The sequence below is a fragment of the Empidonax traillii genome, unplaced genomic scaffold, assembly GCF_003031625.1.
Source record: "Empidonax traillii isolate 1590-97213 ecotype Southwest subspecies unplaced genomic scaffold, ASM303162v1 scaffold98:size2021230, whole genome shotgun sequence".
Taxonomy (NCBI): domain Eukaryota; kingdom Metazoa; phylum Chordata; class Aves; order Passeriformes; family Tyrannidae; genus Empidonax; species Empidonax traillii.
Window position 1 is genome coordinate 732,175 of NW_020955291.1, and position 139,146 is coordinate 871,320.

Genomic DNA, 139,146 nt, shown 5'->3' on the forward strand with positions numbered 1-139,146 from the left:
TTCAACTTCCATGTCCTGTTACTCTTTTCTCACCGCTTCTCAAAGGTGTTGGTGAAGGAAAAGCAGCAGCACATTTTACCCGCGTCCAAGGGAGAGTGAGCATTCTGAAGAACAAGTAAAAGAAAATTGTAATTAGAAATGCTGGTTTGGGATAGGAAAACACAGTAAAGTTGAGAACGGTACAGTGCTGACTCTAGCTGAATCTGGTCTTTTGCCTGTTAGGCAATCCCTGGTTGTGTTTGAACTGGCAACAGCTTCACAAAGTCATTGTCAAACCACAAAAAACTAGATCAGAACACACCCTTCAGTCATACTGATTGTCATGGAGTGGACTTCGGGAACCCCACAATATGCCTTCAGTTTTGGGGGCAAAACAAATCCAATTACCCATGTTAGGACAGTCTGGACACATAAACAAAAGCCTTTAGCAAAACTGAATAGCTGATTCAGACCAGCCCATAAATATAAACATGGTTCATAAAGAGTCTATTAGTTTATTATTTTAAAGGCAGCAGTTTTGTTCCATTGTATAAAAATTCTTCAACTGAAATAGTCAGAACTGGAAAACAAAAAACATGAACCACGGTTACTTTACGTGGCTGTCTTCATAGCTGAGGCATGCTCTGGGATAGCTGAGGAAGAACAGGGACTCCTCCTTCTTTGGTTCTCACTAGGAGAAGAGGGACAGGCTCATGTGGCTGCTTAGTTTCTGTGGGACGTTTTCTACAGAACAACCCCAAGTACGTTGCCTTGTCTTGTTTAGTGTCTTATCCACTGGCTGCCACCATTTCCTATTCAGCAGTCTAATGGAGCTTTATTAAAACTGTTTTACTGATAACAAACTAAACTTTTAACTGTGGAATGTCATCACCTTGTTCTTTCTTACTATGTACCTTCTTCAGCCATGCTTCAGCGTCTCAGTTTTCACATCCTCTGAAGAAACACTCCTGCCTCACCTCCATTTGGGAATTACAGTGTTACAACACCTGTTACCCAAAGCTACTGTAAACAAGACAATGCCAACATGAACATATTGCAGAGGGGCAGATAGTCTAGATTTGCCCCTACAATTTAACTTTACAGGTGTTAAAGGATACTCTGCCAGAGGGTATGTCTATATAATAGCGCAGAAGTATCTGAGCTAGCTTTAATGAGCTTGCATATGTAGTTGTGGCAGCATGAAGCCCAGCACAGGCTATCATTATCACGTACATTGACATGTGTAAAGATAACGCATTTGAACAGCAGCCTTCTGAAGCATGGTCTCCAGAGTTGGTGATAGGAAAGGGTAGCTGAAAGGAGTTTCTCTCTTCAGCTCTCCTGGGACAGGGCTCATCTCATCTAACATTAAAATGCCCAGCTCTCACCTCATGAGAGATTAAAGGAACTGTCTTCCGGTGGTGCCTCTGACTTAAATGTCTACCTTTATATTGATTAAAGTTAAGTGAGATGAATCCTGCTTTCCATCCCACTGGTTAGGCCTACATTGCAAACCCTTGCTGACACAGCTGCATCATCCAGGGTTGAGCTTTGGAGTATAATTTGTGATCGACATAGCTCTGCCAGCAAAAGCCTTGCGCGTTAGGTGTAAATATACTACCAGAAATATCCTGTTTTCTGAACAGCTTTTATCCCTTATGGGAGAACAGAATGCTGGGGTAACAACTTGCAGTGACATAAACACAGAGGCTTCCCTATAGTTGTGCTCCATCTGGGAGTAGTTGGTTGATGAAAGCTCCTGCTACAGCCACGCTGGCAAAGCCTATCAGAGGTGGCCCTGGCTTTTAACAGTGCCCCAGGTGGTGCTCTGATCCAGTCAGCAGATCCCAGCTTTTCAGTGTGAAGTCTCTAAGCGGCAGAATGCAATGTTGTCATGTTTGGGTGATTCCAGCAAAATTTATTGGCCATTTAAATAGCTATGCAAGGAGTTAAATATTTTCTCATATTGCAGTCTCTTATGGAAGCCAACCAATTGTGCTTTTCTTTTGCGTGTTTCAGCTGTTTACACTGTTTTGTTTTAAAAGTAATAACTGGGTTTTTCTTTAGAAATGTTATTTGAGATACCACAACTCTCTCAGATCCCATGGTATGTGCAGATTTTTCATGTTTCATAGACCCTGGAAGTGCAAAATTTGAAAATTAACTCCTCCAAGGTTTCCATTTGTGGCTTCAATACTCTCTTGCAACAGGATGCCTACGTGCCCATTTGAAACAGAGCTGGCAATGCAGTGAAATGTTTCATTGGAGGTAGTATCATGTTTTGTTTGAACTGTTTACAAATAGTTTTTGGTTTTATTTATTTATTTTTTTCTGAATACATTTCTGGTTCATTTGCTACAAAAACCTACTTGTAATTTTGCAATGGGACTTTTTCTTTTTTTATTATTTTTCTTTCTTTTTTTTTTTTAATGTCCTGATGTTCAAGGAGTTTGCAATAAATATACTGAGACTGATCTGTGATTGCATGTAAGATTAGCCTCACAACTGTGTTTTGTAAAGTTAAGTGCCGTAAAAGAAGCTGTAGATGACATGGAGAAGGAGGGAAGATGATAGAGAGTAAGTGGAGGAGAAGGCTTTTTTGGCAGCTGCAGCTTTGACTGGTGGGTAGCAGCTTTAGCATAAGACTGCTCGAACTATTTTGTTTCATCTGAGTAGCAGCGTGTATCATCAGACAGTGTATGATGGCATTTTGTTGAAAACCTGCCTAAAGAGAAACTTTTACGGCTCAGCTGTTTACCTGTTCCTGTATTCATGCCTGCAATAAATGAGATGAAAAATAAATCACAGAGTCTGAGCAATTTGTAGTCAAATCAGTCATTCAGGAGGCATGGGGCAGGATGCCAATTAAAGGAAGTATTTGGTTGCTAATAAAGTGGATCCACCATTGTAAAAAAAAAAATTGCAATCTAAGGAAAAAACAGAGATATAATTTCTTCATAAAGCCCAGAGGGTTTCCTCTGGCTTAACATTACAGTCCAGTGTGGGGTGCCAATCATCTGCGGGGTCATTATTTGGGGCATGCTTTGCTGAATACCAGAGCCAGAAAAACACTGGCAGGATCAAGACAGAGAAACACAAAACTTGGCATGTTTCTGGTCTTTCATCTGGGGCTAAAAAGGCAGCAAAAATCATTACTAGCATGGAAGGGGTAGGGAGAAACTTCCACAAGGGGCTGAGAGACACCAAGGTATTAAACTGTTCCATAGAGGAAAATTTAAAAAATATCCCCCAACAAACAGCACAGCAAACAAAGCCTGTTCATTGTAAATTTTTTTGGTTTAACACAAAATATTTTCCTCAGATTTTTGCCCTTGATTTTCCCATTCTTTAAATGTCTAAATGAAAAGTTACTTCAGAATGAAACATTTCCCTTCTCTTGATCAAAGATCTCTAAATCAGGATGTTTTCACATCAACTTTCCTAGTACACTTAGGAAATTAAATCCAAGCAACGTTCACCCCATTTTCTGATGTTGCCATAACTCTATTTTCAGAAAGAATATGATCCCATCCCAAATTCTCCATCTAGTTATTCTTCTATTTTTAATCTCTGTGAGGGGAAAGCAGAGGATCAACAACATTCTTCCATCACTACTCAATTTATACCAAGAAAATGGATTATCCAGACAGTTAACCTAATTAATTAATTCCCCTTAATACACGTCTTTGCTAAAGAACAGCGTTCTGGGGTGCAGCAGAATGAGAAGCTGTGTGCTAAAAGATTGGCAAATACTCTTGAGTAATTTGGCTGCAACAGAGAAGCATGGGGACTTCAGAGATGTATATGAACAATTTTTTGGTTCATTATCAGATGACTGATCTCTGAGACTGGGTGTGAGGTCGTTGAGATGAATTCTGTTTCTCTGGGGACATGCTTTCTAGAGCAGAACACAGACTTTGCAGGCACGCATGGTTAAGTTGGGACAAGGGGGATGATAAGGCGATGGTTTCAGCCTGGCTGTGGTACACAGATCCTGCAGCAGCAAGGGAAGGCACCCACAGGGGTGCAGATGCAGGCAAGTGGAAGAAACCCCAAGCCTCATGAAAGGTGATGGCTATGCCCTTGCCAAGCACAGTGAAGCCTTTAGGGCTGGCCAGCACTGGGATCCATGTGTCCAAGGGCAACTTGCCCTGAGGAGCAACCCTACAACAAAGCCTGTATCAGGGCTGACTGTGATCTGACTCGCTGGAGGACACACCAGGGAATGAGAGAAATAAAAAATCAACCATTGCCCTTTCCCAGCCACCCCAGGATGTGTTCATGAGAGCATCCCAGCTTATGGTGTCAGATGAGGAGAGCGGGCTTGACTTTTTTGTGAAAAGCTGGACATAGGATCAGCTTAGCTTTGGCATCAGATGTATTTGACAACCCTGAGCATTACAGTTATGTCTTGTGTGCTGCCAATAGCACATATGGTCTGTGAGATGTCTTCTCAACAGTCTTTAGAGTCTGTGATGGTCAGGAGAGTAGGGAGGAAGACAACAGGGAAAAAGAGCAGCAAACAACCCACACTGTCACCTGCTGGGAAACCTGATGGCAAAGCACCGCCTAAAATAATGTTTGCCTTTTTACTTTATTTTAAAATTACATATGTAAAATTGCCTCATTACATAAGCAATATGCTTTTTATACTAATTATGTTATTTTTTTAATGAGCATTTCTACAGTGTGTGTTTGGTATTCAATGCCAGTGACTGTGCAGCTCTGCCATCAGAGTATCTAGCATAGCAGTGAGACATAAAAGCCACATGGACCTTAACTGTTTCATTCACTGATTATTCAGCTCTTCAAGCAGAGAGTCACTTAATCCCCCGACATCATTCTTCCCCTGCCTTTCATTAGCAAACTCCTGTGGAAATCCAAGGAAAACACAGCAAAAATTCTTTTCTTAAAAGATGTTTGGTCAGTGATGCTTAGCATCACAGGGCCTCAATGATGTGAAAAACTCAAGGTTTTTTTAGTTTGTTTTTTTTTTAATTATTTGCCCTGCTGCTTTCAAAAACGACAACAGAAAATGTGATTTCTGTGCTAACCATTTCCTGCTCTGCTCTCGCCACTGCCCTCCTTGAGCAGTGCCAGGCTTGGCAAGGGCATAAGGTAGCTTGGAGGGAGAGGATAAGGATTGGATGGCGGTTTTTTTTTTGGAAGAGGAGGGGGAATGCCAACACCACCCAGGACATACATTCCTTGCTGTGGCTTACACAACATCTATGTTCCCTGAGCTGGGATGTGTGCTGCCCTGATGGGAGCTGAGAAGACCCTGTTTGCAGCTCCAGGATCACCCAGGGAGGGTTTGGTGCTGGTGAGGCTGAGAGCTGTGGTGCTTGTGTATGTAAGAGGCACTCATAAGAGATTAGGTTCTGGAGGTTTTAGAGGCTTCCTTGTGCCTACATTGTGTGGGCATGAGGAGATGCATGAGGCTCTGGAGAGGAAGGTCAGTGTGAGCTGCCCTCTACCTGGGTGTGCAAAATCAGGGATTTAATGGTAGGGGCATCCCTGTGAGACTGATCACTCCTCCCTCCTGCAAAGGAGTTTCAAACCTGTGCCCTCTAAAGCTGACTAAACCCCACAGGAACAGAGCAAGGTCTGCAGCAGAGCTGCAGTCAGTGCCTTTGGCAGTACACGTGCTTGCTCTGAATGAGCATGCCAGTGCCCTTGTCACACTGGCTCACAGCTCTTTTGTGGCAACACAAGGATGACAGTCCCTGAGAAGCACCTCCACCAAGGCTGCTGGCATATGAAATCAGGGAGAGGAAGTGCTGGAGCTGACTTAGCTTTGCAGCCAAGAGCACTCCCATTTTTTCACTTCCAGCTCAACATCCCAAGGCTCAGTGTGGGTTCTTGACAGCTTGCCCTGGTTATTGCAAGCCACTGAGAACAGAAGGTACCTCCTCTAATGATCTGCCTCTCAGCCCCTTCATATCTTTCTATGCCATCCTGCTAATCCTTCTCCCTCCTCTGCTCAGCACTCACTCGCAAGACTGATTCATGGGGGCCTTCTTCCTTCACCACTGTGAGCACCCCTCACCTCCCATACAAGCATCTCTAGCCTTTTTTGGCTTTCCAGTTGAAAATCTGCTGCCTTTTTGAAGTCCCTTGCAAGCCCTTGCTTTCCATGACTCTCAGTAAATTTTACCTGTCTTCTGTATCTCACTCATCTCTCCATCTCCCCTTCTGCTGTCCCAGGACCAGTCTCTGATAAGCATTACAGCGCAACAGGTTTTCTTGCCAACCAGGAAACCTCCATGATGTGATCTGCCATTAAAGACCAGCTGCCTGGTGGGGTTCTGCCATCAGCCATGGCTGCAGGGGCTCTCCTCGAGTCCAGTAAATATCCGTAGGTACACTGCTCAGCCTCGGTGAAGCTTCTGCCTGTTCCATGGAACCAGAGGCAGGAAGGACATAGAGGAGTAGTTTTAAAGAGGGGATACTGTCATTTGCTCTAACCGTGAAGTGAGTGATTTTACTCTCGTATTTTGGATGGTTAAACTCTATTTTAACAGTAAGACCTTCGTGAATGGAGGCACCCTGAAGAAGCATGACTAAAAGTACCTTCCTTCCCTCCATCCCTCCCTCCTTCTCTCCTTTCTTTCTTTTTGCTTCAGACAGTGTATTTTTGCAACTTCCATCTCCTCCTCATACTCCTACAGGGCAGCAACGGCCATCCCTTTATCCCTGAGGTCTTTGGCTATGCTGCTCCATATTGCTGTGCTAAACTTTGAAGCACTGGAAAGAAATGGGGACCATGGTGGAAGAGGAAGAGGTTTCATATCTTCATAAAGCCAAATGGCCAACTTGTTAATCCCCTCCAGGTGCTCTCAGTTGAGTCCTCTCTTCCCAAAGCAACAGATCTGGAATTAGCCTTGCTACGTGTTATGTGACAATAAATCATGAGGTCAGCCCAAATTGGGTGCTTTTCATCTTTCCATCATTCTTTTTGTTTTTTGGGTTTTGTATTTTTTAAATGCACAACTTCTCACCTGACAAACCCAAACTACTGCTCTGGCAATAAAGTCAGTAGCAAACTTCTGGGTCTCAACTGAGAAACATACCATTAAATCTCAGTGAAACACTTTTAATTGCTTTTTCCTCCTTTGTGTCTGCGTACTGAGAAAAACAAAGCAAAACAAAAACCAGGCCTGTAGAGCAGCATCTAACAATCCAGATTTGTTAAATACCTTCCTGGAGGGGGAAAAGTCCTTTCTCTGACACTCAGAAGGATGTTTTCAAGCAATTTGCCCTCTTTCTCCCCTTATGGAATTTCCCATCCTCCCCCAGTAGCATGGTATTGGTTCCCTCTCTGAAAAAGCTACATTAGTGCAATGACGAAACCCTGCACTACCAGTCCTGTGTCCCGTTCATGGTGCCTGGCCCAGCAGACCCAAACACTGGGAGGTGCAGGTAGGCTGACTCTTCACTGCACCCAACAGGTCCCATGATAAGACCATGGGAAGCTGAGAAATGAGTTTGGCAGAGAAGAGAGTGCCATGGTGGGTCTCAGCAGCCTGCTTCTCAGAGGTGACACATCTCCTAGCTGTGTGCATTGCCTATGAATTCAGTGGCAAAAGCTCCAGGCTCCACTTTCCAGGAATGCCCTTCTTCTGAAAGAAATCTTCATGAAGCACTAAGACGGCTCAGTTGATCTCCAAGGGCCATGTCTTTCAACCCAAATCCACTGTCCTCACCAGCCTGTTCAGCTTGAACATCCTGACCCTGCAGGGTCCTGTATGCATAGTAGTCTCTGCTTGAATAAAGCTCTTACAGGGCAGCTTTGCTTGCTCAAAAACCCATCTGAGAACACTGCATCCAAGCCACAGGGAGGAGCTTTAGGACATGCAGGACTTGTGCCCTGCAGCTATGGGTAAGCTCAGGGCAGCTTATATCTCCCTGAGTGGTCCTTGGCATCCTATTTCGGTGCTGCTCTCTCCAGTGGGGACAGCCTGGCAACGCTCTAGGTCTCCTTTGGCAGGTCTAGTGCTAAAGTCCAATTAGTGTTGTTTATGCTCATATTGTAACTGAAAGAAAGAAAATTTGATGCTTCAGTAGGTCAAAAGCTGTGGAGAGATAAATGTAATTACAATAAATGCAATATATTGAAAGATGCTACCATTTAATTAAAAGTATATGAATTATGCATGCATCTCTTCCACAGCCTGTAACTGTGTGGGCTTGAGCAGTAACTGAATACATTCAGCTCTAGCTACCACATGAAACCCATAGCTGCTTGATTTCTCACTCACACACCTAACACCAGAGCTGAACTTCTGCCAGGACTAAACAAGAACACACAGGGGGGTTATTTGGAGTTACCTTTGCTTTTCTGCACTCTCAGGCACCTGACAAAGGATGCAAATCTTATCCCACCGGTGTCCCCCCAGGAGGATGGAGACTGCCTTTTGGGCAACTTTTAAAACGTCAGGCTTAAAAGTCACGTTATTTAGGGGCAGAGAATCGCTGTGAAGGAAAGCAACAGACAGGACTACTCCTACATGTCTCCCATGGGGCTTTGCAGGCATTAGTGTCCTGCAGTTTTGGGGCATAAAGATTTATGTGGGGTCCATGGGCAGACTGAGAAATGCAGCGGCCTGGCAAGGATGGGACAGGAGGACAAGGTTTGGTGGTGGAACGATGCCAGCGCCTTCAGCTCCCCAGAGCAACCCATGGCTGGCACTGCCACCCCCACTCCCAGGTGCTTAATGTCACCATCAGATGCCTGCTGCTCAGCTCTGCTATCCACCCACTTACTGCAAGCCATTTTATTAATATGGAAGAGTGACTTTTTATGAATGCTGTGCTGTCTTTCTGGGTACATAAAATCTTCCCCATGAAGGCAGACAGTTGCCCTTTGTGGTGCTGCCAAGTCCATCCCGGCAGACTGCGCCCAGGGCTGTACCATCAATCTTCTGCTAAGGGCTGCTACCTTTTCATATCTTCGTTTATCAAACGAGGTGGAATGAACTCCCACGAGAGAAAACAGATCCCATTAGTGTTTGTAGAAATTTCAAACTGGCCATTATGAAATTAAAACAGGAAACAAAGTGACTGGGGGAAGAGGGAGACTTCTCTCCCTAATCACTTAATATAAGCCCATACACCTCCTTAGAGCTTGCAATCAATCATGCCTCGTTTTAACCAGATGTGCAAGCTAATGCAATCTGAATCCAAATGTTCACCTCTAGATAATTTACTGTTGATTTGTTCCTCATTTCCATGCTTTATGTAAACGAGAATAAAAATTTGGTTTTTCAGTTTTCATGCTTATACAAACTCTGCCTTTTTCTTCTAGGGAAATTGTGGCCTGCGTTCAGCAAGACATTCACACATGCCCAGCTTCAGGGTGAGACTGGTCCCCCCAGCCTCTTTCCAAAATAGCTGGGGAAATTCAAACAGTGGAAGCACTCGCCTGATCTGTGTGGTGTGCCAAGGTTTTAAATCACAAGATATTCTTACCAGGCACGTTTGATAAGCTAGGCTCGGCTGCTTTCCTGCCTGTTTTCAGGCTGATGACAAGAACAACACATAATGAAGACAAGAAGCTGCAGCCTTCTCTGAGAAAGATAGTGGAGTTATTTTCTTCTCTGTACCTGGCATGGTCAGGATTGGATAAATCCTTGGGGCTCAGCTTTGCCAGTTCTGCTTCCAGTGACTCAATGCACAGGCCTCATGCACTGGGGCCGGGGTGGAGGCCATAGGGACGTGGGACAGAAGCCCCGGAGAGGAGGGTTTGTTGAGCACCATGTGGACTGACAGCTCAGCTAGAAGACAAAAGGAGAGGAGCCCAGTGCTGTGGACAGGCCTAGGGATGGAGGGCTGGCTGCAGGAGTTGGGTGTCTCCAGAGACCAGGTTTCAGGAGAAGGAAGAGCCAAAAGCAGCTAAAGCTCAGAAGGGATTGTTTTCACTTTGACCTTCTGCTAGGGTGTGCTATGGGGTGTGCACCCCATTCTCTGCAATTGGCATACAAGGCTGCAGAGAGGCAGAAGAAGACTGGAAGCTGTGATGTGAGCTGCTGCTTTTTATTTGGTGCTATCACTCTCCTGGTTACATCCCTGTCGCATGTGTCAGTGCCAGCCTGGGTTTGCTGTGAGCCCTGGCTCCCTTCCAGGTTTGAGGCTGCCTGCAGGTTGCATCTAGACCTGGATACATGGCAGGAAGCTTTTAGGGATGTTCTTGGATATCTTTTTTGAACATTAAATAGATAACCAAGCTCAAGGTTTAAGTATGAAGCTTGGGTGAGGAGGAGGAGACATGGAGAAAAGTCTGGGCATGGGATATGTTTCACAAACTGAGTCTGTGGGAGCTTCCCATGCAAATGTGAGCCACATGAAAATGTATCTGTGACTCCTGGCTTGCAGAAACTGAGCTGATCTGACTCTTTTAATTTCCTTTCCTCCTCAGGACAGAAGCCACACCTGCTGCCATAGCTATGTCTCTTTTCCAGCAAGGGAACAGTGGGGAATGATTAGTGGTAAGTGGTTGAGAGATCTCTCAAAATGTCTTATGGAGATGTGAGCCACTAAAATTGAGCATTTCTGAGTGGCAGTAAGAGCATAAACACCAAGTGAAACCCTCAGCAATGTCTGAGAAAAAACCCAGCCATACTGAATGGGATTTCCTTGCATCTGGGCTCTTGAGAGGCAGGGGGAAAGCTCACCGCTGAAAAAAATCTCAAATGAACACAAACTTGGTAGCATGGGTAACTGCATTGGAACCTGCCATCTATGGGGAGCCAAACTTCTTCAGCTGAAAGGCATGGAAACTGCTGTAAATCCCTTTCCTGTAGGCATAAGATGCAGCCTGCAGTCATCAAGGTTTTTCAGAAGCTGAGAGAAATATAGTATTGCCTCCACTCTGAAGAAACCCCACCATTCAAAACTGAAAGAGTTCTCATTTCTCCTGGAAAAGAAAACCTGAGGGTTGGTACACCTTGAATAGTAAAGGAGACTCTATAGCCTCTCTGGACAACCTGTTCCAGTGCAAGGTTACCCGCACAGTAAAGAAGTTCTTCCTCATATTCAAATGGAACTTCCTGTGCATCAATTTTTGTTCATTGCCTCTCGTCCTATTGGTTGACATCACCAACAAGAGCCTGGATCTGTCCTCTTGACACCCTCCCTTCAGATACTTACAGACATTGATGCAGTCCCCTCTCAGTTGCCTCTTCTCCAGGCTAAACAACAAGACTAAGGACAGATTAGTGAGAAATTAGTGAAGTCTCGCTGTAGCTTAAGTAGAATTTCCTTACGCTGTGAAGGCTGAAGTGATGGTGATTTTTGATCCTAAAATCCATTCTAATTCAAAAGTGGTGTTTGAGGAAACATGTTTTCTAATGATACTGAAGCCTTTCTGCTTTAAAGCACTGGTTTATGTGCCCAGCCAGGTCATAGGTTAGTGGAGAAGGAATGTCTGCCAGCTGAATCTCACTGCTGTAGTGCTAGAGCTCATTTCTTATCACCTTCTATAACAAAGAAATGCAGAAAACTAAATTTGCTTTTTTTCAAAGTGTCAAAAAAAGCTATTCTTCCTGGGTTTTTTTGTGAAAAAGAGTAATGCCCAGAAGTATTTATTGTCTCTAAGCATATACTCAGAGAAAAGGAAAGAGATGTGCTAGTGGAATGGCTGTCCCACTGTGATCTGTGACAGTTTCAGGCAGCCTGGAGAACAGGTAAAATAAGCTGAGGGCATCCCGCAGGCTGTCCTGGCCAGCAAACAGAGAAACTTAGGCTGATTCTACATGCTGGATGACAATTGTCTGCCTTTGTACAGTTTCATTCAATCAAGTTCAAAAATATGGGCCACGGTAAGCTTAAAGGCAGCACAAGGCTGAAGGACAGAGCTACAGCTGGACAGTAGCCAGAGTCCACAGGAGGTGAGCAAGAAGAATGGGCATCCTGGACACAGAGAGAGGAGAGGTCTTTTCACCAAGTGAAGATTTTTTCATCTTGTCTTCTCAATGCGCTTGGAAAGGAATGTAATAAAATAAACATTTGAACAGAAAAAGGTAAAAGGAAGGAAGGAAGGAAGGAAAGAGAATAATTTAGAAGAAATAATCTTTTTTTAGGGCATGTAGACAATTCTGAGCTATCCAAACTGACTGCACCCAAATGATTTCACACTGTTTTCCTCAGCATCTTCTGATCGGTAACATGCAGCATTTAATTTTGCACTGCTAAAAGAAATACAGATGCTAACAAGCTTTTGTTATTAAAGTCAACACCACAAACAGCTCTGGGTTTCTAGCCTGTTTCGACTCCGTTATAAACATGATAAACAGGGCAAAGCCATTTGTGTGAACCTTGACAGGGGAGGGGGTGACTCACAGCATCGTATGCCACGATACCAGATCACAGCAACAGAATCGGATGAGTAATCTTGGAGCTTGCCTTCAGGCAGCTGACTGGCTTATATCACAGATCACCCTGCAACAAAATGTCAATGTTTTCATACCTTTGACATTTCTTTAGCTTCAAGAGACAATAATGAATCTTTCTTGGTTACTAACTAAGAGAAGATTGTATCTGAAAAAACAGCTAATTTTTTTTTTCTGAAGAGACAATAATGCAAATAATTTTTTTTTCATTGAATGTAAGCATAACCAGCATTAAATAAAAGTCTGGTTAATTAACTGAAATCCTCAAACCGCCCTCAAATACATTTAGTTTCAAGTAGTGACTAAATAGATTTAATGCGTAGGAACCATCCAAACACCTCAGGCAGATCCTGCCTTTTCTGTTCCTCCAGACACATACACTCAAGGAAAGGCTGTCTATAATGCATAAGGCAGAACACAGCAATGTTCAAGGCTTAGTAAGAAAATCTTACTATGGCTCACAAGGGGGTACAGGGCAGATGCCTGTTGCTATAAGCTGGCATAGCTTTGTTCAGCTTGCAGTCTGCAGATACCTTCTAAGAAACAGGAACAAATAAAGCCTGGTGGAAATTAACGTATTTTTTAATCAAGTTTCTGAAGGGCTAAGGTAGAGGACTAAGATGCCAAGGAAAGGAAGATGATGTCTGTGATTTAGACCTGCTTGGAAAAGCTGATAAGTTTATAAATAGCTATGGTGATGCAGACGTTCCTTAGTTGTAAAAAGGTAAGTGCTGCTCTGTATCCATACAGATCTGTAGGACAAGATACACACATATAATATTTTCAGTGAACTCCAGGGAGTAATCTTGCTCTTTGAAGAACCCTGTCAGGCAGCAATCTCAAAATCTAGTTGCAGTCCAACGTACGTTCTTCTGCCCAAACAGGGAAGCTACACCAGGGCTGAGGAAGGGGAGGAAAAACCAGACTGTACAGATGGGTGTGCTTTCATAGGGGTGATCCACCTTATCAAGCAGATGCTTGGTCATGCAGCTGCTTCAGCACTTCTCAGTTCAGATAAGGAGATGTTTGATCACTTTGGACACCTTGAAACTGCAAAGCTCAAGCCATCATTTAGAACGTGGGGCATTTTCAAAGGTATTTTTAGGTTTTCTTCAGTCTTGCTTCTGCTTCTTTTTGCAGAAGCTGAACAACCAAGTTCCAGGGAAAAAGCAATAGAGCTGAGTTAGGACACAGCTGTGCTATAAAACAGATGTAGCCCTGCACTGATGTATCTGATATACTGTCATATATGCTCCTTCTGGATCTGCCAGTGTAGTCAGTATCAGCTTAAAAGGAAGAAGGATTCACAGCAAAGGCATTATCTAAAAGTCTGAGGAGTGAAGAGCATTAAGAACTTGATAAGCAAATGACCATGCAACATCTTCAAGTCTAGTAAGAACAACAGGGTACCTCCTCAGCTTCACCACAGCTGTCCCACTGAATCACTTCTCAGTTTATGAGAAATGCTGTTTCACACTGGCAAAGCTCTGTCAGATGGAGGTATTTTCCCTGCATGGGATTAAGTTTCTTAGCTGGCTGGCTTAGCTCTGAGTGGGAGGTTTAGAGAGGCTTCACGCATGTTGCATATGCTGCTCTTCCTCTGTAACCACATAGGTCTGCAAATCTGCCTGAAAACAAAGTGAACAGCAACCCTTGTCCTGCTAAGGACTGCCTGTTTCCATTCAGATGCCATGTTTCCGTGTGAAGCATGACTGCTGCAGATGCTTTCTGTCTCTGGTCTTATAATTTTTCTTCTGTTCATCATTGTGACCCAAATATACAGCAGCTATTTTGGAGGCAAGAGGGTAGCCCTGGGGCAGGTAGGACTTTGAGGAAAGGAGGGAGGCGCACTGGTAGCACTCTCTGGCTCCTGTAGTGTCATCTTCCCTATCTGCTGCTCACAGGCTTTGCTGAATACAAGTGCACGGTAATATTCTGGGTGCTTTTCTTTCTGCAAAGTGGGTAGGCTCCTTTTAATGTGGTTTACTTCCAAATGCATTTAGGAAAAAAAAAAAAAAAAAAAGAAAGCAAGCATGCTTCCCATGTGAGCTGGCATTGTTTTCTACAGCATCTTTTGAGATACCAGGAAATTTGTGAGAATAAAACTTTTCCTTTTAAGTTGTCTCACTATCGCTTATGGTCAGAAAATTAAATACTTGGGAAGTCAAAATGTAGGGGTTTTGCCTTTTTTGTTGAAATAAAAGTGCAACACTTCACTCCAAGTTAAAATATGAGCAATGCAATAGATTAAACGAATCTTCTCTCGAAGACAACTTTTAATGATGATGTGATTCTCTGCAAGGAAAAATGTTTTTACTGTTCTTTAAAAAGCGATTCAAATAGAAAAATAAATTACATTTTATATCACTTTCTCTTTAATGTGATTGAAAAGGGGGATGTTTTTAATTATGACAAAAATCTCCATGTTAATAATCTTGATTACAGGGGCTTTTAAATAGCTTATCTGCTTGGCTACATTCCATCCTAAAGCTCTGCAGAGGAAGATGTCTTTCATGTTGAATTTAAATTCTTCTTATCGCTTTGAACTCTGCCAGGCCACTTATTTGAAATATTATTCTTCTCTTTCAGCCTGTGGAGTCAGCTCACCAAGAGATTTTGGTAATGTCACTCTCTGGGGAACTCCAGTGGTTCATTTGAACCAGCTCAGGGAGTGGTATTTAAAAGCTCAGTGTGACCTGCTGCCTCATTTCAGTGCCAGCCCTACAGCAGGGACCTGCAGTATCTATGTGGATCCATCACCTGGAACAATGAAGCCTTGATCTCACCTGTGGGCCTCCTCTGACAATAACCATTGATAGCTAATGAATAGTGATCTCAGTTAAAGACCACTTTACCCCTGTGGTACCTACTGCGCAGAAATCCGTGGGAGGGGAAAGGGAGGCAAGATGGGCAGGTCCCTGAAAACCTGCTGTTAGGGGCGAATGTGAATAATAGCTGAAAAAGGGGGTTTTTTTAGAGCATCCCATTTTTTTCAGCTGCATCCAGAAACACTTTCCTTTTTATTCACCTGCAATACAGTTCAGGCATCTGACAATGTCAGAGTAGATGAGCAGCTTACCTGAAGGATACACAACTGTACAAATATGGATGGGATGGCGGGTGCTTGCCTTGTGTGTGTTGGTAAACTATCCAGTCTGCTCAGCCGTTACGCCAGTGAAAGCAATGAACCTGGTCAGGTATAATGAATGACACAGCCCTCTGTGACTAACTGCTCCTCTGCTGCCCAGTCATGGAGGTTTGAGGAACTAATCTGTAAACAGGGACTGATGTAAGCAAATGGAAGTCATTATTCCAGAGAAAGCAAAGCCAAAGGTTTGGTCCCCTGCACAGCCCCTGAATGATTAACCTATTTGCTCCTCCTGGTAAGTGGAGAAGTGAAAGCACTTGATAAATGGATCAAAATACTTGTGCTCTCATCTGTACAAGCATTCCTTAGCAAAGGTTTCACTGTACATTTCTTATACTAGAAGGGTATTCACTTCTGCTATTTCTGTTGACCGAGCAGCGCAGCCAATGAGCCAGAGCAGCAGCTAGGTGTGCTGCTGCCTCTCATGGTCATGTACAGACAGTTTTTCTGCCTGCAGATGTCTAGAAGTGGGAGAGGGAGGGTGGACAACTACTGAAGAAAAGGGGAAGTGACGTGAGAATCAACTGATCAAACAGGTATCAAGGAAGTATGAGAAATGTTTACTTTTTCAGTTCTGCCTACATGCTTATTAAGCTAGTGCTTGTCAACACAGCCTTCATTGTCCAAGTGAGCATCCCTCAGGCCCAGAGCTGTCCTGCATAATGTTTTACATGCAATATCTGTAAAAACATTCCTTTGTGGAATGGGGCAGAATGACTCTCTTTATTAAAACTATAGTGCTGTGGAAGAGCTGCAATAGCTCCACTCTCCCCCTGAAGCTGAAAAGTTCCCTTATGAGAAAAGCAAAATAGTCTTCCCTTAAGAAATTGCAACTTTGCTTAGTTGTAGTTCTGAAGGTCAATTTCATAAGCATGGGGATGCAACTGGAAGGATACATGTAAGCTTTTAAAAGTAAGCGGTTAAATATGCTTTCGACAGTTGTCCCCAAAGCACAGCTCAAATAGAAAAGAGAAGATAAAAATAAACATTGCTCAACCCTTTCATTCATTACAGGCTGTCAGATGGGACAGGTGCTTTGGAAAAACTCGTGTGACTCTGTCATTAGAAGTTGAGTCATCATGCGAGGGCAGGAAGACGGGTGGAGGGGTTGGGGTGACTGCGGCAACCTTAACTCTAGTATGGACTGATCTTTAGAGAAGAGCTGGTCAGAGGCAGGAGCTTCTTGTGTTTTGTGAACTTTCTTCAAACGGAGAATGAAAAGTATAAATTTCCCATGGATAAAAACTAAGCAAAGTATCCAAACTCTGTTTTCTGGGGTAAGAGAATGCTGTTAAACTCTTCGGATAACAGCAAAAAAATATATATGAATACAATAAGAACAGTATGATGTCATGAGTTTGAGCAAAATGGTAGAATCAAAGAAGAACTCTGATTCCTTAAAGAAAATCAGAAAACCAAAATCTTGCTCTGGACTTTCACTTTGGAAGTACTCTCAATATTAATACTTCACTACAAATGAGAGTTCTGATGAGCTTGAGGGTCTTTTTCTCTGTGTTGTTTTACCAAATGTGAATGCTTCTAAAAATAATCCAACTAAATGCAGAGACATTTCATGAGAAGAAGCATTGTTTACTATGGATAGAAAAAGCTGTGCTGTTTTGCAATCACTAGTGCCACACATCATTAACTCTATCCTGGAGAGGCAACCTGGAGCTGGGACTATAGCAGAATCCAGTCTCTGCCTGACAGATACCATTTTGCCTGGAGCCTCCACAGTTAAATCATGTCACCTCCTCAGTGAATCGCACACACGACCCACCTGCAGTGTTCCCACTCAGTATGTGGCCAGGGCCCAAAAGGCCTAAGGAAGTGGGCAAACTAATTTCTCATAGGGCTGTCCAGAAAAAACTCAGAGGGCATATTTAAAGTGTCCACGTAATGCTGTAAGGAACTGTTCAACTGCTCTTTCTATATCTGGGTTCATGGCTTGTGATCATATACTGATATGGAGAAAAAGGTCGCTGCCCCAGCGTGGCCTGAGCTTGGTAAAGCTGTTGGCTGCCTGCACAGCAATACTGTGACTGCCTGTGGAGTGGTAAAAAAACCTCAGTTTTATGCTCTTTTGCTCTCCACTACTACATTTTTGGGTGGTTGACATATGTGAATATTTTACAATGGCATGGAGAGTACATGTGGGGAAACTGACTGTCAGAACAGGGGAGCTTGTGTTTCTCTCCAATTACCAGATTGATGTCTGTTTTTTCCCCCCCTCGTTTTCTTTTTCCCCAGTTGATGAGCAGTGTTTTCAGTAAATGCTTAGAGACTGTTTTCATGTCTCAAATTGGCATAGCAACACTATCAGAACAAAATTCAAAGGCATCAGCTTAATGACATACTGAAATGGCTTCAGAATATCTAATACGGTCTCTTTTTTTTAAGTGTAAGGGAAGGGGCAATTGCATAGCATACACCTTGGGCTGTTGGAAACCTTTCCTCCATGAATATATTGACTGCCAAATGAAGAGAAGTCAGCTAAATACTTATTTTTATATTAGGTTTATAATCGTAAACATCTTTTTGAAAAACACTGAAGAAACATTAGGATATACTACACACCTGCCCAGTAGAAACAAGAAACCAAAAAAAAAAAAAAAAAAAAAGGAGATGTAACTGTGGTCAGAGATCCCTAAATTCTTCTCAAATAACCCTCAAGTATGATGGTTTTATCCCCATATTAACTGGTATAAAAGTCTCTACATCTAGTTTGTCACACAGTGTTTTGTTCTGTTCAATAACACTGTGTTTCATTGAAGACGCCTATATTCTAGAATCTTTGGATGAACAAACCACACTGAACTCAGACTTCATTGGCTTTGTGAGGAGTAAACCTGACTTTGTTAATTTCAATATTAGTAGCAACTTACATAAATTAAAACCTTAAAAATGTCTCTCTTTTTAACTTAGTTTACAAACATTCCAAAATAATATATCCAGACTCTCTAAAGTTGTTTGTTGTTATACCACTAGCAGATGTACAGGATATTTTCTATATCAGAGTAACTTGTTTTATGCTTGATTCATCCCTGCATCCAAGGTTCAAAGACTCCTATGCACCTCGTGGATGTTAACAAAGCCTGCAGTGAGATTTTTGAGAGGCTTAACTCTTCTCCCTTAGTATGCCTCTTTGGTACCCAAAGCCTTCGGTATAACTGAGTCTCCCTTGTTTTAATGTGAACAAAAGAACTGATTATTTTAAACTCAGCGAAGCCACTTGTGCACCAGGCTGGCTTTGCCGTCCAAGTGAGCACAGGTAATGAATACGGACGTGTCTGTAGATAATGACATGCAAAGAGGGAAGTTTGAGACAAAAGCTGGAATTTGGGCTGGAATTTTCCTCCCGAGCTGTGTAACTCACTCTGCCGCCCCAGAAGCCTTTACCTTGCTACTGCTTAAGTACAGCGCAGTCTGAGTCTTGCAGTCCCACAAGTTTTACAGTCATTTGCATGTGCGCCTTGCTCAGTCCATTCCTCTGATGTCTCTCGCAGATCAGTTTGCATGCATCCAGTGACAGTAATAGGCAGGGATGCGCCAGGATGACCCCGGCTGCCTCAAGCTCTACAGACTGGCCCTAAGGGTTCCTCTTTAGGGCTCTGGGCTCCCCGGGGCTCCCCGAGCAGCATCCCCTCGACTCCTCTCCTGCTGGCAGAGAGGGAAAGGCCCCCTTTCACGTCTTGCTGCCTGGGTGGGCGAATGTTTTTCGAGGACCACGCAGTCCTTCGGTGCCTTGGTGCCCCTCGGCGGCGGTCGGGTGCCATTGCCAAGCCCGATGCTCCCCGGGAGCCGCCGGCGGAGCCGCCCCGCGGGTGGAGCTCGGGGGGAGCCCGGCTCCGCGGGAGATGCCCCGGCAGAGGGGGCAGGTGGCCGGCCCGGCTGCACGGTACCCAGCATAGGCGGGGAATGGGCTGTCTCCTGGGGACACTCACCTCTGCTTCCTCGATTTTTTTCTCTCGCCCCAACCCCTCCTTCCCCCTTCCTCAAAACACCCCAAAGCTGCACTTATTGCTGTAAAGCAACGCATTATTGCATTTGCGGATGAGAGAGGATACCTGTCCTGCATTCCAAGCTCAAAAACTACTGGATAGGGTGCTGGGTGTATTTGGGCAGGGGGCCAGCAGCACCAGGAGCAGCCTGGTCTGACTATGGGTGGTCAGGGTGCTCCCAAAGCCAGATCTGGAGCGTGTTTGTGGACCCTGAGGTCTGAGGTCTACCGTTCACCTGGGCTCCAATGTCCTCGAGAGAAAGAGAAAACTCCCCTTATACGGGAGTTTTTCCTTGGGTTGTTTGAAACAAAGCATCCCCTCCTGGAGCTTTTATTCAGGAAGGGCCAAGGCCTGCATTCCTCGGATCCCTTGGCAGAAGATGCCTTGGTTAGGCATACATAGAAAGGACCTTCCCTGAAGAGGAGTGAAGCAGAAGGAGCTCCTCTGCTGCTTTTTCTCACCTGCTTACATTCACCTAGAAGATAAGGGCATTATTATTATTATTATTATTCAGATGCAGAGATGTCTTGTGTTTGCACTGGGGAAAGATTGTTTTAGCTCGTTGTTTTCCAACAGGCAAACTTACAGAACTTTCACAATAACTCTTCAGTTGAAGTTTCATAAAGGAACAGGGTTTTGCCTTTTTCCCCCCCCCCCCCCCCTCATTTCTGGGTTCTTAACTAATTAGGATAAAATTACATTGTCTCACGTGGAATTAATTGAATTCTGCCCATGCAGCTTAAACTCTTTAAAACATTCCTACCTAAATGAGCTCTTTGCTAATACAAGCTAAATTTTTCTGCTCTCCAGGCCAATTTTTGCACAGTAAGTAAATGGTATTTATGCACAGGGAGGCCTCAATGTAATGCCCTTTACTGCAAGTTCTAATAAAAGGCTGCTCTGTTTTGGCTCCTTGTGAGAATAAAACTATAAATAACTTCTTTGTAATGAGGACTTTTTAAAAAATGTGAAGCATTTTGCTCCAAAACCACCTGGTGCACATTGTGCCACCATCTGGTAGATCTGGCTTTCAGGGTAGACCTCCCATAACTGCATTCACACTGGGGTATCAAAGACAGGTATACCAGGCAAGTGAAAAAATACAATCTTGGGAGAAAAGACAGAAACTACCTGATGTAAATGAACACACACACACACAAACCCCCCAAACAAACAAACAAAAAACCTGCACAGTTTTAATATACTTTGGGAAGGGTCTATAGTGCTTACTGAAGCAAAACTGATGCTGATTTAGTGTCTAAAACTGCTGGACTTAGTCTTTAGATTGGTATATGTTATGTTTGTGGAAAAAACTTGGAGGCATTGCTTTTTTCCTGCGTTAGATTAATTTTATAGAAAGACTGCTGTTGTGAGCAGTATTGGCTGCAAAGGCATTCTTGGAACAAGACCAGATAATAACTCAGTGGCAGGAGAAAAAGAAAAATTTACCTGTGCTTAGCAAAAGATGATCTAATGATCTAATGCAGTTTGTATTTGGATGATAGCATATTTGGAGTTTATATTTTTTTGCCTTTCTCCAGAAGACCTGAAGCAATACCATGCCTCCAAAAAGCTCACTCATCTCTTTGGTGAGCAGCTTCCAGAAATTATACATGTCTTTTTCCTCCACAGTGCTTTGTTTTTTTAGTTCTTACTTTTCTCATAGGAGATATATGTCACATATTGGCATTTGACATTTCTACCTTCATCAATCCATTTTGTATATTGTGAAAAAAGTCTGCTTTCCAGAAATTCCTAGCATATTTTCTCCCATGTCTTATTTTAAGTAACTAACACAGCAAGCACGTTTCTGAAGAGTCACAAGTTGATAACTAGAGCACAGCATAAATGACTACTAATGAAATCAGTGTTATTTCTCAATTTCTCAATTTATTGTTGTTTAATAAAGGAAAGCCCAACATAAATCACTGGTAACTACATTAACCATATTGAACAAGATTGTGGTAAGGGTTTGAGAAAACTGCATTAAATTACAAATTCTGGTTCAGGTTACTGCAGTAAGAAAACTGCTGTCTTGCAAATTGCTTTCTCAATCAGTACCCCTGGTAGATATGTACTGATTTCTCAGTACATGTTGATTTGATGGAAATAACCAGCAGCACTCAACTTTAACATATTGTTCTTGAGGCATGGATATATTGAGGATGTAGCTGGGAAGAGGCAGGGCAGTATAAACTTAACCAACTTCATCTTTTTGGGGTGGTCTGACAACACTAATAACTTACGAATAGCTGAGTAAGGAAGTCGAGAATGATCAAATGGACAAAACCTGCTAGATCATGCACAGAACCAGAAAGGACCTGGAAAATGCAAGATCCAGCCTAACTGCCCAAGCAGTGGAGAGAGGAACTTGTTTGACATGGGTGATCCCAAAGGAAAAGTGGGCACAAAGGATATCTTATCAGCCTAATGGTCTGCTGGCATCACTGGCCTTTCCCCACTTCTCTCTTCATTAGTCAGGCCATGGTCTTATATGACTAGTAGGTTTTTAGCCTCTTCCCCCCCCCAGCCACTCCTGAATAATGCAGAGACTCTGAGACAACTTTTTTTTTGTGAATGTCTGTTTTATAAACTATGACTTATTCCTGAAGCTTTAATTTCTAGTCCAAAAGCCCTAAAAGCCATGAGCCTCCAGGGAAAAGGTGTACTTTGAGTGACCAAACAAAGCGAAGAAAGAAGGCAGGGTGGGCCTCAAGGGATGTCTGGGGATAATCCTGGTCTCTAGTCCTGGCAAGACACTGATAGACTCAGTCCTAGAACTAGAGAATCGCCCGAGCTTTAGAGCAATTAACCATACAAGGAATCTGACTGCTGGATTCCCCTGAGGCAGGAGGCTATGGCGCAAGAAGTGGGAAATGCTCACATCTCTAATTCACCAAAAGCAAGAGGTCCTCTGCTGTCAGGGGCTGGCAATGCCTTTTACGTGCGGTTCACATATGGCTTGTGTATGTCCCATATAAGAAAGGTGTTACCAGCACGTGCAAGCTGAGAAATATGGCATTCAGAAACTTTAGGCATTTCAGGGTTAAGGCTGCGTGTGCAATTGCAGTTTGGACTCCTTCTGCTAATGTTTCCTTTGATAGCAGCCTCAATTATTTGATCAGATAAGGATCCTCCCTGCAGAACTGCTGGCAGTGCTGTTAGTTGCAGTGCAGACCTTTCTGTCTGCTGAAAACTGAAGGTACTCATTAGAGCTCCACCTGTCTCAATGTGACATTGCTTTCCATGAGCAACCCTTTCTTGTGATAGGGAGAACCTTCAGGCAAACACAAGAGGTTCTACTAAGGGGCAAAAATGCTGGAATATTTTAGTTTTAATTTTTAAGGATTTACAAGGAGGAAGGCACATGCAATATAGTCAGTCTCTTAGCCGTATCTTCACCTTAGAAAATCAGTGCAGCTTCACGGTAATTGCAGACAGTTATCTCAGCTGTCAGATTTAAAACAATAGATGTCATGTAGGCATAAACAATACATGATAAATATCCTAAGTGTTTACAGTAACTGTGAAGCATTGCCCATATCGCAGTGTGCTAAAGCCTGTTCCCAGGGAGGAAAAATCAGCATGCAGCTGACAGCTGCTCCCTCGCTGAGCAAATGTTTCTTCATAGGCATCACAACCCTCAGTGAGCTATTTCAAAAAGGAGACAGGGGGCCTTCTTCAGAGTTGATTATTCCCAGAAAGAATAAGCTGCAGTCTTATTCTCCTGTTAGCCTGATTTATAAGGGTTTTTTTTCTATTGCCATTTGTTTGCTTGTTTTCCACTGGCCTGCTTAAGTTTGCCAAGCTCAGTGAGGTAGGAAGAAAGGACTCACTATTTTGCACTTGAGTTTGTTGTTGCTCTTCCATAGCTTTTTTTCATATGCTACTATGGAACATGTTGAATTTGCATGCAATTGGAATTTCTTTTGCAATTTATTTTTTACCTCTGTATAGCTGTTCCTCTATCTGCAGCGAGAGATAACATGCTACTCCACCAGACTAAACCATGGATATGTGAATTAACATCCTCCACTCAGTGGAGCTGAGCGCACCCCAGTATGACAATCACCTGCTCAACTCAAGGGAATGGACTTAACCCTAATGCAGCTTAGGTCTTGGGCAGTCTCAGTGCCGTATCAAAAAGTAACTCCGTACAGTTATCAATAGTAAAAAAGAAAACATTTAAATTGGGGGTTATTTTAATTTTCAGAATATTACTGACTTCTGTGTCTTCACCTTTTTCCCTCCCTCCCTCCCTACCTCCTTCCTGATGTTTTGCTGAATTTTATTCTGGATTCTTAGAGGAGGAAGTGTAACCATGCAAAACAACATAAAAATTAAATTTTAGTTATAACCAGAAGACAGCAATCCAAATCCAAGAAAAAAGCCACTTTGGCAAACATGAGGTACGAAAGGTCGTGGTTCCTTCATCAACCTATAGACACCATGGCACAGTGAGAACGCAGTTATATCTTTAATGCCTAGCTGTAAGTCCAGCATCAGATACAAGAGCCCAAGCCAACTCTGGGGGCACAACCTGGGCTTTCCTTCAGTCCTGACAGGTCTGAAAGCATATTCGTACTGCTGCAGTTACATTGCATAAAATACAAAGCAAGAACATGCAATCAGACAGTGAGCGCTCACTACCATGGGGTTTTACCTGAAATGAATGTTAAGTCGTGCTGTGCCTCCAGTCCCATCTCAGAAGTCATTAAAAATAATTTAAAAAAACCCAAACAAACCAGGAAAAGAGCTAAGTTTGCCCGGCAATTACTGAGCAGGATTTATCACGTCCTCTTGAAGCACATGCTGGGAGGCTTTGGTGAATCGAGGCCACAGGGGCGGCCGGGGATGGTTTGGTGCTGCCCCCGAGTGCTGTGCCTGGGCGGTGGCAGAAGGTGTCCCCGCGGCGGGGTCTCCGCCGGGTGGGGCGGGCTTTGGAGTGCGGGAACCTGGTGGTCCACGAAGGCCACCACCTAGCCCTTCGGCGGCGATCCCTGCGGGAAGGCTCGGTGCTGCCAGGGCTGTGCCTGGGACCGCCCGCGCGTACCGCTCCCGGCGCATCCCGCTCCCGGCGCATCCCGCTCCCACGCACGCCGCTCCCACGCGCATACGCCGCCCCGGCACCTCTTCATCCCACACCGTCCCTTTCGTCCACCCCCGCGCTCCCTCCGGCACCGCCCGTCCCCGGGGCTGGATCCCCCCGGCGGCCGCCCCCGCTCCCCCGCGGAGTCGCGCTCGGGCGCCGCCGCCTGCCCGCCCCGCCGCCGCCGCCATGGCGGAGCGGAGCCGCGGCGCTCGGCGGCGGCTGCTGCTGCTGCTGCTGCTGCTGCTCCTGGCCGGCTCCGCCGCCAGCCCGGCCGAGGAGGGCGGCGGGCGGCGGGAGGCGGGCGGCGGGGAGCACGGCGAGGACGCGGCGCGGCACCACGACTCCTCGTACGGCACCTTCGCCAGCGAGTTCTACGACCTGCGCTACCTCTCCGAGGAGGGTGCGGCGGCGGCCGGGGCGGGCGGCGGGACCGGACGGGACGCGGCGGGCGAAGGGGGCAGCGCGGCCGCGGCAGGGAGGGAGCACTGCGCCGGCCGGGCATCGGTGGCGGCGGGCGGGCGGGCGAGCAGCGGCGGCGTTGTTCAGCACGAAGGCCAGCGCCCGCCGCCATCTTCCGCCGCCCGGGCGGCCTCCAGCCAGCGCTGCCGCCCGGGGCCGGGGCCGCGGCCAGCCCCGGGTGTCCCGCCGGACCGCCGCGCTCTCCGCAGGCCCGGCGCCTCGCTCCTCGCAGCGGCACCCCCGGGCCCGGGCATCCCCCCGGACGGGGCCGGGCTTCCGTCCCCTTCCCGCAGAGCGGGGCCGGCCGGCGGTGTCTCGCCTTCCCCTCGTGCAAAGCTTTACGGGCTGGTAGCGTGAAGAGGAATCCCGGGGCTTGTGGGCTTCGAAAGGACGTGTGATACCCTAACGTGTCAAGGAGAAACAGAGTGGTCGTGGGTTCCGGGGTGTCTTTTTGAATTTACAGATGGTGGAGTGTTATAACTCCCCGTTTTGTGGCTAGGATGCGTTGAAACCCGTTTGTTCAATGGGCTTGAAAATACCGAAGGAGTAAGAAAATTGCATGTCCCGTGATCAGTGTGTCAGTGATGCTCTGCTTCAGGCTGCTGTGAAATTCTGCAAACTTAATGCATTTATGCTGGCTAATTTAGCCAGGCCCGTGATACAGTTAATAGAGCTGTGATTTGCAGCTTACAGCACACTTTCTCCATTGGCATTGTCAGAAATCTGAGGAAGCGAATCAGGGCTCCTGAACACCCAAAGTTGTGTGGGTCAAACGTTTGTGTACTGATGCTGTAACTAACTGCAGTGTTCATTCTCTACTCAATGAAGCACTTTTCCTATTCAATGAAGCGCTTTCAGAGGACTTTCTAGTTTCACAGTTAGCACTTCATTTTTCAGCTGGCTAAGTAAAAGAACATCCTAATAAAAATATCTGTGCTTATACAACAGACACCAGCGTCTACAAGCGAAGACAGAATAGATCTGTTCAAAAATGTTCTCACTTCCTCTTTGGTGTATTATCTTGCAGCAGACAGGGAATTGCTTGGAATCTTAACTCTCATTGTCCAGCTCTTTTGGGTCTGCCTTCACAAGTGATTGCAGGCTATAACTGCAGGCAATTCTCTGTCTTGATACTCTCTTGCTTTTTACTGCAGTGTGTGTTTTATTTTACTTCTTAGTGGAGGACGTATCCTAAGGTGCTTTCCTTATTATATAAGGTATCCATTCCTACAGCTCTGTGTCTGGTGCCCTGCCTCCATTTAAACCTCATGCTGTCATTTGTAAGGAGTCAAATTTAGTTCCCTAATGGATTTCCTGAGGGGACAAAGAGATAGCTGAGCGGAGATCCCGAACTGTTAGTTGATTGTACTTGTCCATGGTCCTGCTGCCTTACACTAACTTTTAGCCTTTGGCATTCCTCTCTTGCCTTAATAAATGCGGGAAAGTTTTGTTTTCAGTTACTCATGTTGCTTTGGTACCTGGATCCAGCACTATCTGAGCAATGGATTGTGTATGTGACAAAGTAGTCCCTTGTCTGAACAGTGCAGTTATCTGCAAGTAAATGCTATTGCAACATTTCTCTTTAGTATTACTGCTCTTTATTCCTTATATTTTATTTAGTAATGATTTATTCTGATTATACAGGTTACCCTTTCCCTACTGCTCCTCCTGTGGATCCCTTCGCAAAAATCAGAGTGGATGACTGTGGAAAAACCAAGGGATGCTTCAGGTCAGTCTGAGATAAGAGTGCAGATAACTTTATTTTTAGAAATGCATACTGATGATATTGGAGACTTTGGTAAGTGTTCCACAGTCATTTTAATAAATGTTTATTATTTGAAGAACATACTTTTTAGTAGTAACTATATTATTTGAGGACACTAGGATATATGTCATAGTTATGGACCTACAGTTCTTTCACAATTCATATTTTCATGAAGCACTTACAAAACCTGAGCAAGTAAGGTCAACAGAGTAATACTGTGTGTGACTGTTTGCCATACTGTTTAAATACTATACATTCTTATACTAAAAGAGCAATAATTGCAAACAATTAATGGTACCCTATGTATAGCAGATTATATAATATATTTTACCACCATTATAGCAGAATACGTTCTTTTGTGTTTTTTTGCAGAAATTTAATTAAGTTCCATAGCAGCAAATTTCAAGGAAAAATCACTTGTATTTTCAATTCCATTTAGGTATGGTAAACCTGGATGTAATGCGGAGACTTGTGACTACTTTCTAAGTTACCGTAGAATAGGAGCTGACGTGGAATTTGAGTTGAGTGCTGATACTGATGGCTGGGTGGCAGTGGGATTTTCCTCAGACAAAAAGATGGTAAGATGTGCAGTTCTTCGTGTTGATAACATGCACACTTTTACATGGTAGGATATAAGTGGTTTATATATATTTATATATTTCATCAGTCAGAAACAGAGCATAAAAGGAAAAATTGACTTGCTGAAAACAAAGCACCATTCAGAAGTCCCCCAGGAGCAGAAGCCAGGCCTACTGCCTCACAGAAAACTGCTTCATCTTTCTTAACATCTCCTTTCCCTTCTTTTATGAGAACTACAACAGTATTTCAGTTCAGCTCTGAATGGCTGAATGTTATTAACTTTTTGTCTTTTTGTTAGAAAAGCCCTCAGGGGTAAACCAATTCACATGGAAATGTCCTGCTGTGCTTTATGGCAGTGTAACTTTGACAAAAGACACATCATAAACTAAATAGCAAATAATTTTATTCTTCTGTAAATCAGCTGACTTTCAGCAATGCAAATATATCTTTCACGTTTAACTTTGGAAATTTTTTTGTTTCTTTCCTACCTATGTGTTGTTTCAGGGAAGCTACAAATGTGTGACAAGATGACTCCTGCTAATTTAAACATATATACTCTAGAAAACAATATTGTTAAAATTTATTCTTTCTTCTGGATTTTTTTGAGTTTGATTTTATGCTTATTCCTGTACTTACTTTTTCATTCAAAAGCTTCACTTTTCACTGAGTTTCAGTGAGCAAAACAGAAGCATGTACTGTGTGAACTTTAAAAAATCTATGCAATGGGCAGCTTATGCAAAGATGTTTTGTCTATGATCCTTGGTAAAGTGTTTAGGATTAAAATGCAGTTCATAATGCAGGTGTTCATGTACAGAACCACTCCTGGGCATATAGAACAATATTGAGCCCATATCCTAAACCACAAGTTAAAGGAAACGACTGTTTCTTGTAATGTCAAAAATGGTAGTCTGAAAAAATACAGGATTTAGATGTCCTGGTCTAGGACCCACAAAAATGAATGGGAAGACTTGCACTGACTTAACAGCATTTTTATCAGACTCAAAATGAAAAATAAAAAGGAAGTGTGAGGGCAGGAGCTTTTCACTCATTACTCTATACATGTTTTAATATGATGCTGTAAATAAACATGATGAAAATAGAAGCTTTTTATGTCATAAGGAACAGTTCACAAGAAAGAGTTTGTGGTTTTGATGTTGTAAAGAAGAGTTTTACAGCCAAATTTTGGGAAGAGTTTAGGTGGTTGGCAATGCAAGCACTCAGCAGGGTTTCCAAAACAGCTCAGCACTTTTAAGTATTTGTTCCTAAGCTATCAGAGATTGTGTTACTAGTTGGTAACTGTGATGTACCTGTAGTAGACCCCAGGGCCCCACTGCTGTCGTATCATCAGACACTTGGAAAACATGTGTTACCTTTTGTCCCGGGCACATCAAGAAGTGTGTTAAGTCAGCTTCTGGTAAGAACAATTAAGTAAATATTAAATGTTTTTGCTTCCAGATTTGCTGTGTACATCATCTAATGCCCATCAGTCAGCTGGACTAAACCAGCTAGCATCTCTCTTTCTCTCTTGTTCCCCTGCTGGTTTCATCCTTTTTCATAACTTCCAGGCTTTGATGATAAAATGGCTCCGAGTCAAAACAGCTTTACTGTCAGAAATGGGCTGTGCTTTGGAGGCCCTAATCTAAATGGTGTGGCCTGGATAGCTACAGAAGTTTAGGGAAAAAAACCCTATTTTGTGTCCTCAATACATTTTTTTAAAGTCCTGTGACCTATTTCTTTGTCTCAAATAACGTTATGCTTTTCCACTTGCAGGCTTTTGTGCCTTGCAAGGATTCTGTAATGCCATTCTGTTAACTGAGATTCAGAGTGTTTTTTTCTTTCCTTTTTAGTTTTTTTCTTCTGTGTGAAAACAGGTTTATTTTTCTTCTTTGTACTTAAGAAATGAGGAATTTTTGCTCAGATGTATGAAAATTAAACTTGGAAAATAAGTTATGGAAAGCAATAATAGTCTCAAGACAGAGGCTGAAAAGGTTGCCTGCAGCAGCACCAAGGTGCAGAAAATGTTCAAGAGTATGTTTTACCTAGTTGTCCCCTTTTTCCCTTCACTTTTGGTATATCTTTTACAAATGCACATAGCAATATTCCCAGAGTACTGAAATGCACTCTTTTTCTCTCCTTCCCCTATAACAAAGAGCTGAGGGATGATCACACTAGCAAGCACCATTCTATCATCAGTATGGCATCTCAGAAAGATGAGTAGGGGAGAAGTATGGCCTGTATTTAGTATGGCACTGATAGCCGTGACAGTAGTGTTGGGTAAAATGCCACTCATCCAGCTTGGACCAAGTGTTCTTGATGCTAAGACTTCTATGAGATAGCACTCCTGAAGTTAATGCTCATCCCTGAGTGACACGGTGCTCTACCACTTTGTCAGTGACTTTGAGTAGCTGTTCTAGCAACTGCTTTAGTACGTCTACAGATAACCTCTACAAATAATTGTCTCACACTTCCTTCTATCTGTTGGTTCTTTGCTTGAGAAGAACCAACTTTGGTGGCTGTTTAAGCTAAGTGAAGAAGAACATATTGATTACTTTTTTATTATATCTTATGGTATACTGTATTCTGTTATTACATGCTGAACATTTTTAATTTTCTTTTAAGAGATAAGAGAGATATGAGAAGTGATGTTCCCTTAAGTGACTGTGAGAAGAGATTAGAAAAGACTTACTCTAATTTATGGTATTATTTTCCCATAATTAGTAGATTCATCTCCTCTATCCTACTAAATCATATTGGTTTCCTATCCATTATTTGATGCAGTGGATTTTGCGCACAGCAGGGATTCAAGACTGACAGTTTTTATGAAGCAGGATCCCAGAACTTCACAAATAACCAAAGAAAACAGCCTTCCACAGATCAATTAATTGTGTGATGTCAAGGTGATATCATGTCTTACAAATACGTTATATATGTAAGGTAAAATAACTCTTAGAAAGATCCAAAAGAGATAGTAAGGGTAAGTAAATATTACTATTTATTTATGTGCTTTTCAATTGGATTCAAGACGCCTGGTTAGGGAAACAAATATTTGTGTATATATAATTTAGAAAGAAGAAAGGAGAGTCCTAGGTCTTGATTAGTTTTGAATAATTAAAATTATACACATAAATGAGGAAATGCTTTCTGACACTTCTGGTTTCCATCTTCCAATTTGTTTTTACCTTGTAGGGAGGAGATGATGTCATGGCTTGTGTTCATGATGACAACGGAAGAGTCCGAATACAGCACTTCTATAATGTCGGTCAGTGGGCTAAGGAAATCCAGAGAAATCCTGCTAGAGATGAGGAGGGGGTTTTTGAAAACAATCGTGTAACATGTCGGTTCAAGCGTCCTGTGTATGTTCCCCGAGAGGAAACCATCGTAGATCTGCACTTGAGTTGGTACTATCTGTTTGCTTGGGGTCCAGCAATCCAGGGTAAGTTGATTTCTGTGTTACCAACAGACCTGATGTGCCAAAATGGATAAACGTCTTTCAATTACATTATTCTTACTAGACACCCTCCCCCTTTTTTCTTTTTTTTTTTTTTTTTTTCAAATGAACTAAAATTCTGGCAGCATAAAGCTTAAAAACAGATAAAAAGGAAGACAAGAGTCCAACACGTCGTGTTTTCTTGGCTATAAAGTTACTATCCTCCCTTCCCAAAGCTAAGTATAGAAGAACTTCATAACTAGGAGTTCTCAATTCCTGTGAAGGATGCTTGTTGTTTACTTGCATTTCATTTGTTTTATTCAGAATTTTAATTTCAGAAAGCAGAGAAATGGTACTACTCACTGACAGTGTAATATTGCATGCTCCTGTAGTTTTGAAAAGTACCTGTCTACCTGTATCTTTAGTAGAGTTATAGAAAAAAATGCATCTGACATTATTTCTTTCTGCCCTTACCTCTTAAAGGTTCTATAACTCGTCATGATATAGACTCACCACCTGTATCAGAACGTGTTGTCAGTATTTACAAATATGAAGATATTTTCATGCCATCAGCTGCCTATCAGACCTTCTCTTCTCCATTCTGCTTGCTCCTCATTGTTGCACTGACCTTCTATTTATTGATGGGAACCCCATGACCAATGGAAAATAGCAAGATTTTGTTGGTGGAAGTTTCTCAGGATGGACGGCTATATGGATGGATGATGCATTTTTCTATTGGAATTTATATCACAGCACCATCCTCATCTAGCTGATTTTGAACATAGTTAGCTTCTCAGAAGAATGAAATAACCATCTCCTTTGAGTGGCAGAGTGGTGACAAATCATTTAAGAATAATAAGCAAACACATAGGAGAATATTTTCAGTGTTGTGATTACTTGCTTACAGAAAATGACACTTTTGTAAAATCAATGTGTGTGTGTGTATGTATGTTTGGGAGGGGTGTCTGTTTGTATGTTTAGGTGAATTTAGTGATGAACATCTTATCAAATAACAAAATTGCCTTCCAAATTGCTTCGAAAAAGCAAATTTAGGAAAACATTGTAATGCTGTTTGGTACTTCTGGAGCAGAGAGCACAGCTCTGCAGTTTTGGAAGTTAAAATCCAGATAGCAATGTAACGGTAAAAAACCTGCCCTCAATAGTGGACAGTTCTCCCAATTTTTATTTTTTTTTTTTAATATTTATCAAGGATCACTTGCTGTGGTAGTTTCCAAAACTAAATTTAAATATTCAAGCATTAGCACAATTTTTTTTCAATGGAAAAGGGGTGATGAACGTCTTTTATTGTGTTTCAACAGCCTTTTTGAAAGAAATGGCTACTTCTTTTAAGAGTGAGATACAAAGTCATTTAAACAAGGGGAAGGGAGAATACAGCAATATAAATTCTCCATGCATAGAAAAACCAGGTGTAAAACATGCAGAATATAGAATTTCCCAACAAGCCATAGGTTGTCTTCCCAATAGACTAGATCAGTTTTTCTCTTTTTATGAAAAAACAGTAATTTTGCTGACATGTAAATAAGTTTTTTAAGTAGTTGTGCAGTAATATGTAGTAATCTGGTTTTCTGTGTTGTATACCTTTATATCCTGTTCATGTTAAAGGTGACTATACTCAATTGGTGTTACCTTACAAAGAAACAGAAATATAATGAGATTATTTCTAAGGAAAGACAGTGGTTAATAAGAAGAGCAGTATCTTTAGTTCATCAAACCGTGGCTGAAATACAGTTACTGTGGAAAAAGATGATCCAGAGAGAAAATACATTAGACTTTTTAATCATATATAAATATTCCAAGATGAATGCTAAATATTACAGAAATGGAAAGTGTCAAAATGCATTTATAACCCACAGAATATTATGAAAAACTTTGAGTGGAGAATTTCTGTTCTTCATGTAATAGGAGGTGTATGACACATGTCTACATGCAGCAGTTAAATATGCTTAGAAAAGGTTACGCATTCACTTTCCAACTCACGTTAAAATTCTATTTAAATAGAATTAAAATATAAATAGTGCCAAAGTTTGATCTAATGGGGTACACTTGAGGACTGTAACATAGGATCTGTAAAGTATGTGATGGAACTCCTTTCTATTCTCATTACTGCACAGAATATAAAATGATTAATTAGCTTTGCTTGGTCCACAGTGTTATTCACAGGCTGATGTTTGTAAACTTATTTTTTTAGGCTCATAGTTCTTCAAACCAATGCTTAGGGTTTATGACTTAGATTGAAAATTAATTTGTCTTCATAACAAACACTTTATCCCCATTTCAAAAGAAAGATTGATTAGTATTTTATATTTTCATTGGTGTCTTTAGGGATTTGTTCACTTAAAATTACTGGACTAGATCTCAGGAGAGGGAAGAAAAATTCAGAATGAAGTGAATTTTATAAATGTATATACTTTATTTAGTATAAATTGCTTCTCTCAAGTTGGTTACCTTACTCATCATCTGATGAAGAGTACAGTGGAGTCCACCTATTGAAGAAGGAATGCTTTGGTCGACAACAGCTATATAATTCAGCCTTAAGATTGGGTGGAGCAGATAAGCCAAAGCCTGGAGAATCAGCTTTACATTCAGCAACCAATTGAAGTGACGAAATCATTAGGTAAAGTTCTTTCTGCATTGTGCTGATTTGTAGGCAGCTGAGATACTGCAGTTCTTTCTCAGAGCCTCTGGGTTGCGTTAATCTATGGCCTTGTATTTGCTATTTTTGTTTCAGCCATTTACCTGATTACCCACTAAAGGGCTAATTTATTAATTTAAACGTACTGAAGTAGGATAGAAACCCATTTTGATTCCTCTTTTCTGTCATTGTATTTTTCCCTTGTTGAAGTATTAGCAGAAAGGTGCTCTTCTGTAAAAACTTTCACCCAAGCTTCAAATTACTAAATTAGCCTAATAAAGTATTTCTAATCAAAAGGGAGGAAATAAAAGGCCATGACAAGCAGCAAAACAATCTGTTATTTGGCATTTCAGCTGATGGTTCAGTTTGGCCCTGAGTTTGTCCAAGAGTTGCCCTTCAGAGCAGGAAAATCAGGAATATGAAATTCAAGTTGACAAACAAAGAAATTATGAGTGTTTAGAACTTACTACTTGGGATGAAATCTGAGAAGAAAAAGGGCATAAGAGAAACGAAAAGTCTTTAGGTCAGGGATGTTTAACTATGGATAATACTTGGAAAATCAACTTTTGAGTGGGCATAGTAACTTGTCATGGAAGGTATTTTGGTTTTTTTGGGGGTGGTGTATTTTTTTGTTGTTTTGCCTTTTTTTTTTTTAATTTTGAAAAGCAGGATTGATGCCTGTTAACCAAAGTGATGGTCTTCAAAGAAATTTTTAAGTGATCATGGCATTTCAAGTAGGTTTTTTAAAATTTTTTCCTAATTAATTACCAACACAAACTAAAAGAAAAGTCCTGCTTTGGAAAAGGAGACAGACATTTCTATCTCCAAATAACTTTTATTTTCTTAAGTGTTATTACTAGCAAACAACTGTTAAAGAATACATTTCTAAAGTGCTTTGAGAATTACTTGCACAGTGGCCTAATACAGAGGCTGGAATCAAATAAGTATGTATATTTTTTCAGTATAGGTGAGTTGCTAATTGATTTTTCCCCCTGCAAAAAAAAAAAAAGTGGTATTGAATACAGGGTGATGCTATCTTAAAAATTCTATTATTACAAGGGAAATAACTCTGATTTTGAAAGATAACATATTGATGAGAAATGTTTGAAATCCCTCTGTGGCATTCATGTCTTTGATTGGTTTTGCAGTACTTGGATAGCAAGAAAATAAACACTTGTGGCCTCTGTAACCTGAGGAAAAGCCCAGATTGGGTAAATGTTTGCAAAGCTGTGCTGGGCACTGGCTTTCCCAGTCTTCAGCACAGGGATTAAAGGATAGTGTACATCAGCAGTATTGAAGCACGCTTAGGGCAACATATCCTGGGTCTGAACCAAAAAGAAGAGCCTTTCATATACTAAATGTCTACTACAAAATGGAAATAACAAACAGCATGACCCATCCTGCACCAAATCTCTTAAATATGCGTATCTTCTTGTTGACAAGAAGCTCAACATGATCTGGCAGTGTGCGCTTGCAACCCAGAAAGCCGACTGTATCCTGGGCTGCATCATAAGAAATGTGAGTAGCAGGTCAAAGGACTTGATTTTGCCCCTCTACTCTCCTGATACCCCACCTAGAGTACTGCATCCAGCTCTGGGGCCCCCAACACAAGAAGGATGTGGACCTGTTGGAATGAGTCTAGAGGAGGGCCACTAAGGTGATGAGAGGACTGGAACACCTCTCCTATGAAGGTGGGCTGAGAGAGTTGGGGTTGTTCAGCCTGGAGACGAGAAGGCTCTGGGGACACCTTAGAGCAGCCTTCCAGGCTGTAAAGAGGAGTTAGTAGATAGGACTGGCACACATCTGTCTTCATGATTTTCCAGGTCACAATTAGACATCTGTGTTATTGATGATACTCCGTTATTGTAAGTAAATGACTTCTATAAGTTTATGGGAAAATGCAGGTCTCCCTGTTTTTATTCTGTCTTCTCCTTACTTTCTCATGCCTCCAATGCATTTTACTAAGAAGAAATTATTCTTGTTTTAGAGAACAGACCCTCTCTCTGCTCTTCCAGGTCTTTTCTGGGTCCAGTGGAAGTTTGCACCCTGCAGTACTTTAGAGGCAGAATTCTAGTTTATATGGAAATTGCAAAACTTTTCTTAGCCTTTAAACTGCATTTTGTGATTCTATGGTTTCACTGGTTTGCAACACTGCTGTGCAGCAGATGTACTTCCCCCACACACTTTTTTTAACAACTCCAAATAGTTTCCCCAAGAAAAGTATTTGATAAGAGCTTTAGAAGAAGGAAATGTGTATTTCAGAGAATTAAAAAGGTCCAATATCACTTATTTTCAGAGGAAACTTTTGAGTGTTAGTATTTTATACAAAGTAGGACTTTGTATTGAGCCTTAGATTTATGATAGAAGCATATTTATGATAGAAACACATTTAAATATTACTGTGGTTTAGTGCTTCATGGAGCTGTGGATGTGCATAACTTACATGAATTGGCATGATCTATTTCAACCTTGACTCCACAGCGTGTAATGAAACTGGCAAAGCAGTTCACTTGAATGCTACACAGACAGGCAGTGGTGATATCAAATAGTTTGGAACAGAAGAGTGGAGAGACTGGAAGTAAGGGTGACTGACAAGGAAGGGCTAATGGCTTTGGCATACTTTCTATTTTTGTACGAGTTTACATGTGGCAGAGCATGTGTGGCACTCTTTATCACAAGCAAATATTACTTTATATGATGAGAAGGAACAGAGTCTGTTGACTTCAGTGAGAGTTTAGCTTCTATGTGGGTCCGAGCTGTGTAAGGGCTGATGTGCACATCAGGTCAGACTATACCACAAGATGTCTACTCCTACCAACCTCCAAGGTAAGAGCTAGAGGCTTGATCCTGCCTTCAGAGGTGTGAAAACCTGTCAAGAGGCAGTCATGGCAGCCGGCTGCAATGGAGAGTACCTGCTCAGTTTGTAAAATGGCTGGTGAGCAGGTACTCCATGCTTGCCACAGTTTAAATATCAAAAGATGGGGACTCCATATATTTTCTTAACAGTTTTCACTGTACATTATCTAGTTCCTCTAATAAAAATTTCATTATTAGTATTTCTGTAGCAGTGTGTTAGGACAGCTGTTCATCAAACTGCCCAGGACAGATATGGATCTAACTGTGAGGTTTTAAAAAAAATCTAAATTTCCTATGTGCAAAAATCAATAAAAAGATTTTTTTTTTTTTTTACTATATGTCAGCTTTTCACATTTTTTTCATATCTAGCTGTTTCTATGCAATTTTTGTGGCGAGGTACAGAGTAAGATATAGGTAAGCCTTGCTTTTATAAAGTTCTGTTATTATTATGAAATAATCACTTTGGTACCTTCCCTTTTTTTTATTTTCACTGTGGCTTTGGTAAAATTAAGTATGCTTGAACCTGGTTATTTAACTTGTCTAATTTGGGCTTAGATAGTGAGGCAAAAGCAGTGTAATTTTGAAATGTCGAGGAGGATGTGTGCAGCTTGTGGAGTTGATAGGTGTGAAAATGCAGATTTAAAGATATGACTTGCTTTGAAAATCTGTGTTATGACTTAGCAATAGCAGTGAATCTGCTGTAAGGAAAGGGGCAGATTTATTTTTTTTCCTTGGATGGCTAAGTAATTTGAATTGCACTCATAGACTAATTCTATATCTCAAGTTGGAAGGAACCCATAAGGATCTTAGAGTCCAGCTCCTTGCACTTCACGGGATTGCCTACAACTAAACCACATGTTTAAGAGCATCATTTAGATGCTCCTTGAACTCTGACAGGCTTAGTGCCATGATCGCTTCCCTGCAGAGCCCATTCAGTCACCAGATGTCCTTTCAAAGAAGAACTTTTTCCTAATGTCCCATCTGAACTTCCTCTGACAATAATTTCATAGACATCCACAACTGTTGCTTTCGCCCTCTTTCTGTGTTTCTTATCAGTAGGAATGTTCTTTCAAACCAGCGTGAGGTTGGAATACGTGCAGGACTTCACAACCCCTATCTTAGAAGAGTTGCTGCTCCATACAGGCTCATCCTGATCTGCAATTAAGAGGCTGTTTAGGAATGTCCTTAAAAGGTGAACTTTTATGTGTCATTTTTAAAAAATTTGCTGTAAAGGTGTTGAGCTCTTTATAGACTAGGGCATTACAGAATTACCAGTACTTTTCTGAGCTGTTTGTAAATTATATGTACTAAAATTCATATATACATTTTTAAAGAAGTAATTGGATTTTTCAAAAGTGCTGAGCAGCTGCAAATCTTTTATGGCTCCGATGCTTACTCAGGGCAGTGAACATTTTATGGTAACTAGTGATTGCAATGTGCTGCCTAATTTAGTTTCACATTGCTCTCTTAGTTTTTACATAACTCAGTTCCATTTCATAAGATGGGGTTGGTAGGAGACTAAATAACTCATTTAGGTTGTGGGCCAAGGAATAAAAATATTCCTGCTGATTTTTCACAACAGTGATCTGCAAAGTTCATATTAATGAAAAATAATCTTCACAGAATTAATATTTAGGCAATGTGATTTTGCTGAAGGTATTTGTGTGTGTGTGTAAAGTCTGAAAATTATACAAGAAAGCCTAAAAAGGGTAGATTCTGCACTGGAGACAAGGCAAAACACAGAATCCTACATGTTCCCTAGCTCCTAGCTGATTTTGGGGAGGCAGAATGATCCAGAAAAATATTTATAAACCTGATATTTTACTTGTCTGGGTATTAAGTTTGCAGTTCTTATATACTAACCTTCTTTCACTTTCTTCAGTACAAAAATTAGCCTTACTGCAGTATTATTTTCACTTTTTTTTTTTCCAAATAAGATGAAACAAGGATAAGTTCTGTAAATCATGAGAATATTGTCATACAGAATATTACTATAATAGGAAAGGAAGTATAGATGCCATAGTTTAACCTAAGAGGAAAAATTCTTGTTATTTAACTACAGAATATGATATCTGCTTCTGAAATACTTGGCTGCTCCCCTATAAAGGAATGATTTCTTTTTCAGTTTTTCACAGTTGATGACATGAAACAAGGAATAAACATTGAAATAGAAAAAACTACCACAATAGATTTCTTTTAAAGCTAGAAGTATCACTCAGGTCTTGAAATAGAAAATCAAAGATTAAATTCCAAACCTATTGGAAAAATTAAATGGTGGGACCCTGACATTTGTGTGTGATATTCCCAGCCTTTATTTAGGCAGATATATTTTGTTAGCATATTTGAAGTATCATGAGGTCTGTTTAGGTTAAAAGAGATGCCTGGTGTGCCTTGGCATTTCTGATTTATATATCCTGAGGTCTGGTTTGCTTTAACCTCCCTGCAAGTAAGCAGGCTGTCGTAACTGCGTGAACTCTTGCCACTTGTTTTGTATTACATGAAGTGTAATGATTGAACCTGAAATGCTGTTTCTGCCTTTTGACTTTGTTCAGCGTTCTCAAGACCAGTATACAGATGAAACGTACAAATAAGCAACTTGTAATTATAGTGTTATGTGGTGTTCTGCGCTCTTCGCTGGTCACCATTCTGTGTGCCAATACCCACCATCCGTGTGAAGTCAGTGAGCATTTGGTTGGGTAGGAGCACAGAATGGAGGTTTTGTAGTCCAGAAGAAATTGCCAAACTTCTTTGTATTTATGCTCTAGTCTTTTCAGAAAAAATAACACTGAATGAATACATAATGAAATTACTGTGATCTGCAGGACTACTTTACAATCAGTGCATGCCCTAAAGTATTGCTTTGTAACATCTGTTTTATACTAAATGTTGGTGTTCAAGTGAGCCTTGTTAGCTATTTGACAGTGACAGACAACAATATTTATAAAACTGTTATAATAAATGCCTTTTTAGTCTAAGAAAATGTGTGGTATGGCATTTATAAAAGGGAGGGGGGAAGTCTCTGAGGTTAAAGAAGTCTCTGCTGCTGCCCTGTGTCAACAATTCCTTCCCATGCCATAGGCTTGAATTTATTAGCCCAAGTATTTCCATTTAAGTCAGTGAGGCTTGTCATAGTAGCAAATTACCAGATGTGAGAAGACTACTTTTTTTTTTTTTCCGGTGTGAGAATCACAGTGAAGCTGTAAATAAATGTAATCATCTGTACTTTAACAAAATATTAACCTGCTATAAGTATATAGAATGTAGAGTTTCCTATGGTGACCTTTGTGTTGTGTTTTTGTAACCTATTTGATACAAATATGATCAAGTTGCAAGATTACAAATTTGGGTGTTCTTTATCTGCTGTAATCACTGCCCTATTCCCTGGCCAGACAGAGCAGGTCCTGAAGCAATCAGAACAGGCTTTTGCAGACAAGAAGAAAATTAAATTATATCAGAGAGGAGGAAGTCCCATCATACTCAGCAAGCAAAAGCAGCTTTAGAGGTCTCTCAAAAAGGGATGCTTTAATTTCTGAGATCTCTCAGATTTGAACAGGTATTTTAGCTCCTTGCTGCTGGGCTGAGAAGACAATTTGGCTCAGGGCAACAAGAAATGTATTGCTTTTACACTGTGTGGTCTGTTTGTTGTGTTTGTAGTATTGCTACCCTGTAGTTGCAGGGTGCAAGAAAGGATGGATCTCGTGAGTGTCACTTACCTGTGCACTGCCCAAGCGACTGTGATCAATAGAGGCCTAAATATACCCAGTAGAGGGTCTTAAATTATGTTCTGTTTATCTTGTGGTATGTAACCAGTGATGGATCAGTAAGGCATTTTGTCACAAACCTGATGAATCCAAACCATTCTTCTGTTATTCAGATCTCTGTATATCCAGCTCTTGTTCCATGCACACAGCTACCACGTGGGCTAACCTGAAAGATAGTGCTCTGGGCCCACAGGTCTTCCTCATGCTATTTGCATGCTTTTTCCACTGATTGAACATTTTTGTGTTCATGCAGTTGACTGCTCTGCCTTACAACCATGCATTTCATTCCCTTCTTTTAATAACCAAGATTCACAGACCTAAAGATACAAAGTTATCTTAATCATTAACTTTAACATTAAGATTTTTTTTCCTTTGGTTCTGCTACTATAGAAACTGTATTAGTTTACACTATTTTTCATTGATCTGAAGATGGTATAACTTTGTCATTAAACTGAGGTGAATTAATGAAGTGAGATTAACCTCAGTTGAATTTTCACAAATGTTCAGTACCACAAGTTAAAACAAAGTCTCTCAAGCAGGATAGAGTTGTTTTCTAAACACGCAGGACAGTGCTGACACCTTGTGGCTTCATTTCTGAGTTATTTTATAGCTTCATGTGATCATTTTGGATGTAAATAATGATTAATTTGCTGTTGCCACCATTGTCTATATCCTCTGCTTCGTGGCCACCTCAGTGCCGAGTATTTTGGTATTGTGTAAGACAGTTTGTGATCTGTGTTGACTGAACATCAAGTGAACAAAGAGCTAGGGGTGTCTGTGATCTCTTGAAGGGGACTCAAAAGGCTTCACTTCACAACATCATGGGTGCTAGTACAGAAGCATACAGAAGTTACAAGTTTCTCTCTTACTAATACCTCATTTTATACTTCCCTCTACATAGGAGAGCACCAAAGACTGTCCATACTTACCACATGTGTACATTAAGGTGCATACATCTTTTCTGCACTGACACAGAAGCATTCCTTTGCTGCCCTCTTCACCTCTGAAGAATTGCTAATAGCAAAAATACAATTGAAGAGACTGTTGGAGAATTTCTGGTAGTATAGGAGCCTGAGGTTTGCTACTTATCTACAACCATAAAAATGCCTAAACCACAATGTATCAGTGCAATGTATACCTAAATGGGCATCTAATCTAAAATCTTTTACTGTTTCAAATCTTAAACAAAACCCAGCTGTTAAGGCTGCAGTTGCTGTTCGAAACATTTTGTGGAATTACGTTTTAGAGGTTGGGGTGTGTCTTGTGAAGATCACGCATCCTCCCTCAGCTGTCACTTCAGAGATTTTTTTCTGATGTTTATGGTCATGGCCTTGTTCTTATGTATTCATGTGGTGGAAATACACGATTTAGAAATCTTTATTTTATTGCATTGTTGTTTGGGGAATTGGTGTGGGTTTGTTTTTTGTTTGTTTTTTTTTTTTTTTTTTTCCTTTCTGATAGGTTTAGTTGTTTATAAAGGATAGTGAAAGACATAATTGGAAGGGAAAGGTTTTATACAGTAGGTACCAAATCCACAGCTTATGTAAACCAATATTTATAGCTTCGCTCAAGTCAGCGAGGTGACATTAATTTTTCTTTCTGAAGAACATGGCTACCCAAGTCAGTTAAGAAAAATCAAAGGAATAAGGATGTGCCTCTGAAGATTTGGTTTGATGGCATCTCTGTTTAGCTAACAGAAGGATTTCAGCTCTCTGCTCTCCCCCTGTGTAAATCTTAATTGACACTTGCTAATTGAACTTTAATGCAATAAAACATATTGTAATGAGCTATTAAAGTTTGGCATGCTTCTGAACTAAAGAGAAAATGTTCAGGTAGTGATGCATGCTTGATATCTATTTCAGCACCCTGCCAGGAGGCAGATCTATCTGATTAAAGAGCAGTGAGTGACAATATCAGTTTAAGGTTCAATAAAAGCTTCTCATATGGACAACTGCTTGCAATGCCTCATCACCATCAGCATCAAACAAAGTGCCTGTAGGTTTATAAATACATACAATTAAAGCACTTTGTTGAGTCTACTTGTGATCTGTTCAGTAAAGGAAAACAAGTAGCTGCAGGAGCTAAGAGGAACCTTTACAAGCATGAACTTCTGTGTATCTGGCAGGAAAGGATTTGCAGCATGGACAAGTCGGGACTGCAGTGCAAAAGCTCTGGGAAACTGGCTGGACCCAGTTCCACCTAGGCCTTTTGGATGCAACATAGTTACAAGAAGCGTGGGGAGAAACCTCTACCTTTCCCCCTTGGGATGATGATAGGGGTAGGTCTCATTTATGGTCTGTTGTCTTTGTATTGCTCTGCATTTAAAAGCTTAGCTATGAATAGATCTATTTCCACTTTACAAGTTAAAGACAGTTATGTTCAGGGTAATGTCAGCTTTTGAACTTATCCATTATGCAAGAAATGCTCCACCAAAGTCCTGGCGGACTCTGATCTAACATTAAGTTACATAAGGTTAAACATGCATGTAAATCCCAAATAGTATAAAAAAATGAAAAAAAAAAAATCAAACTCCTGTATGCACTTTTTACATGTTCAGAGCTATGTGACCTCTGTACTATGTTGTAGAGGATACGGTGCCTCTCATTTAAAAGAAAGAGGAAGATCTCTCTGAGGGTTTTATGACATCACAACCAATAGCTTTAGTACCTGCTGAAGAAGGGTTGTGTTAAGCTGTGGAGGGAAAACTTTGACTAGCACAGTGCCAGCACTGAGCTTGTTCCAATACCATGGATTTTAGCCCTTGCAAAATTTGATGAGACCAAGTGTATTTATTACAGAGGCATTTAGACCACCTGTAAAATGTTATTTATTGCCCTTATGCCTGGACTCAAGGGTCTGGTATATGACAGCTGCAGGAAATTAGTTCCCCGCTAGATTATTTGCAAATCACACTTGATGCAGCCAATTATCACAAATGTCAGATCTAAAAAAAACCAGACAGAACAACTACCTTTTCAGTAGGCCTGATTCCCAGTGAAAGCACAGATGCTTCCTTGTTAAATACTTTAGTGCCAGAACATGTTCAGACAAGACAAAATTCTTCAGATGGTCTAACCGGTCTTGTTCTCCAACTGACACTCCACATCTCTGAATGACACTCCAAAGCCCCGAATTTTTTCTGCTCCCCGAGACTAGAGCAGCAGTAAGGATAGGAGAGCCGTTTAAGGAAGAAGCAGCGACAGAGCAACACCTCCGGGATGGGGATATGCAACAAGCTGCTGGGCAATTCCACGCTCTCGCCCTTGGCCGCCTTCTCCAGCAAGCATCAGGAAGGCGCTGAGAAGCCCCGGCCCGCGCTCGGCGGGATAAGGGTGCCCTGGACAGTCCCTCATGTCCTGCCGCCGGGGGACGGGAGGGCGGCCGCTGGCTCTCCTGGAACGGAACTACATTTCCCAGCGCCCTTCCCGGCGGCCACCGCCCCTTTCCCGCAGGGCTGGGCGCACGCCCGCGCCGTGCCGGAGCCGCTCGGCGGCGGCACCTCAGCCGCGGCCGCCACTCCGCCCCCTCCGCGCCGGCAGCTCCGACCCGGCAGCTCCGACCCGCTCCCAGCCCTCGCCCGCCGCCGCGGCAGCTGCGCGTCGCCCGCCGGCAGCGGGCCCGGAGCGGCGGCGGTGCCCGTGCTGCGCCATGGCTGACAGCACAGCGCAGCCTCAGCCGGCTCCCGCCGCGGCTCCGGACGCGGGTCCCGACGCGGGTTCCGACGCGGGTCCCGGCGCGGCCCCTCCGGCCTCGCCGACGCGGGAGCGGCGGTCGGACGAGTCCCCCGGCTCGGAGGGCGCGGGTGCGGCCATGCCGCGGCTGTCGCTGGGCGGCCCGGGCGGGGCGGCGGGGATGTCGCTGCCGCGGCTGGAGAAGCCGATCAAACAGGCCTTCTACAACACCGGGGCGCTGCTGTTCGCGGGGCTGTGCTGCGGCGCCGCCGTCCTGGTGTACTTCATCCTCGAGGCGTTCCTGCGGCCGCTGCTCTGGGCCGTGCTCTGCGGCACCTTCCTGCACCCCTTCAAGACCTCGCTGACCGCGCTGGGGCGGCGCTGGCTCGGCCGCCTGCACCGCTCCCGCACCCCCGTGCTGCTGGCCGCGCTCCTGCTGCCCATCTGCTTCGCCAACTACGGCGTGGAGGCGCTGGGCGAGCAGGTGCTGCGGCGGCGGCGGCTCCTGCTGCTCCTGGGCGCCGGCGGGCCGCTGCTCTACGGGCTGTACTGCCTGGGCAGCTCCCTGGGCGTGCAGGTGCTGCTGGCACAGGCCGCCCGCCTCATCTGCCAGGGGCTCGACTACTTCAGCAGCCAGTGGGTGAGTGAGTGCCGGGGTTCCGCGCCCATGGTTTGGTCGTGCCCCAGTTTGGAGATGCTGCTAAGTCAAAAAGTGACTCAGCCTTGTTGAGGCTTGTTGAGCTCTGAGGTGTGTATTAAAGTGTTGTGAAATGGAAGCTCAGCTCAGCTGCACAAGTGACTTGGGGAGGGGGCGAAGGCACCGTAAGGCTTGTCTCTCAGTGTACTGGGTTGTTTGGGTATTTTTCCGTTCTTAAAACACCAGACGGTGCAAACTCAATTTGAACGTTAAAAAGGTAAAGCTGTTTAACTGTCAGATGTTGCTTAGAGTGACAGAATCTGGGAGACTGTTTTTCCCTGTCCTGTTCAGTAAGTAGACTAGTTAAAACTTCTGGCAGAACTCATTTACACTTTGCTAGTTATAGTTGAGAATGCATAAAATACTACATATCAGAAGCAAATGGATATGTGAAAACATGGAAGATCAGTAAGTTGAACTGTTGTTAAATACTAATGTACAATTGCATGCTCAGATTGCTTGGTATCAAAGACTTTAAAAGCTGCTCTATTTTTTAAAGTAACAAAATACCCCTGCCCTGTTGGGTAATAGTTTTCCTGAATGTACTGACAGAGGATATTTTGAGCTATTTCTAGTGTGAATAGAATAGGCTGAAGAATGTACTTTGTTTCCAGGACAGGGGAGGAAGATATCTTCTTGGCTTTCTGTTTTGAAGTGTTGTCATATGCTGGAAGATGTCAGGGGACGTATGTTTCTGGTCTGTTTTGTCCTCAGAAGTATAATTGAGACTGAGTAGGGAGAGACGTATCTTGCCTTCTTCTTTATGAAGAGGCAAGATACAAACTGTGTTTACCTTCAGCTGAGTAGTGGCAGAATCTAAGCGTGGCTTGGTACTGGTGGGAAGCGTTGATTTATTGCCACACAATTTACTTGATAAGTTTAAGATTTTTCTTTGCATTGACCCACTCGCTTTATTTTTAACAAATCAGTGATATTGCTACACTAACTGATCTGGCGAAGTCCAGGCTTTTATTAAAACTTTGTTAATTAAGCCATACTTACACTGAGTAAATATCAGGGCACTAAAGGAAGCTGCACTGATTTAACCTCATAACTATGGTTGTAATGCACTGTGCATGCTCAGTGCAACTTTATTTCGCAGTCTCTGATACTTTGGTTTTGCACTGGTATTTGCGATTTAAGGCTTGTGTTCATTGAACTGCTGTAAGATTTTAACTGGACCAAAGATAGTAAGCTCCCAGAATTGTTCAGGCTTTCTTGGGAAAATTCTGTGTTTGTGTCCAAGTAACTGGCCACAGACATCCCTAAGCAAACCAGTTGCAGTAGCTTTCTAAGCAAGCTGCTTTCCTTTGTAAATAACCTCGTCTTAGCCTGGCATCATCTAAACACTTTATAGTGTGTTCCTATTCAATTTTTTTAAAATTTTGTGGTTACTTACTTTGTATTATCTCAGAACTGTAGCAGGATAACTTAATTTTATCCATTCTGCTGAGGAGCCCTGAGCTGGATCAGTTAATAGTATCAGCTTTAACTTCAGTTAAGCATTTTAAAGCCATTTAATTGCCGTGTTATATTGCAGGACGCTGTTTACATGTGTATGTTCTGCATGTTAGCTCCATAAGAATCTCAAATATTATGCGTTGGTTTGCTCCGTTGTACTGTTCTTCTCTGGGATCTGAATCCTCCACGGTTCCTTCTGTATGCATGATTATCCTGTCCCTTTCTGATTCCCTCTGCTATACTAGAGAAGTGAGTGGATGCCTATCATGAGAATTGGGCATTCTTGGAATGCTAGTCTGGTGTTCTCTAATGAAAGATGTTTTTATGGTATCTACTAGGCAATGATACAGAGACAGAAATTTTCCTCTTAAGTCCCAGGAAAAAAACCTCGGTTCTTCAAATGCAGCAATTTCATGCGATAATGACTTGGTAAACTGTGTCTTGGCACCAGTACATTAAAGAGCTTTCTTATCTTGCTGTCCTCAAATCTGGAAAAGCCATTCATAGTGTTGATGAGTGAAAGATTTGGAAGTGGCTACTTTCCTGTCTGTGGTTCTTAAGTCTTAGCTGCAGTTTAGGAATTTGCAGTCCTAGGTACCTCCATGATGAGATTTTTTGATAGGTGATTGCAAAACACTGCATTTGAAGAACAAGATCTTAAGCTAGTTTACAAGCATCTCATTCCCATGGTCTCCTTTTCTTCCCTTCCTGCTTTAAAGTTCCTCCATCACCTTTGAAGAAGCTTGCTCAAGAAATGTAGTAGTCTGCTGGGCTTTAAATCTGGAAGTTGGTGAAAAATTCCAGATGAATTGCTCTGACTCCAGCCTTCTCTATGGGTTGTTTGCAGGAGCCTTATGTAGAAGGCCCTACACAAACTTCAGTTACACATAACAAGAAATGGGAATGTTTTAGTCTCCTTTTTCAGAAAGGAGGGGAGTTTGTCCTGTAGTGGACTGAATATACCCCTATGTGCTTTTATGCTGCAACAATTTCAGCATGGTTACCTTTACAGGTAGCCTTCTGAAGACTAACCTGGGATGGCCTTGTTGCCCTAGTTTTGTAGGAAGTATGCCTGTGTCCAGCACTGTATCTAAGATATGGGAGATTCTTCTGCTTTGTGGCAAGAGTTCAAACTACTTTAGGCTGACATTTTTTTTATTATTATTTTTTTTTTTAGAACTCACATGCTCATATTTGTTTGGAAAATGGATAGTTTGTAGATCCTAGCAGATGTAAAGAATTATACAGCTGCTCTGTGTTGCCTCTGAAGTTCATCTTAATAAATTAAATTTGATTTAATCGTAATAGGCAGAATTCTCTGTAGTGAACTTGATTATAGGGCTGTCAAAATCTTTTTCTGCTGGCCAGCCTTTCTTCCTTGGTTTATCACAAGTTATTGGTCAGGGTAAGAACTATGTACTGATATGTGTGTGTCAGAATATTTTTATATCTCTGATTGTACTAGGTGAAGCTCGTGTTGTTCTAGAGGTTTGCATGCAGTTAAAGGACTTAAGCAATCTTATCCTTACTGCAATGCTGGGCAAATCTGGAAACACAGTTTTCCGTGGGGTTTCCACACTGGAATATTGTCAAAGTATGCATTGCCTGTTTTGGCAGATGGACTGTCTGTTCCCTGTGACGGAATCTATCAGAGTCATCCACCGGGGAAACCTCCATTTATGTTGGCACTAGATGTCAGCAGTCCCTAAGTAGCCCTTCCACACTGAAATTTTCAAGCGTGCTTCTTGACAAATGCTTTGGGTCACGTGCTCTGAGAGGTTTGGCTTCCGCAGTTCTGCTCTGGAGGCAGAAAAGCATCTATGTTTTGTCAAGTTCACCTGACGGGGCAATTTTTCTTCAAGCAAAAGAAAGGGTTTGACCATAGTTTGACCATAGTTTGGAAATAACTACAAATGAGAAAGACACAGTTCTGATTTTTGATGTGCATACAATTTCTACTTTTTGAGTGTTTTGGGTAGCTGGTTTTTTTTTTTTTTTCTTTTTCTTCTTAAAGCAGGCTTGCAGTTTTCTAAAACTTGCCCAGCATAAAAAAAAAAAAAAAAAACACAGAAAAACCTTTTAAGTATTCTTACCACTTTTTATAATCCTTTATTATTATGGTATCTTGGCTTATAAATCATACAGACAGGTACTGACTGTAAACACATCTTACCAAAACCACAGGTTTTGGCTTGTTTTCACAACCTGATAAGCTGTGTAGAGACCACGTGTGGCCTATTTAAAAACATGAGGAGGAGGGGCAGGGAAAGTCTGAGATGTTGATAATGTTTTATTTTCTATTGTTATTTTTCCCTTCCACACCCACCCTCAGTTTTGGAAGAGCCTGCAGTGAGGTACCTTTCTTGAAGAGGCTTAGGAGCTTGTTTTGATTTATATGCCTGAACTGTAACCGCAGACTCTAAGCTGACACTAGCCTAAAGCCTAATGATATATGCTACATAATGTTAGTTATTTATTGGTATTTATATGTATTTGGGCACAATGATGTTTCTTTTTCTACCACCTCTGACAGGAATGATAATTTTGGAACTGTCCAGCAAAATTTTAACTGTATTCTAAATAATAAAACAAGAAAGTGAAGAAGTTGTGTATGTTGAGGAGCTATCTCTTGCAAAAGTGCCACCGTGAAGGTTGTTAGAGTGGTGCTCTGCAGGGAAAGACTTTGATGTGCTCTGTAAAACCTCTTTTTGCAAGTGAATCTTGATAAGCTTGATTTCTGAATAGTGTTTTTATTGTCAATTTCTCATAAATAATTTCTGTATTAAGACAGGAGAAGTGAACTAAGGGAAAAATATTTTCAACGTCCTGCATCAACATAGCTGCAATCTTCTGGATATCTTATATTTAATATTTTCTTTCTTGAACTCACAGTGTAGGAAACGTTGCAGGGCACATTGAAAATACTTTTAACCCCTGTGTGGCAGTGCAGATTTTGATGGTCAGGTTGCTCCCCCACCCCAGGTTTCAGTTATAAGTTCATACTTTTGTCCCTTTGAAAAAGAGTCATCTCAGTCAACACCATGTTTCTTTTTCATGTGGTTTGGTAGTCTATGTGTTTTAATGCCAGACATCAACATGGGTATATGTCAAAGTTGGGGATTCTAGGAGAAACAGAATATGTACACTGTTCTAGTCCTTTGGACTTGGAGCAAGACTTGTGTTCAGTTAGAACCCACTTTATATAAATGATGGCTTCCTTAGTGAAGGGAAGAGGTGGTTGACTTTGCTCTGAGGTGAACAATAGTCTCCCGTGTGTGATCTGTTTGACAAAGGCTTTCTCCATGCTAAATGAAGGACAGTTACGCACTCTTACTCTGCTAGACTCTACACACTATGGGATATTTCCTCTTGTGCACTAAGGAATATGCAGTATAGCCACCTGAAATTAATTTTGGTTCTGAAAACTGGAGTCAAAATGACATTTTCGTAATTTGTCATCTGCCTCCTTATCATCTTTTATATTGTTCATGAAACCATTTGCAAATGAACAGAAAGCTGAAGAAAACACTGTGATTTTTTTGAAGCCAAACACAGTGTGGCTTTTAGCAGTGCATTTAATGCTGTGTGTTGCTGCATTTTTCAAGTCCAACACTATTCTGCTCAGCTTCTGTGGTAGGTTTGTTTTCCTTTGCCAGCCTGCATCACTGTTGAGGAAGAAGATATAGAAATGATGAATTCCTGTCATAAGATCAGTTATTTCAACCAGCTTCATGCTACAGCACAATTTTAAAAGTATGAGAAAAGTGCTATGTTAATGTGTAGTCCATGTGTTTATAAGGACTTTCTATTTTAAGAAAAACTAATGAAAATCTCAATTTTCAAGTGAAAATTTTATTTTAAAATGCTAAAGGGAAGTGATGAGGTAGGTAGGCCCTTTTCTTGGTTCAAAATGCTGAAACAAACTGGAAAATAGCAATTTGCATTACATCTGTGATTTCATCAAACATTTTTAAATTTAAATCTCAATTAAAAAACAAACAATAAATTAAAACATAAACCAAACCCTAAAAACCTTGCTGTATGATTTTCAAGTTGAAAAGAGCAGCCTGGAAAAAAATACCACTTCAAAATGGCCAAGGGTAGACAAATAGAAAATGAGAGTTGAAACACCTCATTTGGTAGGTCCTGACTTGTTAAAAACTGAAAAATTTTGGAAGGTTGACAGGGCATATATCAAAAGAAGTAGCTGTTAGTTAATCATCTCAGTCTTCACTGTTGTGTTTGCTGTGGGGTGGTTCATAGAATCATAGAATATCCTGAGTTGGAGGGGGCCCGCAAGGATCACTGAAGTCTAACTCCTGGCCCTGGACAGGACCACCCCAAGAATCACACTATTTGCCTGAGAAGGCACATGAAGCAGGTAGGAAATGTGTTTACTACCATACGTTAAGTTGTTGGGGCAACATTCCAAGAAAGACTAAACCATTCCAACAGCTTTGCTACCAGTGAAGAGCTGTTCTTGCTTATCCCACTTCTGACATATGCTTCAGTTGCCCTGTTGTTGGTGCCTGTCAGATTTCTGTGAGCCTGTTTTGCTGTAACTGAATTACAGATAGTTTTTTATGAGCTTAGGGAGCTTTAGCTGGCTGGCTGAATGTTGAAGCTGTTGTGCAGAAGAGGTGGGACTGCCCAGCTGGCAGTAGGAGAGAATGAACTGCCGCTTTCAGTAGCAGTGAGCTATTAAATGAGCTCATCTGTAAAACCTCCCCCTTTGAGATTAACTTGTTGATAGGAAAGAAAGGGAGGGAACCGTATAAATAAAGGATTTTACTCTCCAGTATAAATCAATATAAATGTCAAAAGTTGAGTCTGAGTTTGTTCTTGAAAACTGATGCCAAAGCCAAAAGAGTGGCTCAGATTTTCAAATCTTTCAAGTTGAACAATAATGAGAAACAGACTTTCAGTAACATTGGTGATATGGTCATTCTGATAAATCCTAGACTTCTCAACACTAAAATTTAAAAGAAAAATCACTGAAGCAGATGACTGAGTTTAACATAAAAACTTCATCTTTCTATGGTGTAATTTTGCCTCCAGTTGGCAACTTAACTGAAGCCCTTCAGACCTGTCTAAGGCATCTTTACATCTACCCTCTTAAATTTACCACTTTAACAAAGAAATGGATGCCAAAATCCAAGACTGCAGTCTTACAGCTATTTATTCAGGGAAGGAGGCAGTTTTACTTCGAAGGCAAAGTGACATTTTGTTCAATTTGTGAAGGATACTGGGTGCTACTAAATGGAAAAGAGATATGAAAAATGAGGTCTTTGCTGTCTATCCACACAATTTAGGATAAGCAAGGAAAGGAGGAAGGAAATCTTACAGGATTAAACTATCCTGAAGTTGAGATATATGGGAGTTGTGCACATTTGTAAATAACAATTGTGATTGAGTAGTGATTTAAAATCTCAGTGTACATGGTGGAACTTAGGCATCTGCAAACTGACTAAAGCTTGATAAATCAATAATTTATGGTAGCTAATGCATTCTACGAAGTCCGAAATGTATGAATTAGTTACCTGGTTAGCTCTGTACTCTTACAAATCAGATTTATAGTAATTTCAGTCTAGCATAGCGTTTTATCAATTCCAGTTTCATTACAATAATTACAGTAGCTTAATTTTAATGAAAGTAGGCAGTATCTTTTATTTTTTTGTTTCAATTATGTCAGTTCTTGAGAAGGACATATGATAGTAAAGAGGCTATTTATATTGTCATGCTCTTGTAGCCAAAACCTTTGGAGACCACCCTGAAAAACAGTGGGAAAGGTTATGTAACATGCTTTTAAAGGGTTAAGAAAAAAAAAAGTATGCTGTTGCCAAGTTAGCATGGGATGAAATCCTAGTCCATGTCAATTTAGGTTAATTTGCTTTGTCAGTTGCTTTCAACTATGAATTGTTGGAAGTAGGCTACCCTACTTCCTGTGCAGTGGTTCTTGCAGTGTAGGAAACTGCTTGGCCATCACATCAACCAATAAATTGAATTGAAATTAATTAATTTCAGTGAAATTAAACTTCTTGCACCAGTCAGTTGACTACATAGTTTTTTTTATGCTACTTCAGGATTGTTATTGCTTGATCTCTGGAACAAGGCAACTTGTTTATTTTGAAGTAAGCTATTTCTCTCTATTCAGTAGAAATAAATACTTTTATTTGTGTCATTTGATAAGCTTTTAGAAAAGAGAACTGATCAATTATTTTAACTTACAACACAAAAGATACCTAAAGATTACCTAAACCCTGTAATGTTCAGCTACCTGCATGGCTAAAAGTGCAACGTGTTTGGCTTTGTTGGTTCTTAAACAGTCTTATCCCCTCTTAACCTCCTACTTTTGGCTTGTTTTTAATCAGAAAGTTTAAATTACTGAACGTACTGAGTCTCCCATTTGTAATTTATCATTAAATTTGAAAACTAAAGAGAAAAATCTGCTTAGTGCTGGAAGATTTATCATACAAAGCTGCTATGTAGCTTATTTTAGGAAATAGGATAGCATCTTCATGATGACTTATCTCTTGCAATTACAGCTGTGCTGTGAAGTGCCTTGTGAGTAAATTTGTTATAAACCTATGCTGTTAGTGTTGCTATGCCTTTTCAATAAAAATTTGTTTGTTTATTACTTTAGTCTTAATATCCATGGGTTATGTTAGTTTTAGTCATTTGTCTTGAGTCCACATATGGCCATAACCAATTTGCAGCTATGTTGATGAAAAGCTAGACCTAGATAGCAGTGAAAAGTTTGTGATCTGCTTCAATTAGAAAGATTAGTATGGAAAGGGTATACCTTTGTTCGCATATCTTAAGGGATTTTAAATTACCTTACATGTGTGATCAATCCCTCTGAAGTTACCACAGACCATCACTGCTTGTCTGTTTGATTCAGTACAACTAAGATTTCCTATACACCAATTAGATAAATTAGGAGTAGTCATACAAACCTGCTTTTCACAAGGACTCTTGCATCTTCAGCATGAGGCAGATAGTGCAGGGTAAAGAGGTGAAAACTCTTTTGGTGTGTTCTGCCTAATTACTTGTTCTGTGTCTCTGCCTGTGCATTCTTAATTCTTACAGTGTTGTCTTATTCAGCAAATGCTGGTAATAGAAATTCTCTTAAAAATTCATTGGGATTTATGGATTTATAAGTGTAAATTTGAAGATGTGCTTAATCGGTTATGGATAGGGAAGGTTTGTTGAATTTGAACCAGAAGTGTCTTTATTTATTTTAAAAGTGCAACACTGAGTTTTTATTTTTACTGGTTTTTGTACTTCTTTTATTTCATACCTTCTCCTGAATTGCAGCTTTTCACTACCTGTTGCCAGTGCTTCCTTCTTTTCAGCATTTTCAAGCTCAAATTCTTCATCTCAGGATTCTTAATTAGAATTCTGTATTGTGATTTATCTGATGAGTAGAGTTGTAGAAAGCAGTTAGAAGCAGCAAACCCAAAATGACCACTTCTGTTTCTTGATATGTTGTCACTGATGCCTTCTTGTCTCTTTGGTTTTTTTAGTTAGATATATGATAAAATTACGTGTCATAAGTCATTTAAAGGCATCTCTGTTTTGTGGACCAACACCACTGAGGAACATCAGTTTTTGCTGTGCTTCCTGATGGCTTCTTTAAAGCCCCTTTTGTCTCTTTGGGTGGGAACACAGGAGCTGGCAAACTGCTCTGTGCTGAAAGGAGAGGTGCTGTGCTCTGTCTTCCCATGGCCCTGTGGGTGCCACTGATGACCCTGTTTCATTTAGGTTCTCACCTTTCGATAATAGTTCCAGAGTAACTGCTTGATCTCAGGTGTAAGATCACCTTCCTTTGGAGTTTGTGCCCAGCAAAGCATTTATATCCCCTCACGTTAGAACCATACTAGCCTGCCTTTATGCTTACTGAGTTTATATTTCGCCTACATGGAGAAAAAACTCCTGTAATTAATTCAAATGTGGGCTTCCTAAAGACTTAGAAACTGAGTTCAGTTCTCTCTGTATGGCAGTTATGGGGGTGTGCCTGTGTGTACAGACATACGTGAGTACAATAGTGCTCTATTTTCATCTATGTATACATACCTATGTGTATCTTTTTCTTACAGATATGGACACTGGTAGTTGGTTACCTTCTGATGGTTTCATTCAAGTGGAATGTAAGCACTGAACGTTACTTAAAAGCAGTCTCTGTTCCTGTCTGGCTTATGCTGCTCTTTCACTTAGGTGAGTAACTAGAAGTTATTATTTTGATGCATTCATGGGGAGGGTCTGTCAACAAAGCTCCTCTTTTGCTTTTCTGGTAAATCTGCGTGATGGAGTCTTGGCTGAAGTGCAAACTGTTTTCTCTGCTCAATGATTCTGACTGCATGTCTCCAGAAGGGAGCATTGGAGTAGGGAATGGGAAGGTATCAAGATGCTGAGCAACATGTGTCTACCACTCTTCCTACCTAATTCATACTTCTTATGGTTTTCCATGAGAAAAACTTTCTGTATTTCTCATGGTTTTCCCTTTCTGTATTTCTCACGGATTTTCCACAGACCAGGTACTTACTCCTTGACATTGAGGAAAGGCTAGGGTCACATGTGGGTGGCTTTAGACTTTCACTTGTGATGGTATTATTATTATTATTATTATTGTATTGACAACCTGCCATTAACAAAGGCTGAAGCTGTAAAATGCATTTAATAGTAGTAATAGAAGCAAAAAAAAGAAAAATTCTATCAGTAGTCAACAAGCATGTCAAGGTGGTATCAGCAACATAAAATACATTTGCCAGTAGTCTATATAATGTGTTAATGGAAATATAAGGTTATAGTAATATTTTAGACTTACATTGCACATTAAATATGACAGATTATCAGCTTATTTTTTCGTATCAGAATTTATGGTGGATGTATCATGCAAATAATAGAAGACTATCATGATAGAAGATTTCACAGTGTACTTTATGATTTTCTTTGTTTTAGCAGCAGGTTTCAAGGATTGTTCAGACCATGTGGAGTTGCTCTCCTGAGGTTTTAAGCTACACATAATAGCTTTGCATTTGCTTAAATTTTGACAGTCTTGTGTTTGGAAGTATGGGCTGAATAGCCAAAGCCCAAGAAGGCCCAGCTTGATCCTACTCTATGGAGATCTAACATGAATATACATTTTTGGGGGGAACTTGATCTGCCTCTGATATCTAAAATGTTTTCATTTTGTGTGTATTTTCGTGTGATTTTGCAAGTTGTTTTTAAAATTGTTCTCTGTATAAGCATAGTTTAAATTAAGTAAGGAACAGTAACAACTTGGTTTATTCATTGAGAAACTTGTTCACCGGTGTTTTCTATTCTTCCTTTTCTTACATATAGAAAACTTGTTTTAAGACACTTCTTAGTCTTTGCCTAGGTTATTCTTTGTTGTTGTGGTGCCTTTATAGTTTTTCTGAATGTAGAGTTTATTAATGGTGTAATTTTTCTTGTTAAAAAGAAAACCAAAACCAACACTGTATCTTTCAGCTTCTGTGGCAGGTTCCTGGAGAATTCCTGTATTTCTGGTTATAGTTGTTCTGATGACTGTAGGCATGTTGCATGAACAGCAGAATGGAAAGGAGTCTTCTGGTAAGGACAAGTCACTGTTTCTTTTATTGTTGGAGGCAAAAGTTCTGTAAAGTCATGAGAAAGAATCTGGACTGTATCCCTGTAAATTCAATAGCACACAGATTTCAAGAATTTACTATAAGATTTTTAGCATGTTTGTTTTAAGGTGGTTTACTAGAGATGGAGTGAATCTTTGATTTTTTACAGAAAATTTTTACAATGGACTGATGTTTCTTTACCATGGTAAAGTAGTGACTCACTATCAAACCCAAATTTCAAACATAAACATAGCCCATGATATTTGAAATCAGAGGATAATTTTGAAAGAAATGAGTAATATGGGTTTAGTAGCTCCTAAAATACTGAGTATGAGAGAAACAGAGACAACTCCATTCAGGAAGTTTCTTATATCCAGTCATTCATTTATAAAATACCAGTTTCTTAAAGTAATGGTTTGTGTTAAGACTTTGAGAAGAATAGGTTTTGCCTGTTGTGAGTCAGTTTTGCCAAAAAAAACAAACATCAGTTGTTCCTGGTGAAGGAAACTTTTTTCCTGTCTTGCTGTTATAGTTGGTTAGTAAAACTGATGAACTGATACAAATTTTTTTGAATGATCAGACTGCCAGCAACCACAAATTATTTGGTTGGTAGCAGTTCATTAGTAAGAAAAGCACTAAACAAATAACTGTTTTTGAGTTTTGGCTGCAAAAATTGTGTTTAATACTAAAATTAATAGCACTCATTCCTGTTTGGTCATACTGAGTACATATAATGCATGCTAAAAAATAACAGTGTTTATCCATGTGATTTCTGTTGCTTGACAGCTTCAATGGGTATCAAACAGAAAATAAAACATTTTAAGACTTAAACTTTTCTTTGTTTACATACACATATGTATTTTACAGGGGCAGAGCTTCCCGGTCAGATGATTTCCATTGCTGCTTCAACAATTGCCATGGCTATTTCAATGACAGAAGATGAATCTAATAATGAACATTCCTCCCAACCCTCAGGTGACTGAATACTCTGTAAGAAACATTTGAATTTGCTCTAAAGACATGAAATTGGAGGGAGTTAAGAATAAATTTCAAAATAGTCCCTATCTCTTTATTCTGTCCAAAATAGTACATTTAAACTTCCCTTATGAATCAGATTTATCTGTTTTTAAAAATGTTAAGAAGATGCTAATATAAAAACTGTCTTTCAAAGGGTGGTTTGTGTGGCTGTCTGTACGTTTTGAAGGCCTGACTAGAAGGATTTATTATGGTTTTGAGGGTTTTTTACATTTTTTCTTGTTCTTTATTATTATTTTATTTTCCTAGCCTTTTGATTTGTTGACAGTTACATGATATAACTGGTTTTTTTCCACCAAGTACAGACAGACTGGAATAATTTTTGTATACATCATAGTGAGGAAAAAAAAAACACTTTAACCATGGTATGGTCAAAGTCCTTCCTGTAGCGAGTTTACTTGACACTGTAGCTTGAGTCACATGATACTTTCACTTGCAGTAACACAACTGGCTTGAAAGAGTTGCAAAGAAGGTGTTTTAGGTGTCCATCACTGCTTTTGAATCTTACCATCATTTTTGGGTAGGTCTTTGATGGAATGCTATACTAGAAAATAAAACTATTATTGAGATCTCTGGGAAAAGTTTCATCCATTTCCTGCAAGTAGACATTCAACTTGATAGAATGTGAAATTCCAAAACTTATTTTTTAAATGTGAGAAGGGCAGCTTTAGAAAACTTAGTCTTTTCTTACCTTTCTTTCTATATTTTACATTACTATAATCAAAAAATCATCTTTAATTTTGGAAGTGAGATTTTTTTTGAGCTGAATTTTGAAATCTAGTCAGGCAACAGGCAACAACAAAAAAAAACCAAACCAGGCTCACAGAAATGTGCTATATAAGTGGTTGTGTTCTTTTTTGCTTTTTTTTTTAACTCACCAGTTTTAATTTTTTCACGTCTTTAAGACAGTTTTAGTTCTGTTTGTAAGAAAACTACAGCAGTTTTAAAACGATGTCTTTTATAGTAAATGTTTTGACTTATCATCTTGAAACAGTCATCCAGTTGGGTCTTTTTGTCTTGCAAATTCTGTTACTGTTTTCCTGCACAGCAGGAAAAGAACCAGTATGGGGTTTCCTGTTAACTCCTAGCAACAGTTAAAATACTTTTGCAATAATCTTTTGGAAATCAGCATTCTATTCTGTGATATGTGAAGCATAAGTTTGACCATCTTTGGTTTGGATCTTTTCTGAATGGTGATGAAACATAATTCTTGTACAGCAAAAGGTTTTACTTACAGGCTCAAGAACCTACAACTTTTTTTGTTTTCCTTATTCTGTATTAAATCAGTTGTGGAACAGTCAATGATTTTTACTGTTCTCCATATGGCTTAAATTTGTTCACTGAAAAACCATGAGGGGAAATAAGCTGTGTTGATTGTATAGTTTTGTCTGAACACTCAAGTTTTCCATGTTTTATTGTTGAATACTGGTATTTAGTACTGAGGGCAAGGAGTTTAATGATACCAGTGCAAGTGGTCTAAGTGGTGCTTCCTGGTGTTCCAGGAGTTTCCAGAATATAAAACAAAGGAGAAGCCTGCAGCTTATGAAGCAGATACCACTGCAGTACATTTTAGGAAATATTCTATTGTCTTATTGGCTTTGGATATGATAGATACTGAAATCTTTAAATGTATTCATGTCTCTTACTCTCCCTTTCACCCTCTGCTTCTTTCATTTCTAAAAAAAAAAAACCTTATAAAAATATTTTTCTCTTTAAATCGTGGAAAGATGCGGACAGCTTTCTATTAATGCTGCTTTTTCTTCTTGGGGATGAGAATAATTCAAAATTCTATGACAACAAGAAGTTAACATGACAGAAAACATACTGTGTAAATGAAAAGAATGTGTCTTAAAAGGACAGCTGGAAAATTTGCTTTTTTTTGTTATTATTCAGATTTTTCTATAATTCTTTACTGAGTATTGTGTTAGCTGTTTGGGCTGTCATACCTTCATTGGCTGGAAGACAGAAAGGTGTTTTTCAGGTTTCATCTCTCAAAATATCATGAAACCCACTAAATGGGATTTTACAGAACCGGATGTTACTCTGAATCACTATACTGATAGGCCTTTTTTCCCCATTTGTGTTGACAAGGCACTCATGCCTTGGTTTGTAGAGCATATCTTGCCCATGGAATGTGACTTAGGACACAGACATCTGAATGGTAGTTCTGATGCAAGTGTGTGTTAGTCATGGGGAGAATACTGGGTCATTGGCAGTGCCAGTTCAGTTTTGCCTAAAGTGCTGTGGAATTGCATTCTGAAAAAGTGTTAATGTCTTGGGGTCCCCTAAGACATTTTAGACCCTTTTTTTTCCCTCTTCCCCTCCACCCCCGACTCCTTCCCATCTGTTTTGCATTCTGTGTACAGTTTGCTTAACAGGGAAATTGTAAGAGAATAAGGCTGTTTAATTGCTCTTAACTGCTTTTAACATTACTGTTGTTACTTAATTAAGGTTTTCTTCATTGCAAAAAAAAGTCTATCAAATTTTTCATTACCAAAAGAAGGAATGTTTTGCTTTATTTTTTAATTTCACGAAGGTAAATCTACTAAGGACTTTCTGGGCAAAAAATGTTTAATAACTTTAATCTTAGGCATAGACTTAAGATTATAGTTCTGTTTTAGCTTTTAGTACTTCCTTTCCTTTGATAAATATTTGAGTTTCTGCTTGTTGGAATGTTACTTTTTATGTTGACTGTCTTAATTTTGAAGCAAAAAAAATAAGAAGTGTTCAGTAAGTTGAATTGATAGAGGAGATTTCTCAGTTATGGATACACTGCTTCCAAATTTGTGTTCCTTTAGTGCGTCCATTTGTTTCTGTTAGTACTCTTCTGCTTCATTAAAAACAGGCTGAGAAGTACCCTCTTCTATATGACAAAAACAGTTTGTCTTTTTAGGAAAATTTCTGTTTGCAGGTAACTTTTTCTCTTCTCTTATGAAAAATTAACTTGTTTCTTTTTCTCAGAAGTGTAGTTTGTGTGGTAGGGCTGGCCATCATCCCTTTGAGACACATACTGATTGGCCAAGAACCACCCCACCTGAAGCTTCTGCTGCGTTCAGCTGCTTGCACAGTTCCTTCTTTCATGTTGCATGCATGCTGTAATTCCCGCATTCTGAAATTCCACCAAGTACATAAACAGCAACCAGCTGATGTTTGTCATCATCCCAGTGTCCCTCAGTTGGGTGAATTAATAGATCTGCGTTGTTGTATTAGTGTGGTGGGAGATATATTTATAAGCTCTAAAAATAGTTCCACTTGCTTGTAGAACACCAGTGCAGACTTCTGCAGCAAAAGAAGAGTGTTCATCCGGTGTGTGAGGATGCGGAGTTTGTCACTTGCCCCTACTGTACACGTATGACAAATTGGTCTTGTCTTTTTGCACATTCAGGCTGTCTTGCTCTAGGCTAGAAATGGCTTTGGTGACACATTGCAGCAAAAAGCGCGTGTGTGGAACATGAGTTGTTTGACTGATGTGCATGCAGTGTGTTTGTAGAACAGTTTTTATGACAGCTTTTCTTTATGGGAGAAGATGTGTTGATGTGACACAAGTCCAGTGAAAGAGTGGTGTTCGTTTTTTACCAGCTGTGGTATGTACCAGCTTAATAAATTGCCTTTTATTCTTCAACATAGAGTATAACTTTTCAGGTTTTCTTCTGTGTGTGTTCCTCCATTATGGCTGCAAATTTTTCTCAAGTAATGGTGTGTTGGAAATGTGTGTGTTTTGACACCAGCACGGAGACTCAGTAGAAGTTAATACTGGTGTTTCCGGGGAGACATTCTGTGTAGAGTGGCTGAAAATGGGTTTGGTGTCTCTCATACTAGGCAGACTTGCCATTGAGAAAATTTAATAAATAATAAATTGCCATATTCTATATACAAGAATTTTAATTTGAACATAATGTTTTTGCATGAAATTACTGTTTACTGTTCATGTATAAGGGTTTTAACACATCGGTTCACATTTTTTAATTGAATTTCATGTGTGTTAACTTTGGAGTGAGAGGATGACAACATTTGTTACCCACTAATTTATGCTTGGTGTTACTAATGTGTATTACACAGGCAAGAATTCATGATCACAGTGTGAGTGCTATGTTTGTGTTGTAAGTGTTCAGGAAAAGTAGTAGTATAGTAAGAAATTTGTAAGGTACGAGCTTTCTCTTCAGTGTATGCTCTGTATTTTTTATTTTGTTTTAAAGAGTTTTGAGCAAATCTAAGATTCCTTTTTGAGTACTTGAAGTAAAGGGAAATCAAAGATTAATTTTAAGACTTCAGATTTCTTTTAGAAGTGAATTATACTTTGTGTTTCTCATGGTTTTATGGTTCTTTGATAAAATATATTTGGCTTGTAATTTATCCGCAGTGACAGGAGGCCTCTTAGAAACTGTAGCAACTTTTCTTCTTTTCTGCTCCCAGCACTACTTGGCATGGTGTTACGGGATGTGGGAGAGCTTTACACAGCCCTGTTCTGACTTTTCAAAATGCAAATCAGTGCCAAGGCTGTCTTTTATAGAAATTACCAAAACCACCCAACCCCAAAACTAACAACAAAACACAGCTCTCTACCCTCTTCCTCCACTGCAGAAAGAAAAAGTTAATTCAGGAATAGGGAGCATATTCTATTTTGCTGTGAATATTAACGTGATAATTTCTACTTCTTTGTTTGCATGTGTTTGTTTTAGGAGTAACAGAAGGTGATCAGCCTCCACGTGCTGCACCATCTATCTCCTCCTCTTCTTCTGGGAACAGACAAAGACCTGAGATTGGATCTTTTCTTAGAAAAAAGAAAACGAGTGATATTTACTTTGTTACACTTGTGTGGGCCATCGTCATTGTTCAGATCTGGCTAAATTTTTGGATTGTGCAGCTATTGCCAGTGCCTTTTGCAGGTAATAATCCAATTGTTAGAAATATTTGTTAAATGATGACTTTAGCTAACCTTAGGCACTGTGTTAAATAAAATAGAAGGAAAGGCTTGTAGGGTTGTATGAGTTTTAAATTAAAACTTCTTCAAGACTTGTTAAGATGAATTTTAGCTTCAGATAAGAAGATTGATGTGTGCTGTCTGTAACCATGTGGTTAACTCTGTAAAATTGCTTTGTCTGTTGACTGTTGTAGTTACTTGAAATGGAGTGCCGTACCTTATGTAGTAAAAATACTTCTAGTTTAGAGAAGTTAGTTTTTCCTCCTCTTAATGTCTTCTCTTTCATATTTTTGCACCTATAAATAGCTGTTATTCAATAGTGAAGCTTTACTCATGTTAACTTTTAAGTTCTATCAAAAATAGGTTGCTAGGCTCCGTGGACAAGTTGGGTTGGCCCCAGATAGTGGCCAAGTGCTCGCAAAACCAATCTGGGCTTATCCATGAGCTGCAGTCCCTTCTTTATGGAGGTACCAGCTCAGGCTTCCTATCCCTAGACCGTAGTCCCTTCAGGAGGTATACCTACTCTAGCATGGGTCCTCCACAGGCTCTGGTCCCTCTGAGTGGTGTGCCTGTTCCACTGTGGAACACTTCTGCTTCCCTGGCCTTTTTATTATCTCTATACATCCCTCTGTCCCTTCTTCCTCTCTAGTTACTTGTTCTTACTATGCTTCTTCCTATTCTCCTTGTCTAGTGTTTTGTGGCCTTTCTTAAATACATTTTCACCAAAGCACCACAGACCTGTGCCTGCAGGGCTCAGATATGGCCTGTGATGGATCTTTTGTGGAGCCACCTGGAACTGTGTCTCTCCTCGTGAAGGTCACCCCAGACGACACCCTGCTACCAAAACCTTGAGATTTGCAGACAATACACAAAGATAGTGTAAACCATCTAGTTGTGCCTCTGGAAATCGTGGCTGTAGGGCCATAATGGCTCAAGGGGCTGTGAACTCCTGGAGGCACAGTAAAAGGAACAACTGCACCTTTGGCTGTGGCACTGTAGCAGCAACTCAGGGGTATTGTGATGTCTAGGCATATAAATAGCTGAATGCCAGGTAAGAGGAGAGAGGGGTTTGACCTTTGTTTCATTCCAGTGTAGTTTACTACAGAAGAAACTTCCCAGTTTTGGTGTCTAGGTATCATGAGAAACGGTGATCAAAAGTGATAAAAAGATTAGAAAATGAATTTTAGACTTATTAGAAGCAGAGCTTATGTGGCTTAGTTTATTGAAAAGTCAAGGAGTGACTTAACCAGTGTTCAGAAATGCCTACTTGCGTGGGAGGAAAAATGGATGGAACAGTTCTGCAGTTAGACAGATGGCAGTGAATGGCTTTAAGCTTGAGCCAGACAAATCTAGATTAAAGTCCATATCTATAAATGAAACAAATGAATACTTCTGCTGCCAGTCATTAGGTCTAAAGTAACTACCCAACCAATAAACTTATGCTGAAAGAGAAATTACTTTTGGGAATATTTGTTACTTATTGCCTTAGCAGTGACACTAGACCTTTAAGTGCTTTTTCTTAGCATATAGCTGAATATAACTGGATCATCACAAAAATATTACAAATAAACAGTATAATGGTGAATGAAGCCAAATTTAGAACAGTTGATTACATTAAATGTCAGAAGGTTAATTATGATAAACTGGAATCATCATAGGAGAGTTAATAGTTAAAATATTTGGAAAATAGGAAGGCTTATAAAGCAAACTCCCTTGAAACTGTTCAAGTTTAATGAGGCTTATAACTTTAGCCACTTCTGAGACCTTAAGAAGAATGCTTCTAGTATGTAAAAGAAAAAAAAAAAATCCACAAAAAAACCCCTCCCCTAAACCTTAAATAGAAAGGTGTTAATTTCACCAGAGTTCCTTTTATTGGTAGAGAGGACTCATAGGAAGCAACATTTAGATTATTAGAAACATCGTAGTACCATTAACATTTTTCCTTAAATACATTTGTACTTCAATGGAATGAGGCAATTTTTTAAAATTGCTTAGTGAAGAGGGTGGAAAAAATATACCGTAATTAAACCGTAAAATTAAAAGGTGAAAAGAACTGCTATGGATTTAAAAGCTAAGCAGTAAAACAGGTCGTGGAACACTTGGAGCATTTTGTTCAGTGATGTGAACCTGGGAATCCTGGTATTGCCTTTTTTTAAGATCTTTCATTTGCTTCCTTGCTTGTTGTTCCGTTGTATTGGTTTTTTCTTTTGTCTTCAGGTAATCTTCTGCTTCCTGGGATGTTTGGAATTTCTTATTAAGCAGCCTTTTTATAGTTTTGCTCACAACATTCTAGTAACAGTCCTCCTTTAGCTTTTTCTCTCTTACCTCTTTTTAACCTAATACAACTAGACATTTGCTTGACTGTAACACTTCCTGACATCATCTTTGCAATGAATGTACATTCAGTTATTTTGGGTGATATTGTTCAAATACTTATTTTTAAATTATAGTGGAAAGTTGAAATGCCGTTTCAGATGTGTTGTTCACCTTGTAAAATGCAAGCTTGTCCAGTTTTGCTGAGCAGCAGTTAGTGTATTGACCATGAGTTGCATTTCATTGTACAAAACTTCAGCCTTTAAGTTTGGTGCTGGCACTTGCACTGTATTTTCTTCTTTTTTATGTGTTTGACACATGACTTCAGTAGAAAAATTTTTGGATTATTCTTTCTTCAAGAGAATAAATCCCATATTTGCCACATGGTGGTACCAGAGGGTAGGTGAACCAAATGTCAGCAAATTGATGCACTGGCTCTCCCCGAACAAGAACATAAACTATCACAGGTGTGGCTTGCAGACGATGGGCTGTTGTGGAACTTTGATAAGCGCCCTGTGGATAGTGAAAGTTAAACTTTTAGGTTATGTGTGTTATTTTGTGCATCTCCAGGCAGAAGCATGGTGTGGATTTTTCAGGATGAGGTAGTGTACTGCCAGCTACTGTGGAGTTAACATATGGCAGTAAGTAATGAATCCAGTTTGGAGAATAGTCTTTCATTGTAAAGGAAAAGCTTTATTAAAAATACATTTGAATGTAGTGAGAGGGAGTTCACTACCAAATGTTGCCAAGACAAGGCTGATCTCAAAATTGCCTTTTTGATATTTAAAAGCAAAATCAGTAGTACCTCTGCAGAAGATTAAAATGGATACTTCTTTACTATATTTATAGTAAAATATAGTAAAGTGAATATAGTGAAATAAGTCTGCTGTCAGTTCTTCAAGGAAAGGTATAATTTAAACAGTGTAAAGACCTAAAACTTAAGAATTTAGGCTGAAAATTTTGTTTTATATGTAAGTTAAAGTTATATTATGCTGTTAAGTTCTGAATGTGGTATTTTACGTGGAGTCACCTGTCGTGGTGTGTGTATGAACATGTGAGAAATCCACTGTACTGGAATCATGGAATGACACCCAGCTCTTGTTCAAGTCTTTAGCTGCAGTATTGAATAGTGTGCGGGCACCTTTCTTCTGCTGTCATCTAAATTCCATGTGGATAAGCCCAGCTGTGAAGCGAGTGAGGAGATTAGTACTAAAACCACTTGAAAATTCTGAGAGTGGTTTCTACTGGGAAATAAAACTCAAAAGTCTTTTCCTTTCTTTTTCATAGGTCTTTCGGAATGGAATAGGTATGTAGTCTTGTGGTGTTTGTCTGAAATCTCTGATACTTAATTTCCTTCTTATGGTTACAGTTTGGGCACTTAAAAAACTCGTGGTTCATTTTGGAGTTTTGAACTTCTTGGCAAACCATTGCAAAAGTTGGTGGCAATTTGTTGAGAATTTTGTGAAGGAACGTCAGGAGGCTCTTGCTCCACGGCCCATCAGAGGACTCGGAAGTGTCATGCTAAAGCTTGACAGTAAGGTATTTCTGCTTACTTCCTTAAGCAACTTGAAAGTTTGTTTTATTCTCTGTTCACCATATGCTGAGATGCTTTGATTCTAAAATAAATGTCTGTCACTAATGGATATGTCTTTCATGTGAAACTGTTTTATGGTGTATTTTAAACTATGTCTCTTCTGTCACTATTCATACACTTAAGTATGCATTTAAATTTGTTAAATGATTACAGGCAAAGCTTGACAGAAGTCACTTCTCAATGTTGACTTAGCTTTATAAGCTTCTTTGTCTGAGTAAGGCAGACCTCTCATGGTTTAGTCCCAAAGATTTTGAAGTTAAACTTTATGAGCTTTAGTGTGAAGGATAAAATGTTCCTACTTTTGTTGTGAAAACTTAATTTAAAAATTGAACCATTGTATTCTGTAAGTAGGGCCTGAGATAATTTGGACACACATTTGTTTATACTGTGGGGAAGTATAATTGTTGAACAAAGTAGTATGGTCACACAGAAGTGAGTCTTCCCTCTGTAAGAGAAGAAGTATGTGGGGTAAAATATTTGGGAAGTGCCATACAATAAGTCGTCTGTGTTACCCTCCATTCTCCCCCGCTCAAAACATGCTCACATTTGCATAGCAAATTGCAGAGTTGGAAAGCTCCGTGAAATTTATAAAGTGTCCGTCACTTAGAATTTAAGTTTTCACATAAACTGATGGATTTTTTTTTGTAATAGCTCTGCCAGTGTATAAGAATGTGCTTTCTGTAACTGTGTTGTTGAAATGTTCTCTGCTTTAGAAAAAGCCATTATCTCAGAGTTTCTGTAACTGAAGAACTGAACCCTGTAAGTACATTTGTCAGAGCATCTATACCTTGGCAGATTGGTCTGCAGTTTATAGCTCTGAATTCCTACAGCACAGAGAAGAGCTTAAGCCTGGATCTGATTGGTAAATGGATGTCAAGAGGTCAACAGAAGCATTAAAAGGGCTCTAGGAAAAAAAAATTCACAGGCTTCATTAGGAGTTGGAAAAAGGAAAAACCTTTAAAAATGCATCTATGAATGCAATAAAGCAGTTTTCCAAAGGTAGTGGAAAGTATTAACATGTTGGGATAAAAGCTTACAGTATACAAAGCTTTTCATTAAAAGGTTTTGTTTTGTAAGTAAGAAGACTCTCTAGACACAATATTGAATGTATTGTATTTCATAAGTTGTCAAGTTTAGTACCCTTGTATTGCATAACTGTATGATACAGTATCCTTCCTAATTCCACTAAGTCTTTTCTCCTTAAAGAAGGTAGGGCTTTAGTGTGCAGCAGAACTCCCTGCTCTTCAGCTTAAATTTATTAAAGGTCAGTTTATATTCATGTTGTTCTTGTCTAAGCAAAAGAACAGTGTTGGCATAAGTCATTTCTCCATCTCCCTTCTTCCTCCCATTTTTTAAATGATAGTCATATTTTCCTTCTGAGTCTTTGCTGTATATATTAAACCAATTTAAGCTCTCCTAGTTGTTACAAGAAATACAATTGATACTCTGCATGATTGTGTTGTCATCATTTGTGCCTATTCTAATTCGTTTCAACTGGCTTTTATCATGGGTGGCTGGAATGACGTGTTCTTCCAATGCTTATCACACTAACGCTTCTATATCTTTTAAGTTCTACTGGCTATGCTTATTCTGTATATTGTTGGAACATGGATGCATCATATCTCTGAGAATTTGGGAAGCAATGCCGTAGAATATTGCCAGTTATGTTTTTTGTGGGGACAGGGAAAGAAGAGAATTGAAAATGACATCCTTGCAAGATTTTTTTTGAAAGGATGGATGAACTGTATTTAATTTGGATTATCAAATGTTTTGACTTCAATAAGGGCTGTTGAAGAGGAAATAAAAAAATATGCAAACAAAATAGAAACTTGAGTAGTAAATTGCTACAGCTTACCTTAATTTCCTTTGCAATTAGTTATTTAACTTTCTAGTATTTTATTTGTACTTTGTTTTCGTGGGAGGTAAAGCTGCTTAGGGTTTTTGTTTGGTTGGGGTTTTTATTTGTATACTAATTTAATTGGAAACTGAATCTCAGCATCAGAACATATTTAGGCCCTTACCAAAGTACAACAAGCCATTGACAAGGTCTGTTTCACACAAATATTTAGTGGTACTACCTGGTCTGGCAAACTTAGTATGCCCAATTAGGAAATAGTTCCAGATTTGAGTAAAACACAGTGAGGATGAGGAAGACAGAGTGACATGTCTTTTTATCCCAAACAAAGTTCAGGAGGTTAGTGTAGATAGTCTGGAAAATAACCCATTGTGAATAATGGGAGAGTACTGCTTGTGCATACAAATCTGAGCTTTACTAATTACGTCTGTTTTTTTAAATAAAAGCAGCAGGAAAAGAACTGCTTCTCTTCTTTCCAACTGCTCATCTACCTCTGGTTATCTTGGAAATGCAGACAAATTTGAAATAAAGAGAAATTCTGGTCAAGAGAAAAGGAAGTAGGGCATTGCTTTTACTTTTCCTTATAAACAGTAGGTCAGTCTATGCCTGTATGTGCACACCTCCTTTAATCCTTTGAAAATAGGATCTCCTTACTGTATTCTTTAGTTCCTGGTTACGCATTTCCCCAATGAAGTCAACAGATGCAGTGGATCAACTGTGAGAGACTTCTTGGAGGAAAGAGTAGGGAGTTTTCTGTTGTCATCCACTAAGTCATCTTAAAACTTTATAGACATGATATCATGCATGTTCAATTTGGTTTACTTATAGTTTTTTATTTTTAATAATACTCTTGTCTTTCAATATAATGACTGTAGTTTGATTATAGAGTTTGTGAGGGAGCTCAGCAGCAGAGGCAGTAGCTCATCTGCATGCATTAGACTTCCACTAGTTGTGATGTGCTTTCTGGTGGACTTGAGTGAATCATGTAGTTATGTGCTTTTTCTGGGTGTAGCTCACTAAAATTTTATATATGTATTGTTTAGGTTGTTTGGGCTTCGGGTAAAGTCAACGTTTATTTCTTCTGGTACCAAGTTTACTATGTAGTTAAAGCCAACCACAGAAAATGTGCAGAATCTTTACCAATGCATATATTACAATAGGAAATACTTTCATAGGCATATAAGATTGTAGATAAATAGTTTTCCAATAAAATACTGGAAAAGTGGCTATGGTCTTAATACTTTTGGATGACTTGAAGATTAGAATTAAGATGTAGCCTATTTTCAAATGTAGATTGATTACATCTGTAGAACTACTTAAACATCAGTATTGGTAAGCTAGTGGGCAGGTAGGGCCTCTCAGGTATTATCTAAAATATTATTAAAAATATAGTTATTTTTGACTATAGCATATAGCATTATTTCCTAGTTATTTGACTATAACATATGGTGGTGTTTCCTAGTCATTGTATGTATCATCCAATTCCAGGAGGCTGAAATTACAGAAAAATCCCAAAGGCTTCCTTTACATTCTGCTAAAATCTTGGGCTGATAATAGAGCTCTAGCTTTTGATGTATTTGTATGGAGTTGCATAGTGGAGAAATGCTACCTGTTTTCACTGATAAATTATTCCACAAGTGAAGAAATAAAATAGAAACAAATTCAACAGTGTCAGTTTGAGGTTTTTGAAGGTTTGTCATTGCTTTCTATTGCTGTGATTATTTCCATGAATAATAAAAGCTACCAAAATGGATGCTTTATGGCATATTTTATTTTTGTTTCCTGATGTTCATGTTTTTTTGTAAATCTGTTTCTTGCCTCTGTTCTAACTAAATGAACATTATGAGATTTTTTAAAATTTGAAATATTCTTACCTTTTGTTTCCATTGGGAGCTAATATAATTAGTGTCTACTGGTGAACACATTACATTTACTGAGCATTCAATGGTCTTGCTTTTAGGAAGAAGTAAACATCACATACTTGATCTTAACCTCTAGCATAGATGAATAACAGCGTTAAAGCTTTTCACTGTTGTTATTATGCTGCTAATTGGTTACTAATGGCTAGAATTAAGAGTATAGTACTACATAAACTAGGTCCTAAAATGAGTGTACTTGAGCATATGGATGAGTATCAGTAAGGAAAAATAACTGTAGTGCAAAAGAAGAAATTAACTGTTGACTGTTGAGAAATGCAAGGAGGATTAAATGAAATCCATACATTTATTTGATCTACAGTTGCTGTTGTATGTATATCAGAATTAATTATGTATTTGATGTTGTGCCATTGAATGTGAATGTTTTAATATAAATGTGGTACCAAAAAACTTATAAAATTTATTTAACAGTAATTGACGTAATAGGAGTGTTTTGAAATATATAGGAAACTGCCTGAATGAGAGTATTAAGGCAATAAACAAGTATCTCATGTTAAGTTTTGGTGTTTTGTTAAAGTGCCCTTCTCAAAGTCCTTTTACAAGTCCTGCTCTGAAATCTGAAATGGTAGTTCTCAGTATAATTGAACTGGAATTGCCCAGATTATTCTGATAGCTGTGTTAATATCATTAAAGTTGCTCCTATTTGTTATATCCCTCCTTGTTTGAAAAACTGCATGTTAATAGTAATACCTACATTCTTGCATTAGAAGTTATGATCTTTTCTTCCTATTACAATTTACCTTTGTGTCTAAGACAATTTCATTTTCATTCTGTGGATGACTTTGCCTGCCTGTCATTGCTTTTTTTCCCTATTACTGCATTTTTCAGTAATTTTCCACTGTGTTGTCTTTTTTTCCCTTTTCTTCCATCTCCCCCTGCCACTGACAAGCTGTGGCACTGGCTTAATAAGAAGGTAAATAAAGAGAAAAATTGTGATTCCAACTAATGGATTCTGTGGTTTTGGGGAGTTTGATTTTTTTTTTTACTATTATTTTTATTTTGCAGCATGAACACTCCTTAACATGCCTTGCTTTGTAGATCTCTCTCTTGAATGCCTCTTTTCCAGCTCTTGATATAAGCTACTGAAGGTCATATAATTCTACCTGATCTCTTGTCTTCTACTCCACTGAATGCACATAGTTAAATGTTTTGTACAGCAGAATATTGCATTAGCATTTCAAGCAGCAGTTTGATTTAGTGGCACTTCCATTTAAGAACAGTTGATCTCCACCTAGTCTCCACTTGTACGCAGAACAAAACCAGTTCTCTCCTGCTCTGGAGAGGTGTTCTCTGCTCAGGGAAAGCATCAGTGAACTGAATTAACATGGGAGTGGTGAGGTTGTGAAGGGCAGTTGTAAAGTTATGAGTGTAAGCTCTTGCAAATAGTGCATTGACTGGTTTCAATCAGTGCTGTAAATCTTTTACTTTTGAAGTGTCAAACTTGCCTGTGTACATGGGCATAGCACATAGTGCACCAGGAGTGAATACATACATACTGATATGGAGTGTACCAGGAGTGAAACGAGACTTTGTGTGACCTTAGAACTGCTGTATTTAACAACAGTCTGAAGGGAAGTGAGGGCTAGTAAAAATAAAATAAAAGAATAAAAGAAAAAAAAATTAAAGTAGTTGGTACAGCTAAAATATTTTTTTCCTTTTGTATGACTTTCAAATATGTGTGACATGTTTTATAAGAATTGTCATTCCCAGTTCCCATGGTTCATCTTAGCCAGCTAGGTTTAACTGTTGTTCTTTGGGGAACTGCCATTCCAAGAGAAGTTAAAACTGATTTGGCTTCATGTGTGACTGAAATCTAGGCAAGTCCTTGATGCATTAATATCTCTCTGGGACCTGGGCAGTGGTATTGCTTGAGACAAGCACAGATCTGGGGAGAGATGCCTACAGTGTGTGCATGGCTGCAGGACCTCAGAGTTTTATAAGTCAAAATCTAGTATGTGATAAAATATACATAAAAGGTCCTTGTAAACAATGAAATGGGACTGCATAGCTGGTATCTACAGGGGGAGGCAGATGAGGAATAATGCTGCATGTAGTATCTAGGCTAAGCAGCTCTAATGAATTTAGGAAATTTGATCTTCAGTATTTGATGAGTGAATCCAGGGTTGTATGTTGGGGGGGGAGGACTTTCTATGTTTCTGATCAAGAGGGTACAGTTGCTTGCTTCAAGTTTAGTTATATTTGTCCAGTTATATTGGACAAATATTTTATTATTGTATAATTCCCAAGAGGGGAATTTTTGAGTGTTCTTTTGCCATTTACTATAGTTTTCCTGGTTTAAAATTACATTTTTATTTCCCAATTTTGAAGTGTTTGTCTTACTTAGTGCCCTGTGGTTAGTAAATATGTACAACCATAACCCTTCATAATTTTTTTTCTTGTTATATATTGGTTTGTTAGCACAGTTCAGGTGAGAAGCTGAGTTCACTGAGCCACATATGAAAGTTTTGTCTAAACTACTTTTTTTTCTGGCTCTGAATTTGTCATTTGCTTGTTTGAAAATATTGATAGGTTGCAGTGTAATTGCTTTAAACTCTAAAATGTCTGGATTTTAATTTTAGTTTAAAGATTTGCATTATTTGGCAAAACCCTGTGGATATTGTTTCTTAACAGAGTGGGATTTGTTAGTTCCTAGGAGTTATTTTTGAAAACTATTGGTTTACTTTAAAGTTTCAGAGGTAGAAATCCTGAAAGTCCTATGGTGTTAGATGCAGTGTTAACTCCTGTGCATGAGCATATAGTAATAATACTATAGTCAAGATGAAAAAATATGCAGTGTCAGGATCTTGTGGGTTTGTTTTGTTGTGGGTGGGTTTTTGTTTTGTTTGTTTGTTTGCTTCTTTTTAAATAATTAAAAAAAAATCATATACTACCAGAGGCAAAGAAAAGAGCGGATTTGTAATGCAGAACACTGGATACAGTTACAAGGTTGATTTCTTTTGCACCTTTCTACTTTTTACCTATCTTTGAAGGGAAGTGCTTCAGAGAACACCTAGATAAATTTCTGATATTCCAGCAGGAAATGAAAAATTAAAAATAATCACCTGATTGTGGTAGAGTTTGAAATGATGGTGGATTGGACTGCTAGTGACAAACCTTGGCTTTGTAATTCGTGTTCATGGCATATGTAACCCAAAATATAGAATAGATTCAGTTGGGCTAGCATAATTTGTTCTTTATAACATTGTCTATGTCAGAACTCTTTAGAAGGAATTACTAAATTCTGCCATTGTTGTTGGAGGGACACTGGTGTAAATAGACTTGAGACCCCCTGTAGACTGTTCTCTACCTTTTCTAGCTTAACTGCTCAACAAACTCATTTCAGCATAACCCTTGGATGTGTTCTGCTTACAGGCTTCTCCTTATTCTCATCAGATGATATTAGTGGGATGATATCCTCAAATATTAACTGAATTAAGGAGAAATAACAAGTCTAAGAAACGTCCTGGAAAAACAGTCCTTGTAAATAGTGGAGCTCTTTACAGAAAAAAAAAAAAATCCCTGTTGGTATTTTTATGTAGATTTAATTGAAAATTAAGTAGGTCTTCACTATGTGAGTAATGCAGTAAATCAAACATACTAGAAAAACTATTGCTCTAATGACTGTGCAGTGCGAAACATGAAAATATTAATTTATAGATGATGTGTCATACTGCATAACATGGAGAACCCATCTAGATAGTAGGATTTCTGATAAGCATGGACTGTAGTTCTATTACAGCTTAGTGTAATATGCTTTGTATCATCACCCAGAAGTTGAAAGAGGGAGAACTTGCAAATTATTTAGAAACTTTCTAATAGAATGAAACTCATCTTAAACTTTTTTTCCAGTGAGCTAAATTTAAAAAAAAAAAAAAAAAAAGAAATTGATAACCTTTTCCTTCAAAACTGTGACAATAGTTTTAGGATAGTTTCTTTGTGGACAGTCTATCAAAAATCAGTAACATTTCAGTTTGGTTTTACAAGTGTGACCTTCTGTAGCTTAGGAGCCTGGCTTTCCTTTATCTTTGCATAATTTTGGATGTTGTGGCAGCATCAGCTTCCTGCTGTTGACTAACCTTTAGATTAGAAGCTTGAAACTGAATAAAAAACTTAATAATCTCTGGCTAATGGCTAGTGTTTAGTCAGTACATGTTTGTCTTTGTGTGCATGCCCATGGTTTACAGGAAGGATATAAAGGGAAATCTGGCAGGGTTGGGGTAAGAGAGAAGTCTAGACCTGATATAGTGGTAAGTACAAGCATGAAGGGATTTAACAGAGCAACCTACCTGCAGTAACATAGCACCTATGCATTATTTAGCATGAGTGTGTAACAGTGAGTGCTTGCTAAGGAAGCACTGTGGGTCAATGTAGAGGAAGGGAGTTTCAATAGCAAACAAACAAACAAAAAAAAAGAGAGAGAGAGGAGTAAATAGAGCCCTAAGCGAATGTTGTGTGTTTGCTTTTACTTCTGCAATACTCAGTCCAATTCAGTCTTCTCCAGTGATGTCTCTGTACCAGTTATAAAACTTGGATCTCCTTAAGACTATTTTGAGAGATGTTATTGCAGTACCTTAGCAAAGCTGGCTTTCATCTGTCTTGCTTGTCCAAGTAAGTAAAGACAAGGTGGGCTTGCATGACTGAGGCTGCTACCTGTGCATCATCAGTGCTGCCATAGTTTTACTAACTAAATTAAAGGTAGTTCAGGCTTTACATGTTCTGCAGCTGCACCTTAATGGAAGTCTAGGCATATTTGAACCCACGAGACAGAGTGTCAAGAAAAGATACCTTGTTTGTCATGTGCTATCTCGGAGAGAGTCCTCATCCTGATCTCAGCTCTGTTGAGGTTACCCCTCACAATCACTGAGGTTAGCATTTTTTGAAGGCTCTTTGGAAATACTTCTAATTACATGGATTCAGTGAATCTGATTAAGGTGCTATGTGTAAGACTACTGGATTTCTTTTATCCCTAACTTAGAAAGTAAATAGCAATTATTTTGAACTTTGTCTAAAGTTTCTGAACTTTGCCAGCTTTAATTTTTAACAGCTTCATTTGGAAGCCCGTGTTACAAAATTTCCATCCCCTGACCATCTAATGTTTTTTCAGTGATACTTTTGATTTCTCTCCTTTAAAGCAGGGACTTTTATTTCTTGCTTCCCTTGCATAATCTTGCACAATCATAGATGTGTATGAGACATGGAAGGGCACAGCAAATCCTGTTTCAGTCTTGTTTCCAAGGAGGTAACAGCCCCATGTGGAGGTTACTCGAAGTTTTTCAGAGAGCTGCGGTAGCACAGGCAAGACATTTCTGATGGCTGAAATATGTCAGCAATGCTGAAAAGTGTTAAAAATATCTAAGACAAAATATTTTGCACATTTCCTCATGCTCTCTGAATCATTTCTTAATATAGTCCAGATTTTGTTAAAAAAACTTGCTGGCTCAACACCTTGTTACATTTAAAACTATTTTGTATTCTTTTAGTTTTTATCATCATCTTGAATAACAGTTTTAAAATGCTGAATATAATCCTTGTGTTAATTTAGGTCAAACAAGGAGCTGGTTGTAAAAAATTGAAGTTTAAAAATAATTGCTTGATGTACATTAACTGCTCAGCTGCTACAGGATGAACATCAAAAAAAAACACCTTAAAAATCCTTTTTTCAAATAGGAGATTTGACTTCAGTATTAACCAATTCAATCATCACACAGCAGTCTGTAGAAGTTAGTTGTTCCACGGCAAATTTCACATGTAGGGATAGGGCAAACAATGAAGAAAGAATTGATGTAAACCATCAGCATGCATATTAGTAGTTTTTTCAGATTTCTAACTAAAAAGTTACCAACTTAATTGTTGAATATATAACTTGTACTCAAAAGTACTTTCACCTACTACACAATAACTTGGACCTCAGTTCTCTTAAAGCACAAATTTTACAGTTCTGCTGCTGCTGCTTTTTCTTGTAATAATGCCAGATGGAGTAGCATTGGTATGTGAAAGCTAGAAAAATGTATTTGGTCAGACTTGCATGGGCTTTCACACCTTTTCAGTAAACAGCCAATTTATGTACAAAATGAAGCTCAGCTTCCACTATATAGAGCACTCTGCAAAGTTGTGTAACTGAGCAGTTTTATTGTTTTGAATGAAATGGTCAGAATTTCTCTGATCTTAAGTGGTATCACTATTTGTTTGTGGGCATGTATAGAATGGGCCTTTTCAGAAACTAACAGAACAAGATACACAGCTGTTTCCTGTATCAGTAGGTTTAACTAATGCAGGCTTAATGCTGAGCATCCTTTTGAGATTGGAAGTGGATAAAAATAGTTGGTGCTGAATAACTGACCTGATATTCAATAATGTAGAATGCCCCCTATCCCATTTCAGTTCACAAGGGGTGAGCAGGTCCAAAAATTTTATTACTTGCAAAAATACCTCATTTGTCATTTAAATGGCTCTTAGCTATTCAAATCTGAAAGTTATGGTTGTAGGTTACAGTATGCCTTGGTAACTTTGAAGTCCTGTGCAGACAGTATCTGTAAGTTTCCAAGTTAATGAATGACAAGAAACAAAGATAAATTTCTGGTTGCTAGCTGACATGAATGCTAGCTCCCTTAGGTCTAGTAAGTAACTGTTGAATTATTGCTTGCTTTGCAGAGAGCTTGCCGTGTCATGTGGTAACGTGTAAATGTTTTTTTGCAAAATCACATGCCATACCATGACCTTAATCATGCTAACATTGCTTGTTAATTGTTCATCTCCAAGCTTGGGCATAAATGCTGTTAGATTAGAGCCTGATTTTTTACTGTGATTGTAAATAAAGATAACAATACTGTTTTATAGTCATATAGCATTGCTTTCATTAAGTATTGAGTTATATGCCATAATTTGTTTATTTTCTTTTCTGCACAGATGATCGTGTGGTTGGAGAAAATGCTAGATAAAATAATCAGCATTTTTATAATATTTGTGCTAGTGATAGGAACCCTCCTGCTAGCCCTCCTCCTCACTGCGAAGGTACAATGTGCTAACAAATGTAATTACAGAACTCATTTTCAATGCTAATGAAGGTTGCTGATATCTATACTAAATTGTATAGTTTAAAGAATTTATCTAAATATTTAGTAACTGATTGCTCTGTAGTTGAATTTGTCACCATTCCAAGACTGTAAAACATACAGAAATACACCAGAGTCTCAGTATTTATATTTCTTTGAATTTCTGTGTTTATTTACCTATATGACAAGCCTAATATATAGACATTTGGAAATACAAAATTTATTCTGGTAAAAGAATTACTAACTCATATATTACAGGAATGGATTTGTTTTGCATCCGTTACACTCTCCTTGTCAACAGCAGAACTTTTTCATTTTCCTTGCATCAGAAACATTTGCAAAATGTATAATATGTATTTGTCAATGTGTTTATGTGATTGCCTGTAATAACCTCATGGTATCCTGTTTTGAGTTAAATGTGCTGAGATTCATGATCAGATGTTCTCTGAGACTGATTTTTCATTTGTGGTTGGGTTTTTTTTTTGCTTACCAGAAGAGGTCACTCATGTACTTTTTCTTCCTTTATTTTTCCTTAACGGAGCTGTGTTTATACTTGAAACAGTCAATGGAGGTTGAATGTTTGACCTGAATACAGTTACAGAACAAAAATCAATGGGTTCTGATGTCAATATTCTTTTTCCAAAATGTAGGCTTATATAATGTTGAGTTCTTACAATAGAAAACTTTAAAAATTGTGCAAACATTCCTGCCTAAAGCTTCCTTATATTCATAAAAGGACCATTAGGATGTTTATAAAAGGTGTCCTTTTATCATTCTTATTGAAGAATTTATTTGGTGAGGCACTTCATAGCATGGCTGGTTATGTTAGAGCTAAGCATTCATTAATTTTTACACTTCTTTGATCCATGGCTTAAAAAGGCCTATCTAAAACTGGGCTTTGTATTTTAGTACTTCCCTTGACAGCACTGCTGTATTGTTAGATTTTTTTTTTCCGCTGATGTGATAAGGTTTAAATTTCTATTTGCTGTTACTAGTGACAAAAATTGACAGAACATAATGATTATTGTATTGTTTATTGGGGTTAATGGCACATCATTCTCCTTAGTGGGTTGTTTGCATTGGAAAAATTATTCTTTAAATGTACAAACTGGTCACTACCCCCTCACCTGCCATCCTCTTCCCCATCCAAAAAAAAAAAAAAAAAGAAAATAAAGGGGGAATGAAAGAGGTCTTGCTGAATGTAGGAAGAGTTCTAGTTTGCATTACATAACATTTCTTCTCTCTATATTTAATTTAGGTACATCAAGAGAGTGTTCACATGATTCAAGTCACAAGCAGCTTGATCAATGAGACAGTAGCCAGTCACCCAGAATGGGCAAAGTAAGAATGCTGAAGTTAAGCGAATAGTATAGGGTGGGTGAACAAACTTCCAGGTGCTCTTATGCATAGTTTTTAATTTAAAAAATCCCCTAGGGGAACAGAAATGGAGGTGACTCTTGCAGGCAGATGTAAAAACTAAACTCTGAGGCAACAGGAATGTTTATGCATTACTCTTGAGGACTTTCCATGTGGTATCTCATTTGAGGATTTTGGTGGAGGACAGCTATATGAACTTCTCTAACTATAGCTGTGGAGAGGAAACTTATGTGGTACAGAGAATAAAGAGGTCAAATTTTTTTCCCTTTCACCTGTGGAAGAAAAGTACTGGCAAAGAATGCTCTCTCTGGAAGGGTGCAAGATGAGAGCTGAACTATTTTTTCAATGTGGAGAGCTGGCTGCAGAATGCCATTGAGGGAATAGGAGTTGAAGACCATGTTTTTGGAGTGAATTGAAGAGTTCAAGGGTGGAACGAATGGTGGATAGGGAGAGTTTGGTATGACTCAGTTGGGAAGGGCTGTTCCTGTTAAGAGTAGATGTGTATAGTGTATGCAGTGGGAAGTTTGTAAGGTTTAGTCTGTGTAATGATTACAGTGAACACCAAGGCAAATATTAAGGGAGGGAGAAGATTTTGAGAGAAATGCATCTAGAGAAAACCAAGAGCATACTGGTGAGCGAAGAAGTGATTGCATGAACACCAGAGGGGGAATAGGTGATATTGAGGAGTATGATTTTAAGGGGGGCCACGTTGCAAATGGCTTTCATTCTGCTGCAGCTAAACAGACACTGGGTAAAGGTGAGATACCAATTTAATACTAGGAGAAAAAAAAAAGTCTCCCAAACAAGAACGGTTGACTTTCTCAAGGGCACATTCTAAACAAAAATGATGGTGGTTTAACTGTATGTAAAGAAAGCACATACTGTGTTATAAGAGCAAAATGATTTTTCAAAAACAAAACTAAAAGGATATAGTTAATAACCACTGTAGTAATATGTGTTTTAGCACTACTTAAGTAATCACAGTCAAGAGATTGAAAAGTGCTTAAAATCTGTTTTATTCCTTCTGGTCATTTCTTTGTCTGGCCTTTCCATTTTGCCATAAGATGAAAGTAAGTGGTACTAATGAAAATGGAAATTTGACTGTCAAAAGCTTAATTCACATAATGAAAATACTAGAGTATTAGTTGAGTAATTACCAGAATTTCAGCCTAAATTTTTATTCTGGTGTTTGCATCCAAACCACTATATTTTAATTCATTAAGGGTAAATATACCTCTTGCCAAATCCATTAAGCTTCACCAGCTTTCAGAGCTTGATGCTCACATTACATTCAGAGCTGAGCAACTGACATATCTTGGAATTCCAATGCAGAACATTTGCGAAGGATTATACAGACAGAAGAGCTTCCATGTTGATCTTGGGTCATGTGAACAAATGTCCTGAACGGTGGGGTTTTTTTTTGTTTTGGAAGGACTCCAACAAGTGCCATTGAATCAGGATATAAAAAGAAAGTCAAAGCAGATATTGCATGTCTTGTATTCACAAGTGTTGGGATGCTGGCAACTCAGTAGGGTCTATTGCTTGGTCATTGAAAGTGATGTGAATCCCTGAAGAAATTCACAAGTGGGTAGTGCCGTGAGGACTCAGGAATAACTGATGTACAAACCTTGTTGCTTTTTCAGGGAAACTATGTTAACAATTTACAGTCCGCTTGTAATTGAGAAGGTTGTCTTTACAGCTAGATGAGACTGCTTCATATAGTATTTTCAGACAATTAGAACACCAGGAAAATTGCTAAGAATATAGTGTGAATAGCAGACATACAGATGGAAGAGCAGATCTCTCTTGAAAAATTTGAGATACCAATTTAATTAAGGTTTCAGGAACCTTGGAGAATTTCAAATGCAAGGACTTGCCTTAGATTTAATTGTGCTTTGCTTATGAGAAAATCTGTTCCTTGATACGTAGAAGGAAATATTCTAGTTGCAGTAAGTTTATATGTATTTAACCATAATGATTTGTTGTTGTTTCAAAATGTTGATTTGCGATGTGTTTTGGATGTAATGAAATCAGTAAAATACATAGCATTAACTTTGTTTTTCTTCTTTGAAAAAACCCCAGCTGGCTCCCAGAAGCCCAGGTAATTCAGAAGGCACTCAATTCCGCAGCAAATAATGTGTACCAGTATGGCCGAGAATGGATTACGCATAAGGTAAGAGTGAGCTCTTAAAACGCCCTTTAATGTTTATTTTTTTTTTAAATTTCTTACATTTCATGAGAGTGGAAAGAAATAAAAATGTATTCATCAGTAGTTCTTTTCTGTGATTAACTGTCTGGTTGACAGATTTTTCTGGTTTTTGTCTTGAAGGAAGAGTGGGAGTAATTTCAGTAGTCTTTTCTGCTCAGAGGATTATTTGTTTTTAATAGCTGAAGAATCTGTCATCATTTTAATGATTCCCAGTGAAAATGCATCAGATAAAACTGAGTAATATTTTTTTACCTAGCATTAGCTGTCCTCTCATAGACAATGTAGGCTTTTTTTATTACCACCACCACTCCTCCCCCTGTGTTCTAATTTCTGTGTGGGCGGGGTGTGGTGGATTGGATTTTTTTTTAATCATCGTCCACTTAGTTAAGCTAACTTTCTTCAGGGGAATTTGTCACGATTATATTTTTGTTTTGATATCAAGCACACATCTCAAATTGTTTGAAATATTTACTCCAAAGATATGAACAAGAATTTTTATTTAAGCATTTTAGACACAACATTGGTTTTTCAGTGCAGAAAGAAGTCCTCAGCTTGGTGTAGCAGAATGTTTTCTAGCAGACAAAGTCTTCATATTGTGAACCGTGTTGTCCAAAGTGTGTATTTCATAATGATACTCATATTTTCTAATAATTTGAGTTTGATCTATGCCTTTGCCAACGCTCTTATGTAATTCATAGAGCTTAGAGTTCATCAGTAGATGCCCTGTCCTGTATAATAAAAGGTTTTTGTATGTTTTAGCTCCATAAGATTTTAGGAGAAAAAGTGAATAACACCGCTGTGATTGAAAAACAAGTGCTAGAGCTGTGGGACAGGCTTTATCACTCTTGGTTTGTGAAGGTAGGTAAATTATTTAAATGGTATTCCTAAAAGCTATCACTTAGTACTCTGAGATAATTATGCTAAGTATGCATTTCTGAGAAAGAGATCAGCAGAACTTTGGATGCTGAGTAAAGGTCATAATAAAAAGCTGGGAAAAATTTCGAGTAAGATAGATCATTCTACAATCACAGTTTGAATACAGCCACAGGTATGTCCTTCACTTAAGTAGTAAAGTGTGTTTTTATATATGCCATTTAATTTAGGCTTCTCTCACTTTGTGTTTGGTAATCTCATAGTTTGGAGGTTTCTGTTGAATTTTGGTGTTGTTGAGCTGTTAGAAAAAGAAAACTGGTATTCTGCGTGATTTGTTTAACTTTCATTAACTTGAAATTGGGAGAAAGAAATTGGCCCTTCATTAAGTTTCTTACAATGCATTTTTGTAGCCATCTTTTAGTGGGTTCTGTACACTGGATCTTGAAAAGTTCCTAAGAGTTAAACCATTTTTATGCTGGCAATGCTGTTTACCTTTTAAAGGAAAAAGGAATTCATTAGCCATGGTGCAATGGAAATATTAAAATCCTGAACTACTTCTGTATATTTAAATAATTGCAATTATAATATGTTAGCACTTTATACAATCATTTTTCAAGTACCTCTAAAGTTCCGAGAAGATTTCTGTATTAAAAGAAGTAACAGTTTCAGTATAGTAGTCAAAAATATGTTGTAAAGAATCAGTTTCTGAGAAGATAATGCTGTAGAAGGGCCTGTTGAGGGATAACATAACATTGTTGAGGAACGTGGGACCACCGAGTAAAAAGTGAAACTATATCTGCAGTAGATTTTTCTGACCTTAAGCACTTGAGAGTATTCAGTGTTTAATGATTGACCAAGAAAAGCACCATCTTTTGATGCAGCTCTCAGTTACACTGATAAACCTGTTGCTTTTACTAATCCAACCAGTATGTCAGGTGGTCTGTAGCATTGCACTGTTTGGTAGGGCTCTGTGTCACTACCTGTGCTGTAGGAGCACTTCTGTTGCTGCAGTACAGCACAGGGTGTGCCTGTGTTTGTTGTGTGGTGGGATTTCTTTCCTGCAGCTGTTACTTGAGGGAATACTGTGAGGCTTCTGTCTTGTAGATTCTCTTCTGGTAGGGTAAGAAACAACTTTCCTACCAATCAAAATGGTAGAAAGAGCTTTAGGAATTCGCTGATGCTCACTGCCTTTAATCTTGAAGTCTGTTCTTCCTCTGGCCACCATTTACAAACTAGACACCCTATGTTACCATTGATGTACCAAGAGGCAACCAATTATCTGTGGGCCAGAGGCAACTGCTCTAGAGTCTGCTCCTAAATCTTGCCCCTTCTCTCATAGCCCAGATCCATGTAAAACATTTCACACCAGTGCTTTTCACAACCCCCTGCAGCGCTACAGGCTGGGCACAGAGTGGCTGGAGAGCAGCCAGGCAGAAAGGGACCTGGGAGTTTGGATTGACAGGAAGCTGAACATGAGCCAGCAGTGTGCCCAGGTGGCCAAGAAGGCCAATGGAATCCTGGCCTTTATCCGGAACAGTGTGACCAGCAGGAGCAGGGCAGTGATTTTTCCCCTGTACTCAGGGCTGGTGAGGCCACACCTGGAGTGCTGTGTCCAGTTCTGGGCCCCTCAGTTCAGGAAGGATATTGAGGTGCTGGAGCGGGTCCAGAGAAGAGCAACGAGGCTGGTGAAGGGACTTGAGCACAAGTCCTGTGAGGAGAGGCTGAGGGAGCTGGGGTTGTTTAGTCTGGAGGAGGCTCAGGGGAGACCTCATCACTCTCTACAACTACTTGAAAGGAGGCAACCAGCAATAGGACAAGAGAGCATGGTTTAAAGCCAGGGGAGGTTTAGGTTGGATATTAGGAAGAAATTTTTTACAGAGATTGTTCAGACATTGGAATGGGGTGCCCAGGGAGGTGGTGGATTCTCCGTCCCTGGAGGTTTTCAAGATGAGACTGGATGTGGCACTGAGTACCATGGTCTAGTAATCACGGCATTGTTGGATCTGGGTTGGACTTGATGATCTTGGAGGTCTTTTCCAACCCAGTTGATTCTATGATTCTGTGATTCCTAAGAAGATCAATAGGTGGCAAGTGGTGTATATTTTAAAAGGTTCTACAGATGTGAAAGATCAGTAACTGCCACATCTGTGTACCCAATGAAGTATCAGAATAATAAACCATTTGGATGATTAAGGCATAACTCTTCAATCAAGGAAAAGCATCTCCTCTTCCTAGTCCATTCAGGTGTGGAGTTTTTTTGTTATTCTTGAGATGTAGTGCATTTTGTTGAGGAGGAATGTCTTCAGATACTTTATTTATCAACACATGAGGCCTTAGGTGGTGCAACAATATAGCTGCTGAATAACACAGAATTTGAAATATGTTTGAAAATGGTATCTAAATCTGCTAGTTAATGGAAAGACTTGTCTTCAAAAGTAGAACTAGTTGAACAGATAATAGGTCTTCATACACTTTCCAGATACAAAAGCCCTATTGGAGGGAGATTTTTGACTACTCATATGTTTATGCTCTAAATAAATTGCCAGCTCATTATGCTAATTATGTATCACAAAGTGTAACTGTGCATCTAGAAAGAATTGGTAATAAGCGGAAAATGTAATGCTCTTAGATAAATTAGTGCAGAAATGTCACTTGGAATGTTACTTTGCTATGTATGGCAAAAAAAGATACTGTCGTTTTGAATGCAGGCTGGTAAGGCTAAAGGTTTGGAAAATTTCAACAGAAGTAGTGGGATGCTTATTATGAAAATCAGATTTAAGAACTTGAGAAGTCTCTTACTATTAAAGATTAGGATGAGATCTGTTGGTGTCAGCGGGTTTACTTAAACTCACTTACAAAGAATTTTGACATCTCTTTCTGAAACACTTACCACAGTCCCAGACTGAGACAAATAGTCTTATTCTAGATGGTCATCAGGTGTGATTCATTGGACAATAGGCAACTTTATAATTAGGGTGGAACCATTTAAGGAATTAGCTGTTGTGGTTATGGCCGTGTCCTATTGTCTTGTGTTGCAGTTACAAAGGTTTATAGTCAAAAGAAATCCTTCATGCATCCAGTTTAGCTTTTACGTTTTGTGTGACTGAACATTGCCTGTGGAGAAACAGACACTAACAGTGAGAAAAACTACTTGTTTTGGCTTCTGCTTGCGTTTTCCTTTATGGGTTTAACTGGGAAAACTTTTATGTTGCGAACAGTAAATTATGTAGGCAGTAACTGAAATCAATACTACTTTCTTGTGTGCTTTCATTAAAAGCAAGATGGATACCATTGTATCTATCTTGCAGTAAAGTTAATTTGTAACAGAGGTAAACGACTACAATATACAGAAATGTAATTATAGGGGATAATTAACTACAGTTTTCTGACAGATGTTAGTTTTTTCAGTGTAGAGAGTATTTCCAGGTATTTTTGGGGATGACAGTTAAAGCAGCACTAGGCATTTAGATGCATGTTGGAACTGATCCTCATTAAGAAAGCATCAGTCTAAAACATCGCCCTTTGGCTTTATCATATCTTCAAATTTTTTGAATGTCTGTTGTCGTGATGTCTTTGTCTCTCTTTTTCAGAATGTAACACATTCTGGAAGACACAAAGGACACAAGTGGCACATAAACCGTCAAAACAGCTGGCTTGGAGATATTCTGGACTGGCAAGATGTCGCATCATTTGTTCATGATAACATTGAAACATTTCTCTCGGTATGTATTCTTTGCACTTATTACAAAATTGGTCTAACTTTTAACTGATGGCAGTTTCTCCCTGGAGTACCACTAAGGTTATGGATTCAAGAACATGGAAAATTGGGGAAATGCTCTTAGTGTTGCTTACAATAATCTAAGAAATTATTGTAAACCTATTTTAGATATAACCATAAACCAAACAGAACTGTTTATGATGAAGAAACTCTCGTGATTTCAGCATCTTCACTGATACTAGATTCCTAGACATCTTCCTGATACAGATTGTTACTGTAGGATTACCTGTGCCACCTGCAAGCTGGTTTTCAATGCTTTATATTATGTAATCTTTTTAAAAAGAAACCAATTGGTCTAGGTTATAATTGAAGAAACTATTGACTAAGAGATTGTGAAAATAAAACAAAGCGAAGAAAGTATTTTTTTTTAATCTTATTTTTTTTCCTTATATTATTATTGGGGTTGAAAGCATCTTATTTCTCTCTTATGAAAGTTCTGTAGAGAACTAATTTAATATTTTACACAGTGTGAATTCTTGAATTAATACACTGGACCTTTCATCTTATAAGGGGAAAAAGAAAAAGTATCGAAAGAAATCCAAACTGAAGTGTTTCACTAAAAAATTATGTAGAGTCCAAAATGTTTCATATACAGAGTCAATCCCCAATCTCTTTGACCTGAACTGTTATCATAAACTAGAAATATCTTTCGTTTTGGAGCACTATTGTTTATAACTAAATGACAACATAACAGTTCGTGGATACAATTAAAGTGAGTATTTGTCTTGAGACAGTTGTTGGTTTAGACTGGTGAGCATGTGTGCTTTTTCTGTCCTCCCTCAACTGCTACTTAAATTGCTACAGTTTCTATCATAGAAGAGGCTGTGAAACAAGAAAAAATGGAGGGAAATTTTTTATTGCAGTAAACCTTTTTTCAGTTAGTAGTGAAATTTGCTTAATACTTTCTCGAAGTTGGCCATTCATGCTTGAGGCAAAGTTATGAAAATGCACAGCACATCATGATTTAAAATCAATATGGAGTTTCCTTTTAGGCAAGCCAACAAGAGAGACAGGGGAAACTACATAAGTGCTAGCTGTGTCATTTGCAGGATTGCTGTGCAGTGCCCAAAAACCATGATGAAAAGTGTGCTTCAGTAATCTAAATGGGCTAGAGAAATGTGAGAAAAAGAGTAAAGAGACTAAATATTTAAGAATGAAATACATTATTACTAAACTATTCATCTAGCTAACATACTTGCTTCTAAAATCTGGTTTCAAAGTTCACAAAAAAAAAAAAAAAGCTGTCAGCAATTGACTTGCTTTCCTGTTTATTTCCATGAACTCATTACTCATCAGCTGTGGGAAACACCTGTCTTTTTTCTCCATACACTCATGTCCTTAAGGAGGGACTGTAAACAAGCCAGCACAGTATATGGCTCTAAATCCTGATTTCACATCTTTACTGGGCAGCATTTTCTTTGCTGGTTTGCTCATCCACGGTGCATTGCATAAATATTTCATGTTAAAATTAATGAAAACCAGATTTCTGTGCTTGTTCAGGTCTTTAAAACTTGGAGATGCTGAAAACAAGAATAGTTTTGACTTAAGTCACGTGTTTCTGAACAAGTTTCTTACCTACCCTAGGATACAATGGAACCTTACTGCATTCAGGATTTATGTTTTTATCGGAGTATGAAAATCTTTCTCTTGGTATTTTGAAGAACAATGGGTTATTAGAATGGCATACTGAATTGGGAAGGGCCAATACTTTAAATTATGTGAGTGCTTTTGAGGGGGGTTGTTTTGAGAGATTTGTTTTTTCTTGAGGGTAGATTTTTTGTGTTTGGTTTGTGGTTTTTGTTTGTTTGCTTGCTTTTTTTATTTTTTTTTGTAGGACTTTGGGTGGTATTTAGACCAGATTGGATGGGGTTTTGAGCAGCCTGGTCTAATGGAAGGTGTCCGTGCCCATGGCAGGGAGATTGAAACTAGATGATCTTTAAGGTCTCTTCCAACCCAAACTGTTTTTTTGAGGTTTTGTTTCGGGTTTTGTTTGGGTTTTGTTTTTGTTTTTTCATGAGTGTGTTGTTTATGAGGGGAGTGAAGTGTGGTAAAGGGTAGTGTTTAAACAGGTTAGCTATAATTCAAACTGTAGGATGTTTCTGCATTTGGACATTTGAAAGCGATGCTAACCTGCATTGTTAAGAATGTAGAAAAATACAGTACAGTCCCAAAACTGCTTTGACAGTTTTTTGACATACAGATAATTTAAAGACAAAGAGATATCTATAAAGAAGTGGATGTGCAGCTATCATGAGATTTCCTCCATCTTTGGAAAAGAATAAATGAGTATGATTACATTACTTCCAGGTAATAAAAACTTATACATAGATTGAGTTTACCAAAAAGTAACTATCTTGCTAGTCCCCTTAGCTTACTGAAATATTTCAGAATAGTACAGATGACAGTATTCTCTGAAAATACAGCTGTTTGACAGTGTCATGTTACAGCCACAAGCAGATAAGCTCTTTTCCACTGGTAGAAATCATGGAAGTGTTCTTCCTCTTTAGTAAGAGAAATAGCATTTGCTGTAAGAAAAACGTTCAAGGAAGACAGATGCAGGCGTTTCACTTCAGGCTTTTCTTGTGGCAGAAACTTTCATTTTAGCATTAAAAATAATTAAATTGATGTAACTGTGCTGGGGAATTAGTTGTGTTCATTTAATTTGTAACAACATGCATCGATTCAGAACTTAAACTATGAGTATCAGATAAAGCTCGAAAGACTTATGTAACCCCCTTAAAATATGCTGTTCATTATAGCAGTTATGCTTAGCTTTAGTTGGATGTAGACAGACTTTAATTATTTTAAAATAATTTACTATGTAAACACGTAAATTGCTTGAACTCTTCATTTAATATGAAGATAAGCTTTTCCAGGTCATCAGTTTGGTTTTTTCTCTGAAAGCTTTGGTGCTAGCAGCACTGCTACCTTTTTCCAGTATTATAAGCAATAGTGTTAAAACCCAGTATATTCAGTGATGTGTTTCTGAAGTGGAGTTTATTTCATCTTATTCTTTGGGGAGAGAGCAAGAGTAAATCCTCACTTACACCTTGTATTTTGCACTCCATGCTCTACTCTGAGGTAATTTATCACGTGAATGAATTATACAGTGTATAACTGGGTTATTAAGACTTAATTTCTGAAAAATAAAAAAACATCTTTCTTTCCCCACTCACCTACTTTTCCATTCATACTATTTTCCTCCATTTCTTGAATGCTTGTAACATTGAAAAAGTAAATCGCTGCTGGCTAAATCTGTGAACAGTGACTCAAAGCTCCCTTGATGGTATATGAGACATTGCTAATGTCTTCTTAAATTGATCCTTTGGCTTATTGCACAAGAATATTCATCATTCCACCAGCAGGTGGTATCTCACTCAGAGATTTCCCAGACAGGAAGACAGAAGACCTTCCATTACAATGTACACAGCAGGCTTCAGCTTAGTTAGGTTTCTCTTTCTGTGCCTTTAGCATGACTGATCTGTGAATTCTAAGTCAATTCAGTTTCTCAAATATTTCACTGAGTTACTACATATCCTAGTATTTTCTCTGGCCCCGATAATTCCTTCAAGAATTGTCCTAAGTTTATAGCTAATTTAGTCCATTTTTCCATAATATATGAAATAATGTGTTTGTGTTTTGTTTTTGGTTTTTCTAGTAAGGTAACTGTTCAGAGATTTAGTCTCTTTTCCTCATAATGGGTGTTGTCTTTTTTCAGGATAGGTAAAATTCAGCCTGGTGTCTATTTTTAAAGGAGTTAATTTCTTTACCATCAGAAAGTCAAAGAAATTATGCTGAAGGATAGTCTTTCTTCTGTCACTGTTTTGTCTGTTTCACTTAAAGGTCTAGCAAAGATGTTTTTTCAAAAATCAGCTGTTGAGCCCTGAAGGGTTAAGCCAGAACTTTAAGGGTAAAAATTTATTTAGAAATCAGCTTTTAATTGGAGCAGGAAGCTTTTAGTCTTGTGCATACTGTACTTTTCTTCACAATGCCCATTACTTGTCTTTTACCTTAAAGGTTTATTAACTTGTTCTTTTGCTTTCATTTTTGAGCTGTCAGGGGGATACATAGTTCTGAACAGAAAAATAATTAAAAGTATACAGAAGGACAATTTTTTTCCTAATACCTCTTTGTCCTGTTTTATTCCCTTTATACATTTGTTAATGATCTCTATAATCAAGTTAGGTACATAGTTTTATCTGGCTTCTAGAAGCTTGTTAAGTTCTCAGCAAATTACTTTTTTGGTCAAGTGTCTTTTAAACCTCACTTTAAGGTGTAGACCAGTTTAAAAGTGGCCAACAGGACACCTTAGATGCCTTAGAACATTAGGTGCAATTTTGGTTTCTTGCCTGTTGCAGATTGGAAAGGCATAGGAACTGATACTGATGGTGACACAGCATGGTGTAATGCATAAGGGAGTCCTGAATTCTGTGCAGTTTTCTAGCTCTTTAAACACTGATCCCTTAAAGCTACTTACAAAGCAGTGTTTTCAGGAAAAAGGCGAGGAAAGAGGTGGTTTTCAGTTATTTTGTAATGGCAATATTAATGTGTCATTGTTGCATAAATATTCACACTTAGTTGTGTTTTGGAGAACTTGTCTCAGCTGGTAAGGTGTTAAAAATTGTTTATGTATAGTAAGTGATCTCATCAACTCAGTTGCAGTATGCTCTGGGAATCAAACAGCATAATAAACTCCTAGGTGCAGGTACATGTATTTTGATTTTGTGAGTGTTATTGAAGTATTTGAGCATGTTCTGATACTGTATTCAGTAATGATTAATGTCTGCTATGTCTGTCTTCTCATCCTAGCTATGAGAAGCCTGTATCTTGAAATTTTAATGAAACATATGGTTAAAGAGGAATTACTCTGTAGTTGGAGGCAAGTCCTAGAAGGATGCACATGGTTTCCTAAAGCATACCAAAGCTGTATGAAAGGCACTATCTGCACTTACTCTAAAACACATGCGGGTGATAACTAGTTCAACAGTTCTCATCAGTGACTCCACCAAACAAGGATGTTCATCTAGGAGTACGGTTCCCCATGATTGAACGACCTAATAACTGCATTCAAACTACCTGCTGTTGTATACTCTTAGTAATCAGCTCCTCAGGCTAAACTTCTAGGAAAAGTGGTAAACAAATGCATCCTATACTGGAGGAACATCCTATTTTGAAGGAAACCTTCCCAGTACCCACCAAGTGTGCGCTCTCTTCTAGCAGATGGAACAAGCCCATCTCCTTGTGAACCCTAACCAGTATCAGCTTGACTTATGTCTTGCAAGTATTAACAATTGCTGTGATTAGTATTAGGAAGACTGTTAAATCAGGCTAGTTTTACTCTTTAAAACAAAACTTCACCAAACCTGTTTTCAGTAACAATACACTTCATGCTAATGGTTTGTTTTAGAGTCTCCTAAGTTATTGTTATGTATTTAAAGTGGTCAGTACTTAATGGTCATGTCCTACATGAGCTGTGGGTATAGAATACCAGTGTGAAGATACTGTATACTGGGCACCAATAGCCACTGTCCTTAATGGTCTGAGTCACAGAAGTCAAAATTCACTGTCTCAAAGAGCTCTTAGATACGGAAAGCTGGAATGTAGTGGACATAATCTTCCCTCAAATTAAGAAGCCTGTCCTTTCATAAGGTATTTTTGTTCTGGACAACTCCCACCCCTTGACCTCCACCCTGGACTGTATGCTGTGATACTTGGGAGAAGCATTATTTTCCGGGTCATGGCAAGTGCCTTGTCCTATTGCTTGCCCGGTTGTTTTTTTCCCCTTTCTTAGTTACTACCTTGTTTTCTTAAAGCAAAAGCAGTCTTCCTAGCTCTTAAGGTTGTGCATCTTCAATGCCTTCTCCTCAACTAACTGTATGTGTTTCAGGACCTTTGTTTTCAACCCATGTCTGTATTTTCAAGGCCTTTGCTGCAGTTCTGTCATTGAACTCCACATCATAACAGAAGACCTGTGACACCAAGCTCCTGTTCACACACCAGCTTCTAGTAACAGACTTAAACATCTCAGACTGGAGCCTTGCACAGTTAGCATGCAACTTAAGGCCTGCTATTAGCAATAACGTTACTATTTTTCCTGAATACCAACTGGAAGGCCTCTGTTTTAACTACAAATTGTTCCCTCAAAAATCATTGTCCTTTGTGTTTAGAGTCCTTGTAGTATAATGTACGTTTAATGACATTACCTGGAGGCTGCATGAACTTATACCACTGCTGCACCTCAGAATGAATTCTTAAACCATAGAAGAAGGAAAGGGACAGGTGCCAGTGGAAGAACATTTTTCAGCAGGGCGTTTTCTTCCCTTCTAACCTCACTTGAATTCTCAAGAGAGAGTAATAAAATTTTTACAAACTATGAGTTTTAACATTCATAATTCCCATTAAATAGTAATAAGCATGAACTAAGTAGATCGTTCTGTGTTGTAATTCCCTGTCATTTCCTCCAGAACTTACTCCCTGTCAAGTTCATGCTTAATAAACTGTTTTTGATATGTTTCACTCAGTTCTAAAGGAGAGGTGATCACATGACTCACACTCCTTAGTCTAGTCTACAAATGCTAGCTACTGGGGTTTTTTAATTTGGTTCTGGGTTTATTTGGTTTGGATTTTTTGATTTTAGTTCAGTCTAATTGCTATTCATTAAAGCAAGAATAAATGTTGCTAGTTTTGAAGTCTACACTTGCAGCTTTGAATCTGGAGAAGGGCTTTTCTATCAGAGTTTTTCCAGTTATATTAGTCTGAAAGAAGCTATGGCTTTTTGTTTGTGACCTTGCTTCTTTTATATGCTTGAGTCACTTTGGTTAATACATTCTTACTTTTGAATTAAATATTTGTTATGAAACTACTCTGCATTGCATTTAGTAGGCCTGCATATGCCTTCTTTTTTGTCTCAAAACTAGTCCTTACTATCTGTAACAAATAAGCAATAAGTTCCCCAAACCAGTACAAAATTTAGTAGATTGTCTAATAGTGTTTGATTTATTTTCCATAATTACTTGACTAACTATTGCGTCTCTACTCTAAACCATAACTTGTGCATTTGGCTGCAGTTATTACAAAAATTATGCATTTCATTGCCATGAAACTTTTTAAAAATAAATTTATTAAAGTAGTCATTTTATTGTTTGTTTTGAAGCTTCATATTTATTTCTACCTTGTGATGTTACCCTTGTTCTTTATATTTTAGCATTTCCGCTTTTGAAACGATGAATTTTTTGTCCCAAGACAAGATCTACTTGACAGCAATGTTAATGACCATAAATATGTGTCACCACATCTAGATTTTTTGCAGTTTTGCATACTGAAATAGTTTTAAATATTGGGAGAAAAATTCCAAAACCTTGTAACCAACTTCATAGGAACTTGTCTTTGGTAAAGTAGACATTTTCACTTGATACTACCTGCTGTAATGTCAGAGTGAGGGAAGATGATTTTTTTAAAAAAATGTCATCTTTTTATGACTTGATGGAGATTAATCACTCTGTAAGCAATTCGCTGTCCTTGCCAATACCATCCAATGCCTGACTTTATCTTCACTTCTTTTTCAGATCCTGGAGTCTTTGTGGATAGTGATGAGTCGGAATGTCAGTCTCTTGTTTACTACAGTTACGACATTAGTGACAATCCTCTTCCACAGTGGGACAGCTCTTCTCAATTTTGTGCTTTCTGTGGTAAGTAGTATGTCATTGGTTTACATGGTGTGCTTTACTGAAGGAACCTAATTGCATATGTTGTAACAATAAAAAATCAAACTCAAGTATTGAAAAAATCCACATTTGCCTAAGACCAAAATTCTTTAAGATTTTGCAAAGTCTGTATTTCTTTGGGGGCATTCTATACAAGAGGGCAAGATTTGTCTAATTCCCACTTTAGGGAGCTGGTAGTCTTCCTATCGTTCTTTTAATGGACACCTCTTGTTTCAGGCCTTGAAGATACCAAGCTGTAAGTCATGATAAACTATGTAACTAGGGAAATCTTATGACTTGTCCTCATAAACATATCCCTATATAAGCCATTGCTTTCAGAAGATAGAAGAAATTGTTACAGGGAAATCAGCAACTTGTTCTCAAGTTGTCATTCAGTTAAGTATAGATTACATGAGAATATTTAATTTATTCCTTAGTCCACAACTTCACCTGTGATGACACATTGAAAACAGTGTCTGACATATTAGTATATTTCGAAATTACAAGTTTGGATACTAATTGCAGGTGATTTCCAGGCACTCATGCTCAGACACAAAATTCAGCTTTAGATGCCTAATGATTTAGTGTAAGTTCATTGCATGCTGTTGCTGTGATGCATGATCCTGACTTTTTGTCTGTCAGCAAGGTCTTGCCTTGTGCAAGTCACTGTACAGTCAGCTGGTTTAGCAGAGCTGATTGGGATCTTGCTGTGTTGGAATTCTTTTAAAAATTAGATACTTCAACTTTACTCATATTTTTTCATTCGGCAGGATTCTTAGTTGCTAGAGAAAAATTTTTACTATTTTGAAGTTGCACAGACTAACTTAAATTTTCCAGCAAGATGATGCTCAAAGTGCTTAGCTTTTCAACTGACTATATTTCAGTCCAGTTTTAGTCATCTTGAATAAAAATAAAAATAGTGAATTTTATTTTGATAAATGGTTCAAAAATTTGTTCTTTAAAACCCAGATGTAATAGACACTTTGTTCAGAACCTCCATTTTGAAAAATATATCTTCCATCAAAATGTTCATTAGGAATGTCAATCTGTGTAGCATATCCATTTGTGATCCAGTAAGGCTGTAGTCAGATCCTCAACAGACATTTGAAAACTCATCATGAATTACAGAAGTGCCACTTCTTTTTCATTTCTGAATACAAGTTCCAATCTGCACATGCATGCACATGGATGTATGTGAATGGCTTTATGTGGGTGTTTATATATATATATATATATATATATATGCAGACATGTATGCTCACACGTGCATGTGCACACACACGTTCTGCTCATGCTCTGTTACGAAGATAGGAAGAGAAATTTGATTGATGGGCATCTAAGTCCTGAAGGGAACATGCAGATTTTTGACACAACAAAACAAATAAATAAAAAAACAAAACAAGCAAAATAACTCCAAGAAACAAAACCCAGAAGCTTTTCAGCAGAAAATTGAGTACAAAAGGCAGATAGAAAAATATTTAGTGAGTCAGTGGACCTGTTGCAGAAGCAATTAGGTCATGTGTTTCTTGGTATCTGTGGAAACGCTGAATTATTTTGGTATACAGTGTATACCCACAGCTTTCTCCTTGAATTCAGTCTGTCCCTGATCAAATTAGTGTTTAATGCTTTTGGCTACAGTACAAATTCTATAGCAAGATATAAGTAACCCACCAATTGCTTAACTATGGACAGTTCCTACGGTTTATCTTTGGTAAATTCCTCCTAATAGTCATCAGCAGGATCTTGGATTGTTGCTTAGGAAACAATTTAGGTATCTCAGATAATCTGTGAAAGAGGTCTGAAAACTTTCATGCTACAGTTGATACAAGATAGGGCATATCTTTTTGCTGCTGAATTTGCTGAGGCTATTCTACTTGTTTGAAGAATCAGTGACAGGTTTGTTTTTTTGTTTTTTTTTTTTTTGCATTTCTGTACCTATTGTGCTAAAGGAACTATGCAAATTTCTCAAAATGCAGATAGTCTAAAATTCAGTTAATTTTGTATGGTGCTGTGGTTACGTCCATCTTATCTTAGCAGAAATTGAGTTTGTATTTTTTCCTAGCTTGTAGTTCAGTTTAACACCATTTTATTCATTCCTGTTCATTCCCAGCCATCACTTTGGCTTTTACAGTTCAGGTATATGTTGTGTCGTTCCTACTTAAGAAAGCAAGTTCCTTCTGTAAACACTGGGGAAGAACAGTCAGGATGAGCAGATACTCTACTTGGAGCAATATACTGCTTTCTCTGTTGAAAACTGCACTTACAAGAAGGATCTGTAGGCAGACCTCAGTGGAAGGAAGACACAACACCATCTGGGTGCCTGCTTTAGTGTAGAGGTTTCTAGTGAAATCAGGAAATATTACAGTAGCTTAGGAGAAATAACAGAGCCCGTCAAGGGAGAAGATTAAACCATAATCACAGCTTTGCAGAGGATGGTAAAATCTAAGGCAAATTTTAAGATTTACTTATTTGAAAGTGTAAAAAAACATAGCTGATACTGCTAATGGCACTAGACTATTTCCCATTAAAGTAAGGCTTTTGAAATAGTTAATGTAATGATTTGTTTGATTAGAGAGATTAGTTTGTCACCCAAATCAGGAGCTACACACCTGGGAAGATGGATTACAGCCTAAACCAATATAACATTTTGTAAAGAGGTCATAGTATGTGAATAGTTAATGAAGTGACTAGAAGTGTAAGGTAGGGGGAAGTAGCGGTAATATTTCACTGAGTATAAGGGAACAGAGGCAGATGGATGGCATTCTTGAGATTGGTAATGAAATACTGCATTTTGTGCTGTGTGCATTTTGTTTTCTGAGCATCTTCAGCAAGAATGAAAGAAAAGGGCATGAGGTATCTGCAGGCTGGATAAAATACTTGAAAGTAATAAACTTAGGGAGGCCGAGCTCTTTGGTTCATGAAAAGATAAAGATGTGGTTTGTTCTAGCATACGAGTAGGTTGACAATAAGGAAAGTGAAAGAATCCTTTTTAATCATGGGAAGAAAGGAAAAAATATCTGAATCTTGTAGATAAAGCAAATATAAGCCATTTGGAGCATACAGAATGGATTTTTCTTGTTTGAGGTATTCTATTTCAAGACCAACACAGTTCTGTGATTTGCGCTTAGCCCAAAAAGTTACCAAACCCACTAACAGAAAAATAAAAGAAACACAATCGACTGCAACATACAGAAAGCTAGTCCCATCTGATTGTAATTTTTATGTCTTTAAACAAAACAATGGAACTACCATCAATTCTGCTGAGACCCATCATCAAACTCATAGAAGGAGTATTCATTTAGGATTGCCAACTTAACATAAAATTTATGTTTGTGAGTTTTTTGTAATTTATGTATGATACCCAGCTGCATAATGACTCTTGAGACAGCTCAAATTTATTTGGTAGTTTTGTTTGTTTGTTTTGATAATAGATGTTACTATTCAGCAATTTTTTTATCTGTCAAACATGCTGAAAAAAGAACCAAAAAAACCCTCAACTAGAATGCTGAATAACATTCCGGATCTAGATCAACATTCTAGTTGTTTGATCTCGATGTGACTTTGGGAAGAGGCTAAACAGGGACAGAAGTTTTATAATGTTTAGCTATAAGTGTTAATGGGACAGGGGAGAAAATTATTCTTTTAGCTGTGTGTGTTTCTCTAAATCCAGACGTGTAGAAGAGTATCTTGTGCCTTTCCAGTAAATTTCAATATCCAAAGCATAGTTGCATATTGTAATTCTGGAAAGTATTTATTGACCTTTAAATTAAAAGTCCAATTTGTTTTGCAGGTGATTTTTCTGACCACACTGTTCTACCTACTGAGCTCCAGTGATGAGTACTACAAACCAGTAAAATGGGTGATAAGCCTGACACCTTTGTCTCAGCCAGGTCCCTCCTCAAATATAGTTGGCCAATCCGTGGAGGAAGCAATAAGGTATATTGCTGATTTCTTGCACTTGCTTGAAAATTCTATTTTAAATTTGATATTCTGCAAATAATTAACAATTGCAATAGCTTGTGTTTCAGAAATGAGTTGCAAATCTCAAAGATTTTCAAGAACCTAGCATTGATGATTTTCCCATCATGATTGTCAATAGAGCAATTTGATTGGACTTGCCTTAAAAATTTTTCAGAGGTCTGTACTGTCATGATTACTAGTGTTTTATAAGACTGATACATCCATGATTGACATCCCTAACTCATCAGGAAGCAGTATATTTGCAGTTATGTTGGCAGTTACAGCTAGTGCAGCTCAGTAGGAGCATAATCACACAGCAAAACAGTTGAAATAGAGGACCTGACATCTGTCCTGTACACATTTCAGAGTTACTTGGTTTGGACTATTTTTAGTCCAGTCTTAGGGAATAAGTACCCAATTGCACCTGGAATGTACTAGATATACTCCTGGAATGTATTTTCCAGATCATTTTCATCTGAAATCCAGTTCATGATCTCCATAGAACAAATTACATTAAAAGGAACAACAGTGGAGCACTCTCCTCATCCCACTTAAAACACTGCTGTACTGCACCTCCAGAGTACATCCACAGTCTTTCATGCTTAATTACCATTCTTAGGTTTCATCTCCAAACTACTACAATAATCGAAGGAGAATATTTTGTGTTTTTAAATATGCTTCACTGAGATTTCATGATAAAGCAATTTTTGGGGTGCTATAGTATTGTTCATTCATCACAGATGAATGAAACCATCAGCTTTCACCTGTTAGCAGCTTAGCACACTAACATGTTGGTAATGTAATAAAACAGATTTTAAATAAGGTGTTTAAGTCACAGCTTACTTTTCAAAAAAGTTGAGAGTTTGGGCAAAATGAGAAGACTCCATGCTAAATTTTGTACAGCCATTGCCTCTTACACCATCTTGTGCATACATATAAAACATGAATAGACTTTAAATGGGCAATGTATAAAAGCTACTTCCCAAACTCTTTGCCAAATGTTTGCTATTTTAACAATGAGAAGATTATATTATGCTGTGTAAGATCTTGGACAACAGTGCTAACTGCTGTAGTCTTTAAAACGAAGGGGCAATTCAGGTAGAAAGCCACAAATTTGGAATTCTGCCCAAAAGTTAATAGGCCTTCTCTTGAGTGACTGCTATTGAGTTTTCATTGATCACATGGTTAGCATCTCAGTTCTATCTTTACTGAAGAATGTGAGCCTGTGGTAGAGGGGAAGAGTGTCAAAAAATAGTATATGGTTTATCTGGGAATGGGTACTCTACAGGAGGATTGTATTAAATGCAATTGCACGTTTTTAAGTATGTGACAGAGGTGACCCAAGATATTTCTGAATTTAGTATGGAGGAAAGAAAGAAAATAATATTAGGGGAGCTATAAGAAAATGAGTAGGAAAAAGCCAGCATGCATTGGTAACTGCAAATATGATGAGAAAAAGCCAGTGTCTGGAGAATGAGAATGTGAAGCTGCTTGTCATATGCAAGAGAATTCAGTCTGTGTGTTCACTAAGGTAGTCTATATCAATCATTCATATTTGTTTGAAGAAGCCTATGCTTGGTGCCTTATTTGAATTCTTTGGAATGATACTTCTGAGGTTTCCAGAAATTCCTCTCTCTTGCTCAGTTGAACCTGAGGATTTATCACAATGCTTCTAGGTTAGCTTGTATTCCACTCAAACTGTATTGTGATTTTCTGTGTGGAAATAGGGAGAGTGTGCTAACAATTTTGCATGAGTTTATCCTTGCCTAGTTTGTCATTTGAAAAAAAAAATGCCACTGCAAGCCATCTCTTTTGTCGCAAAGTAGCAGTTACCCTTTCTTTTAAATGTTGAGTTATTGTTACAGGGGTAGGAACTTAAAAATGCCTTGTTCACCTTGTCTATAAAAAGCGTGCAAAATGGATATTAATACTTGGTGGTAGGATGGGAAGAAGATGCTCTATTTGTGTTATGAATTATCAAATAATGAAATCTCTAGTCACTTTCTTTATTAGACTATGACAGCATTATACAACCTGAATTCACCCTCAAAATACTCATGCTTTCAAGTTGACCAAAAGAAGAGAAAGATTAAGTTAATAAATCTTAAAAGTCACCAGCTATGTTCCAGCTTCCACCACTCTTCAGCAGGACATAGCACGTGTACAAAGCTAAGACTGCATCCAACTAGTCCTTGTCTGGAGTGCACGGATCCTCCTGGCAAGAGATGCAGTTAGTCTGTGTTGCTCACAGACCAAATGACATAAAAATAATCAGCTTCCATGTTGTCAGTCACTTCTATTGCTCTTTGACTTAAAATGTGTTCATGAAAAGCACTAGGGAACTCGGATATAATCAAGGAAGTCTGTTCCTTTGTGTCCCTTGCTGTTTATTTCAGAGGAAAAGAGCAAGGAGTAAAGAAGAGGAGGGCAATCAGCAAGTGGTTTCTGTAGCTCAAGAAATCCCATAACTTGAAGATGTTACCCAGCAAGCATTTAATCAAACCAAGACCTTTTCTCATTGCAGTTTCTCTTATCGGAGCTGTGTCATGTTTTTTATTTTATGGACTATAAGTAGCTATAAATTTTATAAATATTTTTGTAACTCCCTTGATGATGAGTTTGCAAAGACAGTGTCAGTTCTGTGTTAACGCAAATAGATTTATTTGCTGTATGGGGGCAAGAGCAGCTTTTCAGCCTACTTTGAGCCAAGTGTTGAATCTGTTTCTGTCACAATAGTTCAGATTATAAATTTGCACTTGAGTAGTGTTAGAAAATAGATTCAGCTGTTGTGACACTACAGGAATTTTGAAGAAGCACAATAATCCAAGAGTTTCCTGCTGCAAACCGTGGGATAAAATGCCCTCCTGGCCTTTGGTAGGAAATTCTTTCATCCAAGACAGCAGGGAGGCAAAATGTATCAAGTGGCAGGATTGAGCAGGGATTTGATAAGACCATCACATCATGCCTGAGCCAAGAGCTTACTTGAAAGGCCTGGTGGTACAAGGGCAGAGCAGCAAAAGACAGAAGATGGCTTGGAGGCATCAGCCAGCACAGCTTCACTGAGGGTCGACTAATTGTGCTGGGAACAACATGAGCCTGAGGTGGTGACTGTCCTAGTGGGACAAGGGGAAAGCAGTGACTGCCATTTACTCTGACTTCAGCAAGGCCCTGACAGCCTTCCACAGTAACCAGAGCATGGTTGAGCACGGGCAGGAGAAGGGAACTGTTCTGTGAGGGGAGAAGCTTTTCTGTGTGCTCAGCAGGACAAATTCCAGCTGTGTGGATGCTGCTAGTGGTGATGTGGCTCAGGGCAGTGGTGAGGCTGATGCCGATGATGTTCTGGAGTAAGGGCTTGGGTGGTGGTGGGACAGGTCACCTTCCTCAAGATCGTGGGTGTCCCTTCCCATATCAGAAAGGCAGGAAAGCTAGTGGGCTTTTCCCCTTCCACTTGGGGAAGGCGAAAGCTTAATAGAAAGCAGACCCTTTCCTCTCCAGTCCCTCAGGCCTGGGTACTGAAGAGATGACACCTCTTCACAGGGGAAGGTGGGGGGGAGACAAAGAAGTGCCCACACAACCCTTTACATCAGCAAAAGAACTGTTTTCTAGGCCTCTTTTGGGACAAAGAGGCAAAGGGCAACCCAAAGGATGTTTCACATGTTGTGAATGTGATTATTTATAAACTGGGCATTTGCCTTTGCCAGAGATACTCCGCCTTTGAGTTTTCCTGGTTTTCACAGGTGAGTCCTGCCTGCCTCCAAGCAATCCTCTAGAAAGGAGTTGACAGTGTTTGGATTACCAAAGTTTTGAATACTGGTCATGCATCAGATTTCCCAATTTTGAGTAACTTTCATCATGAAACTGCACCTATCATTTTAGAGTAAACACTTGTGTGTGCTTGTTGTCATATGCTGCCTTGGCTCCTTTTTGTTGGTTGCTTCTTATGGAAGGCAGCATTTAATCAGCAGGGGAGAGGAAGGGTCAGTTGTTGTGTGACGATTCCCTGAAGCACAGTAAAAAACCTGGGAGGAAGATCACTACTGATGGTCTATATGACCACAGGGATTTCTCACTGGCATACGAAGTACTGGTTCTATTTCAAATCAACCAATTCAGAATTCCATGCTGGAATTTCATGTGCCATTGCCTGTAAAATGAGATGGGAAATAAACATTTAGGAAAATTATAATAATCTTGAATAGTACTAATGCATCAGTAGCAAAAGAGCTTCTGTTCTCTAAGAGTTTTAGTCTTTGGTGCCCAGTTGTTTTATCTGTTTCTCTTTTTCTTTGGTTTGCGATCTTGGGTCTTTCTCACTCTGATTTTTAATATTTTTGGTGTGACCACACTTCATTACTCTTTCTTTTTCTTGATTAATTCTTCATTTACCCTTTGCCTTTCATTCTTCCCCCCCCCCCATCCCTTTCAGTCTTTTTGGTTTGTTTTTGGTTTGGGGGTTTTATTTACTTATTTTTATTTTCTTCCTGTTTTCCATATTACATGAGTGGGTATCAGCACAAAAATGTGATGAATTACAAAGGTAATATTTCATCTTCATCATATGCAAGAGTCTTCATTGGCTGACAGTGATGGTTAGTTGCCAGTGAATATAGTAAATGCAATTCACTTTCACTGAGACTGCTAACAGTCAGCCATAGGAACCAGTGGATAAAAAGGAACAGGGCAGGGACTGGTGACTGGCAGAAGGGTTGAGCTGCAGGAATTCTTCTGGCAGCACTCTGTGAGGTTTAGGAGGATGACTTCCTTTAGAAATGTGAGAACCACTTGGATCAACTTACTGTATTTAAATAATTCTAGTTCTCAATCGTAGTTAGTGAAATTTTTTCTTGTAATTATGATTAATAACACAGTATTTTGAAGGTCGAGAGGAATCATTATCTGCCCATAACAGTGTGAGATTTGCTTTGTTCGGAAAGGTTCTTTAAAGTCAGGTTGGTTCATGAGCCACCTGCCTCATGCATAAGTAGGAAGATTATGTCCTTTTCCCCTAAAATAGTGAGGTGGTGCTCCTGTCTGGATTTTTTTTTTCTTTTTATTTTTTTTTTGGTCCTGAATGGGTGAAGCAGTAATTCTCCACTTCACAGGTTTTCAAAGTAGTAGCATGCACACCTTTGCCTGAACCATTTTCCTTTCCCTGAGCAGCATGTCGTTCTCTTCCTGAATGCACCATACCCTTCTTCCCTGAAGCTCCCATTCTGCTTGCTCTGGTGGAGATATTGCACATTACTAAGTTGCATGTTCTCACGGCCTCAGTGCAATTTAGTGTGTGCGATACTTTCACATGAGTGCATGCACACGGGTATGGCTGTGGCTTAAAGTTACTGCAGCTTTCAATTTTGGTGGGCCTAACTAGGTTGTGAAATGGTCTTAAACCAGTATTTTGAGTGATGCCTTGAAACGTGTGTTAGTGGAAGTTTGTTTTGTAATGCCGGGAAGATGAGTACTGTTTGTTTTCAATTTGAGAAGGGTTATCATTATTTGCTTCATTTTCTTCATTTGCCATGTACACCTCAAATTTGATCAGATTTTTCATTGGTTATAGAAAAATCACTAAAAATATTATGTATTTCTAAAGAGGAAATAGTTATCCTTAGCTAAAATTGGCCGGAAAGTCAAAAGAAAGATTTTTATATGAAAAAGACATATAGGACCTTGATGGCTGAAATAGCTTCTTAATGAATTTACAACTTTTATTTATTAACATCTAAAAAGATCTGAAATGAACCAACATACAAACAAATGAATAAACAAACAAACAAACAAAAAATCACAACTCCCTAAACATCTAATTGGTTTACTATGGCATCCTGGCAGTAATGATGGAGAAAATGAGACAGTGATACAATTCCCACAGAAAACAATAATCTTCCAGCATGTTAAGCTAATGCTTAGAAAAAGCAAAATGTGTGATCTTGTTTATTTTACTGCAACATTAATAATGTCTTTCAGATTAATTTTTCAAAGACAACTGTAACTGATTCAGTTTTGACTGAATTTTTGCATGCAATATATGTTCTTTAGTAACAGGAGTATCTCTAGTGGAAATCTCTTTTGTCACAGGAATGCATTTAACAGCATAACTGAAATTTTTAAGCTTTACTTATGGTGTATGTTATGAGATGGGAATAGAATTGAAAATGATTCTGTCTTAATCATCAAGCCAGTGGCATCCTTGCCTGTATCAAAAACAGTGTGGCCAGCAGGACCAGGGCAGTGATTACCCCTCTGTACTCTGCACTGGAGAGGCTGCACCTTGAGTACAGTGTCCAGTTCTAGGCCCCTCAATTCAGGAAAATGGCATTGAGGTGCTGGAATGTGTCCAGAGAAGGGCAGTGGAGCTGGTGAAAGGTCTAGGGTGTAAGTTACATGAGGAGAGGCTGAAGGAGCTGGGGCTGTTTAGCCTGAAGAAAAGGAAACTCAGATAACCTTATCGCTCTCTACAACTGCCTGAAAGGACATTTTAACAAGTGGGGATCAGTCTCTTCTCCCAGGCAGCTAGAGATAGGACAGCATTTTCTTGTAGTTCATGTTTGTAGTTTGTAATTCTGTGGCTGTCCAGGTTTTTTTTAAGACTGAAGTTATCCGTAAACATGTAGAGGATATGGGTTAGTTTGTGCGCGCACAAACACATTTAGAAGCATAAGCAGATCTCCATGCAAACTTTAAAAATAATGTAACTACGTTGCGTCTTAGATACTAGTCATTTAATCATGTATTACACTTAGGCTTTTATATATACCTATATACACACTGCTTTTTCTACAGCATCATTTTTTTGAAAGGTACTTCTGTGTCAGAACCTACAGTCTTTAATTGAATGAAAATTTAGTTGATGTGTGACATAGACTATATCAGTAAAAAGAGTGATGCTTAACTTGTATCTAGAATTCAGCTGAGCCACTTAGTTTTTCTCTTTGCTTCTAAGGCAGGCCTAGTAGCTAACAGGAAGGGATAGAAAGACAAGTGTTGCTGAAAGGCATTTCTAAGAATAAAAGTATACTTTGAGGATTATTTTTAGCTATAACATGTTGCAGGATTCTATGCTTGCATATCTAATAATTCTCTGTGTGTGTATTTAAGATTGCAGTATATATTATTATAACCTTAGTTAGATTTGTGCTGTTTAAAATACAGATTTATTGTAATGTAAGAAAACAACATGAAGTCTGATGTAAAACTTCAGGATTTCCTGACGCTTCAAAAATTTAACATCACAGCTTTAGCTTTTTGCTTTTTTGTTGAGTTATAAGGTCAATCCATTATTTATTCTCTCCACAACATAAGCAGTGAAAGTATATCCTTCTTTATGATTGTGATTCATAATTTTATAATAGTAATAACCTGAACAGTCTGAGAGTTTCTTAATATAAGACTGCAATGGATCTCAAGCTGTATTGACTCCAAGTAGGTGTTGCTCTCATTTATGGACTTCTCAAGTTAAAATGGGATCTGAAAGAATTACATCCTTATAAATGGAAAAGAATAAACATTCAGTGTACAGTGCCAGTGCATGCAAACAGCTAAGAAAGGCTTGAGTAAGGCTAAAGGGGGAAGATAGACTGCTTACCTGAACAGCGAAATAACAAAGGCCATGGAAACGAGAAGCTATCCTTTAAAAAGCCGATGTTTTTGCTAAATAAACAAAAGGATTATAAACTTAAACAGATAGAAATAGGCCTAAAATGTGAGGGTGATGGTGGTGCTGAGTTTGATTCAGCTCAAAGTTTGAACTGAGTTTGAGCTCAAAGCTTCACAAAATTCCATTAAACCAGAATACAATTTTTCGTATGCAGCAGGAGCAACAAGCAGTCAGGGGGCTGAGGGATGGCAAGGACTACTCAGCAGCAAGTCAGCTGCAGGCTGTTGCAGAGGAGAGGTAAATTGATGATGTTTTGTTTGTTGCTGTGAAGGGAGTTACATTGTACAACCCTTCTTATGGGTGAGCTACAGCAGAATCTCTCAGAAATTACAGTGACTTCAGAAGACCTTGTAGAAAAAAACAGATCACATGAACAATAGCAAATTGCCAGGAGTGGATGATACAAACTAGTTTAAAAAAAAAAAAAAAATGTTTCAGGGAACCCTGGGAGTACAGACATGAGGGAACCCAGGGAGTACAGACATGTAAGCTGGTATTGGTACTTAGTAGGAACTTAGTAAGAGCTAAAGTTAAGGACATCCTAGCACCTGAGGGATGTGGTTTGGTTGGAAAGAATCAATGAAATTTTCACAGAGAGAAGTCCTGCCTTGCTGTTTAAGTTTTTTTGAAGTGTGGGCAAGCAAGACCATTAATAAGTTGATCTGTCTGCTATGTTCTACTGAAATTTCATAAATGCTTTTTACAGCATCTCTTCCCAGAGGCTTTCAAGGGCAAGAGGTATTGGCTTTAAACAGAAAGAGGGTAGGTTTGGATTAGATATTAGAAAAAAATTCTTTACTCTGAGAGTGGTGAGACCCTGGAACAGGTTGCCCAGAGAAGTTGTGGATGTGGCAGGATTGTAGACAAACTCAGTTAGAAGACAGCAGTGTCTGGGGAATGAAATGGCTCATGAAATGTAGTGTAGATGAAAGTGATGCATGGGGGTGAAAACCAGTCCTAACTTCACACATAAACTGATTACCACTGTGCTGACTGTTGCCACTTGGGAGCTATATTTTCTGGTAGACTGGCTAGCTCAGTGCTTGGTAATACTTAAAAGCATCTGACAGGCATATCAAGTGTGAAGATTTGTTACAAAAGACCTCGACAACAGAAACACAGAATATTACTCCTATTGTATGAGTCTATGGTTTACCTATACCCTGAATTACTGTGTGCCATTCTGGTTCCTACATCTCAAAAAGCTAGGAGGGCAATAAGATGAATTAGAGGAATGAAAGTATGCATCAGTTTCTGTATGAGGAATGAGCTCGAGAGGACTCTTCAGCCTGGAAAAAAAGGATGTTACACAAATTGAGGTTTGCAAAATCAGAACCAGGGGGAAAAGGATGACTGGGTTAGACTGCTTATGGTCTCCTTCAATCTAAAATCTTGGGATCATCAAAAAGTTTTAAAAAATAAATTTCAAGAAGCGTATTGGTTCATCAGCAGGCAGTAGACAATGCGGAAGGTCTTGCCAAAGAATGCCAGAGTTGCAGAAACTTGCAGGATTGAACACGAGGACTAAGAAGAGATATTAATTGAAGATTACCAAATAGGCAGCCCACATCAGGTTCTACCCTGTGGTATAAATACAGGCTGGAAGAATGTTCAGGGGGGATTGTTAAATTGTTTTTTCCTATTTCTTTGTTCACTTAGTATGTGTTTCTGGACTCTACCAGAGATGGAATGCTGACTAGACAGACCTTTGGTCTGAACAAGTTTGAGTTTTTATAAGTTGTGTTCCAAGATCCATTTTAAGAATAGTTAGGTGTTGCATTTATTAAGCATCAGGGTCTACTTCTGATAAAAATCTGGAAATGTTAGAAATAGTTGATTTAGAAATAACTAGTCCTTCCAAATGTATTTCTCAGAAGAATAATTCTAAGTTTACATGGTATATGTGACTAAACCAGGCCAAAGTAGTAATTAAAAAGTTATTAGAAATGCAAAAGTATTTCAAAGAAATAATCAGATGTAGAATTTCTTTCAGATTTACACTACATGTTAATTGTTCTTTTTCATGGAATGTAAACATTTCTCTGTTAGAGAACAAAATCTGTGTGCTACTGTGTCCCTCAGACTAGTTGCCATTCTTTAATGAAGTTTTCATGTAGTTGTTGGAGCCCTGTCCAGCCTTGAAGAGTGTGTGTTATATTTGTATGTTACACCATCTCAAGGACCTGTGCTTTGTTCAAGACTGTAGCACTTTATCTGATTTGTGTCATTATTAGCCTGCATATGTGGGAGCTGTTGCCTCTCTTTGTTCATTTGTATCATTGGAAAAAACAAGGATGAAATCCTGTCGCGAAGTCATCTCTGAAAATCACTTGCATATTTATATTACTCCTAAAGTGATCTTACTCTATCAAGAATTACTTACTACCACATCTGCTTTACTCATAGCTGGAATATATCTTAGTGCACTTTGCTTACTTTCATGTCTAATATGAAACTGAAAAATTATGGGAATCTTTTTGTATTCCTAAAAGAATAGAACTCTTAAAGAGAGTCAAATAACAGTGTGTTTTTGCAAAAGGACTTCTTTGAGTCATTTCGTTCTTCAGTGTTCTCATGACGATCACTTGCAATCTGGGGGATCGTTGTAGAAGAATAATATCTCAGTCCTTTTTAACTGTCCTTTTTTTAGCTGTCCTTTGGTAGTCACTGGCATCTTTTGCAACAGATTTTGATGGTGTCAGAAGAAAGAAAAGTAGTTGTTTTGTTTTGAAGTTGTAGTGAGACAGTGACTGTTAGTTTCAGCTGGGATAAGACATCACTGTTCTGCAAAGAAGAGTTCTTGCTCTCCAGCCATTAGTGTGCCAGCTTCTTTCCTGGTGGGAATGCAGCTACTTATGCCATTACTTATTAGTTGGGTGGGAAGTAGAGATGAGACCTGAGCTAGTTAGTTAAAATTAACCCAACCAAAAAAATTATTATCATCTGATTTCATTGTAAAAACTGTCATGGTGCATAATGGAGACTGTACTTGGCAGGTAGACAGAGGAACGGTTATCTGGGGCAGAAGTGAATGCTTGAGAACATGGGAATGGGAGGGCTCTTTTCTTGGGACAGTTCTGAGATAATGTAATCTGAAATAAATTGTGAAACTGTGCTGTGAAATTTGGAATGCATTCCATTTATACCTTGAACTCTTAACTTTTAAGATGTAAAGGTAGTATTCTCAAAAGAAACCGAAGAGCTGAAGTTTCTTAAAGCACCATTTTGAATAAGTCAGCTCTTCATACTGAAGGATTTTGCAACAAAGAAACAGTAATGGGGAAATACCGAACATCAGTGGTATAAAGACAGTGACAAAAGAGTGAAATTTATCTTTTTCTAGCAGTATTTTTGGTTGAGGGTGTTCCTGTTACAAAACTTGCATTTTAATTGGATTGTAAACTGCTGAATGGCTTGTAAAGTGTTTTGTAAGGAATTTGGGGAAATGCTAATTCTTGCAAACTTTTTCAGAGACAAGTACTGCTTTTGTCTAGTTTTTACTCTTATGCCCATTTACAAGCCAAGGTTAATACACCTTCATTATAAATTTAGTATAATAACCAGTAAATCTCTCTTCTGAATTTACAATATGCTTACTCTAATCCTTCTGGTAACTCCAATTCTCATTACTTCAGTCCATATGCTCTTCTTTTCTCCAGTGCTCTGGGAACAGATAGATCTAGAAAATCAAATTAACTCCAAGGTCAAAAAATGAATGCTCAGAGCTGAAGAGCTCCTTTCAGCTGGGGTTGTTGCAGCATTAGATTGAAATTTTTGAAGTTTCACTGTGTTGCTAATAATGAAGAGACCTTACCTGCAGGGTCTGTGAAGTGAACCTAAGTTCAAGTGGGTATACATTTAATGTAAACTACAGTAGAAACAAAGGGGAAACTCTGGACTTTTTATGACCAGTCAGTAAAATAGAGAAAAAAATCTACTAAGCCCCTCAAAACTCATAAAATGAAAAGGTGACACTTTCCCTTAAGATGTCTACAAGCAAATTCCTTAGCTTTTTTTCAGTGAACTAAACAGGACTTTAATAACAATAAAAAAAAATCAACCAGCTATGCAGAAACATTTGACAGAAAGTTCTTCATTTTTAGTCTGAATAATGTGAAGCATGCCCCATGTCCTCTGATTTTTTATTTTTTAAAATTTTATATGCTTTTCAAAACCCATTAGAGTAGAATATGTATGTCTAAGTATGCCTTACACCAAATTGCCATGAAGTGCTCATAAATTACACATTTGCAGATGACAAGTCTTGCAAGTAGAGTGGTTCATCCAGCTACAGTGCCAAAACAAGACATGAGCAGCAATTGGATTTTCTGATTTCTGAAGCATGCAATTACTCCTGTGTAAAAAAGGAAGCTGTATGTGTGCCAATAATGTATTAAGAGATGAAATTTATTTACTATCATCATTATACCATGAAGGTCTGCCTTTTACAGACGGTAATAAATTCATTCAGCTTTTGTACTAGCATACTACATCATATTTAAGACCTGGTATTGCAGATGCAGACTAGCTGAAGCAAACTGATGATGAAGATTCCGATTAGCGTTTTCAGAATTTTTTTTTTTCTGCCATGAAGCCAAATGGATATGAATTTCTAGAGACTTTAAGGTATAATTTTTAGTTTTTGAGACAGAAGTAACAAACGTGAGTTTTCAGAGACTTTAAAGTTCTTCTAGGCCACACTTGCCACAGAGTAAAATCCCCTTGCTTGTTTTTTTTATGACTAGTTGATGCAGACGGAAACTAAGGTGAAGGAGAGGAGGATAATGAAACTAGGTGTAGCTTGCTCTCACTTCCTCCTTGACCACTGGTGCTTCACTGATGCTGATTCTTGGCACTGTCTGGTGCCTTCTCCTTTCAACTTGCGTGTGCTAGATCCAGGAGCTAAAGAGATGCTGTACTGTTCTGCAGTCTAATTTTAGAGAGATGTGCTATTTTGCCTTTGAAATATATTGCATGTCAACTTGCAGAGTGACATCAGACCAAGACATATCTGTTAGTCCATGACTAACTTTTCTGTTATTCTACTAGTGCATCTGTAATGAGTACCGGATTTGACAGGGCAAAATTATCTTATAGTGTGACAACATAAGCAAAAGACATGACAGAAGTTGAATTTAAATTTGAGTTAAAATAATCTGAGGATAAAAAAATGTGCTCGTCTGAACCAAAATGTGAAAACTGTGTAAATCTGGGATAAAATGAGTGACAACAGTTGTTCCTAGTTAATCTATTAGGAGAACCTTTCTGTAATGTTGATGTGTGAGGTTTATCATGCAATCATAACTTCCAGTGAGTGAATTTTAAATAAGATAATTTTGATTCAGAAGCCAGTTGGAAATGAGCCTTTAGGTAGGAAAGGAGGGTGAAAATATGCACACTACTCACAGAAATGATGAGGATAGCAGCCAAAGAAGCAAAAACTGTGAGTCTTGGAATTTCTTGATGGTATTCAGAAGAGATTCTTCTATGTTTATATATTTATATATTTATACTACCTATAGTAGTTTAATATCAGATAATGTTTCTTTCCTAGAAAGCTTTATGGACTCAACAGAGGAAAGACTGTGGTCCCAAAGTCTTGAGATGCAGAAAGGGCTGTTTTTCTGTGCAGACTGTTTGCCCTTCGAGGCGCAGTGATAATCTTCCCACTTATCATCTGGCTCTATGATTCCTTTTGTATGTCTTCCTATCCTCTTTGTTCTCCTGCCAGAGTTCCCAAACTGCAAAGACACAATCAGTGTAACGAAAAGTATAAATTATAAATTGGTAACTTAACATCAGCAAACTTCACAGGGTGCATGTGCTCCCACTTCTGCAGTGATGTAACTCTTTAGGTTTGCTTTGAAGTGAGGAACTCAGGGATAGCTCAGTTACTTGGACAAGCTCAAATAGTAATCTTGGGAAACTTCATGCCTTTCTCAAATATGGATGAAAAACTGACATAAGACAATGCTCAGGTATGCCAGTTTGATATTATGATTTTTGTGACTGTAGACCTGAGGCATGGGTTTTCAGTTCGCATGGGATACATGTGTGCATGTCCTAGTGCTTTAAAGTGTTACAGCACTTTGCTGTCTCATAAAGCTGTGATCACACTTAAGAGAGGAGAACTTTGCTTTCTGTCCATCATGTTGGATGTAGATTCAGTAGGACTGAGTCAGATTACCAGACGTGTTGTTTGATTTTTAGTAATGTAACCTAGTAAGCAGCATAAAAGCTAAGAATTTCAGGATACTGAGGCTAAAACCTAGTAATGAGTATGAGACACTCAATTATTTTCATCCAGAAGAACATGTAAGTATGTAGGAAAGTAGTAAGAGTTTAAATAGCCTATCTCACTTCACATACCAGTGATTTTAATCCAATGAGAATGAGCAGATATAGGAATGTAAGCAGAAAGAAAATTGATGAAGCTGTAGAAATGGAAAAAGGCAAAGAAAATGTAGTAAGTAGTTTTTATGTACTGCTTCTCATAGATAAAAGGTTATTTTTGATAGAGGATGTGGTCTGATGCTTGAGTAGTTTCTTTTAAAGAATTTTTCCCTGAAACCTATTGTCCAGTAAAGAACATTATGAGGGGGTTTTTGTGTCTAAATGCCTTGAATGACAGATGTGAAGGATATTTATTAAATGCATAAAGAGTTCAGTGTTACATTTTGAGTTGTGTTATTTGTGGCTAATGACTTTTCAGTTTTTCAAAGCAGCTTGTGTGTAAATCTTCATAGTTCCCGGAATCCTATTGCCAGTAAAAATTAACAGAGTTTCTTTGATTGTTTTAGAGGTGTATTTGATGCTTCCCTCAAAATGGCTGGGTTCTATGGACTGTATACTTGGCTGACTCATACTATATTTGGAATTAACATAGTCTTCATACCATCTGGTAAGAATTTGGACAATTATAACATATTTATAAATAATATCACAGAATTATTTGTTGTACAAAATCAGAAGGATTCAGTGTTAATGATAAGCTTAGTCTAGTCTTAGAATATGGCCATGGGTAAGGTGGAGAGAAGGCCCTTACTGCTGTCTTATCACTGAGCCTTGCCTTTTCCTGTTTTCACAACACACTTCCTGCCAGCTGTTTTACTGTTTCTGTCTCTTTCTTTTCCTGGATGTAATTCTTTCTCCCTTGTATTCAGTCCAAGTCTTCTCAGGTTTTAAGTTCATTCTGTCTGTCTTGGCTTCTGTTTCTTTCATAGTTGACAGGTGCTGATTTTTCAAGATGCCTAAATGCAGGAAGATGTGGTATCATGAAAATGCATGATAAAGGCATACTCCTTCTCAGTACTGTTGCCTGACTGTATTACCAGCCTCTACTTTTCTTTTATTCATTGATCTTTGCTTTGGAAATGGCCAATGAAAAATCTTCTTCCCTGTTCCTCTTTTGCCTCTCTTCCTCTAAAAATAGTAGTAATTTCAAAATGTTTGTCTACAAGGAAACATAAGGGGAACATAAAGCAAGAAATCCCAATATAGCAGGAAATGGCTGTATTATAAAGTGCAACTGCCTTAAAGGCATTGGTTGTCATTAGAGATACTTAGAAAGAAATCAGTCTTTTTCTTTCAACTGCATGCAAAATCTTAAAAATTTTTGCTTTCTGGTTAATGAGACAAAATAAAAAAAAAGAGGGGAAAAAATGCACTCAATTGTGTTTTGTAGTATGCTAAATTAGAATGGCAGCAATACTGTGTCGCTTTAGATTAAAACGGGTATTTCAGGTGGGTATACACCTGTGTGTACATGTTTGCATAAAGAAATATGTAAGTAATAAATTTTATGTTTGCCTGGTTTCTCATTATTGTGGTTGTTGCAAGAGATAAAGTAAGTTAAGGGGAGACTTGGGCTCATATACTTTCTTACGCACTACTTTGAACTTTTGTAAAAGTTTAAAGTGTACGTGATGGGTATAATGTCAAATTTTTCTGAGTTGGTGCCTCTTTTGGGAGTAACTCCTGACTGTCTGTTGCTGAAGCTCTTACATATGGGAAATAGTGTAATTTTCTTTTTTCCTAAACCACAGCTATAAAACTCCAAGAGCCTCATGTGGCACTTTTTCAATGTCTTATTTAGAGCAGTTGATAGAAGTGGGACTTACTGGTGTGGCAAAAGTGTCAGAATTTAACTGTAAATATATTTTTGAAAAATGTTTCTCTGTCTTTTTCTCACTTCTGCTTCTGTGTGCTCTAGCATTAGCAGCAATCCTTGGAGCAGTGCCATTTCTGGGGACATACTGGGCAGCAGTCCCTGCAGTCCTAGATTTGTGGCTTGTGCAAGGACGGGGATGCAAAGCCATTTTGCTCTTGGTTTTTCACCTCTTGCCAACTTATTTTGTTGATACAGCCATTTATTCAGATATATCAGGGTAAGTACATAGAAGACTTTTTAAAGTTAGCATTGTAAAAATTATTGACAATCACTGATGCCTTTAATTAAACTGATTTTTCTGAAGCATGCAAAACAGTATCTTCAAGCATAGGGATAAGTGCAGTGATATCACCTCATAGTAACAAGTTTTACTGGCCTCAGTGCCTTTATTTTCCCAGGCCTCTTTTCTGTGAACTTTGACACTTCAGAGGTCTTGAACTCAGCATCAGCAAAATTAACTGTTTCGGTTGGGATTCTTAGAATTAGTTTACCTTTTTGGACTAAAGGTGTGTGTAATATTTTACTTTATATCCTCTAACGCCAAATGATACTGCAGGACAAACAAAACCATGAGCTAGTTAGGGACCTGAAAAAATACTTTAATTTTTCCAAATGGATTGTAAGAATTTTGAGGATTTTTTTAGAGACAGCCTTTGTGTTATGTTACCATAACCCAGTGCAAAAGTCTCTTGAAATAGCAAAACTCTCTGGAGATGGGCTTCTCCTGAGATAGCAGCCAGTGCTGTTTTTCTATTGTAGGTGGTAGGCATAGATTTCTTGAAAAAACTTAGTAGATGTTTGGCTGCTCTTTTGACTTGAAATGTCACCTGGTTTTGGCTTTGAGGTCGTACACAGGGAAACAAAGTCCAAGCGATGGAGACAAAGTCAGCGTTTGCAGTTGTGTGTGTGGAGTGCAACAGAAATGTTCGCTAACATTTTCTGCAGCTGAATTATCTGTGAATCCTTTTATTTGACTCAGACTAGAAGATAAAGCAGCACAGTTAAACAGAGCTGGCAAAGATACGAACTGTCAAGTTTTCCATGTACAAGACATGTTCACAAACATGTACAATATAGATATAAAGTTTTACTTCTCTAGTTACTCTCTGAATCCAGGACTTCATGATCCAGACTTGGTTATGTGTTGATCTTTATTACAGGAGAATTAATGTAGAATAAGGACATAAGGTGTTTAAGTTCTGTGTTGTTAGAAATTAATATTTTTGTTCACCAAATATAATTACACTGAACGGAGAGTACCTAAGGATAATATGCCCAATATTAATACTAATTTTCAAAGACTCTGGCTATAATTATTTTTCCTTAATTTAATCTAACAAGTGAGGTATAATCAAATTACATTTTTTTTCCAATGATAAATCATGGATAAATTTAAGGCTAGTAGCTATTTAAACAGCCAATAATTCTTCTACTTACTAGAATACATTTTTTTGAGTGTAGGGGATGCAGACTCTGTTTACTGTCCAGAAAATATATGGGACAGGAATAGATTTTCTGACAGTAGAGCAAAATTGTATTCTTCCCATTAAATAGAACAGTAAGCATCATGCTGTCTTGTAGATTAGATTAAACCTATTTGAAATAGCTATAATTAGGTTATGCAGGGTTTTCTAAATGGATTAACTTCATATGGTAGTCCTATTTGATCAGGTGATCTGTTGTTTAATTTAGCAAACTAGCCAGAAGAACATTGAAATTGATGCAAATGCTGAGAAAAAAATATTTGAAGTGTTTAAAGATTTATAAATGAATCATGTGGGAGAAACATAAAATTATAAGGTCAAGTTTGTCCCCCCAGAAAAACAATCTGACTTTGCCAGTAGGTTAAGTTTGATCTAGGTGAGACATGACTGAGGTGTGTCTCATTTAATAGGTCATGTTTCATGGTTTCATTTTGCATGGTCTCACTTTGCACACAGTTGTGATGAAGGCAAAGACTTAAAATGTGAGAGTTGAGTAGAAGTCAGCTCCACAGTAGGAACCTCAGAAACTGCTGGGACTCTGAACTGACTAGCTGGTGTTTTCAGTGCATGACACTCAAAAATTTGGGAGAACGTCTGGAAAATGGCTTGCTAAGTTTCAACTGTAACTTTTCTTATACAATTCCATATTGCCAGCATTATTTTGGCTATAAAGAATGAAGGATGGTGAACAAGTTTTGTGTAAATGTTGTTGGTAGGATTCACATTTTGCACCTGAATTGAGACATGGAAAATGAAAATGGCCTGGTTTACTTGATGCCATAATAGCTCTTATCGAAAGCTTATCAAAAAGCTTTATCAAAAGCTGATCAATAGCTCTTATCAAAAGCCTATCAAAAGACCCAACTTTCTAGTAAATATTGATATGTGGATTCAAATCTGGTTTTATTTTGCATCTGAAAACATGAGAAACTAATGATAACAAGCACTCAGTCTAAAAGATTTTTTAATAACAAAAAGGGGAAGACATGGCTACTTATTTAAAGACTGTGCTAATTGTTCTTTGAAATATGTAATCCAAGTTACCATCATTATGTAAATTACCGTCAGGGGTGCTCATAATATGTGTTGCTAATTGTGTTAAAATTTAACAGTTCTTGACCATAAAGCACGAACAGTCTTTGTAAGCAAGCATCTTTCCATTCCCAAAATGGAAATGTTTTTGCTGTTAGCTCCTTCAGACATTCTTCAGCAAATGTCTGTAAAGTAACTACTCCATTGTGGTTATTACCAGCATTACATGCTACAGTAGCGTTTGATTTGTTGTGCAAATACAGCACAGAATACAGATTGGAACATTTGTGCAGTCATTCAAACAGCAGTTTATAGAGTAAATATGGGTATCTACAGCTAGCTGTGTCATTTTCTAAGCTTAATAAAACTTTATTATTAATTCACATTTCATAATGCATAATACTCTGTTGTTCCTAATTTAATTTTATTCTTCTTGTGCCAGAGGTGGTCATCCTTACCTGACAGGTCTTGCAGTAGCTGGTGGAGCATACTACCTGGGACTGGAAGGAGCCATCATAGGACCAATTCTACTTTGTATACTTGTGGTTGCCTCCAACATATATAGTGCCATGTTGGTGAGCCCAACAAATTCAGTGCCCACTCCCTCACAAGCGACATGGCCATTACAGATTTACCGGTGAGCTATAAATGTCTTACTTGGATGCATTATGTTTTTACACAGTTATGTCTGCATAGGTATAGAGAATGAATGCATGAGTTTTATAAAAGAGTATGCATTCACATCTGCATGAGTACTGGAGTATTTGGAGAGAATTCAGCTATCCTGTATTCTAGAAATGAAAATTATGGTAAAGTAAAACACTCACTGGAACTTGTATACTTGAAGTGTTTGTTTAACGTCTCTCAGCCTCTTACAGAAGGCTCTTTCAGAAAATTCACTGATGGTACTTCTGTGTCCTGTAATTTATATGTTGCTTGTGTGCTAGGAGATGATTGAACATCCTTTTTTTCTCATAAAACTATTATTATGGATATCTGCAGACATCCACAACAGATATCTAATGGAGTTCTTTGTCCTTAATAAAGGAACTGTCTGAAAACACTGTATTTTTATATGTTAATGCAAAATATAAATACTGCAGAATATAACTAAACATACCTAGATTTTAAAAATGTGATAATATTCTGTACCATTATGTCATTAAAAGTATGATTCTCTAAATATTATCATTGAAGTTACTGAATTTGGGATGTAGAAATGTATCTTTAAACTGTACCATTAAGGAATGGAATGGATAAACTCCTAATTGAATAACTAATTACATTAGTTGGAAATCACATTGTGACGGTGTTAGTGACAGCAGCCATTTAAATGTCTCTACTGTCTTATTAAATTATACAGGTTTAGCTCATTATACATATATCTTAAAGGGGATTCTCTGCTTATGAGAAATTATTCATGTGAATAAGGCAAAGGATTATGTTGTCATCTTTCATCTGGGCAACTTAGGAGAAAAAAACGCTAATTGGACCTGTCTGTACTCTCTGACCTGTAGAAGTTACATTCCAAGACTTACCATCTATGCCATAGACAGAGCTTCCCACGATATGCACAAAAATTTCTATGGGTGTTTGTTTCCTGTTTAATTGGTAGGAAATTAGTTATTTGTAACCACTGGGCAGATTTGAGTCTTACTTTGCATTTTCTTTCCCCCCCCCCTCAACCCCCAACTCCCAGGTCATCTCGAGAGAGTCCCGAGGAGATGAAAATGTCTTCAGAGTGATGAAGGTGCTGGGATGTATCAATACAACATGAGGGAATTGCTGTCTTCTATCTTGAGTTCACAGCAGCCATGGCCTTCTCTCCCTTCCCAGCTGTGCCTGGGGGCAGCTCACAGGGAAGCATAGCTTGGGGTTTAGTAGAAAGTATTTCTCGAACATCTGCTGGCCTTACATTATTGTTCACTTTGCCTCTTCAAGGGAGAATGTCTACTTCCCATGGCTTTGCATACCAACACACAGTTCAACTACCTTGTTGAAGACTTTGAAGACCTTCTGTCTTCATAAAAAGAATGGTTAAAAGGGACAGGCACATCCACTGGAGTCATTGTTATCTGCTGAAATTACTAACTTGGCTTTTATTTATTGGGTTATTTGTCTTATTAAATTGTAGTAGCTTTAAAGAAAGCTGTAATTCCAAAATATTTATTTTCAGTTAATCTGGTGGCAAAAGAAGTGTAAACCACTTGTTGTGAAATGAAAGTATAATAGAAGTATTTGCTGTTCCTCAAAGTATTTCTTTATAGGCTTCAACTCTCATATGTAACTCATAATAACACTTAAATGTCATCCTCTTATATGCACTGAAATTTAGTGGTCTTGGAGACTGGTGTTTCTAATATCATCCTGAAATTAGTAGAAATGCAAACTGTTAAACGTGGGTTTTCCTCTTACTGAAATAGGAGGATTTGTTTAAATAGTTTAAATCTTGCCCTCATTTGCAGTGAAATCTGATAATATTTTGCTGCTCACCCACCCTCCCAGTGGAGTCATCTTGTCAACTAAATTTAATCCAAGGCCTTAAGTGTTTTCAGGCAGTAGTAATGTGTGATAGTCATGTCTACTTCCAGTAATAGGAAGAAGTCGAATGGGGATTGTTTAATGTTGTTTTTCAAATGCTGTGGCTAAGTTCGATTAACTTTTCAAACAAATTTTATTTCCAGAGAGAAAGGGAAGAGAGCACAGATTTTGGTTTAGTTTAGTTAGGAGTTTTGTAAGCCTGTGACTAGATGTCTCTCTAAGATATAAGATATGCCTTAATATATTAAGATATATCTTATTAATAAAGTTCTTAAATTTCTGAAATGTTGCCTCAGTCACAGCGTGAAATCCTCTAGTGTTTTTCTTCCATACATAACTTTGCTTAACTTGCAGTTTTGGTGACATTTAAGGCCTTTTATATTGATTGTTGAAATATTTTGACAAAATGGATCTTTATAAATGGATCCTTTTTGTAAAAGGGAAGTGGGTTTTTTGGTAGATATTTTTCACAGTTGCACAGCTTTTCCACAAATACAATGAGGCCCTGGGTACTAAGTAGCAGATGCACTTGCTTAACCAAAGAACCACTTTTCAGTTTCTAGTAACTTCTCTTGAATTTATTTCAGTTTGATTGATAATGAGTTGTACAAAATACAGGCATGCCTTGTGTTTATTGACAGTAATATGATGGATGAAACAAAAATCCATTCTTATCCAGGGATAAGAATGTCTCTGAGATGTGTGTACAAATAGCTGTCAGTAATAAGATGTTCGTTTTACCTGAGTTGCAGGAGTGCTGATAGATATGGAAGGTTCTTACTTTCATGGGTGTAGGTATTTTACATTGTTGCTAAAAATACATTTCCATGGAAAGTGATTGGAAAGTACTCTGATACATAGTAAGCAAGAAAGTCCTGCTATAGGTTTGCAATAAACAGGCTGCCTGTTAAGACACAAATAGCGTTACTCCTCAGATTCTCAAAATTTACTGCTGCGATTTTACTCATGAAATTTTATATTTAAGTAGTTGAGTGTGGTTGAGTGTGCTGTTTGCACACTTGTAGGTATGTGTTTGAAGGACAGACTCAGGATTAATTTAGTAGGTTGACTCAAGTTCATTAAAATACGGAAACATCCCATTTAGTATTTTAAATTCTGAAAGATCTACACATTAGTTCCAACTAACTGAATAAGAAGAATGTAATGCTTGAATCAAGTATATGTCCTGTGGTTTTATTTCCTTGGCTTTTTTGCTCATGAAAAATCTTTAACAAAACATATTTTTATAATTGTTACTGGCTAGGGTCGAGGATGATGAAAAGCTTGAAGGTGTCACTAAGTATTCCTGCAACATTCTAACCAGACTGAATGTGAACACCATTATACTTAGGAAACTTGCTTATTATATTACTTTTTGTTTAGTTCACAGTTTTGCACTGAATCGTTGTGTTCTTATTGTAGCTTATTGTAGACAGCATTTAAAGAAGATTAGTAGCAAGAAAAAAAAGGCATCTTTAATGTATTTCCAGTTTTCCATTGCACCACTTTGCTCACTGGTCAAGACATTATATTGTCCACATTTGCTATCCCATTTTCTGACACAATCTTTCATATTCCTGTGGTACTCAACATAGTCATTTTAAAGAGTCATATTGTTTGGTTTTAAGTTTTCTTCCTTCTCCCCCTTTGCCTGACCACCTTAGATCCAAGAAGGGTCTCTTAGTAATATTAAAATCATGTTTCAGACACATTTATCTTCCGTAATGGCAAATGAGTAAAATCATCTGAGACAATACGTTGCTATCTTGAAATATTCCTTTCCCAACATGAGGAGAAATCATTTTGTGTAGAGAATTCATATCTGATGTAGTCTTGTTAGTTTGCCCTCCTTTAAAATGGGGCTTCATATTGATGAATATTGAATCATATTGATTGAATGGAGCTTCATTCTTACTGTTTCAGATTCAGCTAAGACTTGCCATGAAGAACCATCCGTAGTACTGTCTTAGTAAGTGTAGCTTAAAGAGCTTGTGCTGCTGGCTGTGCCTGATTGAGGAGCCAATTATATGGTTCAGTAGTGGTACAGTGACAGTATATTGCCAAAAAATAAGAAAAAAAAAAGGGGGGGGGGAAATAAGAGGCAAAACCTCTACCTTCTTAGAATAGGAAATATTCACTGATTGTCACCATGTTTAAGGGAAAAAAAAAATCACAAAACACCACCTTATGAAAGCATGTACTTTGATTATTTGGGTTTTGTGCTTACTAAGTGTCTAATTACCAGGAGAAATAGAAGACCTAGTCCTTGCATATTTAGCAATCTATATTGTTTTCTGAGAGGACTCAGCCTCTTTAAGAGTAGTTTAATTTAGATCAGTCTCGCATTAATGCCAAAATAATCAAACTGGTCATTTTGACTTCTGGTCACTGTAAAGTGTCTATTTGCAGTTATATTTCCTCATCTGCAAAAACAAACTGCAGCTCAATGGGATAAGCTTTTAGTAGATGGCTTGTGGGGTTTGTAAAAAAAAAAAACACCAAAAAAACCAAATGGCAACAAATCAAACCAAAAGCTCCCTTTTCTGCAGTTTTCTACAGTTTTCTTAGGAAAGATTATCTTTTCCATAATGCTTATAGGCAAGAAGTTGATGGCTTTTAGCTCTACTGTAAACACTAATTACAGAAGTAGGCATTTACTAAATGTATTTAGTACATGTGGTGTTCAATTTGAACAAAAAAAATTTAGAGTTCAGAAGGGAATGCTCATAGTAATCCAGGACAATGGATTGTCTCATTGTCTCTCATGGTATTGTGAAATTCAACTGTGGTGGATTTTTATAATTCTCTTCTAGCAAAAAAGGCTGGTGCTGACTGTTTCTGGCACTTGAGTCTGAGTTAGCCCTTCCACCCCTTACCATACGTTAGCTGAACGTTATTGTGCTGTGGCAGACGTTACTTTGCTGGTGCAGACAACTGGCATCTCTTTAATCCATGGATGCATCAACTTTTTTAACTCTATATTGACTTGTATTTCAAAGGGTTTCTTCTTACTATTATTTTTTACATTTTTTGCTCAAGCAAACTTTGGCAATTCCCTTCTTATTTCTACAAAACTAGGGTTGCCTAAAACTATTACAAATGTTAGGGAGGCTTGATCTTTAACCTAGTACCATATATCTGTCATTAAAGTACCTTAGTGCTTTATGGTAAAATTTTCAAAAATTGCTTTTAAGTGATTGGAGATAAAAAGAAAAAACTGAATTAAAAAAGCAGCAATGTAGAAACTTATTTTGGTGTTTTGAAACCAGAAACAATGCCAGAAGTGATGAGCATATTCAAGGATTCTACATTGGGCTTTTAAATGTATATATTGATATGCAGCATTATATAAATATGAGCAGTCTCTGTCTTATTCAGACTTCAATTGAAATTTTTTGCTATCTTTTTTTTAATGATATCTGAGAAAAAACTTGTGCCTGTGGATAGTGAAAACAAGCAACATTTTCTAGAATTTATGTTTACTTGTTAACAGTTTGAGGAAGAGCCAAGCAAATACTGGTCAGGTGACTACAACTGTTTTGTTGTTAGTTCGTATAAAGTAGGGAAAAGCTGCTAGGAATGCACTGCTGAGAGATTACTGTTCCTGGAAGTATTTGCACACATCCTCTAAAGAGCTGCCAAAATTAACAGGTCATGAAATGTGTCTTCGGTTCCCCAAACTCCTAATCTCTTCCACACCTTATCTGATATATTATTTTGAATATGGTTTAGTACATGAGAGTATTGCTTCACCCCCTTTTGGGAATGAATTCCAGGGGCCTGAAGGGCATGCTTTGAATGTCCATACTGAAAAAGTATGTCCAACTCAGGAAGGAACTGCTAATTGGAAGCAATTGCATCCTTGATCTGCTCTGCATATGGTTGGACTTGGACAAATATAATTCACATTGCATTGGGTTAGAGATTATTTTTTTACTATAAGTACTGTGTGGTGACACCAAAGCCTTCTTTGATTGAGAAGCTGACCACTTTCTGTTGGTCTCAACCTAAAACAGGAGCTTTTTCAACAAGTGTCAGTAAAAACTATTTTTGTGTTGCTCATAACTTAATGCCTCTGTAGATCAATGTTTTTAGTTTCTGTCATCTGTCATCACTGGTATATTCTGCAAGCATACAATTTGTTCAGATTGTTGCCTTTAAAAAACAGATTTTCTGTGCTTTGGTGATGGTTGGAAACCAACTTTTTATACCAATAGTTAGGTGCTTACCTATACATATATATGCTAGCTAGTGTTTGATGTTAGAACACTAGGGAAGGTTGGTTTGGAAGGCTGGGGTTTTTTTTCATCCTTTGGTAAATTTCACCAAACCAAATCCAAAGAAACTTTTGACACTGAATCCTAAGACTGGCTACACCCTACTCAAACCTAACATCCAACCTCTTGCATTACAGAGCACGAGTTATTCTAAAACATGCATTCCTAGCCAGGCCCTGTGGGGATTTGGAGCAATAACTTCTATTATCTGTTGACACAAATTTTTTTGTAAATGTACATGTGATACATCATCAGAACGGAACTAATGTTATCATAATTGGGTTTGGTACAGTACTTAGTTTTGCATGTATAATATTGAAAATATAACCCCTTTGTCCACCAGTGACAGACTAAAATGCGTAAGTTAAAATTGAGAAATACTTGTGTAGACTGCAGAGGTATTTAAAGTAAATGATTTTTATTGTATGCACCAGTGCTCATCCTAATAAAAATTTTTTTGTAGCAGATTTTAAAAGCTTTTAACTTAACACTGAAGCCACATTGCAGTCCTTTGTAAGCACAGAATGGTTATTATATTTTGAAATAAAATGCCGTTAATGTAAAGAAAACTGAGTTTGATTTGAATGGTGGGCTCTTTGGAATCAGCCACAAGGGCCACTGTTATCTGGTGAAATAACAGGTTTGCTGGGGTTGAATCTGCAGTCCCTGTGTATAACTTATGTCACTGAGAGAAGCCATACTTCCGTGTTTGTTTTTTTTTTTCCTGTTTTCTGTGGAAATAAGGAAGGACATGTACTTCAGGAGTAACTACGGTTCAGCTGGCACCTGGCAGTTTGCTGCACTCCCTGCAGTAACACAGCCACACATCCAGACCCTACAAAAGCTTACATTCGGCAGCTGTGGACAATTCAAGTTACTTTCATTATGGTTTACTCTCTGAACTGGAAATGGTTGTTTAGTGCCTAAGCAGAATTTTACATTATTCTATTGACTGTAAAGCAAAAGTGGTCAAATTCTCCTTGCATGACTGCTCACATCTTTTGAAACGAGATACATCTGATGTTCCAGTTTTCATCCCTCTCAGTGTTCTGTGACCAGCTTGTTCCCTTGAAGTAATTCATATAGGAGAGTCAGTTTTAGCTAGTATCTCTTTAGTTTTCTGAACGGATCAGACGTTGTTTAGTTTAGTGCATACAAGGTTGGGGGGGTTAGCAGTTGATATTAGTAACATTTTTTTTCTAGTTAGGGTGAGTTTTCCAGATGCTCAGAATTCCTTTTAAGTTAGAACCAAGACAAATGCATCTGCAGTCAGGCAACTCAAAGCACATGCCGTTCTGTGAGAACTCCTTAGCTCATATTTTTTTTAGTTATTTTAATGTGGAGATAATAGTGCTTCTATTAAGAGAAAATAAGTTCTGTTCAATACTCATCACAGATAAAGTTTTATAATGATGTAACACCAACCTCTGCTCAGTGTCAACTGTTTCTTCAAAACAGTTCAGAAGGTACATGTCCAATATAGTTAATATTTTCTGGTTGGGAGGGTAAAGAATATGAAAGAGTTATCAGGCAGATATATACACAAAAAATGTGCTCATTACTGATGTATTTTTGAACTTGACCAAAGATACAATTTAAAAGATTTCAGGCTTTTGGCTTTTGCAATTTATAAAATTGCAATTGGCATTTTGAGAAAAAATAAACCCTAGACATTCCAATACCCCTAGTTGACATAAATCCAAACACATAGTGAATGATAACAAAGTTGAAAGCTGTTCAGAAAAGCACTGAAATTATATCTGTCTTACGATGTGTATAAAATTCCATGCTGCAACTGAATTATAGTATGCAATCATATCAAATATAAGAGTAATTCAGCTTCCATACCTTTGACTGAAGGATTTTTATACCAGCTGATGTAGCTTTGTGTCAAACAATTAACAGCTTTCTTCTACTGTCTCAAATCAGAAGTTACTCTGTGCTAACTACTTTTCGCAAGGAAGCTGATATTTCACATCAGTACAAGTAGTCCCTTTTTTTTTTTCTTCTTTTTTATATGAGGTAACCCATGTTATTACAGTATTAATGCTGCTGTGATGGGCTCCCTGTGCTGTGATGGGCCTGACAACTTCTTTGAAGTTCCCTGAAGTCCTGAGCATGCATGCTTGCAGATGTTTTGGTCAATTTGGTAGGTGCATGATGGTCTAAGGAAGAGGTAAGAAAAGCATTTAGCAAGTGTACAGTGGTAGGAAACAGCTAATTCATGGCTCCACTCAACTAAAGATGGGAGTGTTCCTGGAAATTACAACCTGTGTAATTCTACAGGGATGAAACTATCTGCCTCAAGCAAATAAAGCCCTAACTGTTGTAGATCCTCCAGAGCGCTCTCCTGTAATATGTTACGTAGGTATCTGCTGTCCTGGAGCAGAGAAAATGGATGGGAGCTGTGCATGGAAGCAGCAACAGTTACTGAAAGCTGTTCATGTAGATGTCCTCATTGTCATCCCATCCGAAACTGTGTATGTGACCGTATGCCACAGAGCTGATGGTATGCTTGGCAGGAATACTGTGTCAGTCCCTGTGCAATGCCCAACCAAAATTAAGCACATCAGACTCTTGCACTTTTTCTACACCATTCTTTGTGTTGTAATAAAATAAAAATAAAATCTCCATCCGTTTCCTCAGCTAGTTCCTCCTCTCTCCAGTTTAATGTGTTTTAAACACTGAAGGTACTTGCAATGCATGCAGATGAAAGCTTGGGTCCAAGTATGTACCAAGAGCTGGGTGGGGTGGTATTCATGGGATTTGTTTGATTTTTTTCTTTGCACAGCCATGCACACGCTTGCATTCCCGATTCACAGGTTGAATCGAATCCTTGTGCCTTAGACAACTAAAACAGGCTCTTTGCTTTGATTTTACCTTTCTTACCAGAATCTAACCTTTTTTATAAATAAAAAATAAAACTAAGATTGTCTTGGGCAAACACCTGCTTTTGTTTACTTTAGAAGACAAATAGCAGAGGGAAGACCATTGTGATAAAACTTTGAGAACCTTTGGTGCTTTCATAATTTGTTGATGTGTATCTTTCAGCTGAAGTTGTCTGACAGGTTTTACGGAAAAATCATACATTAACTTGCCCTTCTTTTTTTTTTTTTTTATGGGAGAGAAAAAGTTTAAGAGTTTTGCATTACTTTACTCAGCACATCCTTTTTAAAGCACTGCTGTTGCTGACTGCACACTTTGATTGCTCAGAGAACTGGAGAGAAGTCAGGTTGCAGGCTTTGCACCTCATGTTTCTCAGTTTTCCAAAGAAAAAAATTTCATTCTCAGGGTCATGAATGTAATTGGGCCTTTTTAGGAAAGGTGTACTTTGGTAATTTTGGCTTGTTCAAACTTATCAGAGAATTATATAATATCCTAAGTAAGAACAGGCCCACAAGAACCATCAAAGTCTAACTCCTGGCCCTGCAAAGGACCATCTCCAAGAATCACACCATGTGCCTGAGAGTACCATCCAAATGCTTCTTGAATTCTGTCAGGCTCGGTGCTGTGGCCACTGCCTTGGGGAACCTGTTCCAGTGCCCAACCACCTTCTGGGTGAAAAACCTTTTCTGATATCCAACCTAAACCTCCCCTAACTCAGCTTCATGCCATTTCCTTGAGTCCTGTCACTGGTCTTGAAAGCGAAGAGATCAGTGTCTGCCTCTCTGCTTCCCCTCGTGAGGATGTGGAATAGTGCAGTGAGGTCTCCCCTCAGTCTCCCCCGGGGTGAACAAACCCTCCAGACCCTTCAGCAGTTCAGCAGTTTCTTGGGACATTCACCCTTATGTTGGTGAGTTAAATTTGCTGCCCCCAGTCTGGGATTACAGATTGAAAGGCATTTGATACGGAGATTTAGACATTAATAACTAATGGTACAAACAGTTTAATGATCACCAGATTAACAAAAAGCACTGTGCCAGAGAAGCATTTCCACATAATTTGCTTCTACATCTGTTTTACCAACAGAGATAACTACCCTGTCAGAGTTTAAATAATTAATCTTTTCTAAGATGCTGCAGTCAATGAGTTGTAATGATTAATATATATAAAATTACTATTTAAGGGAATATATCCAGGTAGGTTTTTTAAGCTAGAGGGATTTTCAAAAAGAAGACCTACTCTCAGTAGCTTTAGAACTCAAATTAATGGTGGCAAATTTAGGAAATGGCAGTCCCGCTGGCCAGAACCATCTCAGGGATTTTGGCATTGGTGATTTGAAGGCTTTTATACTAAATGTTGAGATTACATGTGTCAAGCTGTTACCAAACAGTGTGCACATAGTTACAAGCCTATGGGTGTCATCAAAAACACATGTGGTCTTCTGTTACAAGATTTTGCTTAAATGTGATGTATTTAAAAAAAATCCCCAAACCAGTCAGTGCAATTCAGGAAGGGAATCTAGATCTGATTTTTATCAAAGCAAATAGTTGGTTAGATCTATGTCAAAGAAAGGTCCTAAAAAATCATCATCCCCTGAGATGTTCTGGAACTTTTTTTTGGTCAAGACAGTTTAGTTCTACTTAATTTTTTTAAAGTTAATCATCTACAGTCTTTTTCAAACAAATCCTGTTCTGTGAAGAGCAAAGGCTACTGGCTTTTGTCAAATGCTGTTTTTGCTGAAGACATTCAAGAACTGAGTCAGTGACAGGGGAATTCCGAAGCTTACACACTGGGAATGTCAAGCATTTTCTTGTGCTTCTCAGTGGTTTGTAACTGACATGTAATGAGTTCTTTCTTTGCTTTATGAAATACCTTTAGTAGGTAAGTGCAGTTAGACTGTCATTGCTGTCCTATTGCAATGGTGGTTATTCTACTCCCATTTTTCAATACATCCTAACAAACCATAAACTGCCTGTGCACTGTAAAGCCTATTTCTTCATGGAGATTTAAACTGCAGACTTTTTTTGCCTCAAGGCTGAAATAAATTTGATTTTTTCTTTGGAGTATTGCCAATGACTCCTATATGTTTCCTACCCATATTTACCTGGGAAAGTGTCAGCTAATTTGAAGTCTCTGCTTACCATCACCACTGGTTTACAAGCATTAAAAACCTTGCCTTCAAAGCACTTCTGCCCTCTTATGAGAACAAATGAATGTCCTGTGGTGACAAAAACTTCTAATATATTTAATTCTCTAGTCAGAATGAACTACATTGACCTAGTAGTAAGCAGTGAAACAGAAATTTCTCAGTATCTGTACAAGAACATCAAATATGCCTGTGCATTTTCAAATGTCACTATTCTCTTTATCTCTCAGGAATAAATATTTAAAGAAAATGATCCTGAGATTAAGTTCTCCCAGCTGGAAGAAATTCACCATGGCCATAGAACCAAAAGCCATAGAACCTCCTTCTTCCTAGATACTGCAACTTGCTTTCCATTTCCTGTCTTTCAAAGTAAAAGTGGTCTGTATTAAATATAAAAAAATAAAATTCAATTAAAATATGAAAAACTATGGCTAAACTTTAATGATAAAAGGGATTCCTGTCTTCTGGGCAGTGATTCACATGGCAAGTCTCACCTAAGGAAATACTTTCATTTTGATTGACTGTGAAGAATTATGTTGACTTAGTAGACTCCTGTGAGCCCTGACAAACACCATGTCAAAATAATATCAAGATTAAAAAATTGGTAGCAAACATGAAACTAAATGGATTATAAAATAGTTCACTGACTGTGGAAATAATAAATGAGAAGACTTGTTCTATAAAATATTGTAGTAGGTTCCTGTGAAAAACTGTTCTTGGTCTATGACAACATTGTTGATATATTTCAAGATAGGAAGAAACATTGTAACTATTTGAAGGTTAAATGTAATAACTGTCAGCATTTGCAGTTTCTGAGAAATCTTGGTTACTTATCAAACTGGTCTCATTCTAACAGTCTATATATTAATAGAGCAAGATGCAAAGTGATGCATTCAGAATTATGAGGATTATATTTTGGAAGCCAGTTCCCCCTAAAGCATTTAGTGTTCACTTTAGACATCTAACAGGATGAAAATTAGTGGTGTTGGATGAAGATTTAATTTTAAAAATCATCCTATTTTAAAACAAATCATTTCATAAGCAGCTGGCTGATGATTCAGAATCAACAGCCCTTGTTCTTGCTGGTGACTTTAACCTACCGGATGTCTGTGGGGAACACAGCAGAGAGGAGTCAGTCTAGGAGGTTCCTGCAGTGTGTGTAAGATCACTTCCTGACACAGCTAGTAAATGAGCTTACCAGGGGTGAGGCCCTGCTAGACCTGCAGTTTACAGGCAGAGAAGGGCTGGTGGGAGATGTGGTGGTTGGAGGCTGTCTGGGGTACAGTGACCATGAAATGAGAGTTTTCTCTGTTAAGTAAGGAGGGGCATCAAAAACACCTCTACCCTGGACTTCCAGAAGGTGAACTTTGGCTTATTCAGGACACTGATTCAAAAAATTCCTTGAGAAGCAGCTCTTAAAAACAAATGGGTCCAGGAAGGCTGGACATACTTTAAGAAAGAAATCTTGAAGGCACAGGAGCAGACTGTCCCTGTGTGCCTAAGATAAGCTGGCAGCGAAGAAGACTGGTCTTACTGAGCAGGGAGCTTTTGAAAGAACTCAGGCTAAAAAAGAGGGTAAATCACCTGAGGAAAAGAGGCGGGCAACTCAGGAAGTGTTTAACGATTTCGTTAGGTCATGCAGAAAGAAAACTAGGGAGGCATAAGCTCAGTTAGAACATAATCTGGCCACTTCTGTAAAGGATAATAAAAGGTGTTTTTGTAAATACAATAATAGCAAAAGGAGGGCCAAGGAAAACTTCTATTTTTTATTGGATGCGGGGGGGGAGGGGGAATATAGTCACCCAGGACAAGCAAAAGGCTGATATATTTAGCACCTTCTTTGCCTCAGTCTTCAACAGTAAGACAGGTTGTCCTCAGGACAACTGACCTCCTGAGCTGGTAGAGAGAGATGAGGAGCAGATTTTATTCGCTGTAATCCAGGAGGAAGCAGTTAGTGACCTGCTGAGCCACTTAGATGTTCTCAAGTCTATGGGACCGGATGGTATTTATCCAAGTGTACTGAGGGGTACAGAAGAGTTCGCTAAGCTGCTCTCCATCACTTATCATCAATTCTGGTTAAACAGGGAGCTCCCAGATGACTGGAGGCTGGCCAGTGTGATGTGCATCCACTAAAAGGGCTGGAAGGAAGATTCAGGAAACTATAGGCTTGCAGCCTGATCTAGGTGCCCAGCAAGGTTATGGAGCAGATCATTCTGAGTGCAATCACACAACACCTACAGGACAACCAAGGGATCAGACCCAGCTTTAGAAAAGGCAGATCCTGCCTAACCAACCTGATCTTTTATGATCAGGGGACCTGCCTAGTGGATGAGGGGAAGGCTGTGGATGTAGTCCACCTGGACTTGAGCAAAGCCTTTGACACTGTTTCCCATGACATTCTCTTGGAAAAGCTGGCAGCCCATGGCTTGGACGGGAGCACTCTGTGCTGGGTTAAGAACTGGCTGGAGGGCTGGGCCCAGAGAGTGCTGGTGAATGGTGCTGCATTTGGTTACTAGTGGTGTCCCCCAAGGATCAGTGGTGGGCCAAGTCCTGTTTAACATCTTTATTGATGATCTGGATGAGGGGATTGAGTCCATCATTAGCAAATTCATAGACGATACCAAGTTGGGTTGAAGTGTCAATCTGCTGGAGGGTAAGAAGACTCTTCAGAGGGACCTGGACAGGCTGGATCGATAGGCTGAGACCAGTGGTGTGAAGTTGAACCCCACCAGGTGCTGGGTCCTACCCTTTGGCCACAACAACCCCCTGCAGCTCTACAGGCTGGGCACAGAGTGGCTGGAGAGCAGCCAGGCAGAAAGGGACCTGGGAGTTTGGATTGACAGGAGGCTGAACATGAGCCAGCAGTGTGCCCAGGTGGCCAAGAAGGCCAATGGAATCCTGGCCTTTATCAGGAACAGTGTGACCAGCAGGAGCAGGGCAGTGATTTTTCCCCTGTACTCAGGGCTGGTGAGGCCATACCTGGAGTGCTGTGTCCAGTTCTGGGCCTCTCAGTTCAGGAGGGACATTGAAGTGCTGGAGCAGGTCCAGAGAAGAGCAACCAGGCTGGTGAAGGTTCTGGAATGCATGTCCTATGAAGAGTGGCTGAGGGAACTGATGGTGTTTATCCTGGAGAAGAGTAGGCTCAGGAGAGACCTCATCACTCTCTCCAACTACCTGAAAAGAGGTTGTATCAAGGTGGGGGTTGGCTTCTTCTCCCTGGCAACCAGTGACAGGACAAGAGGACAGAGTCTTAAGCTGTGCCAGGGGAGGTTAGGTTGGACATTAGGAAGAATTTCTTTCCAGAAAAGTTGATTAGATATTTGAATGGGCTGCCCAGGGAGGTGACGGAGTCACTGTCCCTGGAGGTGTTTAAGAAATGACTGGATGTGGCACTTGGTGCCATGGTCTGGTGGTGTTGGGTCATAGATTGGAGTCAATGATCTCAGAGGTCTTTTTTAATGTAATTGGTGCTATGATTCTGTGAAGTATGATCCTTGGATCTATAAAAAGATAGCACCAGATATGTCTATGGCAATAATAGAATTGAGAAAATAATTGGGCTAGTTCTGAGGCTCTTGCATTGAAAAGGATGTTGAGTAGTAAAAAAAGTTCTGAAATGAGAAAAGAGTAATTCAGTCCTGGCAATTTCTCCTTCTAATGTGAGATTAAAGAAACCTCATCCTTGGAGTTTAGCCAAGAAAGAAGTTATTGACATTGGATTGATCAAACTCTAAGGAAAAGCAAATTGAAAAATCAAATGGGCCTCCTTTCAAGTAGGAAAAAATGTCAATATCAGATGGCTGGAAATTTATTCCAAGCAAATTTGAACCAGAATTAAAGCATGTGTTTTAGCACTAATTAATCAATGGAAAAAAATCTAACTGATGAAGGTGTTAGTCATCATTGAGGATTTAAAGTCACTTGTTACACTGTGTAGGACAAATGAGATTCCGAATGAGAAAAATCCTGTGGCCTCTGTTTTGTAGGTTTCAAAATAAGGCCTAGAAGAGTATTTTTATCACAAAAGTCTGTGAACGCTTAGAATAAGGAATGTTTCATTCAGCTAAACTTCCTTTTGTATTTAAAGCAGACATAGTTGTCTGAAAAGATAAACAAGGACTGCTGTCTTGCCAGCTGTGAGATCAGTATCTGAAATTTCAAAATAATTTGTTACATGCTTCTGATCTCTGTCCTTTAATGTAACTTTTTACTATAACACAAAAATGGTGGCTGCACAAGGGCATTTTTACTGGGGATTTAGGAATGGAAATAGGTTCATGAATCACGCTGAAGCCGGATAAATTTTTCAGCTCTGCATGGTTTTACTTTGATGTTAACTTATTGACTTTTATGTTTTCCAAATAAATACCTGTGATGTCGAATGAAAAAACATTCTGTTTTTTTTTCTGGTTTTCAATAAATGATGCCTTGCCTTGATCTCTCATAACAGTAACATTTGCTGCTTGAGGTGCTTGAAAATGCTGTCAAGTTTTCTAGTTTGCTTAGATGCTGCTTCATTTTCTTCCAGAGTCAGTACCTCTTCTGGAATAGCATGTGGTTACTCTGAAAGTCTTAATTGCTCTTTAGTGAAGGAGTAGTCTAATCCATAGTGCTCTAGGGTACACAAGGAATGACCTTGTAGCTTTGCTGAGCTGGTAAAAGTATAGAAAAGTCCCCCTGGCACTGACTGTATTTTTTTTTTTTTTGTTGGCTTTGTTTTTTAATCCCTGTGAAATCCAGTTCAGAAAATGAACTGGGTAAACTGTTGCTGCCTGCAACCTCTTTATCACAATTAAGTGATACTGAGGCATCGGTGCTATTTTTGTAAAGGGACAGATCATTTTCATGTACTGTTTTCTCATAACTAATTTTTATCTTTAAAACCATTTCCCCCCTCATAATCCAAAAAAAACCCCAACCAAAAAAGCTAGTGGAATATTTTTGCTGATGCGTGAAGTCCTTTGTAGAGAAAGATAGGTATTCCTAATGCTGGACAGTTATTTTTCTTTTGCTTCTTTCCAGAGTATCATACTTGAGTATCTTGTTAACAGCAGATTTCAGCCTACTGAGAAGCAGGAGACTTAAGTGTTTATTATTCACAGATAAAATGAGGAAGTGAGAAATTCTTGGTGGGATAAACAGCGTTGATGTAACCGCTTTCATTACAAACAGTGGGAGAGTAATCAGATACTTCAGAGGCATCAGAGTCAAACCCCTGTACTGTGATTTTGAAAAATCCCACTCTGTGTAGTTTACTTTGAAGATGGAGGAAGCCAGTGGCCCAGCAGTAGAAGGGATCAGGGGTTTTGTGTGCTCTACCTGTACAGAGAATAAATCATGTGTCAGCTACATCTATGCATACCTGCCACCACCAAAGCTGCTTTATCTGAAACAGACTTTAGGATGTTACCATCAGACAACCTGGGTTTATGAAGGTGAGTGATGTGGGTAGATGTGTTACAAGGGAGAAGGAGCCCTATAGGTGTAACTGGATGAAGCCATGCCTCAGGTGGGATCCAAGGGAAGGGAAATACTGGAGGGGTGAGGCTGCATGTGGGGTGAGGGCATGTGGCTGCCTCCTGGCTGCCTATTTCCTGGTGGCATTTCACTCTCTGACACAGGAGCAGCCTGTGGGAAGTGGCCACCCCGCTCCTGGACCTGGTCTGTAGCCATATTTTGACTCAGTGGGCACCCTAGTAACTTTTCTGTGGGCTTGTTCAAAGTTCACATCAATTGCAAACTTGTCGAGATCTTTATGCTTAGCAGGCTCTGATGTTGCTGTTTGCTGCTGTGCTGATGATCATGCTATTTCTAGGAGATGCAGTTCTTCAGAAAAATTATCATTTTGCAAAGAATTTTGATGTTTCAGAATGAAGTTTTAATAAAACCATAGAAAAATAGCATAAAATGAAAATGAAAACATTACCCACCTGACATTGGAAATTAAAAATATGGTTTTCCTGAAAAGTAGAGTTGCTTTCATCTGTCATTGACAAAGTGTCAAATAATTTTTTCCCAATATTGAGCAATATTTGCATTGAATCCATAATTATCACTTGAATATTAGTTATCTAAAATATTTGCTGGGAATTGTCATGTTTCCATAGGGGGAAAAAATTCAATAACAACTCCTGAGAGAAGGATTACTTATGGAAAGTTTTTGATTGTCCCAGGTTCATAGGATATGTGAGAATAACCAAAGAAGTCTAGCAGAGAAAAATTTGCTGCTGGCAAGTTATGGGGCACACCGGATTAAAATATGAATTTCATCTTATCTTCAACAGTAGATAAAAGATGTGGAAGAATGTTTTCTCAGTAGGCTTCTTGTTTCACATTCCATGAAGCAGAAAGTGACAACTCTCATTGACTGTGCTCTGAAAAGTCCTTTCTGATAAGGAAGATCCTAGGGATTATGCTGGGTCTGTTGATCTTCAGGGTATTTTGTGTGTTCTTATGATGACTCCATTAGAGGAATATTCCTGTAAACACAATGCCAGCCCCAAGCAACTTTACTTGTAGCTTTATTGGTGTAGTGGGTGGTGATCATGGGAGAGATGCTCTGTATGCAGCTTCATACTTAAAGGACAGTCTAAATCAGACTCTGAAGAAAGAAGTTTCAAGACTCTATGCTTCCTTTACTCCACCTTGATAATTTTGACCTGGACTAAGATTGTGTGGTCAAGTAAGGAGAGAGTTAAAGTATGCTGGTAAAGAATGTGCTGAGCAGTAGGGAGGAACACCCACGTATTATGAACCCACAAATTCATTCAAGAATACCTTCCTCTTCAGAACAGCCTGGAACAGAAGCTTAAACAAGTATTAAGACTAACTGCTAAAAAAAAAAAAAAAATTGGAAATTAAATATGAATAGTTATATGTGTTAAGTGGAGTTACTTGTAAGCAAAATTGTAGGCACAGCATGTGATGAATGCTATGGTTCATATGAAAGAGTGTAATATGACTGATTGTAGAAATGTGTATTTGAGAAATAGGCACAGACTTCAGTCAATAAAAACAGGTACAAATGATATCATAAGAATTCAGTAAGGCTTGTATTTAACATTCACAGTCTTTACTGCCAGTCAATATTGTCACTTTCTGATAACGTTAAGCAAAGGCTACCTTAGTTTGTAATTGTCATATATTTTTCTTCTTAAAAGAACTGTGCTTCTGGGGAGACCAACATCATCTTGGAAGGGAAAACATGCTAGATCAGCAAAACAACAAATAGGCTTTGAACTTTGTAACTGGAAGTGTTTTTGCATAAAGTCATTGTTGCTGATCCTATCCTTAGCTTAGAAATAGATAATTAAAAAAAAAAAAATCAGAATTTACTGTTTGTTGTAGTAGTTTACCAAGTTAGGATTTTCCAAGTCTACTATTAATTTTATATACTTCTTTAATCTAAAAGCTTTTGCAAAACAGGATCTCAGTAGTGACCTTAGAAAATAAGTGTGGTTCCTTTGGTTCAGGAGAAGTGAATTTTGCAAAACTGGTCTATTTGCATCGTTAAAACAAACAGTGACTCCCAGGGAAAAGATCCTGATTTGCAGTGCATTAATCTAATCACACACTGTGGTGTGATAAATCGTATTCTCTTTGTAATGTGTACTGTAAATACCTTGGGAGAGTTGTGTTGTATTTGCATATATTACTATTTTATCTCATTGACATTTGATAAATAATAACAATCTCATGATCTTCAGAGTCAGCAAACAGTTTCAGCCTGGGAACAGCTTAGTATCAGGTGCAATTACTGGCTAACTCTTAAGCCAACAGTACTGGAGAAAGTGCTACTTCCAGTGGATTATTTCAGAGTTTAGTATGCAGTGCTGTCAACAGACTTACACTATTGTAAAATAAGGCTGTTATTTCTTGGGGAAAGTATTTATTGATTGGCCTTCTCTTAGCAAGAGCTGGGAAGGCTGTGTTGTCTGATGCATAATTAACATCTGAAAGCAAACTTAATTTAAAAGCTTTAGCATTAAACAGATAATGCTGGCACGCATTTGAATGATTTTTTATTTCTTGTCTTAATAAAAATATTTTCAAAATCTAAACTATGGCTTTCACGTACATAATGTAGCTGGCAGCTATTCAGCCTAATCTTATACAACTTTTCATAAATATTCCCTTGACAGCTGAACATTTCTACCTCAAGTGTACATTTTTTCGTAGAAAATATGACACTGCTGCCAGTTTCATTTTGAAGTCTGCCAAAGAAAGTGTACCTAGATATTGAAGTTTCCATTGGATTTTCAAGTGTTTTTGTAACATTTTGCTGCTCTGTTTTATATCGTCTGTCTTGTCTTTGGCCAAAGGAAAGGAAGAGCTACAAAGGAGAGCAGGCACTCAAACTGCTTGGTAGGTGTTTTTGAAATGATATAGGAAAGTTCCATTTTGAGTAGTGTACTACCTGGTTACCTCTGGAAAGCTTAGCTACATCCCGAGGAAGACAAGTGAGGAGTCCATAGGCCATAGATGAGTCAGAGAGTGGTTGTGCATGTCCAAATGTGATTTCACTGGATCTATAAAATGAAAACACAAAAGACAACACTGACTGCATGTTTATTTTTGAAGAAAGATCCACTTGAGACAACAGCGATGTTCAACCACTGCATTTCCTAACCCTGAGCAGAGCCTATGCTTGAGCCTAGCAGTAGGGGAGAAATTCTTGTGCAGTGGGTAGTTCAGCTATTTGCTTTAGTTACATGCTACAGGTTTCTGCTTTTGTCTTTAATAATTTAAGCTGCACACAAATGCTGTAGCTGCAGAGGCCCCAGCCTGTTTGATGGCAGGGTTTTAGGTGGAGCGTGCAGGGATAGAGATATTTGCCTTTTCCCTCAGTCTCTCACTCCAGTTAACATAGAGCTGTCTGATAGTCACACTGTCAGGCTTGGGACTGTTACAACAACAACCTGCCTCCGTGTGTGCTCTTAGCCCAGGGAAAATGCAAGGGAAGTTGATTTAAGAAAGTGTGTCTCAGCAGAATTGACTTACCTTGCCTTTTCCCTGGTATGAGAACATGTCCATCAGCTATTTTTAGTGCTTATAGGACCCATGATAACTTGGTTGCATGTTCAAATGTCACCTCTGGAAAAATTAGGGGAAAAAAATAAATTCTTGCGTGTGTAGCAAAGTACAGAAATATAAATATATTATGCTAAAACTTGACATTTTAATTTTTATTTTAATAGTAATAATGGTGAAAAGTTAAGAAATGACTGGATATACTTAGTTAGATTTTAAAAGTGTAAAAGTTTCAAATGTCTGACTTGACTAAATACTGTTTGCAATGTACCCCATGAAGGATAAACATTGTTATTTCAAAACTGTATGGTATGCCCTGTTAGAGATGATTTGGAGCTGCTAACAAATATTCTTTGTGTATGATAGTCTTGAGGGCTCAGTAATACCTTCAGAAAAGATGAAATACAGCCTGTACTTCAGCAAAGAGATGTTCTGAGGTTCAGGAGAAAGGGAAGCCAAATTGAATTGCTTGTTAATTTATCTTGGTTTCCCCTTGCCTCTCCTATTGCAAGAGATCTAAGGACAACAGTGATGAGGTGGGTTCTTTTTGCATTCTTAGCAGTGAAATAAATATGAAAACATTTTATAAATATCACATATGTTTATTCAAAATAATAGTTAAAGCAATTTTCTGTATTGGATGCGCAAGCAGCTGGAGGGCAGTGTCCAAGGAATATCATAGCTGTTGTGTATTTGTGCCTGCGTTGCAGAAAGAATTTATTCAGCTTTTGCTGAAAAATCTGAAGTGAAAATTACATCTGTCTGTTTATCAAACATCTGCAAATTTTTCCATTTCAGTTGAACGCAGCTAGTGCTTCCCACTGGTTATTGGTAATCATCCCTCTGAGTCAGTGTCATGAAGAGCTGAGATTTTTAGAGCATAAGAATGCAGTTTGCTATTGTGGAACTAACTGAGTCACATGCTGCCCAATGAAATGTCAACCAGGAGGTACTTCAGGCTGAAAAACTGTGCAAAAGCAGTACTACAGTTAAAAAATCCCGAAACCAAACCAAGCAAACAAAGAAAAAAAAGTATCCCAAAACATTTTGTTCCACACTTTTGTGAACAGATTGAATGGATTTTCTACAAGGTGGTGTGGAAGAAAAACGAATTACTGTTCAATACATCTTTCATGAATAGTAAAGTTTCTTTAGAAATTGTTTTTTTTTTTTACAAATGCAAAGTGTATTTAAGGCTAAGTAAATACACTAGATTTTTTTATTTAAAGACATTTTTTATCTTAGTGTAAAAGAATTCGGTGCATTTTCCCTAATTAGATATAATGCCATAACTATTTCCTATTTGATTTTAAAATATTCAGTAAAATTTAAATAAGGAAAAATTCAATAAGAGTTTGAGAGATTCAAGTGATGTAAGTAACAATGAAAAAAAATGAAATTAAACCCCCGAAACAAACAAAAAGCTACCAACCCCCCCACCATAAAACAAAAGGATGTGAAATTCTACAAAATTTAACCAAGTTAGAAACCCTGTTGTGGCCGCACCTACGATAGATGGTGAATACATTCCGCAACTGGAATGTTTCATATGAGATTGATTATCAGATTCCTTAACTTTAAAATTTCAGTTTCTTCTATACATCTACTTGTCAGACAGGAATTTGTATGAAGATCGAAGTAAATGATTCATCTACCATTTAAGAACAACTTAGCAAGTTTTAAAAGATTAAATCCAGGGAGGAGTTCATCAGTTTAAGTATGTTCAGCTCAACAGACCACTTCAGTTTCCCAGAATAAATAGGTTAACTGAGGTTAATTGCATTTATACTGTCTTACTGCCTTCATTTCCTATACATTCTGACAGAGGAGGTATATATGAGAGTGGATATAAGATTCAATTTTAATAATATTTTCCTTGGAATCAATCCAAGCTGATAGATTTAGGATTCAGTTCTGGGAAATGTTGAGCATCTGCAGCTCTGAGCAATCTATAGCAGCCAGGAGTGTTTTTCTCCTTTCGGAAGGTCAAGCCCTCTGTGGCTGTGTCTTCTCACCAATGAAGAAAGATGCATGAATGGGTCAGAACAGTATGCATACAGTGCAAAGCTATTTAAGGGTTAGGTATGTGTCATATTGGGCATTATTAATGTAAGTGTGCTTAGTTAACAGACATCCTGATTTCAGGAGCTGAGGCACTGTAACTTCATACGAAACTCTGTTTCATCTTTGAGAAAATACAGGCACAAATCCAGTTTGCTAGGTGAACAAAGCTTACAAAGAAAACAACTGTACATTTTCATAAAACTATGAGGTATTTCTTCATTTGAAATGTGAAGGAATGTGATATTTATCTTATGTAACGCATCTGTGACTTTCTTCTCTATTCTGAAAGCTTCATGACGACCCAATAAGCACTGCAGATGATTTGCTCTTGGCAACATCTCAAAAGTAGATTGGAGTCTCAGGATGATGGTACAGGATAGGTGGAAGAAGCCTACTGTTTTCAGGCAAATACTTTAGTTTCTAATAAAACAATCTCTGCCAGAAGCAATGACAATCCGGTGATGCCTTCTAGAAGCTGGTACAGAATATTTTGACAAAAAATAAATTCACTTATGGCACACAGCCTCTTGCAAATGAATCACCACTGAAAGCATATGTTTAACAGAGTAGCTATCCAAGTTGATGTTAATAGCAAGCATCAAGGCCTTTAAAGTTCTTAAATCCACTTCAGTAGATATTGATTTGGATAATAAGAAGCATTTCCTTAGGGAAACACTTGATAAAAGAGCTTAAGGCAAGGGGAAGTGATTTTTCACTGCAGTGAATGAGGAGAAAGAGAATATTTAACCAAACAACAATCTTTGTTCTCAGTTGTGTTTCTAATATTTTGTGCTACAGGATCTGAAGTGTTTGAGTTCCTCCCCTGGAGTCTGCAAGCACTGCTGCTCTCAGGGTGATTCTGCCCTTGTCAGGAGAAAGCCTGCTGCTGTTCACGTGTGAGCATAAATTCAGCTTCTTCATCTGGGAGAGCAAGCAGAGCATGTTAGTCTGTGTATAAACTCAGGTCTATAATGACTGTTCCTCTGAAGAGTTCCACCTCTGTGCATGGGGACTGTGAGGGCGTGGAGTCAGAACAGCTCTGCAAGAAAGTAACATTCCCAATGGCAGGAACCCTGTGTCAAGTCTGAAGGTCCAGTCTGCCACTGCTCTGAAGACGTGTGGTAAAAATTAGGAATCTTTATGGACAGAGCTTGTCTCAAGTTTAGGCTGCCTTGTTCAGCAATGCAGCTTCTACCACATCAGCCATCAGGATCAGGTTCTTTGTATGCTGCATTTATGCTTGTATGCTGCAATAACACACATGTTTTAAGTGTGTACTGAGGAGAGGTATTAGCAAGTGAAAGGGAAGACAGGTGATCAGTGACAGGCTTTCTTAATGAAGAAGAATGACTTCTCAGGTTATCATGCATGTTTACTTGGACTTGTATGCTAGCTTGGTCTTAAGATACTTGATTTAGAGCTAAATCATAGAATCATAGAATTATAAAATAGAAGAATATCTTTTTTTCTGTCCCCTCTGATGTTTTGTTGCAGTCAAGATCTGCTTGGCATTTTTCAGATGCAAGATGATCACTGCCCCCGAGGCCTCTGCAGTCTGCTTTGTGCAGCTGGAACAAGGAGATGATGTATCTGAGAAGGGTAAGGACAGTGTCATTGAGAGCAGAGACAGAGCTAAACTCGGTTATTACTCAGCCACCTGAACATGGGTTGTTTTGTTTAATTCCCCACTCCTCCCTTCTGCTTTG

At 38.7% G+C, this 139,146-nt stretch overlaps 2 protein-coding genes and 1 long non-coding RNA gene across 5 annotated transcripts in view; 2 read left to right on the forward strand and 1 right to left on the reverse strand.

Annotated features, from left to right (window-relative positions):
* LOC114056575 overlaps positions 1-24,498 on the reverse strand; it is a 31,418-nt gene extending 6,920 nt beyond the window's left edge. Inside the window, exon 1 of the long non-coding RNA XR_003571033.1 lies at positions 24,181-24,498. This is a non-coding gene — a long non-coding RNA (uncharacterized LOC114056575). The remainder of the gene's footprint in view (positions 1-24,180) is intronic.
* Positions 24,499-24,767: 269 nt separating this feature from the next.
* Positions 24,768-40,846, forward strand: FRRS1L (ferric chelate reductase 1 like). 2 transcript variants are annotated; one of them, XR_003571034.1, is made up of 6 exons: positions 24,768-25,009; positions 26,713-26,797; positions 27,273-27,411; positions 30,599-30,845; positions 31,323-31,954; positions 40,835-40,846. XR_003571034.1 is itself a non-coding variant. In XM_027881883.1 (5 exons), the coding sequence occupies exons 1-5, from the start codon at positions 24,796-24,798 to the stop codon at positions 31,493-31,495; spliced, it is 858 nt and encodes a 285-aa protein (XP_027737684.1). In that variant the 5' UTR covers positions 24,768-24,795; the 3' UTR covers positions 31,496-32,010. The 2 variants fall into 2 exon arrangements, 1 of the variants encoding a protein (XP_027737684.1); XM_027881883.1 differs by lacking the exon at positions 40,835-40,846 and having other exon boundaries at positions 31,323-32,010.
* A 2,542-nt stretch (positions 40,847-43,388) lies between these two features.
* On the forward strand, positions 43,389-118,499 carry TMEM245 (transmembrane protein 245). 2 transcript variants are annotated; one of them, XM_027881881.1, is made up of 18 exons: positions 43,389-44,420; positions 54,038-54,155; positions 55,431-55,532; positions 56,417-56,524; positions 61,264-61,470; positions 65,188-65,357; positions 70,094-70,117; positions 76,111-76,215; positions 77,515-77,597; positions 79,716-79,806; positions 80,602-80,700; positions 84,306-84,437; positions 92,059-92,181; positions 95,987-96,132; positions 110,614-110,714; positions 112,026-112,200; positions 114,942-115,136; positions 116,199-118,499. In XM_027881881.1, the coding sequence occupies exons 1-18, from the start codon at positions 43,461-43,463 to the stop codon at positions 116,242-116,244; spliced, it is 2,985 nt and encodes a 994-aa protein (XP_027737682.1). In that variant the 5' UTR covers positions 43,389-43,460; the 3' UTR covers positions 116,245-118,499. The 2 variants fall into 2 exon arrangements, with proteins under 2 accessions (XP_027737682.1, XP_027737683.1); XM_027881882.1 differs by lacking the exon at positions 70,094-70,117 and having other exon boundaries at positions 43,390-44,420.
* The last annotated feature ends 20,647 nt before the right edge of the window (positions 118,500-139,146 follow it).

Excerpts from the sequence above, each read along its gene's own strand:
- FRRS1L (XM_027881883.1), top strand. The coding sequence starts at position 24,796 with ATGGCGGAGCGGAGCCGCGGCGCTCGGCGGCGGCTGCTGCTGCTGCTG. Across the intron at positions 25,010-26,712 it reads GCGCTACCTCTCCGAGGAGG|GTTACCCTTTCCCTACTGCT; the intron begins GTGCGGCGGCGG and ends CTGATTATACAG. Across the intron at positions 27,412-30,598 it reads TTTCCTCAGACAAAAAGATG|GGAGGAGATGATGTCATGGC; the intron begins GTAAGATGTGCA and ends TTTACCTTGTAG.
- TMEM245 (XM_027881881.1), top strand. The coding sequence starts at position 43,461 with ATGTCCTGCCGCCGGGGGACGGGAGGGCGGCCGCTGGCTCTCCTGGAA. Across the intron at positions 44,421-54,037 it reads ACTACTTCAGCAGCCAGTGG|ATATGGACACTGGTAGTTGG; the intron begins GTGAGTGAGTGC and ends TTTTTCTTACAG. Across the intron at positions 54,156-55,430 it reads TATGCTGCTCTTTCACTTAG|CTTCTGTGGCAGGTTCCTGG; the intron begins GTGAGTAACTAG and ends TGTATCTTTCAG.